Source organism: Anomalospiza imberbis, chromosome 1 (assembly GCF_031753505.1).
Source record: "Anomalospiza imberbis isolate Cuckoo-Finch-1a 21T00152 chromosome 1, ASM3175350v1, whole genome shotgun sequence".
Lineage (NCBI taxonomy): Eukaryota > Metazoa > Chordata > Aves > Passeriformes > Viduidae > Anomalospiza > Anomalospiza imberbis.
The window spans coordinates 93,030,907-93,175,085 of record NC_089681.1 but is presented as its reverse complement, the minus strand read 5'-3'; the positions used below and the strand labels follow the sequence as shown (position 1 = coordinate 93,175,085).

General features: G+C 39.7%; 1 protein-coding gene and 1 long non-coding RNA gene across 3 annotated transcripts; one reads left to right on the top strand and one right to left on the bottom strand.

Moving 5' to 3' along the window:
- Positions 1 to 5,207: 5,207 nt before the first annotated feature.
- Positions 5,208 to 13,119, bottom strand: NRSN1 (neurensin 1). Its single transcript, XM_068200151.1, has 3 exons — positions 12,731 to 13,119; positions 7,279 to 7,476; positions 5,208 to 6,250 (listed from the first exon to the last, which is right to left on the bottom strand). Exons 2-3 carry the CDS (start codon positions 7,465 to 7,467, stop codon positions 5,852 to 5,854), a joined length of 588 nt encoding a protein of 195 aa, XP_068056252.1. The 5' UTR covers positions 7,468 to 7,476; positions 12,731 to 13,119; the 3' UTR covers positions 5,208 to 5,851.
- A 28,263-nt stretch (positions 13,120 to 41,382) lies between these two features.
- Positions 41,383 to 136,561, top strand: LOC137479668 (uncharacterized). Of its 2 annotated transcripts, XR_011002426.1 has the most exons (4): positions 41,383 to 42,266; positions 123,256 to 123,319; positions 135,690 to 135,753; positions 136,192 to 136,561. It is a non-coding gene; the product is annotated as an uncharacterized lncRNA (long non-coding RNA). The 2 variants fall into 2 exon arrangements; XR_011002427.1 differs by lacking the exon at positions 135,690 to 135,753 and having other exon boundaries at positions 41,388 to 42,266.
- The last annotated feature ends 7,618 nt before the right edge of the window (positions 136,562 to 144,179 follow it).

Sequence of the window (144,179 nt, the reverse complement as noted above, 5' to 3'; positions counted from 1 at the left end):
TTCATCCCTCATTCCCCCTACAGGTTGCTGCCCTTTGCCTTGCCCTTTGCCTGTCCCTGTGCCCTGAGGTCATTGGTCACTGACCCCATACTTAAGTTGTGCAGACCACATGGTCTGGTCTTTTGTCTCTGCTCCCTTGGCGTGGTGGATGCAATAAAACCTCACTGGAATACATCATACAAAGACTCTTCCTGTCTTTCCTCCACTGAGCTACCTGTGGTGTGTATGTGTGCATGGACTTGAAATGGCTGTTATCGTGGCCTTACTCTGAGCAACTTCTGAAGGAGATGCCTCAAAGAAGGTTGCAACATTTCTACCACCCTGCCATGCTGCAACAGTCTCCCTCTGGGGAAATCTTAGACCTTGGCTCTCAGGGCACAAGGGAGTTCACATGGCTGCTATGGTGATTTTTGGAAGAGTGCTGGAGCTGCCTCTGCCCTAAAAGCTCAGCTACAGGTCAGAGCTAAAAGCTGTCACTGGCTTCTGTGGCTGTCCTGGGTCTTAGTGAATGCCTCTGCTCTGATTTGCACTGATGTGTGCTTTGCTCAGGGCTTTCTCAGTCACCTCTGATATGCAAGGGGAGGTGCAGATGAACCCACTCATTTGTGACCTTACAAAACAGGGAGCCAGAAACACAGTCAGCCTGTATGTGAGGGATACTGGGGCACCCTCTGAATTGTGCCCCTTGGAGACAGTGGCTCTGTTCAGCAGTCTTTGAGGTGAGGATTTTTGTTTGGGCACAAACTTGCTCCAGTTTCAGAAGTGCCTTTGCAAGGAGTCATTCAGGAGCTGAACCTATTCTGAGCAAAAGCTACCTGAAGAAATTTTTCTTACCATAGTATCCTAAAGGGAAAAATGTGTCCTCGCATTATAGATAATGCACTTGTCCAACAATACGGTCCTTATGCTTGTCTAGCACTGGGGGCCCTCATGCTTGTCTAGCCCTGGGGGACAGAATATTGCTGTCAAAAGTTGATTTTTTTTTAATGTCTACTTCCACTAAGATTTTAGCCATTGTATATACGTTTTTCTGGTCACAGGTTTTAGACCTACAGAAAGTTTTTCTATTCTTTGAATATTCACTGACTGTCTCTTCTGATATTCATTGACAGATGACCACAACAACACCAACACATCCTTTTAGCCTCAGGCTGAAGGGTGCCTTTAGCTAGGAAATGGCCTAAAGTGATGAGTGCCATAAGTTTTGAGGCTGAAATTGCTGGAGCAGCATTACATATATTGTTAAATTGACTAGCTTATTAGCATTGTTTAAAACTGATGTCCCATCTATATTTGCAAAAGTCCATGAATGGAAAATTATAGGAAAAAAAGAGTGCCTTCAAAAATCAGCTGTAAATACTTAAGAAAAAAAAAATTAAAGAGGTCATTTGATGCTGGCTCTTTTCTCTGAAGGGCTGTTAGAAGTACTTGCCTCACCTACTGTCAATATGCAGAGATTATTTTCATCCCAATACCTCTGTAAATTATCTGACAGCAAAACTGAGCTTTGGCCTGCTTAATGTGCATCAAGTGAACTGATGCAGGAAATGCACACTGTATGGTCTGCCACATGTCCAGATAAGAACTGTAGAAAAATGAGGAGGTGGATGGATTGTTTGCCCAGACACCAGAAGGCTCCAGAAGATTCACACATGGTCTCTAAATATTGGAAATAGGAGGAAACTTGGTGGGTCTTCCCATTTTGAAGACTGAACAATGATTTTCCTCTGGGACAAACTGTCTCAGGGGGATGAATTGGCAAAACACAAGCATTGTTTCTCTAAGAAGTGCATGGGCATTAACCCCAAATTGACTGGTGCAGGAGATGTTGCTTCCTTCAGCCGTGTAAGGGGTAAGGAGTAGGACATGGAAGGGGTGAGGCTGTGCCTCTACAACCTGCTCATGCAGCTTGCATTTTATTGTGTCTCTGCCCCTGACATGCCATGAGCTGAGGGCATCCTGCTGTGTAATGGCAGGATGACAAGTCACTGGTGAATAATCCCAAATGCTAATTCCTTTATTTTACCAAAATTGTTCCATTCTTAGCCTTTTTAGAAAGCTTCTGGGAAAGTGCATCCAGCTAAGGTACTTGTAGTCTTTTGTTGTCTCCTTTGCATTTCATGTCCTCAAGGGCAGAGTGGCTTCCCTGGTGTGCAGGTTGTGCTGCTGCTCTGCCCGTGCCAAACCTCTCTATCTGCAGCCTTCCCATTCTGCTGCTTCTGCTTTCCTGAAGAGCTGTTTGCTTGTACTTGTGCATGATTAAAAGTCTCATACTTGGAAATGGTAGGCCGAGGCTATAGCTGAAACTGGGAATTAAATCTGCTTACAGGCAGCTCAAGAGGAGGAATATTTCCATCTCTGCCTTTTGCCAGTGATTCACCATGCACTAGGAAGAAATGGAAAATAATGGAGTTGAGACAGCCTGGAGAGTGGAGGACAGAACAGATGCTAACAGAAGCCTTTTCTACACAGGGTGCTGGGGAAGCAGAGCTAACTTTCAGAACATCCATTAGCCAAAATGAAGCTAGTAATTACCACTCAGATGAAAATTGTGATTTCTTTCAGTACAATTGCCGAGAAAATGGTGTTGGGCTGGGAGGGATTGTAGTGTAATTTCACGCCAAATGTGGCTAGAAGAGGGGCAAGAAATAAGGTGAGCATGAAGAAAGAGAAAGTAGCCTCTGGAGCAGGGAGGTCAGAGAGTTGAAGAAAGAAGAGCTTGGCTGCTTAAGCCATTTCATTTGCATTGGGTTCTCCATTAATGTATCCTTTAGAAAGCTGATGGCAGTCAGTGCTTGAAGGGGAAGTCCCAGGCAGTCCCATAGTCAAGTGTGTGCTGCAATTTAATGGGGATGGGAAAAGTGAAAAAGTTACATGGTAGGGAAATTGATATGTGCAAGGACAGATTACCCTCAACCTCACTAGAAATTTCCCAGGGAGCTTGACTGCCTCTTGGTGGTCCCCATCTGGAGGCCATATCACAGGTGTTTTTCATAAGAACAGTACACGGTACATTTCCACTGCCTTTTTCTAATGCTTCAGTTCCTCCTCCAAAGGGTGAAGTTGGTAAAATATTATAAGAAAATGGATCTTAAAAATGTTCCTGAGGTGTCCTAATCTTTCCAGTATGTGGTTTCTTAATAGTAACAAAGCCATTTTCTGCTCAATATTTCTACAAAAGCTGTGTGTGGCACTGATTCTCTGCTGTGAAGGATTGCAGCCTCTGGAAATCTCAGTTCCAGAAAAGCTCCAAGCAACCAAAACAAAAGTTTAATGAGATGAAATGTGTGTAGCAACGTTAGCCATGACAGCATTATCAGCTTTGCTGCTGCTGTTAAATCCCAAGTGCATTTCCTATCCCAGCAAGCTGCAGTAAAATCCTCAAGGGCATTTCTTTTCTCCTAGCACCTGGGTAATGCCATGCCATGACTCATCTGCTTTTGTACTGTGAAAGCATGTTCAGTTCTGTGCAATGTGACTGAGCACCTGATATTTGGATCTGCTCTATCCTGTTGGGTCAGTTGTCCTCTGGATGAAAATTTTGTGATACTTGCATGTGTGATAGAGTGTGTTTTAAAGAGAACTATGCACCCATATAGCTAGTTTGGGTGAACTACCCCAACCTCTGCTTTCTTTTCCAGATGGATTTTCAGTCAAACTTCCAGTACAGTGTTAACAAAATGCAAGTGGAGAAGGGACTCGGCTACAGGAGCCCTCACTCTCATCTCCTTCCGTGAACTTCACTGTAAAACTTAAAATGTAACATTTCCTCCATGCACAATTAAAAAGTCTCAGTTGAAAAGGCCAGAACAGCTTGACTCTGCTGCCCACACACTGACAGCCTGACAGCAGTGAAAGTCAACGGCAGTAAACAACAGTCCTTGCAACCTAGACAGGAAACACTGAGGACCTTCTCTACCTGGAATAACTAACAGCAGCAGTGACAGCCTCTCCATGTGCCTTGTGAGTAATCAGTATCCCTCATCTCTGTGCTTGATTGTGGCAGCACATTTCTCTTTGATGGCTTTCTTTATAAATACACAGCTCACCTTGCCAGTCTTCTGATCTTTTCCTCTTTAGCATTGCTTCATCTACTTCTCTCCTGGGACTACAGTCTTATTTTGAAGTACTGGGTGCAATGTGCCTTTGCTTTTCTAATATATGGGTGCCAGTGAATTGCCAGATGCCTTTACACCTCCTTTCTTCCATTCTCTGTGACCATGTGTGCATGTGAAGAGCTCTAGACTGTCCATCTTTTCAGTGCTAATGCTTGGACTCTGCAATTGTGTTGCCAAGATGGGAATTTCCTTTGCAGAAGAAAATTTTACTTCCCATGGTACTGTTGGCCATGATAATGATCGCAGATTCAGCTGAAATTTCCAAACACATACGATCTGGCTTATTGATGTGGTAAACCTGAACTGAGTGACACAGACCACAAAATGTTTTATGAGCAAGTGAAAGAGCACAGCTTTTACCACATACCTGCCATTACTGATGCAGAATTTCTTTGATTCAGCACCAAAGTGGCTTCCTTGCCACTGTACGATGAAAACAGACTGCATTAAGAGACCAGTGAGTTTCAACTGCTGATTTCTTCTTTAAGCAGTGCTCTTAATTTTTTTTGACTAGAAAGAAACTTTTCACAAAATCCATGGGTGGCTCACGCCTAGAATTTTATTCAATCCATTCAAAAAATAGACAGAACTATTAGGTGGCACATATTGTCAGAGAGTACAAATGTCACATCTTTCTTTATACAGTTTAATTTAAAACCATAGATTAAGACAGTAAAATAATTGCCCTGGGTGAGAAAATAATTAGGGGTCTTCCATGAAAGGACAAGTCTTTAGGTAAGCATTTACACAGATGTATTTGGTTAAGCATAACTTTTTCTATTCTCTATAAAAATATAAACAGCATTTCAAAATGTCTTTAGATACGTATGTTGAGATCATCTAACATGGCATTGATGTCCTGACAGAATACAGGGCCTGGGCATGTCAAACCACATTTATTCATTCTCACCCAGATATAAAACAAAAACAATTTGTATTAGCCTCAACATAATAATCTAATGAAATAAACAATATCAAATCAAAGACACACAAGTATGATGTTCCTCCTCCCACAGGAATTCTTTATCTTTATTTTGTTTGTAGTTTTTGCTAACACAGCAACGACTAAGACAGAACTGGCACTTTAACATTGGTTAGTTGTAACTTAGGATCAAGTATAACTTGCCTTTCCCAGGAAGTTACATTGCTGGGAAGTGCCAGGATCAAAATAAGGGCTCTCCCTGACATGTATGTTTTACCTGTGCAGTATTACTTTGATACAGACTGTAGCATGTGACAGGAGGACAAGTGCAAATTACAAGGGCAGAATCTTGGCTTCCCAGACAGCAGAACCAGGGGGAAATGTAAGACTGAACATTATTTTAAAGGCAAAAACTCATAAAATTTAAACAAATTAATGAAATTGAAAAAATAGCAAATTCATCTAAACTTTAAATAGTGAGATATAGAGTGCTCCTGGTACAGCTTTAATAAGTGCACCTTAGGTTTCCCAGGGATACAATTTGATAAGCTAAACACCTAATAATTGTTGCAAGAACTTACTGTACCCACACAGATTAAAAGGTTCAAATGTACTGAATATATTAGTCACAGGTCTAATCACAAAATTTTCTTTTTCCCAATCCTAAGTTTTTACCAGAGCATCTCCCCCATTAGCTGCATGTTTATATAGCAGAGCACTCAATGTTTTACTTGACTAGCACAGATGCCAACAAGGGCTGATATTTTCCACTTAAAGTGATCTACAAGAGAAACAAAACCCAAGGGAAGGGTCAGGTTTCAGATAAAGGCTGGACATTTTGAACTCTGGACAAAGTGACAGGTATCTTTGATTCTCCTGGTGCTGGCGCTTTTGTGACTGGGTTTGCATGGGCTTTTATATCAGCTATTCTCTCTTTAAATCTTTGCTGGAGGTACTTCTCTTCTTTGGAGTAACTTTTAGCAAAAGCAGACATCAGCAGACATGCTGCCACAGTGGACCCTCCAACACAGAACAAGATTGCTCCTGCCAGCTTGCATATATCAAGGGACCCATTGAACTGAACAGCACTGGTATCCACAACAACAAAATCATCTTTCCCAAGGGCTTCGATTTTCGGTGGCACAAGAAAACCCACTACAAGAACAGCTACACCTATCAGCATAAAAGCCATCCCAGAGATGAGTCCGACCTGGAAAACAAACAAAGAAACAAACACACCCCCAATCAATTTCCAGTTTTTCCATTTCCCTTCCCAGTTTTCAGTTGGGAAGTGGTCCTAGGAGGCACTTATCTTTCACTGTGTCTTGCAGATGCAGTTCTCTCTCTTAGGAGAAAGTGGGTATTTTTCTTTTAGGATATATGAGGCCCTAGTAGAACTAGAACATTTGGAAAAATGTTCTTTTTACAACTCATATTTATGTAATTGAGTACTGACATTTCTGGAAACAATGGAATATGCATTACTATCTCTAAACAGCATTACATGCTGAAAGGCCCCATCAGAGAGAGGATCAGAGTTTAACCTCAGTGCTGTGTAACTGATTACTTCTTTAGCCTTAGCTGGTGGTTAGCACCAACAGTTTAGTCCCTGCTGGTAGTCTGTCATATCTACTGACCACTTGCTTTTACTTTATGAAATGTCATTCCTTTGCAGGAACTAGAAGGAAGTGGCTATTGACATATGAACAGATCACAGAGTGTTTATACCACATTTCAAGTGTAAGTACAACATTTGGTTCACCCAGAATGTTCCTGGGGGTAGGGATCATCATAGGGTATGGACTGCATGGCCTCACAGGCCCCACCCAACCTCTGCTCTTCTCCAATTCTGTCAAATTCCCTGACCTTAATGGAGAGTGTTTGTTTTTCATGATCCCTATGTCACACTCTGCTCTTAACCTACCAGTCCTGTTCCCAACAATCTGGAAGGACTTCTGTAGGTGCAAAGCAGAGGTAAACCACACTTTCAAGATGTACATGGGGTTCTCAGACAAGACTTTGGTGTTTCAGTGACATTGGGACAGAGAAACTAGATGATCAAAAGACCCCAGGGAGTTAACATATTTGGTAAGAGTGCTTTGCTTTCAGACATTTGGCCACCTTAGGCAAAACTAAGCAACAAAAGGCCTTTCTGGACGAACACTTAACAAGACTAGTTACACAGGGAAAGTCTTGAAATGGGAGTGTCTCTCTCCAGTAAAAAGCAATGGGGAGTACCTTCCAGAATACAGAGCTCCACCTGCTCGGCGATCTCTGGATCTGAAAATCATCCTCATACTCCCAAATTGAAGCTGTGCAGTCCTCATAAAACTGATGCAGGTAGGACCGAACTCCATAGCGCTGGTACCCTCCCTCGGTGCTGCCCTGCACGTGCTTGGACCCGCAGATGTCAGCATAGGAGCTCATCCTTCCTACCTGCAATGAGAAGTTTCACCAAAGCAGATCATTATTGGTGTGGTGGACAGACCAAAGATGGCTGCAAACTCTCCAGATGTGATGAAAACAAAAATGGCCCAGGAGAGACCTTTCCTTCATTTTTTTTCCAAACTGAGAAATGAGCTGGGTACAGCTGCATGCAGTGACTCAGCTCAAGCGAACCCAAGGAACTCAGTGACTTGGCACAGCACAAAGGTGCTGCAGGGAACATTCACTCCCATACACAGAGTGCTTACTCCCCTCTTTCACACTAATGTGCTACTGTGTTTCCATGGAGACTGAAAAAAGCAGGATATGCCAGGTAACAAAATCCAGCATCCCTCAAGGGCTCATGTTGCCTCTCTTCCAGACTGTCTCTGTCAGTCTCTGGAGTTTGCCACCCTATGAACTTTCCAAACTGCTGCATAAGAGGTTTTTAAAATGTTTTTTTTTTTTTTTCCTGAGCTTTTGAAGTGCAGGACTAAGCATTGATATACCATTCACAGCCATGGGAAACAGAGGCAAAATAAGTCCTAGACAGATTCAAAGAGTATATAACTTGTATTTAAATAGGAATAGTTATTAAAAAAAATAAAAATTGAATGCCTTAAAAGCATCAATCTGCTCAGTGAGACCGAAACAGAAATACTAAGCTTACAGCCAAGTAGTGCTCTCTTGAAATAGTTGATGCCCAAAATCCTGCTGCCTTTAATAAAATCAGAATTTTTCCTGCTATGAAAACTACCAACAAAGTTTCTTTCTCTTTCCATTTTGTGTAAGTTCTCCTAACACACAAAATCCATATGTAACTATGCAAGTCCAAGACCTGAACGTGCTTGCGCGAGTGTGATGCTACTGAATTCACTGAACTAATACTAGCCCCTAAAAACAACTTGAGCAATAGCTCAACATCACTTAGGCTCATTGGCTTCTCTTTAAAAAAGTTCGAAAAGCTTTAGTCCAAATGGAACTGTTAATCAGAACTAGCACCTGAAAGTCATGGCTCAATTTATATCAGCTTCAAGCAATATGTCAGATTTCTGCAGCAATTTCACTTAGAGGGAGGGAGGTTTGATGTGCTCATGGGACCTCACAATTTTGCAGCCCTACAGACCTTTGCCTTTGGGAATGAGTGATCCTTATAAGTACCTCAAATACCTGAGTATGCAAGCATTCAAATTAAGGAGAATGCAGGAAATATTGATGAGGAATAGCAACAGTCTGACTCAATCTTTTGGCTGTCTCTACTAGAAATCAGTGCTAGCATAAACACTGAACTTCTAGCCTCTGGGAATCTGTGTTCTTGGCTCAGGAATAGAGGGGGGTTTGCTTTTTCTTCTTTACAGAAATCCATTATCATAGGGTTTTATTTATTTTGTATATCTAATATGCATTTAGACCTCAACATCTTAGAGTTGCAAACATCTCTCATACAACCCAGTGATAAGGTTTCAAGGCTCTCACAGAAGTCATGACCTAGTGGAGGAGGCAGCCCACGTGTTGCTGGGAGACCTGCCAAGGGCCAGAGGCAACTTTGATGGTGATTGAGCTTTGCAGGGCAACAGGGGCAGCACCAAGCACAGCTGCTGTCAGGAGCCCCTTTTTTGAACTCCTAACTGCCTCTATACTCCTTACAAGTTTCCCTTTTCCACCTGAGCCCCTGTAAAGCTTCAGGAAATTAAAGAAGTGCTCTCCAAGTCTGTGGATGAGCTTGCCCTCTGCTGATAGTACAGCACCACTGTCTGTCAGAGCGTGCTCAAGGTGCTGGCCTTCCAAGGAATGGTGGAAAAACAGGCACGGTGGAGAGAGACCTCCAGACAGCAGGAAACTCCTGGGCAGCACTCGCTGCTCACCAGGTGAACCAGGAGAGCTTGGCTCTAGGGCCACCCTGTGTCAAGTTGTACATAGCTAACACTGATGTTTCCAACTACAGTCAATATACTGAAAAACATTTGTTTGTTTCATGGTTTATGCCTAGCTGGCATCTAAGCACCGCACATTTTAATACTAAATTTTAAAAAAGAGAGATAAAACCCAAGAAAAAGAAGTGATGTACAACACAGTTGCTCAGCACCTCAACCAATGCCAAACCTTGTCCCCAAACTGCCATCATCCCCTTCCTGGTAACTCCCACAGTTTCTCTACTAGGCACGATGGTCTGTGGTGTGGAATACCCCTTTGGCTAGCTCACATCAGCTGTCCTGGCTCTTCTTCCTCCCACCTTTTTGTGCAGCTCCTCACTGGCAGAGCATGAGACACTGAGAATGTCCTCCGTTTAGGGCAAGCATGAAGCAACAACCAAAACACCAGCATGTTATCAACAGTTCTCATACTGAATCCCAAACACAGCACTGTAATGGCTACAAAAAAGTGAACTCTATCCCAGTTGAAACCAGGACAGTTTGTTGTGCTTTTTTTTGTCATGCTATGAAGTTTTGAACACTATCACTTTCTGAGGTACAAAAAATATATATAAAATTGTGATATGTATGTAAGTATATAATCTGGACTATTGTGGGGGAAAACTGCAAGTTATTTTACTTCTGGAGGCTCTTTTTGTTTCCCTCAGGAAAACTCTATTCCCTACCCAAGAAGAGAGAACAAGAAGTCCTCTTTACTCACTGCCACCATTTATTTGACAGCTAGCTGTCATCTTTAACAGCACAAGCACTGAGGAGTTCTCATAAAACCAGACTTCTGCCTACCTCATAAACATACCTCAAGGGGAGAGGAGAAGAGGAAAAAATTGTGCAGTTTACCATAGCTGCTCAAGCTCTCTCATGCAGGGTCACACCGCCTATACCTCAATGATAAGAACACTTTGAATCCAACCCCCTCAACCCATCTTTTGGTTAAGCAAAGATTCCATCTCACACATCAGAAATAGAATAAAGAGGTCAACTAAAGTTCTGCAGAGACAAATTTTCTTGGGTCCTTACTTAGATCATTACTCTTACATCAACCCTACCTTCTTAATAAATTATTCTTAAATTCTGGCTAACTTAAATCATTCAGGTAAGCAAATTTAGCATCATATAATGAGCAGAATGGGAGGTATTTTCCTCAGGTGTAAGCAACCCCATAAAGTCAACTCAAGGAAGAACCAGAATTAACATGACTGGATAATGTGACCTGCCAAAGCTTGCTTGTATTACTCCAGCTGCCAGCACCAGCATTCAGAAAGTAGGTCAAGCACTTTGCTGAGTCTGAACCAGCAACTTTAGTTATTGTGATAAATTTAAGAAAACCTAATGTGACATGACAGAGACCTGTATAAACATTATCTTGCATTCATTGCACGGTCTATAGGTTTAGTCAAGAGAAGAAAAGGAGGATGCAGTGTTTCTAACAGCTTGATGAGGAACTGCCTGTAAGGGCCACACAGCTTACATGACACTTAGATTATTTTTCTTTAGCATTGTAAAAGGATAATAGGTGGTTTTGGTCAGGTATATGAACAAAATTATAAATAAGAACTGGGAGGTGAAACAGAAAACAAAAGAATGATCTTATGCTTGAAACAGTTGTGATACCATCAAGTAGCATGACCTTTTAAAATGGAAGGAAAAAAAAAGATAAAGGACTGTAGGAATCATTAATTCTTTTCAAGCATTGCATAATTTTAATTCTACTGAGCATTTTCTTCATGGTTCACTCTATCTTTTGAAAAATATCTTGCCCCTTAAGAGAGAAGGCAGCTCCCCAGCCCTATATGAAGCAGCCTGGTAATCTGGGCTAAGATGGTCTCTTTTCTTGGTTGCAATGTAAATGTAATGTTATTGCTACCTACAGATAGGGCACAGGAACTGAACAGTCAGAGAGAAAACAGTTTTCCACAAGTAAGAAGGAAACATGTGTCACAGCACCAATTTACATTGGATGAATAAATACTGCAGTAGCTATGACCTCTTGAGTGTTGATGTATATTTGCATGTCTTGCCTTCAGGGCTGAGAAACTAAACACTGAAATGTTGAGAAACTTTTGTTAAAAAAGAGAGTCGCTGTTACCCACATCTGTGTTATCCACAATCTGAAAACATACATCCATTCTGAAAGAAGCAGCTTAATCATTAATTTTTTCAGTGCCTAAACCCAAGGTGCTCAGGAAAATGTGGGATGTAGGATCACAGCTTCAGAGAACACCACTGCGTAGTAGCTATCCATCCCCTAGCAACTTTTGTTTCCATGGCAAAAGCTGTCCTGTTTACTTTGAGCTTTACTATCCTCTGCTGATCTGGGGAGATGTGATTGGATTGGTGAAAAGACAGATTAAAAGATGAGCAAGCTCCACGAAAAATTACCCAGAAAAAATTCCAAATACTTTGCTTTATTGTGCCAGGGAACACATTTTAAAAAATTAAAATGCAAGGAACTGTCATTTTAAAGGCAGCACAAAAGGAAATAAAGATGTGTCATTGCTCTGTGACACCACACTGCCACCGAATGTAAGCCAGGAATGATGATGGCAGAAACAAGTGAAGTCGCCCTCCCACTTCTTCAGATTTACATACTTTGACCCTTCTGTTCAAAAGAGCCATGTTTCCAGTCCGTACCTACAGAGAGCGTTCCTTGTGAAGGGGGGACACTGACATATACAGCCTGCCTTTGACAGCAGCCTCCGAGGTGGCTTTTCTGATGCCTCCTGAGCTCCCGGTGCTTCCCGGGCCGGCGGCGGGGCCGAGCCGCGCTCCGTCCGTCCCGGCGCCCTGCCTTCGCTCGGGGCTGCGGCACTGCCAGGGGCACCTGCTGCCGCTTCCCTGAGGATAGCCGGGATCCCGGCTGCCTCCGGCAGCCAGTTCTGCTCCCATGACCTGCACGGGGGGTGCGAGCAGCATCTTCCCCGGCGTTCCGGGGGGGCGGCCCCGCCGGCTTCACCGCCGCCAGGGACCGGGGCGGGATGCTCTCCATCTCCCGCTTCCCGGGCGAAGCGGAAGAACTCCGCAGCGCCCGGACGCGGGCGAGACGTCGGCCCACGCGACCCTGCCGGCCCGCGGTGCCCCGGTGGCAGCGGAAATCCCGGTCCGGCCACCCCCTCCCCGACCCCGGCGGCAGTAGGGCAGCGCGGCACCAGCCTGCCCGGGGAGAGCCGCGTCCCCCCCCCTCGAGCAGGGAGGCGAAGCCCAGGGCGGCTAGAGCCTTCCGCGGGACGCTCCGCGCCGTACCCCCGCCGTGAGCCCGCCGGCGGCTACAGAAGCCCCGCCGAAGTGCCGAGCCCCAGTTTACCGAGGGGCCGGAGCGGTGGCCCCGCGGTTACCTGTCCCTCCCGGCGCTGCCCTCGGCCGGCGAGCCCCCGCGCTGGCGGCGCTAGCTGCGGCTGTCCCGGCCCGGCCCCATCTCCGCTCTGCGCCGCGCCGGCTCCAGACACCACGTATTATGTACGGCCCGGAGCGCCGCTCGCTCCCGCGCTGTGCCTGCGCACTGAGCCGCCGCTGCCGGGCGCGGAGCGGCACCGGGCCAAGCTCGCCACGCCGCTCCCGCGCTCGCCACGCCGCCTCCGCCCAAGGGCGGCCACCCGGGGGGAGCCCGGCGCTCTCCAGCTGCCGGCGCTCGGGGTCCCGGTGGCCGCGCCGGGCAGGCCCGTAGGTGCACGCCAAAGTCACGGCGGTGCCCGCCCTGGATGTAGGCACAGAGGCCTTTGATCGCTCCCCCCACACTTCCTCCCCCTTGCAGTCAGCATGGAAAACCGCAGGGACCCGGTGCTGTGTTGTCTGTCCCGCCGAGTGGACAGACGTGACAGAAAGTGTCCTGCGAAGGACAAGGCAGTGTAATCTGGGGGTTGGGTGAGTGGGTCGCTCAGCATGAGACCGAGGGGGACTCCTCCGGGAGACAAGAGTGAGACTGAGGGCCAAGTGTTGGCGTCTGGATGCTGCCCTGATAGCAACAGGTTGGTTGTTCAGTGGGAAAAGATGGCAGGAAAACAAGTTTGAGGGCTAAGGAAGCTGCTGAGGAAAGAGCATGACAAGGCACCAAGAGCTGGAGATGCTAAAGTCAATCCCACAAAGAGGCAGTATGTAATTCCTCTGAAAAAATAATGAGACTGCAAAGGGCAAGAGTTCTAAACACTCATATTCATATGGTGCACTAAAATAAGCACAGAAACAGAGTGTTGTTGCATGCAGAAAAAGTGGAAGTGCATTAAAGCAAAATGGAGTCATATTAGCCAAAGGAAAAACAAGGTGCCTTAATCACTATAGTATATAAAGAAGAAGGCGAGAGTGATGGTTTCATTAATAGCCCAAGCTTCTTTGGAAAAAGCCCTGCATTTCTTGACCACAGTGAGTTTGGATAGTTGCAAACTAGGAATCATAAAAATAGTTATTAAAAAAAGAGCAAGTAAGGGGTTAGATTTGGAGGAAGAAATGTTGGTTTCAGTGTATTTCATCTTGTCCTTCCAAAACTGTTATGCCTCTCTTGTTTCAGGCAATGAGTAATGCCAGAAGTGTTCCCCTGACCTAGCAGAACTACTTCACAGCAGTATACTGTTCAGTGAGTATAATAAGCATACCCCAACCCACAGCAGCTAGCACGTAATAAACTGACAACTATTTGTGAATAAAACAGGAAAATATAGCGAGGTGATAAATGAGAAGCCAGATGGGCTATCAGTCTTAAAAGAGATTCTGTGATTAATTGTCCTCTTAAACTAACACCAGATTTACATGTAGTATCACAGTTACGACTGAATACTGCTTTATTTCAGATCAGGAAGACGTCTTCTATAGAAAAAGCAGTTAATCTACATTGTGAGTCCTCCCACTGTTTCCAAAGCTTCTTTTGCTTACTTACCTATTAACAAAAGAAATAATTAAAAAGAACATGAAATACCTGTGTTGGCCCAGTTTTGTTTCCTGACACAGAAGTTACATGCTCAGCTAACCAAGACAAATGAATGTTTTAGTAATGGGAACATTTGCAGTAATGTTGATCTGTGAACTCCAAATTAGTAACCAAATTAGTAAACAGGGGTTACCAAGGGATCACCATTGATGGTATCATAGATTAATTTTAGTGCACTTTTAGCACATTAGGAAAACTTTAAACTCAACCTGAAATCAGAGGTATTGAAGTGTAGCTGAGCTTGATTATAATAAACATTGAACAGAAGGGTGTAAATGCCCTGTTTAGCCTTGAAATAGGTAACATCAATGCAAAGATGTTTTAAAAGAGCAGGACCTATAGGTCATGGTGGGACTCAGGGTTTAGTTGCTGGCATATGAAGGAATTTCCAAATGTAGGTCTTTCCTCAGTTACCAGCTTTCAAAAAATTTAGACTGTGTTTATCCTGAGGGCTATAGCTGGTAGGGGCATGGAGAGGAAGTGCAATATTCTACCTCAAGCTGGTTTGGCTTTTTTTTCGATTGTGGAAAGGAAACCCAAGTCTAGTGCTTTCTTTATCTTCCATCTGCTGTTCTAAAGGTTTATAAAGGACAGAAGTGAGCATGCTGAGGAAAAAATCCCGTCAAGAACTTCTGTAGGTGGTGGTGTTGGTTGCCACAGAGTTTACAGGCTTCTCTCTTACTGAGAGTTAAGTGATTTTATCAGCTGGTTTGATGAACACAGTTTAGGTATCTTCTGAGAGCCTGTGCTGAATTGGAGAAATTACAGCTCCTGTAAAACATGTTTCTCCTGTAGCAAAATGCAGCAATTCATATGAGACTCAAGTTCACTGTGTTGTAGATGTCTGTTCCTATTTTGCTTAATGGTGATGGCAAGATTCCAGAGGCTGTTCTTCTGTTTCATGTATTGTGGTCTGAATAGTTCTACTGTAATGACATTATTGTCACAGTTGCCTGTCCTTACCTTCCTAATGACTGGCTCACCTTCATCTGGAAAGCAAGGCCCATAAAGCTTCCACTTCTGGAAGACCTGCAGTTGACACAGATCCACAGGGAGCAGGACTAATGATTATTAGCTGTCTGCCCTTCTTCTGGCTTGGAGTCTCCTCAAGGAGCTGTCCTGCCATTAAGGGGGTGACCTCGAGTAGCCAGAAATACTGGGGAGGAATGGGGCAAAAAGGTGAAGGTCAGTTCAAGTCTGTAGTGTTGTTCTAGAGCCGGGAGGATGTATTATAAAGAATATTTTATTTTTCAAAACTTCTGATGCAAAGCATGGTTTATGAATCAAAGTAGTGTCTTTTTCAGACTCAAGAAATGCTGCCAGCTGCTGCATTCTTGTTTTATATGAGGTGGTTTGTCTGTTGCTATTGTCCAGAAATCAGTGCCTGGCTACTTGTTTGTCAGACATTGCTTTCTCAGTGCTTTGTTCAAAGTGTTCTAGCTAGCAAAAAAGATTAATTGTCATAAGATGTCATATTCTGCCATCACCATCTTTGGATATAGATTTGTTCTTGTCCCCTGAGCCAGAAATACAGAAGATGCTTTCTTGACAATCAAAATGATAAATCTAGGTGGTTTTTTTCCTATCTTACGCTGAAAATTTATGGGCTAAGAATTGTTTGTTCTCTTTTTCATTCCTGTTGGTGTTGGTGAATTTGAATATCATAATCCCTGGAAATATTTAGGAGTTGTGTAATCCAAAATGCACATACACAAGTGATTGATGATGTGACAGGGACCTCACATGAGTCAGTGAACATTTGCCTGTGAGGGGATGCTGAGAGAAGAGGAATAGGCAGTAGGAATTAGAAGTATTTCAGTGACCCATCTTCACTCAGAGACTGTTTCCATTCATCATGTTTGTGTTTCCAGTTTTCAGTAAGAAACTTTCTTGCTCTTAGGCCTAGCCATTTCCAAATAAGCTTTGCAAGTGCAGTGTGTCTACATGGTTTAGAGGCAAAAAGCCTTAATTTAGACCCAAATGAAACAGCAAAATATCAAACTCACCATTTTCTGGAAGTGTCAAGTGTTGAACAGAAAATGTGTGCAGCAGAGAGTATTTTCTTTGCAGCAGCAGCAGCTACTACTACCGCTAGACGGACATGGTTTTTTAAAATACACTGCCTATGAAGATCCGTGTCTGGGAGCTTGGGTTAATTTTTAGAATTTGGTTTCTTAAGGGAGGAGGAATTCAAAGCCATGGGCAGGGGAGGGGAAACTGTTCAGTCATTCTAAGAAATTCAGTTTCTTCATGAGGAGGTGTGGTGTAACTTTCAAGTGCAGAGCACCCCTGCCAAGGGAAGACTTTACAGAGTGCTCTGCTCCCAGTGGCACACCCAGCCAGGGGCTCAGTTTCTGGGCAGGTTGAGTTTGGCTGCTGCCTGCGTGAGTTACTGTGTTTGCATGGGTTAGGACACATCAAATGATTTTCTCTCTCTTCTGTATTCCTGTGCACCTGTGAGGAAAAATGTTTGAACCAAAGAGTCTTTTGGTTACTCTCGCATGCCTGTGCATTCTGTTCCCAAAGGTGAGGTTGCTAAAGTTGCTTAATTTGCAATGTACTGAGTTCTTCTGTGTTTTGGTGCCCACATGGAAATGGGAGCAACTGAAAATTTGACCTCTGCTGTGAATGCTGAGGGCATTAAAAACTGCTCTCAAAATCCCCTGTCTGATTTATCTGTCTGATTTCTATTCCAGAAGCTATTATATTTCTTCCTATCACATTTGGATAAACTGGTTGGCTTTTTTAAAGCAGCCATTATAAGTTTATAATGCAACTACTCTGTGGTTGGTCTGTTCTACACCATTATTTGTAATACAAATCTTAATAACTGGGCAGAGTAAAGATAGTACACAAATACAGCATGATCAACATAAACACAGTTTTAAAAGGCATGTTTTGATTGTAAGAGCAAAGATGGAAAGGACAACACTCTCCTGGTGCTGTTGCCAATGTATATTGGCAGTGTCTGAGAGGGGCTGCTCTCAGGCAGGAACCACGTTTTCTGGAGGATGCTGTGAAGACCTCTGTAAAAAGGCATCTTCTGGTTCAAGGAGTTCTTTGTTTTTGTTCACTGAAGCAGTGCAGCCACAGTGTTTTTGTAATGTAATTAGCCATTATACCAAGCATCAATTGCCAGGCCGTCACTGACTGTTTCTTAGTCCATATTTCTTCTTCAGAAAACACTGCTAGATTTAAGCAATAAAAGTCTCTCCAAACAATTACTTCCCAGACAGCAGTGAGAAGGATAAGTGCCATCTCAGTTTTTGCAGCTGTGTATCTATGGAGGAGAGCATGCACTGATTGTTCTTATGATTTATAGGTGTTCTGAGAAAATAAGCATCTCAGATTTATCCAAGGTGTTTGAATAGAGACACAAGGAAATGTTGTCTTCTTTGTAGCCAGTCCAACAGAAATTTCATTCCACCTTTGATCCTAATGCACTTTTAGAGGGCATGGGACTGGTGGGATTGCAGGCAGGTACCCTCAAGAGACCATTCAAGAGAATACTATTATTTCTGAACTAAAAAACAGTCAAAGTTCTGTAGTGACATTGTCCACCTTAATTTACTGATGATGTTCAAAAGTAAACAGACAACAATCATAGGCAGACAAGTTCCACTCTCATGCATACCTGAAAGTGAGAAGTGTAATCTCTTTGATGTCAGCAAGGTTCCAGTGTCAATACCATCCTTTTGACATCATCCTCAGACTTCCCTGTGGAACATTTAAAACATTGCTGCATTTGTGAATATGTACCAAGGACAGACTGGTGAATACAAATCTTCTGCTTGTGCCTACAGAGTTCTAAAATCCTTTTGATTTCTATGACCATGTTTTACGGTGGGCGTAGTGCTCTGCAGTTGGTAGAGTTAATTCAGTAGAGCTTCTTTTCTGTCCAGGATCTTTGACCTCATTACAGTTGTGTGCAGACTTCTTGAAGAGATAGCACACAACACCTGTCATCCTATTCTTTTAAAAGTTTTCTATACCTTCTAATGTTTACATATTTCTACTAGAGTTCTCATGCACTATTCATGTAAATAATAATTGCTTTACATTCTTCTTTGTAGGAAGAAAGAATTAATAAACTGTTAGTTTAATAAGTGTGGTTGGAGAAGTAACAATTTCATGCTCCAATCCACTATCACTTTTAAAAATCTATATATTACAACGTCAAAAATAAAACTTCCTCTTTTTCTTCTTTTAAATCTTAGAGTGAGTGTGTGAGTTATTTTGTGTCATAGTACATACAACAAACACCCTAACAAACTAAGTTTTACTGTTTCTTTTCTTCTGTTTACTTGCTTGGAGCTGTATAATACTATGTTCTCTGAAGAATGAATTTTTAACTGGGAATTAAGCCACTTTTTCATTCTATTCCCTTGTTTATTAGCTCAGGATGTTTGATTGCTCTGGGTGTTTTGTGCTGAAAATATTGAAGATTAAGGAACAAATCTTCAAAACTGCATTGGGATCTAATTATTCAGGCAGTGGTATCTCATTTAAGGAAGCTAAGCCCTTTTAAATCAATGAGATGTAGTTATCTAAATAATATATTTGAATGCCTTTTTTTAATCTGAGGAAATTAATGTGGTTTTGATTTGGCTTGTTTGTTTGTTTATTTGAGGATGTTTATTTCTGTTTGTTTATTTTTTCATCCCCAGTGATTTTTTACTTGATGGTAAGATGATCATGATGTCACTGACACGGTTTGGTTGGTACTGACATAGGCTGGAGGTTTCACTGGGTCACCAACTATGACTTTTTATTAGGGATTTTGAGTGCAATTTGAATGCTTTACAGCTAAAAGTAGGAAAAGTAGGATCTTCCATTCATGATCAATATACCCAGCATTCAAAGAAAGTTGTCTAATTCTTTTTGCCTAGGTTATCAATTTCAAGGCTGAAAGATACCATTACACTTGTCTATTCAACATCTCTCATAGCCAAGGGCAATAATTCTGTTCTCCAACTTTTGCAATGATTTTACCTATTGTATAAATGGCGATGTAATTTTATTTTGACAGATTGTAAATTCACTGAAAAAAATGTTTCTGGAAGGTTGGAGAAAGGAAATATCTTTTTGTTTGGTTCAGTGGAGAAAGCAAAGCATGGAAGGAGAGCAGAAAGATTTTGAAAAAAGCATTTTGTTAAAGCACTTCTCAAAATAAAAGATTTCAAATAACAATTGAAATATCAAAATATTTCTAGTTTGAAACTTAATCCTTTGATTCTTCCATTAAAAAGAGTTTGGTTTGGTTTTGTTTAATAAATGGATGAAGACAGAGAGAGAAAAGGTAATACAAAGAAATTTATTAGTCACAAATGAAACAAAACCTCTAATTTTGTGTCAATCCAAAATAAATGTTTGTGTTTTGTAATAAAACCCAAAACCCCTTTTTTACTCCAGCTATAATGGAGTTAATGACTTTCTTGGTTACTCATTCCAGTGGTTAAATGGTTTTGCTGTTGTTAGGGTGCATCTTCATCATAACCTGTTTAATTACATTGAATAGACTATGGTTTTTATAGGGGAGGCTTTTTAGCTGATTTATAGCACTTTCATTGCTGTAATCAACACTGTGGCTGTTGTACTAGAGGCAATTTCTGGTAGTCAGTAACTGTAATTTTAGAGAAAACAATGTATTGTGATAAAGGTGCTCAAAATTAATGCAGTGCTAATGCAGGCTAGAAATGAGGAACATGGTTCTAACTGTAACTGTTTTACCAATTTGCCTAGGAGTTTGCTAGATTCTTCTCTGTCCAATTTCATAATCAAGATTGGCAGTCTTTTTGGAAGATGTCCGAGTCCACAAGAAATAACAGGCTTCATTCAGAATCTGTCTGAAATGGTATTATTATTGTATTTTCTGAATTATGCAGAAGACAAGAAGACACTTTTATGCTTTTAAATATTTTCTTAAGAGACAGTAACACCTCTTATTACCTCTTGGGCAACAGTATAGTTCCATTGGAGTCAATGGCAAAATTCTCGAAAATGTCAATAGAGTTCACATTTCACCACTGACTCAACCTAAAGTGCTTCCTTAGCTTAGGTGGCTGTGTGGAATAAAACTTTGCTTTGAACCTTAATTGTGTGGGTGCGGATGATAAAAGTGTTTTGCCAAGAAATTGGACTTCTTTCCTGAATGTTGTAGGAATGGCATCTAAATGTAATTCCAATGCAGTTATGAGGAAAAATAGCATTGCAATGCTCCTCAATCTCAGTCTCCTTCAAACCTTAGGCCAGGGACACTTTCAAATGCCTCTAGTACCTGTTGTACTGAGGGAGCTTACTATAGTGCATTTAGAATTGCTACACAGATTAAGTGGAGTGAGGAGGCATTCCAGACTTCCCTTGGCAGAGGTGTTAGATAGTTTCTTCAGATCCTTCTCTTAACCACTTGGCAGAGATGTTAGATAGTTTCTTCAGATCCTTCTCTTAACCATAGCAGGGTTTTGGTGATTGTGGAGGTATTTTTGATTCATTTTAGGGTTTTTGTTGGGATTTTTGTTTGCTTGTTTAAATAATCTTAGGCTACATCATGAAGTAGCATTTCAAAATAAGACTAGTTTGTTTCTTCATAAATCACAAAAGAGGAATTGTCTCAACAGAAAACCCAATTACAACGTACTGCTACCATGGCTCAAGGGGCTTCTGAATGCATGATGAATACTCTTGTGCCCTTTGACTTCTAGTTAATAGGTATTTAATCTATTATTCTATTTAAATCCAGCTTCAGGAGTGCTTTATGATGATGATCACTCACATGTATTGCCTGGCCTATAAAGGGAAGAGAAACACAACTTCTTTTGTGGTAAAGTCAAAGGGAGGGCTGTAGGCTTGCAAACTAGTGAGTGTGAGATGGTAGCAGCTCTTTCTGTTCTTTGGTGTGTATTAACTTCTCAAGCCTTGGCTTAAATTGCATGTTGCCAAACAAAAGTAAAGTTACTTACAAGAGCAAGCTTAGTCCGTAAGGATGCTGGAAGGAAGGAAGCTCATCTGCTGGTTGTGTGAGTTGGCTATAAAGTACTGCTTCACTGTGTTTGTTCACTTGACAGTGGTCCCCGCTCAAGACAATTTTCTTTCATTGTAAGTTGACCATTATGTTCATATGCTCAACTCTGAATAAATATTTTTTTCAAAAATGCCAGAGGAGAGAACTAGGCCTTGCCAACATCTTTAATGTTTACTGCTGCCTCCATCTGATGCTGCTATGATTTCCTCTCTTGAGATCCTGTTTTTTTGACTCTTATTCCCCTTGTATGTTAATTATATCCATGCTGTGCTCTTATTGATGAGGAAAAAATTGATATATAAAGATCAGCAAAGAACTTGCTTTTTTTTACTTGTATATGCTTTAGTAAGTGGAGGCATTCTTCTGTTATATTTTTTGCATGTTTCTGTGTGATCCTGGTTTTGGTAACTATGAGGTAAATTAGGAAACACCTTTACTGAATTCCATTAATGCTAAGCCAAGTTGGACTTTGCTATCAGTTTTTGTTTAATTGGACCAGATATTTATATGCTCGTGGTGTCTTCTGTCCCCAGAACATGTTACCTGTTAGATGTATGCTTACTTAACAAGCCTTAAAGGTGTTTTGTGAGAGATACTGGGTGCTGTGCTCTAAAGCTGGGGGGGGGAAGAAAGAATGAGGTGCTTGACATTGATGCCTGTTTTGATTGCTTTTTTTATTAGAGGCACATCTTTGAGGGGAGGGGTTCTCATACCCACTGTTCTTACATTGGAGAAGATCCCGAACTGTGGGTGGCACTGAGGGAATTAATGTACTTCTCAAGAAGGAAGATTTATTCCTAACTAAGTGTTCATACATCACAGTAGATATTTCACTCACCAAATAGCCATAGATAAGTGTACTCAGTGACTTCGGTTTACAAACTGGGAAAAGATGCCGCTATAACATCTTATTTTTTAACATTTTGGGTACCTTAGCACATGGCCTTCAAAAATACATTCCATCCTTTTTTAGTAAAATCATTTGGCATACAAACATACTCAGTGTCTGGTATATTTTGACTGAGATTAAGCTGTAAATGAATAGAGACAGTGATAGAAATAGGACTAAGTGGGTTTGATACCCATGGATTTGGAGACCTGAAGTGATCTAACATTTTTTAAATCACCTGATTGTGTACTGTAGTGATTTATCATTACATGTTAGTAACTGTACAGCTTTATAAAAATGTGTGCATGTTATTCTGAAGATATGAGAAACAATGTCCAAAGCTGAAGTTTCAAAACATTTTGAAATCCATGGAAATAACTCAAGATTTTTATATTCTTAGTTCAGGCAATGACCTAAGGAGTGGAAAATGGCTGGTAGGTTTATCAAGTATCTAAGATGATGATTATTATAAATGGCATGATTTATGTTCAGCGTAACACAGGCTTATTAAATTCTGTTCCTAAAATCTGATTCTAGTCTGCTTAACACTGGCACTGAATGTTACAGTAAGTTTTGGTAATCCACACTTCCATTCAAACCTATTGCTGCATTCTAGTGAGACACAGCAGTCTTCAAAGCATTTGGAGTGTACTTGTTTCACTTTTATGTTCAAAAAACAGTTCTACAAGACACATTTTAGGGTCTGGTGATCACATTTTTATATTCATAAGAGCATTCTTTTTCCTGGGTATATAGACACTGTGCAAGAAAGGAAACTGCCTACATTCTATAACTCATTACACAAAAATTGCTCTCAAATGTTAGTGAAGGTATTTTCAGCTTAGTGCTTTTAAGGAGAAATGTGTAAGACTACCCAACAAGTTACCCATACAATGATGTCCTAATACTAGGATATTTGTAGCTAACTCTTAAATTTTTTTTTCATGGCTGTTTCATCAGGAAGGAGTCCAGAAATTCTCACTTGTATCATATCCCTATTTGGAGTAAATTGATATAGCTCTGCTTGAAGTTAGTAGAACTGTCATGAATCTCATCTTCTGGGACCTGTGGTCTTAAAGCCAGAAAATCTCTGAAATTTGAATTGCATAGCAATACCCTTCATCTTGCAGAGAAGGTTATGATTCAAGATGACTGGACTTTGAGTATTGTTTCAGAAAAATGTGGCCAGCCAGGGATTGTCTTGGACTACTGTGGGATTGTTGCATCTCACAAAACTAAAATACAGCCAAAAGTCAGAAAAGACCTGTAATTAAACAAAAATTTCAGAACACGATGTTGTGTGGTGTGTGTAGCATTAAGTATCCTGTCTGGAATGCCTGCCCAGGAAGCCTTTGCTAGGGAAAGCTTGAAATGATCGAGAAAATATGCTCTTAGTAAGAGACTTCCCTAAAAATGGTTAGAGTGTGACAATTCAGACAGCTACTTGTTTGGTCACTTTGTTCTTGTTCCAGCTGTGTACCCCAAGCAGTCTTAACCACATCAGAAAGTTTGTGGAAGTCATCTCATCTCAAACCAAATAAAATACTGCTTCACTTGCTGTTGGAACACTCCAGAAACCTTATAAGGAAGGGTTGCTGATAGGCCGTGCTGTTTGACTGATGTAGCTCATCACAAGCAATGTCATCTCTGTGAAGGAGGAAGACTTGATCAAATTTTCTTCTTGCTGTGTCCTCTGGTGCAAGGCACTATATTTGGGAATTGCCTTTCCTATCTGCTAACTCATCCATGTCAAAAATAAAAGAATGTTAGGCTTTTTTTAGACCAGGGAGACCATTATAATTTTTATAGAACTTGTCATCTCTTAGTAACAGAAGTAATTGTCTTTGCAGTTCCTAGTACTTGTATAAGGTGGTATAATGTCCCTTCTAACCCAGATCATTCACAGGTATATGTTTATCAGTAAGTAAAATGGTCCAGGTCTTTTACTGTGTTGTCTTGAGGGCAACTTGGCCTGACCTGGCTTTTGTCTGTAGCACCACATGCATGTCTGTCCCCATTTTTCCCCACTATTCATGCTGCATGTAAGAAGCATGCTCTGTGGCTATGTCCTTACGTTGTCTGAGTGACATGATTCAAAATGGGGTCAGTGTGACAACAAGCAGTGCCATGAGAAAGTGTTCATATCTGTGCCTTTGCTGGATCACTATTATAGACATAGCTATGGGGGGATGGCAATGAAGCTCCGGGTTCACGCTCCAGAGTCCTTTGTTCAGTGACATTTCCCTTCTGCTGTTTTCCATGTTCATGTCCACATCTTCTGTCTCAATCAGAAGGAACTTGACTTTCTCTGAGCCCTGAGCTTAGAAGAACTTATCCATCAGCTGTGGCTGGAGAAGATAGTCCTTGTGGTCAGAGTGTATTGGAAGGAGTCTTGAAGGGCTCCAACACTGTTTTGTTTGATGAAGTGTTGGCTGTATGAAGCAGGAGGATGGTTTTCTCTTTGCATGTTTGATTTCTTTACCAGTTAAACAGAGGGGGCGACCTTTCCCTCCTTAAGATGCTTGCAAATGAATCCTGGTCTGACTTAATAGACCTGAACACAACTTACTATGTTATGTACTCCTCAATTGTCTCACTTTTTAGAAACCCACACTTGCGTATTTTCTTCTGTCTCTTGTGCTTTTTAAATTCGTGGATAATTGAGAAATAAATTGCCTAATTACACCAAGATTCTACCTGTGTCCTGAAAGTATTGAAGTTGTAAATTATCTGGTCCAGGCCACTGTGAAGTTGTAATTGCATTTTAAGAGCTTAGTAGTTTACCACAGAGATGTCTTTTGTTAGGCGTTAACACCTTTGTCAGGTGGTGAGGTCACAACAGGGCATTTCTCATTGCTTTCCTCTGTCTTTGCTGTCTGCTCTTAGATTCTGTGCACTTGAATTTTTGATGTGGGCTAATACATGTACAGGCATACCCATTCATTAATCTTAAATAATATGACAAAAATGTAGTTTTCTTTTGAAAATACCTATACAGTGTTGTGTTTTTCTCCCCTAGATGCGAGAGAAGAGCATATAAGAAGAATATTCACCCTGTGGCTTAGCGCCGATCTTATGTTTTGTGTAGTTCAGTCATGACTACAGATCTCACCTCGGCTAATGTGGAAGTTCCCATTTCCAATGGTTCAGGATATATGTGGGAAAATCTGTGAGCTAAGTATTGTGGTGTTTGTACATCAGGAAGAGTGTGTAGCCATGGTCACTGAGGACCTCATTTCCAAGCCGTGAAGCTTGTGCCAGTGAGCCTTGATAAGAACATGGTGGCTTGTCAAGAACAGGGAAACTGAGATGGATAACCAGGGTAATGTCAGGCTTGAGTTCACTTGTACGACTGCAGTCACACTTTGGGATTACAGTGGAGCATCTACCATGGAATAACTCTGTTATAAGCAGTGTTTTTTCAAGGATAGGTGCTTTTCAAAAGGCCAAATGAAGTTCCTTCAAGATGGAATATTTTCATACTGCAGTGGGCAAAGAGTGAGTCAAAGCAGGTTTGGTACCATTAGCAGCTACCTCATAAAGATTATAAGAGGATGGCTGTCATCTCAGAGAACAGGTAAAGTGTATGTTTGAGGCCTGATTTTTAAAATTGTTGAAAACTGAAAAGAAATGGAAATAGAGGACCTGGAAAAGAGCTAACACAGAAAAAGCCATAACTAATCAGTATGATGCTCTTTCACAGGGAAGATGCCATTCCAAAGCATCTGCACAGTACAGTTATGCACAAGATAATATTGGCAATACTGGGGCACTGCTGAATTCTTATGATTAGCCTGGAAATAACCGGAGTTAGCGTGCTGGAAATTCAGAAGTAGTAAAACCAGAGCCTAAATATGCCCTTCAAGGAAAGTGTGGAGGAATTGTTCTCTGTTTAAAGCCGTGACTGAAGTTGGGACATAAGATTTCAAGACTGCCACAAAAATGGGGAAAATCAGCTGCCTGCTAAGACTGCAGAGAACAGGACATAACTGCCTAGCAAGAGTTTGACTTGAGTAACAGGGACTATTTTTAAACTGAATTCAGCTATACAGTTAAATATAGTTGTTCTTAAAATTATTATTCCAAAGAAAATCTTTTAGATAGACCACCTTTGTCAGGTTTTATTCTATAATTAGTCCTGTTCTACATTTTTTCATGACTAACTGACACAGGAGCTATTGGGAGGAAGGCATGCTTGAAAATCCCCTGAATTACATTCTGTGCTGCTGATCTGTGAAAGCTCATACATGATAATGGAATTTAAATGCTTAAGATACCCGTGAGAAATCTGAGTATGAGGCCTTCCAAGGTTTTAGAACAATGACTGAAGAGTCCTGAATTTGAGCATAAATTGCTCCTTTGTTTTCTGAAAATGGAATTCATAAAATGCTAAATATCTCAACAGGCTATTCTAGCCCCTTGAGATCCACCTCTGTGTCCTCAGACATTGTCCTTCCTGTAGCACAGGTGCCTAAATGTCTGATTCGAGGTTCTCACTCCCATGTACTATAATAAATTGATGTATGAACAATGGAATGTATAAAAGTTAATATTTGTTGATTCTGATATCTCATAGGTGCCTTCTGAAAATATTTTCTTATTGCTTCTCACAGTAGATTTTAGCAGAGTGGTCAAGGAACTCTCCAGTTCCTGCTCAGACTGGAGTAGTTTTGAAAATACTGGTTTGCTATAAGATTATTATCCTGCTCTTTTGGTTTGTCAGCTTTTACAAATATGTGTCCTACAGTAAGAGTTTCTCTGCTCACAGCAAAGATTTTCTTGAGTTGATATTCAAGCATGTTAGTATTTAAAGCTTGTAGCTTTTGGTTCCTTTCTTTTTTTTCCTTATTCTCAATAAGGGCTATTATGAACATCACCAATGCCTTCTTAATACCACAGACCCACTGCATTTCAGTACCTGCACATAACTTGCTAAGCCCTTCTGTGTAAAATTTCCCAATCTTCCCAGCTTGCACTACATCAGAAAATTAAATATTTCCAACACAGAGTGAATGGCTTTGTGATACAGGAATGAGACCTACAAATCTGTAGGCTTTTGATTTTGAGCTCAGAAACCTCTAGTGAAAGAAATTAAGTTGCACACAGCTTTACTGTGATGCTTTTAGTGCTCACTGGACCCGGAGAAGGATGGATGATGATCTGCCAGCACTCCATGACCTCTTGCACACTGAGTCCCTGTGGAACAGGGAGTTGTACCTCTCTCTGTTCTTTTTCTGTGAGACACTTGAAACAATGTAAGTGAAATATGGAAGCAGGCCTTGAACAAATCTGTTGACAGAAGACTATATGGATATGAGGATATGTGGTACCAGTCCCCTCAAAAGCCATGCTTACTTTCCTGCTTTATATGCTTTAAGCCAGTGGCTTCCCACTTCTCAGGTGATAGAAGAAAGATGTGAATTTTAATAAGTGCAAGTGAATACAGAACTATGGCCTTCTGAAAATTTAAACTGGAATCTGGAAGTGCATGACTTTGATCATTGTGAAGAGAATTTTGAGACAAGCTTTAAAAGTGAAATGAGAATGCAGTTTTCCTCGGCAAGGGAAATGTGAGGCTTTTGCAGGCGTGCAGGTGTTTACAGCTAGGATGCCTTTGGGATAAAAGATGCCAGAAATGAAGTGATGGATGTTGCAGTGAAGGTAGCCAGAGCTTCATCTTGAACTGCTTGAGGCTGGATTTAAGATTTCTCATATAGCAATACTCTCTGTAGCATAAACCATGCTGTCTCCATCCCAGTATTTTGCAGCACACCTCAACTGCACGGTAAGGAGTCTGCACAGTAAGGAGTGTGCACATCCTCCATCAAAGTCATTTGGCTGGTAGTCTTTATGTTCTTGGTGATTAATCAGTCTTATGTGTACCAGAGCCAGCCTCAATCCCTGACACTTTCTATCGAAGAGGCTTTTAATGGAAAAGGGGTTAACAGGAAAGGGCAGAAACAGGAAAGGTGTTAACTTGCAATTTTGTGTTTTGAAAGTCAAAGGGGCACATGCTTCTGCTGTATTCGCAGGAAAAACAATTAAGAAAGTAACAAAAATCAATTATCCCCATGATAGCTGTTCCTTAAGTTCAAGCTTAAGTGGACCACTTTCTAAATTTAAAACAAATGCATGCAGCCTAACCCTGATGAAAGGATAGGTTGCAGGCTGCACAGTATATCAAGAACTTGTAATTGACTTGGTTTACATAAGATAATGCTTATAATCCAAGTCCAGATGGTTAAAAGTGCTACTGAGTTTGTGTTTGCTTTTATCTAGATATACGCATTATATATAAATATATAAAATTTATTTTAGGAATTATACTGAATTCCCAACCGCTTTTGAGAAAGAATACCCAGGAAGAATTTTCTATACGTACTGCATCTTATTCCAAGGATGTTGGTTTTACAGAAACCAGAGAGAACAGTGCTACTTCTATATCTTTTTGAAATATTTAATTCACTAAGATAGTTTTCAGTTTCATTGCTAGCTTTGAAAAATGTAATCATAAGGCCTTCTCCTTCAAGCCCTATAGTGAAACTCTATTGCCCTTTATTTCTGCTTTCTGTTTTTGGAACATGTAGAGTACAAAATTAATTTTTGTCATGATACTCTGGTTCTGTTACTTATTGAAAATCTCTCTCGCCTGACTGCTACGTTTTGTTCTGTAAAATCATAAGAGTCTAGATTCTTGGAAAAGCATGAAATCGATATTTTAATTATAGCCTTTAAATTGTGCTTGGGTATTACCCACCCCCCCATCTCCAAAACTGCTAAAGAGATTTCATGTTCTTTGAGTCTTTATGCACTTCAAGGAAAATGCTGCAGTAACATTAAGCTGTGTAAAAAGGTTCAGCTTCATTACCTAGACAGTAATTAGTGAAGTGCTAATTACTACAGACATACCACTTTTTGCAGTTCCCTTGACACTACAGATTTTACAACTGTTTCTAAGATGGTGGTGTCCATCCCACTTAGCATTTAGAGGAAACCAGTGTGGTTTATGTGAAGATTGTAAGTTGAGGCAGTGCTGTGGTTAGGGCCCCTGTGCTCTGCCTCTACTTGCTTTACTTTCACAGCTTTAGTAGCAGTGAATGAAGCAGAAGTTCTATTTAGTTCTCCTTGTTGAGTCAGAGGCTGTTAAGAATGACTTGAAGGAAAATAGCTGAGAATATTGAATTGCTGACCAAGCACAAACTGGTAATAGTCCTGTGACTTTACAGTGCTATAAAGAATGACTGACTGTCACAGAACTGTCAATACAAGTGAAACCACTGCTCTGCTACTGAAGCCCTCTCTGTCATTTCACTTTCAGGATAAACTTTGCTTGTATATTGGCTTGGAAGGGAACAGACCACCTTTCTGTGGTGCTGTGTTGGAGCTTTTTACATCCTAGTCAGAAGTTACATGTCCTGCAAAACACACAGTGAAATAGTAAGTTTTTCTTTTTTGAAGTGTGACAAGATGCTGTGGATTGGACAAATGGCAGCATCTCACATTTTGTGATGGGAAATCTCCTAATTTCCACTGAGCAATGACTTAATGCTTCTCACAATGAGGGACTGGTGGGGAATGTGAAACTCAAGGGGAGCCTTGTCTGTAGTGACCATGAAATAGTGGAGTTTGAGACCCTTAGGGCAGCAAAGAGGGCACATAGCAAGCTCACTACCCTGGAATTCAGGAGAGCAGACTTTGGCCTCCTGAGGGATCTGTTTGGTGGAGTGCCAAGGGATAAAGCCCTGGAGGGAAGAGAGGACCAAGAAAGCTTGTTAGTATTCAAGGATCACCTCATCCAAGCCCAGAAGTTTTGCATCCCAGTGAAGAGGAAGTCAGACAAAAATGCCAGGAGACCTGCAGGTATGATCAAGGAGCTCCTGGACAAACACAAACACATAAGGGCAGCCTACAGAGAGTGGAAGCAAGGACAGATAACCTGGGAGGAATCCAAAGAAATTGTCCAAGCAGCCACGGATCAGGTTAAGAAAGCTAAAGCCCCAGGAGAATTGATTATGTCCAGGGATGTCAAAGATGACAAGAAAAACTTCTATAGGTATGTCAGTGATAGAAGGAGGACTAGGAAAAATGTGGGTCCTCTCTGTAAGGAAAGGGAAGACCTGGTTACCCTGGACTTGGAGAAGGCAGAGGCACTCAATGACTTTTTTGCCTGGATCTACACCAGTAAGGTCTCCAGCTATAACTTCCAAGTCACAAAAGGCAAAGGCAGGAGCTGGGAGAATATGAGATTGGAGAGCAACTAAGGAATCTGAAGGTGCATAAGTCCATGGCACGTGATGAGCTGTGTCTGTGGGTCCTGGAGGCAGGCAAAGCAGCTAAGGAATTATCAGTTGTATATGAGAAGTCATGGCAGTCTGGTCAACTTTGCCCTGACTGGAAAAGGGAGATAATCTCTATTTTTAAAAAGGGAAGAAAGGAAGACCCAGGGAACTACAGGCCAGTCAGTCTCACCTTGGTGCCTGGCAAGGCCAAGAATCAGAGCCTCCTGGAAACTCTGCTAAGACACTTGGAAAACAAGGGGGTGGTTGGTTTCACAAATGAATGTTTGATATAGCTTAAAAAATCATTGGCAACGGTATGTGCAATAGTCAGATTTAATATTAAGCAACATGCCAGGACAAGTTAGAGGGCAAGATTCATTCTACTACTGCAGGACAGCTAAGGAACAACAAAGGAAAGGAATCAACAGTGAAAAAAAAAACCCAGTCAAAGTAGAAATGAACTGAGAACTATTTAGGGAGATGTGTATGTGTGCATGACTGTGACTGGTACCAATGACAAAAAAGTCAGGGCAAGGATAAAAAGGAACACAGCCTGAAAGTTTAACAAAACTCAAACTTAACAGTACTTTAACCTAGATTATACCTTAAGCCTAGTAATTTAGCATAGGGAAAACACTTTACTTATATCCAACTTAAGTTATAACATAATTTAAGGTTAACAATCTAAGAGAGGAATAACACTTAACAGCATTTAACCTAACTTATAACTTCAAAGTTATACTTACAACTTATCAGAAGGACCCTTAGCTTGGCTCATAACTTATGTCTAACAACTTAGCAAAAGAACAACACTTAGCAGCATTTAAGTAAGCTTATAATTGTAACTTAACCTTACTTACAGGCCTGGATACATAGATATCTGACGTACTTAATGCAGCAGCTTGGAAAAAAAGAAACACGGAGACCACTGCTTCTTCTAGCACAATCCATCTTTATTACACACACTTCAGTGTTTTTATGTTTCTACTATGGGAAAGTTTAGGGAAAGTTATGAGAAGGTGCGGAAGGAAAGACAAAACAGCCACACCACTGAGCACCCGGAGCAGATGTTTTCTGCCCTTATCAGTCATTTACTCAAACATGCCACCTCCCAGCATTTTAGGTGGTAAAGGAAAACATTCACACGTGGTGTTTATGGCTGGAGTCAATCCTTTGGTATGCACCTTTCCGAAGAGAACAGAGAGCCTTTATCAAAGCCGAGATAAACGTGACAGCCTGCTTCTTCTGGACTGAGCTGCATCAAGGTCGGGACAGCTGCAGCAGGCTGCTGCTTCTACACTTAAACATCTAAAAAAGCAGTATTTCTCTCAGATGTGCTATAGCATATGTGCAGGGGCATGCATGCAGACAGAAACAGTCAGTGCAAGCAAGGTACCTGTGAAAAATTCCTCTCAGAGTGAAATGCTCATTTCGGATGCTTTTACATCTCCCAACAGGTGAAGCACTGGGCCTTGAGGAGTGAGGTGTCGGCCCAGGATACTTTGTCTTTTGGCAATCCTCCAGGTATAGGAAACCTGAGGTTTTGCTGGCTCTGAGAGGTGTCCTCCTCAGAAGGAGGCTGCTGGATGCAGCCAGCTGCAGTCCAGGAGAGCTCAAAGGGAAATTTTGGACCACTGTTTATAGGGTCACAAGAGAGTGGGCTTTGGTCATAATAATGTTTCGTCCTGGCCACAGTTTGGGTCAGCACTTTGAAGTATGAGAACAGGAATGTTATGCTGTTCAAGCAAGTGGAATATTTTCTGAGGCTGGTAATAGGAAAACAGCAGCTTCTTAGCAATTCCTGGAAGCAGACAGTGTTTCTGATAAGCTTGGAAGGAGCTGAGTCTGGGTGCTGTTTTCAAGGCCAAGGCCTAGCAAGCATTTTTCAGATCACACTGCAGCCTGGAAAGGAGCAGGGGGGAGTGTACCACCACAATTGGTGACAGCCAACACAGTTTCACTAATGACAAGTTATGACTGACAAATTTAGTGGCTTTCATTGATGAGGTGACAGCATTAGTGTATAAGGTAAGAAAAACTGACATTACCTACCTGGGCTTGTACAAAGCATTTGACACTGAGCCTCATGTCATTGTCTGTAAAATGGAGGAGCATAGATTTGATGGTGTCATAGTTTGACACTGGCCAAATGCCAGGCACCCACAGCAGTCACTCACCCTCCCCTGCTACAGCTGGGCAGAGGAGAGAAAAGAAAAATTAATGAAGGTTCATGAGTTGAGATAAGGACTAGGAGAAAACACTCCAATGGCAAAACAGGCTCAACTTAGAGGTACAAAGTGAGTTTATTACTAGCAAAATCAGAGCAGGATAATGAGAAGTAAAATAAGCCCATAAAAACCACCTTTTCTTCCCCCCAACCCCTCTCCCTTTCCCACAAACAGTGCAGGGAGACAGGGCATAGGGGTTTTGGTCAGTTTATTATCCGAGGTTTTCTGCCACTGCTCAGGGAGAGGAGCCTTTCCCCTGTGAGACCATGGGATCCCTCCCACAGGAGACAGTTCTCCACAAACCTCTCCAATGTGGTTCCAACCTCAAGAGCAGCAGTCCTCCCAAAACTACTGCAATGTGAATTCCTCCCAAGGGCAAACAGTCCTCCCAAAACTGCTGTGGTGTGGATCACTCTTCCAGGGGTGCAGTCCTCAAAGTAAAGGCTGCTCTAGCCTGGAAGCAGGAGCCCCCTCTCTCCAGCAGGGCTCCCACTGGATCACAGCCTCCTCCAGGCATCCACCTGCTCTGGCCTGGGCACCTCCCCCATGGACTGCAGGTGGGTCTCTGCATCCCCTGTGGATCCCCACGGGCTGCAGGGGTGCAGCTGCTTCACCATGGTCATCACCAAGGCCTGCAGAGGAATCTCAGCTCTGGCGCATCTCCTCCCCCTCCTTCTTCACTGACTTTGGTATCTCCCTGTTGTTTCCCTCACATGTTCTTACCTCCTCCTCTTCTGTAGCTGGCATTAAAACTGCAGCCCCCTTTGTTTTGATTTTCTTCTTGATTATCACAGGGGTATTTACCATCACCTCTAATTGGCCCAGTTTTGGCCAGCAGCATGTCCATCTTCAGAGCCAGCAGGGATTGGCTCTGCCAGACATGGTGGAAGCTTCTAGCAGCTTCTCACAGAAGCCACCTCTGTGGCCCCCTACTACCAAAAACCAGGCTGTGCAAAACCAACACAGATGGACGGACCACTCAGTGTACAAGTAATTGGCTGGACAGCTGTGCTCAAAGGGTTATGGTAAATGGCTCTAGGGTGGTGCCGAGTGGCATTCCTCAGGGGTTTGTGTGGAGACCAGTAAGATCTTTGTTGGCAGTATGGACAGTAGGAGTGAATTCACCTGGCAGGAAGTTTATTGATGGTACCAAGCTGTGTGGTGCAGTTGACACACTGGAGGGAAGGGATGCCATCCAGAGGGACCTTGACAGGCCTGAAAGGTGGGCCCATGCAAACCTCATGAAGTTCCAATGAGACCAAGTGCAAGGTTGTCCACTTAGGTTGGGGCAATCTCATGCACAAATACAGGCTGGGCCAAGAATGGATTGAGAGCAGCCCTGAGGAACAGGACTTGCGTGTGTTGGGAGATACAAAGCTCAACGTGAGACAGCAATGTGTACTCACAACCCAGAAAACTAGCTGAGACCCCCAAAACTCCACTTTTATGGATTCTACCTGGAGTACTGCATTCAGATCTCCTGTCCCCAACATAAGCATATGGTCCTGTGGAGCAAGTCCAGAGGAGGACCACAAAAATTGAAATGAACAGGGCTAATGCCTTTATTAATGTTCAGCTCTTTATTAAAAAGATCAGGTGGGCAGGGGGCCCGAATGGAGCTCGCCCCTGTTGTTGTAGCTTTCCCAGGTGGCCAAAAGGAAGGAGGCATGCAGGGTCTGTCACTGACATCCAGAGCAGCAGCTGTCCCTTCTTCTTCCCTGTGGCACAACCGTGGCCAGAGGGTGAGGAGGCGTGGCATGCAGAGTCTGTTGCTGGAGTCCAGAACAACAGCTGTCCCCACTCCTTCCCTGGAGGCAGCCCCAGGGGGCTGTGTCTCTTCTGTCTCCACTTGCTACAGCCTATTCTAGAGGTGATGGTGACAGACAAAAGTCGATCAGGGGCTGTGTTTCCCCTCTTCCTCAGCTAGGGCATTTGTCTATCCCCCTCTACTGTGTTTAGTTCTTTATTTAGGGGTGTCTTTATCCCCCCAAAAATACTCCCATGATCCCAGGGGGTTTTCTTATTTGCATTTTAGTCCCATAATGTCAGTGTGGTGGGGGGAGGCAGGTTATCTCTAGGTAGTTTAGAGAAAACAGAGTAATTAGCTAATTAACATTTTAATATCAGTAGCCAGCAGTCATTCCAGTGTTGCCATGGGAACTAGGAAGGCCCTGCCTGCCTCTCTGGGGAACACCTGGAAACTTTGTTCATTACAAAAATGATCAGAGGGCTAAAGCACCTTTCCTATGAAGACCAGGCTGAGAGATTTGGGGTTACTCAGCTATGAGAAGATCTTATTGCAGCCTTACAGTACCTAAGAGGGACCTACAAGAGAGCTGGAAAGGAACTTTTTACAAGGATGTGAGGTGATATGATATGGAAGGGGGAAATGGCTTCAAACTGAAAGAAGGTGGATTTAGATTAGATTTTGGGAAGAAATCCTTTGCTGTGGACCAGATTACCCTTAGAAGTGATGGATGCCCCATCCCTAGAATTGTTGAAAGCCAGGCTGAATGGGATATTGAGCAGCCTGGTCTAGTGAAAGGTGTCCCTGCCTATGGCAGGGAGGTTGTAAATAGATGAATGTTAAGGTCCTGTGGTCCTTTCCAACCAAAATATTCCACCAAATTTGGTCCTTTCCAATCAAGACCATTCTACTATATGAGTAATGACGTTGATGTAGATAGATTAGATAGCTCTACCCAGCCCTATGTGAAAAATTGAGAGGAAAATGTTGTCGTAGGTATGTGTGCAAGTTTTACTCTGCTGTGGTATACCAGTTTAAATTCATACCTTGGATTATACAAAGCACATTTATCTTGCACATTTTGGGGAGCTGAAAATAAAGCCTCCTAATTATCAGCGATACTGTCAGCTATGGTAATCATCTTGTTCTAGTCAGCAGTCTTGAATGCAGTAATGTTAAAACACAGCCATTAGCAAGTCTCTGTCATAAAAGCTTTTGTACAAAGCTTGATGCACCCACAGGCTAATAGCCTGTAAATTGGCAGGGATTTAGAAAAGAGAAGTATTTTTACAGGTGACCAAGCATTCCAGGTAATAGTAGAAAGCATTCAGATGGAAATAAGTAGCATAAAGGCAAAGGCAGTTCAATGGTGGCTGAGGTTAAGTTCTGTGTCCAGGGGAAAAAGCTATCTTAAACTGATTGAAGCAGAGGAGAAACTATGTAGTTGAGCATCCTGTAGCAGCCAGGCATGGACTTAATTGAGCATTTCTCTAAAGTGCGCATAGATCTGGATTTGATTCCCATGCAGATCCAGGTAGGCTACTTCTCTGCTGCATGCTGAATGTTTCTCTGTCCCTGTGTGGAACCTCCCAACAGCATGCATATCTATGTTTTATTGCATTCAATGTTTTCTAGTCCAATTATAGTTTCATTGCTTCCCAAATAAGTCTGGCTCTGCTACTCATTCTGATTCACCACTGTAAACTTAATTATTTGATGTTCTCAGTAAACAGACACTCTGGGAGACAATTGGTGATTTATTTAAAAGAACTCACTGCAGGATTTCAGGCTATCAACATTATTTCTATGGAATATGATTGTGTCATACTTCATCCCAATTTCATACCTAAAGTTACTTAAAATATTGCAATCAACCCTCCTATAACCAAAATTCATGTTCATAACTGATGCAAGTTTTAAATATCCTGCATACATCTTCAAAATTTTCTAGTGCAAAACAGTTTGTGTGTAATCTTCATTACGAGGCAGACTGTTTGCTTTACATATTTATCACAATAGCATCTTTGACAGCAATGTGACCCAGATATTATTTGATGGCTATTGTAAAGGTAACTATTTTGTTTAATTGATAGTCTTAGAATCTTTGAGCATGCTATTACGGTGCATCCATATGCTTATAAATGTAAAAAGGCAAAACAGGCAGTTTGCCGTGTTTACAAATTGCTCTGGCTACTGCAATGTGCCAAGGATCTGCAAAAGAGTTAAAGAAGCGCTGTTTTGCTTTTTACTTCTGTGGAACATGTTATATTTGTGATAAATGTTGGCAGGTTTCCATGGTTAGGGAGCTGTTCATGGCTACTCTCTAGCCCGGAGCTAATTCTGTGGATGTTACCATGGGCACTGATGGAAGAAAATTCATATTGAATGAAAGAGAAACATGGAAAAAAGGCAGGAGGCATAAAAGGAATGATAGTTAAAATTGTATTAGAGGTCAGGAAGGTCTTGTAACTGTGGAAGAGCTGTGAAGCTGTGTTGGCATCATACAGTGCAGAAATATTCAATGTATGTATACTGTGGCTATGGAATGTGTGAGGAAATAGTGCTTCCAGCCCAAGACCAAGACTATGGATGTTGTCCTAATCACCTAGGAGCTGTGACTCTTAAGCTCACAGTGCTAGAATTAAAAAAAAACCCCTTTTGTTCTCTGTAGGCAATACAGAGTGAGTGTGTGTCCCTAATTCTCTCCTTTAGGAATATGCTGCCCATATATATTATTGCATTTAAGTGAGGCATGGAGCATGTAATCTTGGAAGCATTACAACACCCAGGCAGCTTCGTTGATGTGAGCAGCTGTCTTGGCTGAGGTACGGACAGCACATTTCAGAAATAAGATTAAAAAAAAACAACAAACAAACCACTCCCCCCCCTGCAGCCCTCTCCCCCGCAAACCAAACCAACCCAGCAAAACCCAACCCCCCCCCCTCCACACATACACAAAAAATCCATATTCTTGCACATTCCTTTGATCCCGATGCTGCTGTGCATTTTTGATTTCACAATATAATTTAAATCACACAGAGTTCTCCTAGTATTTGAGGTATGAGGCATGGGATCCTTATGGCATTGGATCTTGGCAATTCCCTTGGGCACCAGCACTTCTCCTGGGATTGGGTGGGTGTTATTGAGAGGATTAAGGCCACTGACAGGATTTCTGATGTGCTCATTTTCAAGGGTAAAAATTCACATCAACAAGTTTTAGTTCAAACTGTTCCTGTCTTTCATAGCCACTGTCTTTTGTACCTTCAGTTTTTCCACTGCTCTCATCCTTGTTTCCTGACTCAAAATCAGTTTGCTGTTTTTTGAGGTGTCAGGAATAAGAGCTACTGTTAAGTCTTCCTTCTTGAGCACATGTGAGTTGAGTTGCTGTGAAGAACATGTGCTATCCAGTGAAGAATGCTGGAAGCACCTGCCAATGTGTGTGGTGTACATGAGGAAAAGCTGGGATGAAATCCAGATGCTATATGTTGGGAGGAGTTTGAAAAATATGCTCTGTGGAGGAAAGGTGGCAGATGGCCATCCTTCACCTTCATGCATTTTCACTCTTCAACCACCTTCTTGTTGTTCACAATGAAGAAACTGGAGTGGTGTCCTGACTCCTATTTTCCTTCTGAACACCTTATAAACATTGTTGTGTGAACCAAGTGGGCCTCGTTTGCTGTGAGTTCTTGGGCACTTGACTCTGTCTCTTGCCTTTTCATGAGCGGCAGTTGACCCACAAAGGCCTGATGAAAGACGGGTGGGGGGAAATTAATTAAATGATTTGCAGTGGTCTGAAAAGTAATATTGTGGGACTCGAAGTTTTCCAAGATCTTTCTGGATATGACAAAATTATTTTCCCAGCTTTTCAGCACATCTTCCCTACAAAAGGAATCATGTCTGCTTTAATAAATATTGCTTTAATTTGAAAGTTTAAGGTTTTAATATGGAATCTCATCAACTTTTGCAACCTTCAGTGTAGTATCTTTTTGTTTATTTCTTTTTTCTCTTGATAAGAAGTATTTTTGACATGCTGCACCTCTTGTTGAAGTTTCCAATAGTAGGAGCTAGTCAGTATGAACAAGTGCACTGTTTTCCTGATGAAATCAAGTCACAGCTTTTTCTCTAATTTATTTTGAGAAAACGAAAGGGGAGAAAAGATTGTTCTTCTAGTTTGAAACTTTATAGTGGCATCTTAATGGGCCAAAGGAAATCAAAATAACATTTGTGTTTACTTTTCTTGTCTGAGTTTTCTTAAGAAATTATATGATTTATGGCTCTTTTCTGTTCAACAAGTATCATTCTGTCTGCACATTCGGGCAGCGAATGCATTTTCTGCTACATTTCAGTCTAAGGGAAACTGGAGAAAGTGAACAATTTTGCCTTGAGAGGTATGAAGTGCCACTGTAGCAAGTCTCAGAGCTGTAAGATGTGGTAGTTATTCTCAAGGTTGTTTTCAGGAGAACTACAGACTTCTCATGTTAAATGTTTTTCTTTGGTTTGTTGATTTTACTTCACTTTTTCTTGCTTTATTACCTCTTGTTTTTCCTGTCATATATGCTCATTATCCCCTGTATAAAAATGAATCTTGAGATCAAGCTGCAGTTTTTGAGTCACAAAAATATGTGGAAGGAGAAAAGAGCCCAGATGTGTGTCTCAGTGCACATGCAATAAGTGAGAAAGTGACATTCTTATGATTTCTTTTCAGACCAAGACACTTATATCTTCAGATCAGTAATAGCTGGGGCACTGGATATTTCCCTCCATGTTGGAAAACCAGTCAATGAAGTCCAATGCTCTGCATAGGCAAATACACCAGTTATTGGTTATCTGTGATGTGGGGAGCAATTCCAACCTCTTGGGTCCTAGGCCATGGAACATTGGGAACCCTCTCTGATGCTTCTGTTCTGTCCCATCACTTTTAGCACTTCATCCCATCTCCACATGAAGGTTGGAGATTAGTCCTGGTGATTTGCAATTTACAGTGGGAAGCAATAACTGCAAACATGTAATATGCTACGAATTTTATATGCTTTCAAAAGAAATAGGCTGCTAGGGTGGGGGCTGCTCTGTCCTTCTTCCAGCTCCCACAAGGGAACTTCCCCTGCTTAGGTGAGACTCTGCAACTCACAATGGATGGAAGAACTTGCTAGGAAGACTTCAGTGGTGGGAAAAATTTTATTACAAGTAAAATGCTTCATATGCAGCTTATAGAAAAATCTTTTAGTAAGTAAATAAGGCCTCTGACAAGAGGGAAACAGAGGAATTTTCTTAAAGGCTATAGTTTTAAGCTAACCTATCTGCCAGTTGGTTTGACCATTGACAAAGAGGCGTACCATGCCCCTGGTGTCCCTTTCTCCTTAGACAGATCCACATCATTTCCACACTGTATTGTGGCTACTTCTTTGTCAGGTGGGGGAATAATAGGATCCTATGTTGGAGCCTGGATGGTGGGCAATATCCCCCAAAACAGCTGTCCTGAGACTGTAATGACTTACTGATTCATAATTTCCCTGTCCAGGCAAGATTCATTATTTACCTATCCATGATTTCCCTATTTTGAAAACTGCACTCCCAAAACTTTATACAGACCATGTCTGCTTTGATTTTTTTTTCTCATTTATTCACTTATTTAAGTGGGGCTTAAACTTTAACAAGATATAGGACTCACTAAGCAGTTTCCAGACCTTTGTTGCTAGAAATGTTAAGTCTCTTACATTGTTTTTCTTGCTTTGTTGTGTGCTGAAATATGACAATATTTCCATTGTTTTTGGTTAATAAAATAATTCTTGGTATTGTAATCATGGTAGAGATTAACTAGATACCTTTATTCTAAATTATTCTTTTTTTCTATTTGGATTTATAAGGACCATAATTGTTTTAATGATTCATGCATGAGGTCTGCCTTTAGGTCTGAGATATCGTGTTCAACTTCAGAGTGAATGGTACCTACAAAAGATGTGCCTCTGGAAGAGGTGGTAAACACTTGGAAAATATGTAGAGATGGTCTCTTGGTATTGGAAATACAAGTAAATATGTTTTCTTTTTCCCCCTTGATTCTGTAAGAGAAGAGCCATATGTTATCTATTTTCTGCCTCCTACAAATTAATTAGAACATGACTGTTTCCTAATGGGGCAAGCACCCTCATTTATGTTCTTATGTGGAAAGGTTTCTATCACAGTACAGATTTTTACATGGCAGCAATAGCAGTTGCTGCAGTGTGATCAATAGAAGAAGGTGCATTAAGATCAGCAAGTAATGCTCAGTGCTAAACAGACCTAATTAAGAATTAGAGGTTTTGTAAACACAAACTCATTTACCTGGTGGTGCACTTCTGTTGTTACTAGAATGTGCTATGGTGTTGGATTTTGGGTTCTGTTGTTTGTTTATTTTCTTTGTGTTTTTTTTTGTTGTTGTTATTGTTTTGTTTGTTTGTTTTGAATGAGGAATCTTAATATATTTGTCTCTTTTACTTTCTGTCCAGGATCTACTAAATATAGATTGCTCTGAGGGGCAGCCCTGATATACAGGCAGTCTTAAAACTTGTGGATTCAGGATGCAGGTTAAAAGGACTGCACAATACCCCTTTCCTTTACTACCTGCCTTTTTTGAAGTCCCAAGCTTCTTGGGAAGGGAGGGTTTTGTCTTATTTTCATAAGTGGAGATCAGCTGCAGTGGCCCTAGATCTGGCAGCACAGGGATGTTCTCAATTGTGGTAGACTAATATTGTTTGGTTTGCAAAGGCCACACAGCAGAAATTGCTTCATGCTATCCTTAGGGAAGGTAGTGACACATGGTGCATTTTCAGAGGACATGTGATGTATTTTGGTGTTTTTTTTTTCTTTCCACAGCACAACCCAGTAGTTCAGCCTTGGACAATAACCTTGGGAAAACGACTTTGTTTTCCTCTTACAGTAGCAAAATTTTCTTTTTAAATATCTCTGTAAAATATTTTCTTTGTGCTCTTATGGTTGCATCTGTGGGACAGTGCACTGTTGCTCCCTGTGTTGTGAGCCAGCATAGGCGCTAACAGCTTCTAGTTCCAAAGCACACTGTCCCATGGAAATGGCCTCAAGTTGCACCACATCGTACACCTCTGAATTATAGCAGGTCCAAGAGAGTTGGTTAATACTTGAGCATCACTTCCTCCAAGGTCAAGACTGCTTGATTCCTTACTCATAGGGATGCACAAAGAGAATAGACTTGTGTGGCTTAGCAACGAGATCATGGCAAAGGAAGTTTACAAAATGTGGAAAAAGAAGCAAACCACTTAGGAGAAATACAGGCACATTGTCAGAGTGCAGGGATGTGACAAGGACAACAAGAGGAGCTCCTTTAAGTACATTGCTGAATGAGGTGAGTGCCCTGGCAACACAGGAGATAGGGAAGACAGAATTACTGAATGCCTTCTTTGTCTCCATCTTTACTGCTGAAGCAAGCCCTTGTGAATCCCAGACCCTGGAAGGAAGGGAGAAAGTCTGGAGAAATTAAGATCTTCCCTTGATTGAGGAGAATCGGGTTAGAGGTCATTTAGGCAGATCTGACAACCACGAATCTATGGGCCCAAATGGGGCACACCCACAAATCCACAGGCCCCAAAGGGATACACCCATGAGTACTGAGCAGATGTTATTGTTAAGCCATTCTTTATCATCTTTGAAAAGTCATGGAGAACTGAAGAGGTGTCTGAGGACTGGAGAAAAGCCAGTGTCACTCCAGTCTTCAAAAAGCAAGAAGGAGGACTCAGAAACTACAGGTCAGTCAGCCTCACCTTCATTATGGCCAGGAAAGGTGATGGAGCAACGAATTATGGATGTCATCTCTAAACATGTAGAGGAAAGGATTATCAAGAGCAGTCAGCATGGATTCACCAGGGGAAGCGATTTGATTGCTCTGAAAGCCTTCTAGGATGAAATGACTGGCTGGGTAGATGGGGGAGAACAGTGGGTGTTGTCTACCTTGACTTCAGCAAGGCTTTCCACACTGTTTGCTGTAACATCCTCATAGGTAAGCTCAGATAGTGTGGGATGAGTTTGTGGACAGTGAGGTGGATTGAGAATTGGCTGAATGGCAGAGCTCAGACAAGTGTGAGCAGAGCTGCTGAAGATGCAAAACTGGGAGGAATGTCTGACACACCAGAGTGCTGCAGTCTCAGTCAGCGAGACCTGGACAGGCTGAAGAGTTGGGTGGAGAGAAACCAAATGAAATTCAACAAATGCAAGAGCAGAGTCCTGCATCTAAAGGGAGGAACAACCCCAGGTGCCATGGCAGGCTGGGGACTGACCTGCTGGAAAACAGCTCTGTGAAGAAGGACCTGAGAGTCCCAGTGAACAGTAAGCTGTCCATGTGCCAACAGTGCCCTGGTGGCCAAGAAGTCCAATGGGATCCAGGGGTACATTAGGAAGAGCATTGCCAGCAGGATGAGGGAGGTGATCCTGAGCCTCTACTTAGCCCTAGAGAGGCCACATCTGAGTTCTGTGTCCAGTTCTGGGCTTCCCAGTTCAGGGAAGAGAAGAAACTACTGGAGCAGGTCCAGCAAAGGGCTGTAAAGATAGATGGGGGAGCATCTCTTTTATAAGGAAAGGCTGAAGGATCTGGGCCAATTTGCCTGGAGAAGAGATGACCAAAAGGGGATCTTATCAGTACTTATAAATATCCTAATGGTGGGTTTCAAGAAGAGGGGATCAGGCTCTTTTCAGTGGTGCCTAGTGACAGGACAAGGGGCAATGGGCACAAACTGAAACCCACTTTCCTGTGAGAGTGATAGAATCTGGAACAGGCTGTTCAGAGAGAAGGTAGTCTCCTCTGAAGATAGTAAAAATTCACCTGAATGTCAAACTGCTTTAGCAGGGGGTTTGGACTAAATGATCTCCAGAGGTCCCTTCCAACCTCAACCATTCCATGTTTCCATGATCACACTTGGTTAGCCAACATGATCCTTTAGCTGGCTCTGTTTTTACAGTGTGTCTGGCAACACCCCAGCTTGCTTCATCCAATTTAGGATGATAGCTTTTGACATTTGTCTTTCAAAAAACACAGTGATCTCTTCAACTACTGTTCTTTTTTTTTCCCCCTGTGCTTGGCTTATGTTTCTCCCTATTTGTGACTTTCACAGATGTCCCTTTTATATCTTCCTAGCAGTTCTTTTCAGCTACCCTCTTAACATATTAAAAGGGAATAAGCCTATAACAAAGAGGAAAGCTACATTTAATGCTCCTAACAGGTGTGCTTGCTTTTTCCTCCAGCCTACCTCACCTGGCACCCTCAATCACCACTGTGTGACACTGCTTCCTAGGACAAACCCTGACTGTGTTCCCTGAAGGCTTTGATTAGTAAAAGAATAATCTGTGGAGAAGTGTGCAAAGTGCTCCTGTATGAGAATCCTTTGTTGCTGTGTTTCTAGTTGTGCTGCCACAGAGCTTCCTTGTGGAAAGTGAGAAATGTGTCACAGAGGCTTTTGGCAGACTGGAAACCTTTTCACCTGATGGCAGTGGAGAGTACTGGCCTTTGATGTGCCATTTGGCTCAGATCTGTCAAATAAAAGTACAGTCAGAGAGAGAGTCTGTTTTTACTTCCAGTACATCAAGTGGAAAGCAACTTCCACAGAGGTCTCATCCTTTTCTGCACTCTCTGGGAGATTAGGATTGTCAAATTGAACAGAAAAATCATAAACTAGCAGAGAATACAGTTAATTGGGAAGATTTATAGGCTTGTTAGCTGGAATGTTTCTTAATTTAAAATGTCATGTATTCCCTGAAGGGAGACATTACTTCTAGTTGAAACCTTAATTGGAATGGGCTAATTTTCAGTGCTGGGACTACTACTACTACTGAAAAAAATCCTTTAATCTTGAACAGAGAGAGAGCTATTTAAATTTCACAAGCTGTAAAAGTGTCAGGAACACCGGTTTTAGCTTTCTCTCCTGAGGCCACAGAAGAGACTAAAAGGTGAACAGCAGCACTGGGCAATTGTGAGAAGGTGTTTTCTTCAAATAGTTTTGCCTAGAACTGACTTGGAAATGTCACAACTGTTTTTTTCCCCCTTTCACTTACACAGTGATGCTCATGGTCTCATACTGAAATTGCTTCAAATACGTGTATCTTGGTAGGTTGCAGTTCTAATGCTTACAGGCTGGGTAAAAATGAGATCTCTTTCTGAAAATGGAATTATCTATTTGTATGAAGAATAATAACTAGTATTATTTTTTTAAATGTTTTCATATATCATCTATGGTCAATGTCTGCATCAGGTCATGCCAAGGGAAGTTCTCTATATGACTTTAATGCCCTGTATTTGTTGAGATGGTATAATGTACTCTTGTCTCATACTTCTTCCTATAAATTTTCAGATTTTTATGTTCTCTAACTTATTTTAGGTACTTGTTCCTATCTGCTCTATTAGGAAAGAGCAGTATTTTTCATGTGTAAATAAATATATGATCCTGAAGTGGAGAGTCTAAAGCAGAAGCATAGGTGCAACAGAGAAAAAAAAGAGGAATAATTGTTGTCCATTATGCAGAGATTTTTCAGCTATAGAGATTTTGCAAAAAGCATCTAAAGCCACATGGTTTAGTTTTAGGTATTCCTGCAAAGAGCAGGGAGTTTGACTCTGATCTCTATGGGTCCCTTCCAACTCAAGAGATTCTGTGATTATGTGCTCAGGTGGAGTGTATGCTTCCCTGTGCCTTGCAACATTTTTGGGGGGTTGGTGTTTTAGGAGTCTTTTGGGGATTTTATATTGCTTTGTTCTGGATGCACCTTATGAGCTGTCACTGAATTGTCTCAGTGATTTGCTCTCCCATGAGAATGAGGAGTCATCAGATATTATTTCTCTTTCCTTTCTCCAGGAACAAATTATTGTTAATTGGTGAATTATTGTTAATTCCTACTCTCTCACCAGCACAGGAGGACACTAGTTTCTCTGTTTCCGTCTTTGTTATTAAGCAATGAGACACAACTTTGGAGGTCTGAGTGCATGAGAATGTAAAGTGGCAGAAGATGTTCAGTCAAGTATCATAATCCTAAAAAATAACTTTTTTTGACCTTTCTATGACTTGGAAGTGCCAGACAGGGTTAAATGTGCTCCAGTCCAGCTAGCAGCTGCTGCCTGCCCAAAATGAGGGATCCAGGGAAGCTGTGACAAGCAGGGATCACCAGGGATGCAAAGAAGGATCTTGAAAGGGAGCAAGGCAGAGAATGGTGTTGTGAGATTTCCATGGCAACAAGGGGTCTGACTATGGGTCATCTGAAACTCCAGTGCAGAAATAGCTCCTCGAGCCTTCTGTAAATAAATAAGTGCCTGGAGCTTGATCCTTCACTGGTATAAGTTCAGACTTGTGTGGTTGCTTTTGATAGATGACTCATGCTGTGAACATATAGCTTGTGAAAAGAGAAAAAATAACTTACAGTTCCCTGGTGCTTTTTTAATGCTTTTAGAAAGTCTGTCACTTTTTAATGGAGATTATTTTTTAAAAATATAAACATAGGTTCCTGAAAATATAATAATTTGTAACATAGCAGTTTGGTTTATGAGATCTGCTGCATCTGTTATGAAAATCTTCCATAACTTACAGTTCATAAGAGCAAAGGTAGAAGCATATAAAATCCAATGTTTTTGATTCAAAAATTCTGTCCTCTGGAGAACATTCCCAAAGTCAAATCCTATTTTGCATCATGTGTGATGCTTAAAAAAAATCCTGGACTCCACTGCTTAGAACTAGAATGAATGTGTTTGAGATAACGCCTGTGTTTTGAAATAAAGCTAGAAAAATGACTATAAAGTGTTGCTGACAGTAAAACCAAGCATAAAGCTATAAGTATCTGATAAAAAATAAAATGTCAGAGGTAAAACAGAAAGGGAAAAATCCTATCTAGTTCTCTTTTCTGTGCTAAGATTCAATGTAGATTTTAAGTAACTTGTGACACCATCTATTCATGGCAAATGTTTCCTAAGGTTCCCAGTGTCATAAATATTATCCATTAGCATCATCCCTTTGGTTTCCTTAGCAGCTTAGACAATCAATTCAATGATAGTTTTATTGGCACAGAAAAGCACCAGCTACCAGAATTATGGACAGAAGTACAAAAAACAGGTAGGCTGAACTCTATTTGTCTACAGACAAGCTTTATTTCTTTCTCTGCTTCTTTCTATTTTGTGAGTTGCAAGCCTTTAATCACAAATTAAGTGCAAATCTCTTCAAACTGTGCCGTGCTTGTACATCAGGGATGGTTGATGCTGACTCTAAGGGATTCTCAAATCCATTCAGCCCAGCTGCAAGATGCTTGATATTTTAGCTTCACAGCCTGAAAATCTTCTTCATTGTCATATTTTGGATTGGGTGTAAATATATCACTTTTTTTTTAGTATTAAGTAGAAAGTTGCAACATTAAGGCCATGCTGAGGCTTGTTTCAGTGGGTAGAGGAAAGGGCCCTGCTTGCTCCTGCTGCTTTCTTCATTCCTTTCCAGTACAAAGGGGTCACATGCAGTTTGTGTTTTCTGTCACTCAGATCCACTCTGAAGAAGAAATTCAGAAAGCAAATAGGAGTTGCAAAAGGCTACTGTGCATAAATTGTTTTGCAGACTCCACTTGTGAAGGATGATATGGCTGGGAGATGTATTCCTTTAAAAAATATATAATATATATTTTTTATTTTCTAGAGTAGCTTCTTTAATGTCCTTCTAAGCTTCAGTCCAATTCTATATGATTCTGTCTGCAGAAAGGCTTTCTTCTCTTAATTTGCACTGCATTGTCAGTACCAAATATTATTAAGGAGGGAAATAGTACAATAGTAGTGAAATATTGGAAAAGCTCTATACTATTTACAGGAAAAGTAATTTTCTTTTCTTTATTTAAATTTTCTTAATTTCTTCAGAGTCTGACAGCTGGATGTATTCTGAAGAAATACAGTACGTAAGATGAAAACATGACTCTGCTAACTACTACTCCTGAAGCACAGACAAAAGTGCTGTTTTGTTACTTTTGTTCATTTAGATACTTAATTATTAAAAGCAAAGTTAATATCAAGCCTCTTGAAGTAGGTGAAGAAGGTCCCTTAGGTTCCTGTGGGGACTTCCCAAGCTAACCATGGAACATAAAAATTTATTAAACAATAAATTCACTGCATGCTTTACTTTCTTCTGATGACTGCTGATCCTGAACTCCAACAGTTTCTGTATCAATTCTATCAATCCCTAAGCCCACTGTCATGAGTAAGATTTCATGCAAGTTTCCAAGTTTAGTGTTGGAAAAATCAGGTGGACAAGTCAGGCTTGCTCACTGTCATGAGTACTGGGAATAGTGCTCACCTCCTGAAGTAATGGGGCACAGTAGTATGACTCACTGGCTTTTTTAGGATTCTGCTTTCCCCCAGACACTTTGTGATTCAGTACCTATAGTTGCCATGAAGGAGCTGTGACAAGTTCAGACTAATGGCCCCAGAGAACTATATTCCAACTTAACTGAGGCCATGAACTTTTTTAGAATGTAAGAATATTTTCATAGTTTCACTGGGGTTGGAAGCTGTTCAACAGTCTTCTAGTACCATTACTTGAGTTCTAGTGGAACTTCAGTGTGGTGCTTGCCTGTTGGGGTTCCAATGAGGATGTAAGCTTATTTAATCTGAGGTGGAGGAGGAAAAAGGCATGGCCTCTTGGGCATTTTAGAGTTGTTGCTCAATATCTCATGTGAGTGCTGCCATTTGTCATCTGTTTTGGTTTGGCCAGGGTGTAAGATATAAGTATTCGGTGTGTATGCAGATTTTTTGTTCCCTCCCAGAGTGTAACAGACCAACTGATTTGCATCTAGCTAGATGCATATACATCACCTGTCATGACCACATGTCCCTTTTGTGACTGTGTAAGCATTTTTGCCCCCCACACCTTCTTTATTTCTTCCTCCTCCACTTTTTTTTAGCTGTCTTGATGTTTTTGGCAGAACTCAACACAACAGATCTGAGTTCACTCCTTCCTACTGGTCAGCACTGGGATGAGCAGCAGTTGCTCAGGGAATTGCATGTTATGGATTTGATGTTTGTATGTTCAATTAACATGTTAAAGTGCAAACAGGTTAATAGAGTGAATATTTGGCTGACAAATACAGGTATATCCCTCTTAATTACCATTCCCAGAATTAGATTTTTGGCTTTTGCAATATTTCAGGATGCATTTTCAGATCTGATACTTAAACCTGTTATTCTTTACTTGATTCACAATGTTTGGTGGGGGATGTGGAGAGAATGCAATTTTGACACTTAACTGGGCTATGAACACTACATATTAAATATGTGGGAACATTTGAAAATTTGTTCATGGACAAACTGCCAGGTTCTTGAAGGACCCCAAATAATATTTGGCTGAGCCACTTTGTGAGCAATCTTTCAAAATTCAGGGAAACTACCAAAACCTAATAATTATTTTGAGATGAGATGTACTTATCTCCATGAGCTTTAACCAATGCATGGTAGCCACCACTGACACCTTGGGTTTCTGCACTGTCCCTCTTCCATGGTGACAGGAAAGTGCAGTTTATAGACAGTTAATGCAGCAAGGTAATATTGATGAAAGCAGTCAATATATGTTTTCACTAGACATACAGATACCATAATGATGGTACAATTCAGTGTACCATCATTACAATGTGATCCTACAATGTGTAGGATCATTATCAATGCTCCTAACAAATTGTTAGGTATGAGTTAAAACAGGTCTTGACCTTCAGTCAAACCATATGCTCAGTTAATACTTTTTAATTGCTAATGCAAGTAGAGGGTGAAAGTGTGAGCAGCATAGCAGCAAGCAAGTCATTCTCTATTGACCAAGTGACATGTGACTGTGTGTATATCTTTGTGAAAATAAAGACTATAGAAAGAGCTTAAAATCAAATTAAATTATTTTTTCATTCTTTTAAAGAAGTGGTTCATGTATCAACTATCGCAGTACTCAGGACTTCTGATGATTAGGATGACCACATATTATGGGAGTTCTGCTTTGTTTATATACCCAGTGGCTTGGAAAAGAATTCAAAGGATCCAAGCAAAAATGAAGTTTAAAGGACCTTCAGGGCAGGAGAAAGAGGAAATTTTCCAGAAATGCATGTGAATACAGACAGGATGATTTCCAATGTGATGGCTCTAAGTCAAAAGCACTTTTGGAAAATAGAAGGAAAAAATTTCTGTTGGAGAACTGTTTGAACTCTTTGACTTTCATCATTAATACTTGAAAATATCTTCTCTGTAGAAGCTTTGTATAATATTTTATTTCCCTACATTATAAATGTTTATTATATAAACAATTACATATCACATAAAATCAGGACATATGCAATAAACAGTCATATCAAGGTATTTATTTTTCCCTTTTCAGGTGGTTTTCCCTCAAGGAAAAAAGTGCAATAATATTATACCACATAAATGTTACTAAGAATATGTTAGGTGTGCAAGGGCTTTAAGAATCGAAAGTGTACTTTCAAAGTGAAATCTTCACCCAGCAAATTAATCTGCAAGCATAGTTACATTTGTTGTAACTAAAAGGCTGTGTGAAAGCATCATATTTAAAAATACTCACAGCATCAAGAGATTTCATTGGCATTTCAGAAACAGAGGAATGTTGTTATTAGGTTTCATGTCTTGTTCAACTCCACTAACCTTTGTAAGCTACTTTGTATGGCACTACTCATGTCAAACACCTCAATATAGATTTGGTATTAAAGCAACATCAGCCTAAGTGCTTTCAGCAGTCATCCTTATCATGAGAGGATCTGTTAACTATCCCGTGAAATGGACTTATTGGAAGCAAACAGCCTGGAACAGGGAATGAATCACTTGCCTGCCATCAGCCCTCCTTTGACAGTGTACTCAGACTGAATTCTAATCTGGCAAAGTGTGATAGAAATACACAGCTTGCTTATGTAAAAGTGTTCACAGCCATTCTTCTCTGCAAACAGCTCTGGTGGGGAAGAGCAGAGCAAAGATCCTGCAAACAACTCTTTTCTTGTAATGCGTCTCCCATGTTCATCTATAAAACATTTTTCCTTAAAAAAGTTTAAAAAGTGGAGTGCATTTAAAAATAACAAGAAACAATCCCCCTTTTTTCTTCCTTACTAGGAAGCCATTACCTGGCAAAAATGGGAGTCATTGCATCCCTATTGTTAAGAGCCTGAACAATATTCTGCTGTCAGATGAATGAGCTGTGCCCAGGTACCAGCAGACATATCTTCTTGTTCTTATACTCTCCAGGAGTGGCTGTCTTGCAGTAAGACAGTAATTTGCTGGGATGTGTCTGCTTTTAGCTTTCATGGCTTCCATTCTCTTCATCCTGAGACTGGATAAAGATTTCCATATACCACCCTGATGTGCCTGGGGAAGGATCAACTTCTCTGCTGCCTCCCTCCTCCCTGTGGCACATGGTATGTGACTCTTTTACAAGCACAGAGAAAACAGAGCCAGAACAGTCCCTTATTTTAACTTGTCTAGCTGTCAAAATGGGTTTTAAAGTACCCTGTCAGTTAATCTCACTGAAATGACTATCCTTGCACCTCTGTGGTTATTTAATTTCTGATATGGAGATAGATTAGTAGAAGTGGCAGTGGCAGATTGCCCTCCTATCACTGCAACAGTAAAGTTAAAATTGGGTGATGCCCCATATACTGCAAGCTAGGTAGCCTTCTGCTAAAGAGAAAACAGGATACTTTAAATTAGTGTTTTGTTCCTTGAAATCTGCAAGCCATATTAATAGGGTGATTTCATTGCTACCTATACACCACCAGCCTGGTCTGGAGTTAATTACTCATTTGACTGGCCATTTGACTGGCAGGAACTGAGCAGGGAGACTTTCCTTATATAATATTGTTAAAAAAGATTAAATTGGTGAAGCATTCAGGCTGCTAATCCAATACTTAGTCATTGCAAGAATCATCTGTTTTGGTTTCAGATGGCCTGGTTTCCTATGATACTGCTGAATTTAGCATCCAGCTTAATTCAGTTTTCATTCACCTTCAGCCCCCAGTGAAATATCATTGCCCACCTACAGGTTCATTTGACAGCATGAAACAGCAAAATTATCCCTTTTCAGAGTAAGTATTTTAAATTTAGATTGCTAATAACCATAGCACAGTCATGATGTGGTGATGTGGAAGTGCCTGTGGTCTCAGCAAGCTGCAGAAGCCATCAGTGTGTTATGAATTTATCAGAGTGCTAACCTTTCCATAGGAATTTCCTGCTCCCTTCTTAGAATGGGATTTCAAAGAAGATGTGTACTTATATTCAGAATCAGCCTGAGAATGAATTGTTCTTTCTTTGGCTATATCAGGGTTCATTCAGTCTTGTGAACATCAGGGACTTGGTCTGCAGAGTTACTTGAATGAAATGAGGCATTTTCCAAGAGAGGTTCCTAACAGTCCTTTCTGAAATAAATTGAGTGGCTGATGGCTCTCAGAGATGCATATGGTGAGATACAATGTGTTTTAGCTAATGCAATGATGGGGTTTGCCTTTTTTTTTCTACCACAAATTATCATCACACTGACGAATTTTGTCAAGAAATACTTAACAAGTATCACACTGTTCAATCTCCCCACCTTTCTAAAGAAGCTTATATTTGTTGTGGGTATAAAGAGTGGCAATTGAACTGATTGATGTGCATGGATGTTTTTGGCTAACAGAACAAACTTTTTTTTATTGACCATTCTTCATTAGCTTTCTCCACAACAGAACCTAAGACATGTCTACATGGAAACTTTCTCTGAGGGTAATATGCACTTTTAGAAGAAAGAACTAGCCACCTCTCAGCAATTGCCTTTTTTAGTGTTTAATTAATTATCTAACCTCAAGTCAATATCAGAGCATTTTTCAAGAGTATTAAACCTTATGTTGCAAGTAGTTGCATGAGTGCACAAGTACACCCTTTGAATAACAATATCTGTTGTCCTTTGTTTTGTTGCCTGTACATCTGTGGTACCCAAGAGGCAAAGGTGTCTCCTGAGGGCTATCTGACAATGCACTGTCACGGACCTGCACAAACATGACACCCTCACTGTGCATTTCCTCATGGTGTTAGACACAACACCAGTGCCTGAAGAATGAAGACACTTCTAATAAGATAAAGTCAGATTTTCTATTTTTTTTTTTGGTGAGAGATGTGGGGGATGATGTGTACTCTTCTGTTAACTTCTAGTATTTTCTTGATATATAGCTTTGTATTATTTATGTAAAACCTAGAAAACTCAGTTTCTAAAGGCTCTGATTCCACTGCACCACGAATTTGAGTTATAGTTGGCTTCCGTATAGTTTCTGCATGTATTACCTCTATTTGTATATTTGACATCAAGTTTGTAGCCAGGAAACCAAAACAAGATAAAATACAACGTGGAGGAAGTGCCTTAGTGTATGGGAGGGCCAAACCATATCCTGCTGGAAAATACTGTATTTCAATGTGGATCTCTTTCCCCACCTGAAAGTTGAGGTTAAGAGGACTGATCTCTTTTGTGAAGTACTAATTAGTATCTACTAATGAAAGAAATAGGATAGCACACAGGCTGCTATAAAACTTAGGAGTGAAATTCTGCCTCACATTAGAAGTGTTTCTATTGCCTTACTTGCCTAAGTATATCAGTTCTGCTGAGGCATAAGCATCTTTCAAGGAATAGATATGATATATCATTAATTGCAAAATTGAATGTCACTGTTCCAAACTTTATTTGCCATTAGCCAAGCACCTAGTAAACAACCAAAATGTGTTCTTGAACAAATGAGTTCTTGGAAATTTTCATGTTGCAGTCAATGGGTTTGTACTTTATTTCAGAAAGGGACAGCAAATTGCATCTCCTGAGGCTGAAAAAAAAAAAAGCAGAAAAAACCCTCTTTAATTGTTTGTTTGGGGTTGGGCTTCAGTCTTTTTTCATAGTGTAAAAAATGCCCCTAAATATTCTTTAGGAAAATTTTTACTTTGTGTCAGAATAAACAGAATCTTGATCTCCTATATATTTGTGGGGGTTTTGTTTTTATTTATTTGTGGGTTTCCTGTCTGTGGCTGGGGGCTTTTTGGTTTGTTTGTTTTATTTTTTTACACATACAAGAATTGGAGTAAATGATACTTCAATGCACAGGAATTGAAATTTTAAATACTAGGTAGTCATAAACAAATAATATGAAAGGGGAGTCCTCCTTTTTCCATCAGAAATTGTGACTGACCTAAGCCCTTATTTCTTTAGAGATGTTGGAAATTAAATTCACTCATAACATTATGCCTGTGAATTGTATCTGATGAAATAATTTACAGATGAACAGTCTTTTAGCAAAAATAGCTACAGAGAAATGTAGTTAGAGTAGTTGAGAGTTAAGAATTTTTTCTACTAGAGCTGCTAGGGACAAAAAGAAATCAGATTAAACATACTAATAATAAGACTTTCATCAGTGCTTTTATAAAGCCACAGCAAACAATGCAAGTGTGACAAAAAATCACAGCAATTTCAGGTTGTTTATGCAGGAGCTTTGAGCAAATGCAAACCTGAAATGTGCATGGATGTTTAAGAAACCAACAAATTGGCCTGAAAATGTTGCTTCTATATACCATTTAAATACATTAGACTTCAATTAATTGTCTTGCAAATGAAAACATTCAAGTCGATTTTGTAATTGCTCAGATAGGGCCTGTAGTATGAAGATCCTATTCAAAAGAGTCTTATTCAAAGGAAGACCAGAACTTGGGAGAAGAGGCTGACCCTTCTTATGGGAAAGGAAGCAAAATGGAAATCTGCCATGGATATGTATCGGGGCTAATTAGAGGTTAATTAATGTTAAAGTATATGGATCACTTGTTTTTCTTTTGTAGGTTAAAGATGCACAAATACTGACTTAGGTCTTATTGCAGCGTGAGGGTTTTGGGTAGCGTTGCTGATCTGTTTTTCTGTATCCAGTTAAGTATTATGTGAAGAATTAGTCTTCACCAATTTCCAAGGAAATATTTGATTTACAGGTGATATTTGGATGATATGTAAATTCTGATGCCCTTAATGAGAATTTAGCTCTGTTCAGTCTTTCTCCATTTCACCAGCCTCTGTTTCAATGGAGTATTTTAATATATAGTAGGTAACCTCCCTTACCTCTGATAAATTGTGTCTAGAAAACTGCCTCATCTAACCACACTCTGAACTGAACTTTAATCACTCAATGCCTGATAAAATTTGACAGTATGTTGGAAAGTTTTTCCTTGAGTTTTCATGTTATTACTTAGTAAAGTGTTCAATTCTCTTTGCTGCTAAGCACGGGTAATCATAGAAGACTTGATGTTAAGAAACTACCCCAATTATTTTTGGAGCATTCTGGGTCCATTAGAAATAGAGGATATAAGATTATTAGATTCATAATAGCATAATATCTTTTTCCATCAGAAGCCCTGGAAAATAGGATAGTTCTGGCAGTGCACATCTTGCACTGAGAAACTGTCAGGATATAGAAAGGGATTATTTAGAAAATGGTACCTAATTTTTAAAAATGTAATATTTTTCCCCTAAGCACTTGTAATAGTATCTTCAGGAACCAGACTTTTTCCTTAACCATTTTATTTCCCTATTCTTTCTCTACTTGGGTGTTTTTTGCAAGTGTTGCCTCAGACAGAGTTTTCAGTCATAAACAAGTCACTGTTTTAAATTTTTTTTTTACTATTTAGGTTTCCAAAAGTGATTCATTTTTTGTCAAGACCCCAACTGTTCTCCCTATCTCAGAGCACTTGCATGCTAGATTTTTTCTAATTTTTTTATTGTTTTTTGGGGTTTTTGAGTTTTTTAAGAGGCTGAAGAAGGGGGAGAAATTTCATTAAGCTCTCTCTTCAGATGAAGCAGGGAAAAAGAGAGAATCTTATAATGTTGCCCAATAAAATGGAATCTAGATGTTCTAACTAATTTTGAACCATTAATTAGCAGTAATTTGATGAGGATTAGTTGCCATAAACAGACTTTAGGATTTTCTTATTTATCTTTTCTTTGGGTGGTATCTTTTAAAACATATTAGCCAGGACTGACTTCTAATAAAGTACCCAGTTGTCCCAAACATTTGACCCCATCTTAATCTGTGACCATCGTTACTCTAACAAAAGCGTAATTAATTTTGGTTACTATCTCTTTGGGATAACTGATAAAACATTCTCATGGCCATTTAGTAAATGGCAGCACAAAGATAGCAACATAAATGCAGTAGCAGCATAAATATAGTGATAACTGTAATGTGTGGGAGACCCTGAAGGGGTAGAGGATACCACTGAAGAGATATATCTTGGCTTAAATCAGGTCTCTCTACATGTTTAGTTTACAATGACCAGACTCTTGGTTTACTTCCTGGACTTTGGATGTCTTTTTATGTAGAATTCGTTAATCCTTTCTATTCAAGTGTGAAATGTTTTTGGTTTTATTTTTGGTGTGTGTTGTTTTTTGGATTTTCTTGTCGTTTTTTGTTTGTTTTGTTTTGTTGGGTTTTTTTGGTTTTTTTTTTTTTTTTTTTTTGATGTATGGCTGTTTTGCCTTTTTTTTTTTTTTCCTTAGGACAATTTTTTCTTTGGGATATAATTTTCCAAAGATTCTGCCCTTTCCAGCTAGGAGGGTAAAAATGTTATGGGCTGGGGTGCTACTCTTAATAGGTATTTTTAGGCTTCTGGCATGGAAATGGTTAATTATTCAAAACCAGAATTTCACTGAAGAAATTCAGATAGAATATTTTGTTTACTAACTCAGATTTTCATAGCTCTAACTTTTTTGAGTTGAAGTAAGAAACTGGGGAAAAACGAGAAGCCAGGTTTGAGATCATTGCAAAGCAATGATAGTGCAAGATCATCCTTGGTACCTTATTTTTATTGTGCTGGGAACAATTCAGTTATCAGCATCAGGCTGGCTGTGATCTGTCATGAAAGTAAAAGTGGTACTGCTGATAGGACACCTCTGTGCTTCATAGTTAGAGACATGCATGGCTTAGTGCTGACATTCTACTGGTCTGCTTTTGTGACGTGATCTATGAATTCTGCCCCTTGCTCTGCTGGGTCCTGTAGAACAACTTGCTCCCAGAGTACCGCCAAAGACAGGTTTTTGTGGTGCAGCAATTAATCCAACATCTAAATGCAATTAAAAAAAATCCAAAAACTGGCTTCTTGTGTTTTTTTTTTTTTTTTTAATACCAAACAGGCGGCAGTAAGCCTGCTAAACCAGAGAAAACTTAGATTTGTATGCATGAGCAGTATCTGCCATTTAGCTTCCAGCCTGTAGAACGGAGATAATGAGAATCAGTGGCTGGGGGAGGATGGGAGAGCAAGGCCCCTTTTCATGGCTTACTGCTACTAGACTGTCGGGTAGGGGTAAAATTGCAGTTTGGCTTCTTATCTTGGTGCATTCTCCATCCTCTGTCTCTTAGCAGCTCTGACACATAGTGCTCTGAGAAGGTCACAAATTGAAGAACTGGCCTTGGAGCAGGGCTTTGTTGTTCAGGGTTTGTTATTATTATTATTTTGGCAATGCCAATTTTATCCTCATACGATTCTTGCATGATTTAGGAGTGTGTGTATCAGAATAGTATGATAAAGTACAGGCTGTGGGACTATATGATGGTTGTCTTCCTGGTAGCAAATTTTGTCAGGGAGAGTTACAATACACATGTGAATATGTTGTGGTTTAGGAATGGTATTGCCTAATTTAGTGTTCCCACTGAAGCCATTCCAAATTACACACCAATTGCTCATGACCCACTTCCTCTCTCTCCTCTGTCTGGAGAGGAGGATTGGAGGCACAAAAGGTAAAAATCTCAAGTTGCTGTAAGAACAATTCACTGGAAGCAGTAATGAGATAAGAAAACAAACAGGAACAGCAACAATATTAATGACCAAAGTGTACAAAATTCAAATGCTCAAAAACAATATTAATGACCAAAGTGTATAAAATTCAAATGCTCACCACAATGCCATTCAGAGCCTGACAGCTCCTGACTGCTTCCATGTCAGTCCTGTGTTCCCAGAAAATGATGTGAGGTGGTGTTGAAAACCACTGGTTCTTAGCCATGCACTTTTCTGGCTACTGCAAAAACTAATCGTCCTGGCTGGAACCAGGACAGGAAATTTTTCTGCAAATAGGTACATAAACTTACCTGATCTTCTAGGTTGTATGAAATTGGTCATATCTAATGTCACCAGGGTTACACTAGAAAAGCTTGGCTGGTAGACTTCTTTTCACAGAATCACAGAATATTCTGGATTATCAAGTCTAATTCTTACATGAATGTCCTGTATGGAGATCAAACCTGTGATCTCGGTGCTATTAACACTGTGCTCTGACCATCTGAGCTAATCTCAGGGTCAGCTTTCCAGCCCAAACTATTATGTAATTCTGTAACACAGAGTCAGGAAAATCTCAACTTCTTTCTGCTCTTAACCAGAGCCTTAATGTCTCAAAAATATCTGATTTCTACTATTCCCTGGTGGTGATAGCTCAGAAAGCTTTCTCAGAAATCCTCTGCAGTGGGGTTGCTGAGCAATGATTCCCACAGCTCAGCAATGACCACCGCTCACTTTGGGGAGATGGAAAAGCTGGCTTAGTTTCTTTTATGGGTCAAGCGGTAAAAACCTTTTGGTATGTGCAGTATGGGGGTAAAGTCCCCCCCACAAATGTGAATACAGAGCTATGGAATTTATGCTCACAATCAGGGAAGGGAATTCTGTTAGCTACAATGCCAAGATTTGTAATTGTTTTGTATCCCTGGGTGTATCCCAGAAGCAATGCTATTGGCTTTATGGTCCTGGTCTGGGAGCTGGCCTTCCTTTTTGGAACAGCTCTTTGTTTCCCTCACCTACATGAGAGCTGTCGGTATGCAGAGAAAGTTGTGACTACAACTGTGCAAACTAGAGAAGGAAAAGGGGCAGATGCCTAAAGAGGGGGCTGAAAAGCTCAACACCCCTTGTGAACTTCTCTTCAGATTTTTGTTGAGTTGTTTGTTTTTCTCATTGTCTTCAATCAGAATGGAAAAAAAGGCTCCAGTTGCAGGAAGAACTGGGGATTTCTAGGCATTTTACACCAGCTGAGCTCATGATGCTGCTTTAATAGCCTGTTGGAGATGACTCAGCCAGCTCAGACTGTGTAAAATCATAAATGATTTATTTCTAATTTTCTTGCATTGCTGGTCTGTGGAGATCATTAATGTCTGGATAAAAAATTACTGGAGAGAAGTGGTGCCTTGCTGTCTTGCAACATCACTAAAATTTTCAAGTAAAGGCTGTAAACAAGGATGCTTCTCTAGAACAATTGCAATCTGAGCATTTAAGGGACTATTCCTAATTTAGTATTCTGTGTTCTTTCTCTCTGCTTACCTAGCCAAACAGCAATGCTTGCTGTGGCAGTTGAAAAGACCTAAATTCATCCACATGTAAATTTTTGTGGTGCGTATTACGGTGGCTTGGTTTCCTTAATAATTCTTCCCTGCTCTTGCACAAAATCATGTTACTCAGCTATGACTCACTGGATATCTGTTCACATGTCATTCTGCTATTAGAACTTAATTGGGATAAAATGGGGCATTCTCTCTTCTATCCTCTGGTCTAGGCACTGTTGTGATTTGCAGTTTTTAAGAGATGATTTTTATTTTCTGTTTTGGTAGAGATTTTGCAGTTGCAGCTGTGATGTGTTTGAGTAGAGGTTTGTTACACTTTTGTTGAGGCAACTGATACAGTTGCAGAAACCAGTACTCTGTTTTCTGGGTGCAGTGAGTCCTTCTACAGCAACCACAAAAGCCGCAATGTAGATGCTAGTAGATGAAGAGTCTTCTTTCGTTGACAAAATTCATTCAAGCCTAGATCCTCTAAAGTGAAATCCATATATGCAGGAAGTATATGTAACAACTGTCCTTGTGTTCTTATCTACAGCTCTTTTTTTCTGTGTACTTTTGCTTTAACAGAGCATCTCATGTGTAAATACAGTTATAAGTTTGATTTTACTGTAATTAAATGGGGAGCAATCTACTTAGTGTTACCCAGTCTGTGCCAGATCTTGGCACTATAGAAACATTGTCTGCAGTCCTTCACAGAACTGGTTTAACATTAGTTCTTGCACTCCTACCAAAGATCTTAGTTCATCCATAAAATTTGTATTGTAGCAGGCAAAAATACAACAGTACCCAAACATTATGCTCATGGTTTCAGGATGGTACAGAATCTAAAGCTATGGTTTAGTAATATCACCATGTGGAACAAAAGGCAAATTAATTAAAAAAAAACTCTTAAATCAGGGATCTGGCTTATTTTCGACTACATCCACGATGAGTTGGAGATAACTCAGTCATCAGGATGTATTTTATTAATCTTGACACTGTATTTGGGACCAAATTCAGTTCCCCTTATATAGCATTAAAATTATACTTTGCATATGCTGCTTATGGGTGTTTGTAAAAAGAAGCTGTCTAGAGGATTTTTTAGTGCTCTGAGACTAAGAGATGCCTAAATAGGGGTAAGTGACTGTTGGATTTGAAATATGAAGATATCTGAGCTGTAAACTGGTAATGCTAATGCCTGGACTGATTTCTTATGTACTTTTACTCTGTCCTTAAAGGGGGAAGGCTCAATGGTCTCCAGCAACTTTATAGTTTCAGTCAGGCTTTGCCAGAGATGCATCTTGGTATTGTGGGAGGTTGGTGAATGTTATAAGGGATTTCAACCTTACCTTTGAATTTTGACATTGCGAGTTTGACTTCCCAGATTTTATCTTGGATAAACTGTGAAGCTTTTTCACAGAGAATAAATCTCACTGTTCACCATCTCCTTTTCCCTCCCTCCTTAACTTACACTACTGAACCTAAAACCAATTCATATTTGGCAGAAGCTGAAAGACAGTAATAAAAACCTGATGATCCTAAAATGAATGGAGTGATTGGTGAAAGTTAGAACAACAATGTCAGAGAGGAGGTATTCCTGTGAGTGTACATTTTTCCCAAGCCTTCACAGTGAAAAAAGCTCATCAAAATGTGCATAATCAAGCACTTGCAATGAATCATCAAATGCCATGAAATGCCATAGTAAAAAATTATTCTTGGGCCACTTGCTGAAAACACTATGCCTATTGATTTCCATGGGTAGGCATATGGCAGGACAGAAACATGATGTGGAACTGCAGAAAACAGAATCCCATCTTGTGTGACTTCTGCTTCCCCTCACTTACATCTTCCAAGGCATTACTGTCTACCATGAAGAAGGTGGTGTTGTCATAACTTGCTCTTTCACTCTACATCACTGACCATCCAGGAAGGTAGAGAAAGATCCCAGAACTGGGATCCTCTTAAACTGATTTGCAGGGAGAAGTTGAGTATTAATACTTTTACACTGATGCAAGACTGATGTTTCATATTATGGCCCAGATGAATAGGTTGCTGCTGATAATTCACAAAAGGATTGCTTATTAGCAAAGCAAAATATTTCTTCAGTGACTTACAAAAAGCTCTATGTCATTACTTGCCATAATGCTCCTAATGTCATATTTAAAATCAAAGTAATTTCAGCAGAATGTACCATGTATGTGATTTCAAGGTCTCTCCATTTAAGTCACATTTTGCTTGATTATAAATAAGACTTACCCTATTACACAATTCATCATTTGCTTTTCTCTTACTAGAAAAACAAAACCTCAACTCTAAATGTAATCAAGCCAGAAGGTCAAGGATCAGGAACATCAAGGAAGAATATAGAGGGGACAAACTATGATGATGGTTTATTGGTCCAGCAAGTGCAAAACTGATTTTCATGTGGCTTTGCTGCTGGAATTCCTCGTCTTGTTCTCTTTGTCCTTTTGTGCTTAAACTGGTCCTCAGAGACCTGTGTACGTGTACAGTGGCACGTGTGCCATGATCTCCAATGTTGTCAAGCTTTTTGCAGTGCTATGTATTTAAGGAATGCAGTTTTCTGTAAGTGCTGTAGTATGGCAAAGAAACAGGGTTGTGAAGGGAGAGTGGAAACCATGAGAGTGGAAAGCAGCAGAGTGACATTTTTCATTTTCATCATCTTTGACAACTGCTTCATACTGAGAGCAAATAAGAGTACCAGTGATGGTATTCCTAGCTAATCCAAGTGTGGCATCTGCTTTGGGGGAAATTCTGCATCACAAATGTTCTTCTGCAAGTTTTCTCGCCTCAAACAATCAGTAAACAAGTGATACAGAGGGAGGTACCTCATACCTTTCTGAATCTGACACCCCTGCATATGTAAAGCAACACCTGTGTGTTCAAAGAAGACATACACAACCGCCAAATCTTTCTGAAATCCAGGCTGTGTATAAAAATGCTCAAGTAAAATGGCAATGCCTTCAGTGTCCAAACCTCCCTGTACCTATGCCCTCTCTGATCATCAGTGCCTGACCCTGCTGCCTGAGGCAGATGCTGGCAGAGGAGCTGACTGGGCAGCCTGGAGCCTGGTGGAGAGCAGCTGCATTTTATCTTCTCTGCGTTGCCTCTTGCTTCAGCTGCTGCAGCATTTCAAAAGGCCAGGCTTAATGAGCTATAAGCAGGAGGGCGATATTCAGACAAATCTTGATAATATGCTTTGATTAATTCAAAAGCTGAAGGTAGCTGAAAAACCTTTTTTTTTTTTTTTAAATCCAGGGTATTACTTTATTGTCTTACATTGCCTTCAATAGCACTGTGTATGTAAACACCTCTCAGTAGTGCACAAAGGAAAAATTATTAACAAGGATTACATCTTTTCACTTGAAACATGTATTAGGCTTTCATGTTTTTTCTGGTTTTCCTTCCCTCAGAGTGGGTATAAAAACAAACAAGCAAAACCCCTGGCATAAACCAGTCAATTTCCCATTATAATCAGCTCAGGAATTGGGTGATTTCCTGAGTTTTACAAGCTCAAAGGGAATTCAATTGTGCCAAGTATTTTTTCCATGTAATGTTAAAAAGTACATTATCCACCCTCACCAGTTCCAGTAGGAAATGAACTGTTACCTTTCATTTTCTCTTTCCTGTTCCATTCTCCATTATTATTTCTTGCTTATTTCTTCAAAGTGGTAAGGTACACTTTTCCCTCCTCTCAGTAGGCCAAATCCATAGAGGAATGGGAAAAAAAATGGACCCACCTTTCTCTGTGAAATTATATTCTTTTTTTGTTTACCCTGGGATGACTTCTTTTCAAATTTGGTTAGACACAGAAGTGCTCTTACTCCTCTTGTACTGTACAAATATTTCTGGACCTGTATGTCCAAGCCTTGTTTATGGGCCAATGTTTTTAGTGACTTTTTGTTTAGGGATGGCTGGGTGTCTGTTTGTTTCTCTTGGGTGTTGGACAGTACCCTTCTACTTCCAGTAAAGAAGAAAATGCCTCCTGCAATCTGATTGTCACCACAGTGGCCTTCATTTGTTTTCCTCTTGCTCAGTTTTTTCCCCTTCATTTCTGTTGGGTTTTTTTGGCTTAACCTACTGGTCTTTTTGGTGATGCTTCAGTCAGCAGCTTTTTATAATCTGAGTGAGCCTTCAACTTTTATTCTTTAAAATACTTAATATTATGTAGATTAAAAAGAATGCTGCAAAGATGTATCTTAAGGTACTTAAAAACTGTGGAGCCATGTGATGTCAGCTTGTACATGGTGGCCAATTGGCAAGCTGCTGATTTTTGTCTCTGAGCAGTAGTTGCCTTCTAAACAATTATTGCCAATATAAATTCTGACCCTTGCTGCTCTCATTCTGCATGACTATGTATAATTCTTGTTTTGCTTTGAGAGCTCTGCTAGAGAGAGGCAGGATATGTGACCATAGAAATTGTGTTAAAGGCTCAGATTATGTTATTTCTGACAAAGCTTGATACTTTAGTGGAATTAAATGTAGCCAATTATGAGAGAGAGTGATCTGAATTTTTTCTAGATGTTTTTCAGATGTTCACTCATGCCCTGAATAATATGAGCATTTGTACACTTTCCCCCTGCTATTGAATGCAGTTTTATGTATTATTATTAGGATTAAATAGTTATGTAACTTATCTGAAATCTTCTAACTGTTGACTTCATTGATATATTTTGATATATCACCATTTTTATAGAAAAATTGGACAACTTTCTGCCTTGAAAAAATCAGAGATACACAATTGTTATTTCAGCAAGCTTATTCTTCATGCTTGTTTGAATCCTGTAATGCCATTCTTTTGGTACTGTATCATGTCTGTTTTCTATCAATATTTAGAAAACCATATTTTTTTTCCTTTATGTGTTTGTGGAGCATGTATTTTTTTAATGTTGAACTCTATACTCTGAAGAGAATTTGTGTAGAAAATGTGTTTCTGGCCAATTGCGAGGCTAGGCACAAGATGTTGCATTCACCTTCAGTCAGTAGCTTAATGTATGTCCTGGCAATGTCTCAATCTGTCTATATCTAAATAACACAAGCATCTTTAATGTGTATTTATATTCAGTCCTGTGGGAGGAAAGCTTTAAAGCAGGTATTTTGGTTAACAAAGAAGTCCATGTGTTAAATGGGTCCTGTGGAAGGATGATTTAACTTTTGAACTCGAAGGAAAAATTAGTAGACCAGAAAAAGTGGGTCCAAAATCGACACCTCTGGCACTGGGATTGAATCTAAACAAATAATGCTGAATTAATGTATTTGAGTCTGCAAACTGACTCAGGCTGTCCACTCTCCAGCTGGTGGCAATGCTATATGGAAAAATGTAAGCCTTCCTTCAAACTGCTGTAAAAACCTGAGGTTGAAGGTGCCATGAGAGTTTAGTTGAGCTACATTGGCTGTTTTCAGAGCTCATAATATCTCAAGGGTAGAATCGTTGAACAGAGTATCCATGACAGAGATTGTGTCAACATGCAGCTGAAAAAAACAGGAGGGAGGGATGCCTCCCTTAGTTCTAATTTTCTCCTTAGATTTGCAGTTACCTTTACTGTAGGGATGCCCCCTGCTTCATAATAAAGTAGCATGGCAGAATTAAATACAATGTGGATTTTTTTTAAATTGACTGTAACAGTTCATAGCTACTGTCTTTGGGTAGAATGCTTTCAGGTACAGTGAGAGACTGTATACCCTGTTTTGCATAGTTTAAAGAAAAAAGCAAATTTCATGGTGGGTGCCTGCCAAGTTTCTCATCCATATTTATTAAAATATCAGAAACCATTACAACTTCCTCTAACAAGTATTTCAGAGCATTAATTAACTCAGGTTTTCAAATAAATATTTACAGATAAATAGTGGTATGGTTTTATGTTATGCCACTGAAGGTTGATGTAGTTGTCTGGTTTCTATACTAGTGCCATCTGGTGACTAAAAGTTACTATGGAGCCTTCCCTCCTGCAGCTGTAAGGGTACAGGATGGGTTTGGCCAAGGACTGAATTCGAGAATCAGGAAAAACTCCTCAAAAAAATGCCTTGGAACTTTGCATGGGTGTTATTGTCCACTTCTGGTAAAAGCAGTGCTCAGACTGACACTTTAGAGAGGCTCTGACTTAATTTTAATGCTTGAATGATTATCTGAACTACTGAACTACTGCAGCTCATAATTTGTCAGAACTGAATAAGCTGGCTTCAAGGTAATTTGGGCTGAGGCAGCAATACAGTTTTGGAATCTGGTTATCATCTTGAAATTCAGCTTTTTGCTGTCAGGCACCAGGTTCAAATAGTAGACTCCTTGCTACACATTTGCAGTACGTTTTTGCTGGAGGACGCAACTCTCCAAGCCATTTCAGACTCCTTCCTTCACTCATCAGTTATTAATGTAGTCAATAGCATATAGATATGTTTTGCTCGCTAGCTCTTTTCTAAAGTTATTTTAGGGTTTCTAAGAAAAAACAGATTTTGAAGAAAAGACATGAACATTTCCAGAACATGGTCCAGGAATGGTTTGAAATAATTTTAAAACAGGAGGCAAACAAAATCTCTAATTTTCCATCCTCTATATTAAAATGTTGTCTTATATATTTTCCTCCCCTTAAGAAAATTGTAAGAAACTTATTGCAGAAAATAGTGTTCTGTCATCACATTGCAGTGATGGCTTGGCTTATGGCACTTCAGCATGCCCTGTAATTGAACCTGTGATTCTCAATGTTGTTCTTACTGTCTTTCCCTGCATTTTCCTGCATAAAGGCAAGGGGAGAAGAGAACAAGGTACCTGGTGAAGTAACAGTCTAGCAGGAAATGAAGAACATTATACAGTGAGAAGGGAAACAGTAACTTCTTCCTTCATTTCTGGAGGTGGAGTTTCATGCCAAACCCTTTGTCACAATGCTCAACAAACAGCTCTGGTGGTCAGTTCCCACACTCTTGAAACCCAACATTTCTCCTTCAAAAGTCCAAAGAGAAGTCATCCTTGGGCTAATTTTACCTGTTTTGGGTCTGAGGTTGAAACTGTGTGCAAAAAGCCAAACCAGCCTGTTCTCACAGCATAACTGAAACCATGCATGCTTTTCCGGACAAATGAGAGACTGGGGTTTATTCCAATTGCTTTGTTAATCCCTTCTTATTATCTTCAGGGAAAATAATTGATTTTGACAGCTCCAGGAAAATAAAATATATATGCGGAAGATATACATATATATCTATATATACTCACATAGATATGAGTGTATGTGATAAAATGCTGATAACAAGTACCTGCTATATTACTGTGAAACTTAATGTATCGCAAGAAGTGACATCTCTCTCCATTAAGATTTTGAGACTATAAATTTCTTCCTCAAAAAATACTAGTGACTTTATAGGTGTGTGTTGTGCAAATCCATACATGGCTATATGTGTGTACGGACACACACAGACTCCTAGAGAAGGCGCAGAATTTCTCAGAAGAAAGCCTGGCCTCAGATGTCAAGTGTGGATGCTCAGTGCTTTTTGTAAACTGCTTCTTCAAGTCACTCAAGCTGAAGAGTCTTGGTCTGCAAGCACTCAAAATCCCTGTGTATCTGTGGAAATTCATGGCCATGTATCCATAGGGTCTGTGACAGAAGAGAATTTTTGAAAATCCTATATGGTTTGAATATGAGTAGTTATGTGTTACTTCAGCAATATGAAACCAAAGTGGAGTCTGGAAAATGTGTTAACTGAAGAGTATTCTCCCTTGGGTGCTGAGTTCAAAATTAGAAATGTTCATTTCCAAATCTAGTTTTACTATAGCCTGGGATAATGCTATGATTGACTTTTAAAATAATTTTATGTTAAAATTCAAAAGAGGTTTCTATTTGTTTTGTATAGTGTTTTTAATAAATCTTAACAAATGAATAAGAATACCACTTATCTAAGAGTAATAGACTAAGTTTCTTAGTTACAAAAGTTCTCTTCAGAAGCATGCCATCTTCCATAAACAGGGCTGACTGGATTTAATCAAAAAACATGACTTAAAAAATGCATTCAAGTGTGCTGTTTAAGGCATTACAGTGGGACTTTTTATTGCACACTCTATATCTCAGCTTAGTCTGATCTTAATTTGTTTGTCCTTCTGGCTTATTTGGATTGAAGAGAGATAGAGTCATCAGAGGTTGAATTTTTGGGAGTTATTACCTGTTGTGTTAGCTATACATGACATTTGTTTTTGAAATGTAGCTCAGATCATCTTCACAGAGGCCAAGAAGATGTAAATGGGTGGGGGAGAAAGGCTGTTGTTCCTACAGAGGCAGGCAGCCACCCCTGAAGCACCATTAATCATACCCACTATCTCCCAGTGGTGGCAAAAGCCATGTATCCAGCTGTCCATGCCAGTCCTGATGGGCAACAACAGTTCCAGGGCTTTTTCTTTTCCATCCTTCTGCTTCTTCCCTCAGACAATGGCCCAGGGAGAAGAGTAAGCTGCTTCCAGGGCAGAGGAATGATTGTGGAGGCAAGCCTGTGTAGAAGCACGGTCCTTAAGATAAAGTCAGCTACAGCTAAATAAAGTTAACAAAAGGAAGAAAAATACATGTATAGCCTTACTGTTATGCCTGAGACCTCCCTCATACTCCCACGCCCTGAGCATTTAAACCGTGGAGACTCCAAATTTACAAGATTATTTAAATGCAAGTCATTAGGCAGAGACAGGGCTATCTGAATTTGGGCTTTTGTGCATCTGCGTTTCTTCCCTTCAAAAAATAGAGGAATTTCTTGCCTGTTGGCCAGAGTTGAAGGCAAAGGATAGCACCAAGTACCTGTGACATTTCTGATTCAGCTGTGAGATTCACCTGCCAACCTTTGGACAGGGATCAGTGGAAATGCTACTGAAGTCCACAGCTGCTCCCTTTCTTAGCCGTTACATCTGGACCATGGTGTTCTTGAGGGTAAGTAACTACCTGTTTATACAAATAACAAATCTCCAAGATAGTGGGTGAAAATGTTCATGAGCGACACTTCCTTGTGTCTTTTGGAAGAGGAGTGGGCAAAATCTTCAACTTGTTTTTATCCAGATTATTTGAACCCTACTAGTGGAGAACAAACAAGCAAACAAAATTTTAAAAAGGCAGCCTCCTCAGCATGGTTAACTTTTAAAAATGTCTTTGTCAGGCTGACAAATACCTGTGACTACCATAAGTATGAGTGCAAAGGAGTGACTCATTTGACCCCAACATCTTGTGGGTCAGACTAGATGAGTTTTATTTTCAAAGCATTTTCTTAGAGCTGCCTTTTTTTTTTTTTTATACAGGCCTAAGACTTGAAAACTCAGACATCAGAGGATGGTTTGGGTTGGAAGAGACCTTAAAGATCATCTAGAAAGTTTTGTGCATTTGTTTATTTCTAGTTTAGTGCTTGATGACATCTTCATTCAGACAGGCTTGAACTTGTATGTTGTACGTGTGAATGGAGTTGCTGAAAATGACAGGAGTTAAGAGAGTGTGCTGCAACTGTGAACTTTTTTTAGTTGGCAGATCTAATAAGGGGGGGAAATTCTTTACTCAGAGTTTGCCCAATAGTTTGTAACTTATTTTCCATGGCCCTTATATGAAGTAGGGACTTATGATGTTGAAAGCCTTGTGCAAATATTTCACTTGAATGGACTATATCCCTAATAGGGATATAAGGGATCTATCCCATAGGGATATAAGAACCTCAAAGGTTCTTTGGGAGGAGAGGAAGGTGCTTGGCTAGGCAATGATACAGTTGTAGACTCAAGATCCATATTTTAACACAGCAAACTGGGAGGTAGGATGTAATTTCAAACCATATGTGGATAGGATGTTGCATACTGGAATGACCATTCTTCTCACAGTCATCTTACATATAAAAGACAATTTTACTCTTGCACAAATGAAGACCATGTCTTTTACACAGGGCTTCCCTTTGCTGTGGATCACCTTGTTCCCATCTGCAGCTGCCTAAAAATAGATAAATCACAGAACTCTCTACATCAAAAATGAGTTCCTTGTGAAAGGAAATGGGCTGAGGATATACAGAAAGCTGTACTTGATTACTGGTAGAGGCTAATTATGTATAAGGTTTTTTCTTTTTTCCTTTTCCCCCCCTCCAACCCCTTCCCACTGCAGGATTTACAGTCATTCTAATATGTGTCTTCTTACTGGTGGTGGATGAATGCGGAGGATGCCCTTTCCCTTCTGCATCTCTCAGTCACTATATTCTGCTTTTATTAGGCTGTGTTTGCTGTGGCAATGTGGGACGCAGCCTGTGTCTGTCAGATGAATTTCCTTCATGGTTCCCTGAGGAATCATCAGGTCACAGTGAGCATCTGTAACACGCCATCCCTGCTGTGCTGGCTCACCCCCACTGCTTATCAATGGAGAGCTTCAATGACAGTCAAAGGGGCATGGGGAGCTTTTGCTATTTTTAAATATTTGCAGTATAAGTGAAATTTATGAATAAATCAATATTTATACAAAGAAAGAATGAGAGCAAGAGTTTTAACCCCCCAGTATTGTACGTATGTCCCATTCTGGATTTATTCTTCCTTTTATCTGTGCATACCCAAATAATAACAAGGGGAGAAGCTCCAACAGATAAGAATGAAAGACAGACACTTTGTGCCTGCCTCTGGACAGGATCTGAAGAACAGTTTTCTGTGGTGGAAATGCTGAAGTCTAATCCTGTTGGCTTTATCCTGGGGGCCAAGGGGTTTGAATTTCCCAATGCTTATTGGTGTTTCTCCTTTATGTTACTAGGTATAGGACTGCCTCTCATACCTGATATGATATTTTGACCCAAATCTCCTTTAAATCCAGAACACAGGAGACTTGGTTTCAGCTGAAGCCTTCAGTGAGTTTCAGCAAAATGTGTAGCTGGATAAAATCCTCCAGCCTTTCTGGATGGATAACTAGATCTGCCAGTCTACAGACAAATTCTGCCTTCTCATAAAAGAACAAGTTTCAGCTTAAATTCAGAAATATGTTGTTTGAAAGGACTGTTTTTTAATCTGTTTAAGAAGCATGGTTTTATGATGATTAACTCTTAGATCTACTTCAGAGCAATTTCAAAAGAGGCAGAATGTGGGCAGGTACCAATTACCTGTCACAATTAGTGTGCATCTTATTGTACATATTTAAGAAATTAATGACAGTAGGTGGTTAGAACTGTCTCACTGCTACCAATTAATATGATAAGTCTTCAGTAGGCCATTGGCAAAATAAGAATACTAATTAAATGTGATGTCAGTAATTATTAATTATAGAACAGATATACTTGAAGTCCAGTAACAAGAGTGAGAAGCTGTGCTTTCTTTCAGAGACATTTCAATTCATCTACTACTTGAAAAGCAGCTTATATTTTATATTAAATAATTTTTTAATGGAAATCATGCCTAAAAAGTGCATTTAGTTATCCTTGAATACTAGAAATAGAAATTTTGTGGCTGCTCGGTAACTTTCTCATCACCCTTCTTGTATGTGCATTCATTGAGTGTTATTACCAATAGGATGAAATAGCACCTATAGAGAGTTTATCTGCCAAAGTCTCTAGTTGATATAGAGTCAAGATAATGTTTCTCAGTGTATTTTCGATTATGATCTCATCTTCATAGTATTTATCTCCTTTTCCTTAGAGTAACAGCTATTCCGGGTGGAAGGAACAGACAGTTCCTCATGTGGACTTCTGGTAGAGTATACCTACAGATTATTTAAGTAGACCAAATATGACAAAATTTCTACAGAAATATTTTAAAAAAGAGTAAAAACAAGGATGCTAGAAAAAAATATCTGCCTGATCTATCTGATGTTTACTGTTGGTTCCAGTTTGCACTTGCTTAACCAAACCTGGTGGTTTGACTCTGCATGACATGATGCGACTTGCCATGGTGTCAAGCACTCCTACAGAGCAGGAGTGTCACAGGGTAAAGTCTCCCGTGTTTGCTGGAGCACTGTCCCACAGCTGGGGCTTGGAGCCTGAGGGAGATCCAAAGGAAAGACATGGCCCTACAGGGCTGGAGACGGAGAGCCGCCCAGGGTCTCTAGCTGAAGTTAGAGCAGAGGAAGTTGCTGTCCCTGCCTGCACAAGGTGTGCACTGATAGAAGACTTGTGTCACTACACTGAAGTCAGTCTGCAGGAGGTCAGCTAATGTGCATCATTAGGGAAGAAGTAAAAAGCAATTGAGGGGATCTTCAGAGACCCTTTGGAGAGGAGAGCCTGAACTCCCAACTACACAGGGAAGAGGCAGACAGAAGCCATTTGGTTTGATGGAAAAGATGGGAAGCTTAGTCCTTTTTTTTTTTTTTGCAGCAGGAAAATGGCTGATTCTCCAACTACGGGTCTGCAAGTGCAGGATAGTTCCCATGTCCTACTAGCTAATGGGGGGCAGAAAGTCACATCTCAGTCAGTACTGAAGACACCTGAGACTGAGCCAGGCAGAGAGGCAAGCACTGCCAGCAGATTGAGGGAAGTGATTACCCCTCTCTGTCAGCATTTATTAGGCAAAACCTAGAGTCCTATTTTCCTGCTGCACCTCAAATACAATGAAGATATTGATGAACTGGAGCAAGTTTAGCAGGTGGTCCTTAAGATGCTGGAGCTCTTGTCCTGTGTAGCCTGTTAAAGAGAGGATTTCATGAGGACCTCATCTCAGCCTGTCAATACATCTGAGGGGCTTATCAAGAGGATGAAGATGGGATCTTCTGTAGTGTCATAGAAGCACAATAAAAAAGGATGTAAACTGACTGGAGAACTCCTGATGTCTCTTCTGTTCTTAATTTCCACATAATTAATTTTCTGTAATCATAATAAACTTCCCCTCACCACAGTGACCCATCCTTGATGTACTGTGAGTTTTTAACTGAGCCTTGTGCTGATGTACAGTAAGCGATAGTGGCTTTGACAGTGTATAAGTAACTGCTGGTTTAGGACAGAGGAGGAGAAATGTCGAGGCAGGAGCAGAAGGGCGAAATATGATGTTACAGGGAAAGAACTTTCAAAGTGGTCAGGATTCTGGAGTTAGGAATGGAGTAGTTGAAAGCCATCCAACAAGGAAAGTGTTCACAAAATTCTCTGGGTTGGAAGGGATTCACAAGGATCATCAAATGCAACTCTGAAGTGAATGGCCTATACAGGGATTGAGCCCACAACCTTGGCTTTATTAGCACCGTGCTTTAACCAACTGAGCTAATCCAAATGTTTCCTTTTGAGGAGTAAATACTGCCAAGAAATCCTTTGGTCTCTGTGAGGGTCATAATAATGTCAATTTTAATATGTGAGACTGCATTATTAGTATTTTGCTGGATGCAAGTGATTGAATACAAGAGAAATAACTGTAAATAATGTTTCCTGATGGAGGAGGAGGAGAGGCTGCCCGTAAAGCTGGATTCTGGATGGCCTTCCAGATATTATGTCATTTCACATAATGGGGAGACTTTGGGATTTTGTCAGCTTACTTTGTAATTTTGTTTTCATGCAAGAGCTTTCCATTTAGCTTGGTAGCAGACTAACCACCTCTCCACTTGGGTTTCTTACTGCATGTGCTCTTGAATGCTGCTCTTATATAGAAGAGTTTTGTGCTGTGAGGGCAGTCAAGGTGCTTTTTAGCATTTTATTAGTTGTCAATCAGAGCAAAAGCCAGACTTTTTCCAAGGGGGTCAATGTATCATTCCTTTTCTGTTTTAAATTATAGCAAAGCCACTGTTATTGAAAGAGGATCAGCCCTCTCCTCCCAGCATCTCAAAAAATTTTCTTTACTTCTCTGACCTCAACTACCACCCTCCATTTGACAGATTTTAAATGATCAAGTGTTACACCACTTTGACTTCTGCTGTGTTGTCTTCAATTCGATGGCTGCAAACATTCCGAAACCCTTGTAAGACAGCTGAATAGTTCCATGCAAGTGGTTTCAAGTGAAAGAAGCAGTGAAAACAAGACATGATTTATTTAGAGTACAAATTAGAGAAAAAGACAGATAATCTCTTTTTCCTGGGACGCCCCTTCTGTCTGTCTGAACATTTGAATGTAGTTCAAATAAGGGTATGAAACAAAGGTGGGAAAATACAGCATAGCAACTGTAGCTTTTGGGATCACTGTGGAACTTATTTTGTAATACAAATAGTGGGGTAGTATCAGGAAGCAAGGCTGGATGCACAGAATTTCAAGAACAAAGTCAAACTCAGCTGAAATTATATCTTAATGAAGACAGAAGCCAGTGGACAGCAGGACATGAAGCTGAAAATGGACAGCAGGAGATGAACAGACTGAGACAGTATCCCAAAAATATTCTGCTATTGCTGATCTCTGTATCAGCTAGAAATCAAGCAATGCTTGCTGAAGTCTTTTGACTTTTTTCCTTACTTCCTCTCTTCCACATGACTTCCTCCTCCTTTAACTAATCTGGTATTTTGAATTTCATATCCAAACAACACTTGGGTATGATTTTGCATGATTTAAGACATCACTTTTGGGGTGATGTATTACCAAATGTTCTTTTTTCATTAGAACTTTATTTTCTTGTCAGCTCAACCTCAAATCCTTAGACTGAGCTTTAGACTGGGACTGATCAAGAAAGATGTTAGCAATAAAAATTTTGGGTAAGATCTTGGCCTTGGTGAGTTGTTTTTTCTCTTGGGCTTCTTTGTTTTGGTGATTTTCTTTGGTTGGTTTGGTTTAGGTTGTTTTTTTTTTACCCTCAAACTAGAGATTTGCGTTTGAAAATTTAGTCTTAAAATTATATATGACATTTTATTTTTGTTTAAATAATCTCAAATAGTTTCATCAGGGATTATATATCTCTGAACAATAATATCACATAGGATTAATCTATTCTATATAATTCTAGTGTATGTTTCTCTGCAACTCTTGTCTTATGAGTCAGCAATGATAACTCTTCAGTGTTCTTCAATTCTCCCTTCTTCCTCCACTTCTTCCTTTCAGCTCAATGCATTTTCTAATCATACTACTCACTTAGGTAGACAACAAAGTATTTGGGAAAGGGCATTTTTGTGTCAAGATTGTGTCAAATGCATTCGTTTTGCATATAAGATGTTTCTGTACAGTAATTTGGATGGGCAGCATAATTATTTTAATTTTTTAATACACAGAAAATACCCAATAATATAAAGTCAGGCACAGTGGTACAAGTGAAATGCAAAAGAGATCTTGGTTGTCTCTTGGAATTTTTTTCCAGCTTTCTGGACAGTAGTGTTTGGACTTTATGTCTTTTTTTAAAAAGCTTCCATTAGGGAATTTAGCACCAAATGCAGTTACACAGACCCAGCAATTATCTGGGCTTACATTAATTCACTACCAATGGGAGGAGAAGAGTTGGTAACTTCCAGACTCTTTAAATATCAGAACAACTCAAGAAAGTGGAATTGTGACTGTGACAACTGAGTCAGAAGAGGAACAGCTCCCCTGGGTTTGAAGGGAGCCAAAACTTACAGATGTTACCAGTCAACATGTATCAAGCACACATGCCAGAGTGGTAATCGGTTTTTTATGTCCCTTTCCCTGGACAGGGAAAGATGAGAAAAACTTGTACTGAAGCCAAAGGAGAGGGAGGGTTGGAGAGTGACATGAGAACTTGTATTACTACAGATATGGAGACACCACTGTATTACTACTCTGTAGAGCTGGCTGAAATAAACAGGATTTATTTTCAGGAGGGGAAAGGGGGAGAATGTTCTCAGGAAATGATTTCTTGTCTGAGAAGGTGAATGTGTGATAAGCATGTCTAGGTAAGTTCAAGGCCATACCTGGAGAAGTGAGAGAGATGCTTAGTGATGGGACAGGCTAGGGGAACGTCTTTTCTGCTTGAGGAGAGAGAAGGAGATCAGCTTCTCCTAGCAGCTGGCAAGCTTGAGATCTTGAAAAATGATGGGGAGTCTGGTATAGACACTGGTGCTCCTGAAAAATGAGAAAACTGTTTGCATATCGATGCCACTCACAACTCAATCCCAATTCACTGCAGATGGTTCTGATTTGAAACTTGGTTTTATGCTTTCCTTCTTCTCTGTAGGTTAACAGATATTCAGGATGAGCTTGTAGGATAGTTACTTTGAGTAGAACTGTTCCTTCCCTGTTTTCAGCTCAGAGTGGGAGGTCTGCCAGTGTGTTGCATGAATGCAACTGCAGCTTCTAAAGAGTGTTTGTCATGCTGTATGAGAAATACAGAACAACCTTGGTACCACCAGGCTTCTCTGGGCAGCTCTGCTCTGTGCTGTTCTTGTCACTCTGCTCCATTTGGCCCTCTGCTCCACAGTCACATGTTGGCTTTGTCTCCCTGCATTTTTCCTGCCTTTTGATTTTCGCTGTGCCTGCTTGAGCTACAAAGACTGCAGACATAGCAATGCTACAGGCTACTTAGTCCTTCCTGTTGCCTGGAGCACGGGAATTTTCCCTCAGTTTAAAAAAAAAATCATCTGTGTGTGTGTGCAACCTACCCATGTAGGGGTAGTGTCTGGTGCTGGCAGGACCTTGATCCTCTGTCAGGAAACTTGTGCACACAATCTCTTGGGTCAGTTGTGAGCCTCTCCTAGAGAAATCCTTCTAAGAGGACTTTGTTATATTTAATGCAACTTTTTCTAGCACTGCACAGTATTTTCCCTTATTTATTAATTAAATACTTGCTACCATCTACCTTTCATCCCCAAGTTTCTTAATTTCCTAGTATTTGCTTATATAAGTCAGTCTGTATTCTGTTGTGTGAATTATCTTCAAATTATTGTAAAGCCTTTCCTACATTTTTTTGCTGTTTTCTCAGAAAGTTATTCTGTTTATAGGCTGAGTTCTTTGGAGTTACTAATGCTCAGTCTGACCTGAGCTTTCAGTATTTTAATTCTTAATAAAGTCAAGCCTATGCTAAATGTCTAGCTAACTTATCCAGTGATGCATTATGTTTTCCATCTTACATTGTAATCCAGAAGCTGTTAATCTATTTAGCTATTTGTACTGATAGCCAGTAAAAGATATCCCTGGTTTGCCTTTTTCTCAATCTTTCCCTCCCTATATGGTCTCATTACTCTCACTGAATTGCAGTGCTGAGACTCTGAATGCTTTTGATCCTTGCATCCTATTATTTTGTGCTTGGGTGAAATTATTTATGTGTAATATAGAAGTATCTATTATGTAGAAGTGGAAAACCAAATCTTGGACATCTCATAAACAGCACATTTGTTATATAAATGAAGTGATTTAGAAGTTGTCTCCCAGGTCATCTAGGGAAGGTTTTTTTTCTCTAGGTCTGTATCAAATCTGTCCAAATCACGCCTGATGATTCTGCTCATGTAGAGCCTCACTGGCACAGAGTGACACAAGTCTTTGGCAGGTAGGTCTGACAAGGTTTCTTGGCTTGCTTGGTATTTGCTCCCCTGTCCAAATTAGGATGGTGGCAAGGCAGCCCAGCTCAGGGTGAGCTATTTGAGACTGTAACCACCTCTTTGCAGGGAGACCATGAGAATTTTTTCTTCTTGCCATGCACTCCTGACCCTTTCAGTTTCACAGTGTTTCCTACTCTAAAATGAGAGACTCTTTTGAGTTTTCTTTTTCTTCCCATCATCAACCAAAAAAAAAAAAAATCCCAAGAAGGTAAAATAGTGTTAGGTAATATCCTCCTGTAATGGAGTAAACTTTGTAAATAGTTTAGGGTGGCATAGTATTTTATTTAATTTCTACATCCACTGTCATACTGTTAATCATTTAACCGATGGACAAAAAAAGCTTTATGCAATTCTCCATAATGTTCTGTCTTTGATAAGTGTGGGGTTTTTTAATGGAGATACATTCTCTAGCTGCAGACATTTTTCTCTGGGTGATTAAATAGAATATTAGGCTAGCATTAAAATGGGATAATTATGTTAACATTAGCAATGAAAAATCAGTTTTTAAACAGCTTTAGAATACCTAGTGAGTTTGACTGCAGGGAAGCTGGTGTTGTTATTGGCTAAAACTTGGAAACTTTAAATGCCTTACCTTTGGCCTGCACATCTAGTGCTAGCCTGAAATTCTAGAGTACCTGAAAAGACATAAGTAACTGAATCCACTATAGTCCCTTTTCAACAGCACTATACTCCCAAGTGTTGGAGTAAAATTGAAGATTAATCTCAAAAGCATTGGTATTCTGAATGCTATTAGCTAGTTAGTGTTGTTATCAGATCCATCTGTATATTTTGTTTGTTGTTTTGGCACTGTATTCTGTTCAGAAGCTCTTTTAACTTCTCCCAACTCAAAATGTTCTGTGAAGGGAAAAACTCTCATATCCTGTGCTCAACACTCCCCTCAGCAATTATTCACTGAGTACCTCTTGTGATGGGGCTCGGGGTTAAAGCAGCACTTAAGCATTATTCATATGCTTGACTGCTTTCCAAAACAAAAATTCTCATCATGAGCATCTGAACTGAGAAGATAATCTTTGGTTTGCTGTCGAGCTGTCAGCGCTCCATCAGTGCTGGTGTGAGGGGTATAGCTGGATGCACAAGGTACATGCTGCTGGCTGGGGAAGGTGCAGCCTGGCAGCTGCCTCCTTTCACTCGCTAAGCTCACAAATATTCGCTGGTGTTAATTTGAATGATGGCAGACATGGCAGATGTGGCAGAGAGCTTGGCCTCCTGCTTGCTGTCGGGAATTCATCAAGGCAAATCTGAGCTCAGTGGTGACTGTTTTGCCCAACTAATCCTGCTGAGTTGGAGGGGAGAGGCAGGGGTGTTATCTCCATGCTGACAACACTGAAGCAAGAACCAAGTGTGTATAACTGGTTATTGGATTCATATGGGTGCTGAATACAATGCTTGACAAGATTAAAGTGCTCTGCTCCTGGAAGGCAGCTGCTCTTAGTGCAGATGTCAGAATCAGCCAATTTAACCTTTTCTTAGGGAGTAAGACCTACAAACATGGACAAGTCAACTAGGAATGCACTTCATAGCTGATTACATATTTGTCATTGTGAATTATTGGTATTTGTGGCTTCCTGAAATGATAGAACTACTGGAGTCACTGTGTCATTGCCAGCCATTTTTAGGAATTCTACTGTAGACATACATATATTCAAATTCAATGTCCATATTATCTTCATCTGGTACTGTTACTTTTTCCCTTCCTATTGCCCTTTATTTTCCTCTGTAGGAAGAAGTATAAAGTTCCCAGAAAAGTGGAAGGAGATATGGGATAGGCCAAATCAAATTCAGTCTTCTAATCAGTGGATGTCAGTCACTTCTGTATAATGTTCTCTCTTTTCAAAGCTAAGATTATTAAGTGCTAAAGTTTTCTAGACTCTTCTAACTTTACTTAGTGTATACTCTTTCTAGACTGAAAATAAATAACAGCCAAAGAACACAGCCTGCACACACATGATTAACCTCTGTCTGGTGTTAATTAAAACTGGTGACTGAGCTATTGAAATACTATAGCTTATAGAATTCACATTCCTCTGTTTACAGTAATAACTTTGACTTCTGTATTCATAAGACAGCAGAAACAAACCTCTGCATAAATAGTAACAATTTCCATGTGAGTACATATACAAATTGTACAATAGAAATTGTGTTAATTCTGTGTGCTTTTAAAAAAATCTTAACCTTAGAAACTTTGTACAAGAGAATGGATGAGTTGTGACTGAATGGGGTTTCTACATTTACTGTGACATCCACAGATACTTATTCCACATAATAATAGTGTTTCTTGCACAGTATTCCTGATATATATTCAAAAGTACTAGAGGAAAATGATTGCTTGTGTACCAGGTCAACACTAATTCATTATTAAAAAGAAAAAATAAAGAAAGGGGAAGGAGAAGAAAAACCCCAATAGTGACGTGTCTGGTTAAAGGTAGATGGAAACATGATCTGCTTTCAGAATAGAAATTAGAGAGCCAATAATCTTTCAGAATGAAATTATGTTCCTTGTTCGGTATATTGGTCGGTGTATAAACTTGACTCACAAAGGAATTTGAAGAAAATCTGCCTGGCAAACATTTGCAAGATGCTGGGGAGGCATGATAGAAAATGGTGACTGCTGTCGCTATTTTGACAGTAGGAGCTTAATATTACACAAAATGCATTGCAGCTCTGGACCAGGAATGGCTTTATGGCAGTACAACTAGTTGGTAGTTTGCTGAAGATCTCTGTTCCTGACATGTATGTACATGCTGAAAAAATAGTCAAAATTCAATTTCAAGTGAGCTTGTAGCTCTGACTTTGCAGTTCTTTTATTTTTGTTTTTCCTTACTAAATGCACAGAGAAGGAGAGGCGGCAAGAAGGCTGTAGGCATTCAGGAGAGGCTCCTTTGGCTCACTCTCTTGTAGAGGACATTGGTGTTTAAAAGTATTGCAGTCTCTGACTTTCATTGAGGGCTTTGTCCTTGAGCAATCCAAATGCAGCTTTCTATTATTTGAAGTACTGCAGAAAACTGTTTAAGTACACTTTTACACCCAAAAATGTTATTCTACCAGGGCATATAGTCTTATTGGGTCTCTGTAAGTGACATAAGGCATTTGTTTTCACTGGGGGCATCCAGAATATACTTTTTTCTTTTTTTAAAGCATCTACTCCTGTAACAGTAATTCCCCTGTGTGCTGTATAACTCTTTTGTTTAGGAGATGGAAAGAATGTAAGGATTACAACGGCAGAGAAACCCCAGCCTTTCCTTTGTTCATAAGGGATGTGCTCGTTCTTCAGGTGTTGCTGCTTGGGGTGGATCTGCATGTTCATGGCTGCCTACCCCACCTTTGTCCCAAAAATCTGGTTCCCTTGTGTGGTGAGGGTGGAACTAAAGTTTAATCACTTTTGTTTCTCAGATTTTGAAAACTATGTGTTATTGCTCTGGGGACTGAGCTTCTCCAGAGCCCAAGCCTGAAAAAACAGCAACCTGAATTGCTGAATAAATCAGAGACTACTAGTTTTGTTCTCATGCCTCAGTGTACTTCTTGTTGACCTTTTTTTTTGTTATTTCACTTTTTCTCACATTTTACTTCTTCTGTTCTGCAATTCCCTGTTATGTTCTTTCTTGTGGCCTCATGTCTCTTTCTTTCTCAGACCACTTATCTTACCCTTTAATATTAGAAAGAGCCTGCATATTGTTTGGGTATATATGAGCATATATGAAATGATAGATATCTGCAGAGACAGACTCTGTCATATGGGAGAACTTATCACAGCATCACACTCACCCCCCAGCTTTTCTTGCCTATCCTTCTCTTCTCTTTCAGTGTCAATGCTACTGCTGGTGGTACTTGTCCACTCATTTGTGATTAACTAAAACCTTTCATTATACTTTAAGGTTTTGCCACAAGCCACTTCTATTGTAGCAGGGTAAAGTTTCTTTAATGTGGCATATTCTCTGAGCACCATGTGTGCTGATGGAGCTAGTGGAATAACTCGGACATCATCCTTTTTCTTTATTGAAAGAAAATACCAGCTTTGATATATTTTTTTGACTTGCCTTGTCATGCTCAGGTCTAATTGGATGCCACTTCAGTGTCCTCCTCCAGCTTCAGTACAGAGTCTGTGGCTTCTGCTACTCAAATTCCAGTTGTGTGGTCATATGTTAAAGTTGGAGCTTGGGAGTGATCCACCTGCCAGGTCTGCCATGATGGGGACTTCTCCCAAGCATGCTCATCCCTTTTCCTCACTCTCTTTTGCATTCGTGAGATAGGCCTCTAAGCTCTATAACACTTTGTGTCTGTTTTGCTCTTATCTGCTTTGTGTCTCCTCCAAAATGATTTGTTTTCTGGTAGAGTGCAGTACTCCTCAAATTTCTGTAATTCTGTTGCATGGTTTTACCTCTTGCCTGACTTGAAAAGCTATTAAGATAAACAAGACAGAGCAAGCTTTATGCACCAACTAGTATCAGAAATTAATTTATCTTGGTTTTATTTTTCTTCCTGCTTAAGGACACAGCACTGCTCTCAGTCTGTTTCTGTTGTCCTGCATGCTTTCAGAGATCTTCGACTCTCATGAAACATTTTACTGCTCAATTACTCTAATCAAGCTGTTTCCCTGGCTATGTCTAGACTCTGTGGCAGGAATATGCCTCTCAAAGTGAGTCTGGTGATATGGCATGCACCATGCCTCTTGCTTGACCTAGGAACAGGAGATTTTCCCAGATACCACCCACTCCTGAAGGCAAAGGTAACTGAGGTTGTTAATAGATCCCTTGGGGGCAGATTAGAATGAGATGACACTGAATGATCAGTATTTGTGTGTGTATATATATATATATATATATATATATATATGCACACATATATATGTATATATGTATATGTATATATATATATATAGGAAAGAAAGAGAAAGGAAGGAAAAGAGTAGCTAGCAGAGAGGAAAGACATCACCACCTGTTGGATCGAGTGATGAGACAGTGGTTGCAATTTTGATGTCTGTTGGTTGAAGTGATAGTTGCAGTCTTGATCTGTCTCGGGTGAGGGAGGCCCATGAAACACAGAATTCAATAGTTTAATACAGGTTCAGGTTCAGGTGAGAATGCCCAGGTACCTCCCCTGGGAGAGGAGTGTGCGTCTAATACTGTTGCAACCCTATGGCTCATGCACAGTCCTCTGGCAGAAGGCCCCAGCAATAAGTCTGGGTGCACTTTGGAGCTTTTCGATGGTTTATGACAACTTCTAATTTGTCTACCTACATTCTAGGATGTGCAATTTACCCTCATCCCTCCTGCAGCAGTCCTTGTGCTCCCTGGATCCTTTGCTGACCTAATTTGACTCATTGAAAGGGCAGAAAAATACCTGTTTTTCCTCTTCCTCACAGCTTAGTTGTAATTAAACCAATTGTTTAATGGGAAGAGAGGGGATGATGAGTAATGCCTTATCACCATATCTGTTGTAGGTTGGGTTGGTTTAGTCAGGGATTTTATTAATGTTAGTTAGGCTTCTTCCTTGTACCCCTATCTTTCCCTCACAGTGGTTTGCTCCAGGTTGTTTACCCCAAGATTTCCTGCCACGCAGACCCACAGTTACCTGGCAATCTTCTCACTCCTCCCGAGTTTTCTCCTTATTTGGTTCTGTCAGTCAAGGTTTGTTCACTCCCTGTTGAGTGTCAATCATGTAACCACCCCCAGAAAGTTCTGTGTCAATCACCCCACCGTAGCCTTTCTATTTGTCCCAGAACGCTGTACCCACCTCTGTTATGTCACCATTGGCTGTGAAACCATATCTCGGTTTAACCCCACAGGGCGAGGCAAGTTTCAACCCCTGTCTGCCCACCCCCTATTTAATCTGGTGCAATCTTTTGTCCGTTGCCATTTTGCCTTGCAATGAGCTGAGGGCGATTCTCTCAGACCATGCACGGGGGAATAAAAGTTCTCAGTTTCTCAGGCAAAGTGTCCTTCTCTCGTCGCTTTGCTTTCTCTCAGCATGAAGCTACCAAAGCTGCTTACCCACACTGGGGCACTCCACAACCCTGGAGTGCCCGCTCACATGGCGGCTACAGCGTCACAAGGCAGTGCTAGCCGGCGCTTTTACTGCTTGAGGTCGTAATGGGTAACCGCCGCACATATCTTGCATCCTCTGCAGAGGGTTTCGCTTCCAAAGAATTGAAGACCAATGAGAAAGTATATGCACATAATGGCATACATTTTTTTTTTTTTTAGATTATGAGACCAGATTTCTAGGAGTTATGGTATTTAAAGTAGTTTAGCCTAAATTTTAAAACTTTTTTCACTTGTGTGTTTGTAGTGATAAAATTATGTGGTCATGCACCTTGTATTTTAGGCCTGCTGTCTTATTCAGGGCATAGAATAGGCTGGGTGAAAGAGAACCATGGAACTGCTGAACTGCTCTTCCTACTGTAGCAGCTGTATCCTGACAGGAAAGCTGTCACTTAAAACATACACTGTCCCTCCCAAAATCTGAGTTTGTTTGTACCTGAATTTGCTGGAAAATTGGACTAACCTCTATCACATTTTTTACTAACTAGAAGTGGCTAAAGGCCTGTTTATACTGGCTGCTCATTGTGTTATTTTATATCTTTCATGGAAAAAAGAGAGCTGCTGCTTAAATGTAACAATTAATTTTCTTCCAACGGATCACAAACAGCACTTTTGAGGAAATCTCAACTATAAGCCAAGTTTACAATTCCCCCACAAGAGATGCAGGGTATGTTTTTGCAGACTAAATGTAGATTCAGTGCAGTGTGCACACAGAAAATATTACCAATTCTCCTTACTTGCATATAATTTGCTAATGTATAATTGTGTTAATAAATATATCATGGGTTAGAAATGATCAAAATCAAACTTGACATTTGAATGGTAAAGGCCTTTGTCATGGTTTGACACTGGCACGATGCCAGCGCCCCCATGAAAATGTACTTTTCTAAATAATTGCTGTGAGATGTGATCAGGAACAGAGCAGAGCAGGTCCAAGCTTAGTAACAAAGAAAAGAACTTTATTAAACTACTACTACTATAAAAACTACAAACACTAAATCCTGGATGAAAACTTTCCAAAACACCCCTCCTCCTCCCACCTAATTTCCAAACAAACTCAACAGTGAGACACCACCCGGGGTCCTGATCAAGTTGCTACCCTTCAGATATTCAAATACTCAATCTTTCAAGGGAGACAGGAGTCTCTCCTGTGCCACAGACTCCCCAGGAAACACAATTGCCACCCTTGTGTTTCCATATCACACATGGCAACCGCCCGGAGAAAATCTGCCATGGTGACACTCTCCTTTCCATGTCACAGTGCTCTCACCGCCGTGCATGGACAGACTGCTTATAGGGCTCCTTTAAGGATGCTTTGCCATGGACTAAAAGAGACAACAGTTCAGTTTCTCATTTTGGGACTACAGTCCCCCCCATTTTCCCCTGGGGCTGAGGGTCCAAGAACAAAGGTCTTCTTCTCCTCTTCTTCTTCCTTGAAGATAGAGGGCTTCTCCACACCTTCTCCAACTCTCCTCTGTTCTCTCTACTCCTCTGCTGGTAATCACTGAAACAGGTCTCCTGGCACACCAACGCACCACCCTAAGTGCAGCTTCTGTTAGGAGAATTTGGTTCAGTCTATGGCTAACAAGAGAAGTCCAGCCACAAGCCACTCCATCATCTCTTTTCAACTTGAGAATTTCTTCTTCCATCATCTCGGATCCCAGACTGTCTCTCTTCTTCTTCAAATCAAGGAGGAGTAATATTTTACAAAGCCTTCATTTCTCAGGAAAGGGTTAAAAGCTCAGACTCCCTGGATGGCTGATCTCTCTGTCCAGCAGCCGATTCCCAAAGCCAAGGCTGGGCACCTTTCCCCCTCCCCCCCTCCTTCTCCTCTGCGCCGGCAAAGTTACAGGTGCCGTCCGGACTCTCTATCTCTTCCCTCTGTGGGGGGGAATGACAAAGACATCTCCGCTTCTCTCCACCCTTCCGTCCACAGGAGTTGGCTCGGTTCCAGTCCTTCTACCCCTCAGCTCACCTTGACCAGGCCTCATGGCTTCCCCTCCCCCACCCAGCCCCATGGTTGGGCAGAGGAGGTCTGCACAGCACCCTGACCGGAACCAAAGAGAGCGAGCTCTTGGGAGTTCTTGCTTTTAACCCCCTGTGTTCTCAGAGGCGTATCCCTATCTTCAGTGGTCACTTCAGGTGCCAATATCCAAACTTGACTACTGATTGGTTTGACCCATTTCCTGAAAAAATACTTCCATGTCAAACCACGACAGTCTTTTACAGATGTTTTGTATTTCCTATTTTTCATAAGAAGATAATTTTATGTGAAAGTGATATGTGTAAGTATTTCAAAATTCTTAAGTAAGGTTCATTCAATATCTCTGCTGTTTTTAGTTCTTATGCAGTTTTCCAAAAGCAATGAACACATTTGATGTGGTGTATTCAGGTTTCATTCTTCTGCTATTCTCTTCTTATTTTCATGGTTTCCCTTTTAGGTGTCTGCCTTCAGGAATCATGGCATAATGCCATATATCTGTTTTGATTCCTTCCTCACTGCTGTTGTGGACCTATTTGCTGGCGGTGACAGAATCAGCCAGAGAGATTACTTCACATCTGCCCTGTGGGTCTGGTCATTTCCATGTTCTGTGAATGCTTCCTGCCTGGGAGCTGCTCTAAGCCATGTGTTAAATTAGAGTGCTTAGAGTTAAATTAGATGCTTAGAGTGACTCTACCAGAGTACACCTTTAAAATTTAGGTATAAAAGTTGCCTGAATTGAGAAAACAGGTAAGAGACAAATTCTCTCTCTTTTCCTAACTCTCTGACTTGCTGCTGTTATTCTTCACTCCCCACCAGACAAATTCTGGCCCTGTTTTTCCTATATCCAAAGCAGCAGGAGGAGTAACAGGTCAGGCCTTGATCACCCATGACCACCTCTTTGCTCTTCTGTCCCCAGCCTCCCAACAAAGTGCTGTTGCTGTGCCTGGATCACCAGCAATGCCACAATCTGGTGTTTTAGTTGAGTCAGATCCTGTGTAGAAGATTGTCAGTGGCTGCTTCCAAACTGTTGCATCCTGGGTTTCATGGGGGACCACTGGGGGTTTATTACTTCCTTTTGCTAAGCAGAAGCTCCTGGTGCCAGAGACTCCATAGTTTCCTCACTGGCCTCCTGCAATGCATCCATGGATATTGCATGCTGCTATTAGAATTGGGCAGCAGGTGGTGAATTAAAGGATTCATCTGCCAAGAAGAAAAAAAAAAGTTAGGGTTTTTATTTTCTTTTCCCTATTGCTTTGTGTTTGGTGAGGAGAGAAGATGCAGCAGGTGCTAAAACCACTACTGCTGCCTTGGGGGTTCTTGTCCTGTTTCTGTTTCTGCCTCTCTGCTGTTGTCTTGTTCCTGCTGCTTATAGAGCAGGGCCTTGTGCTTTGCTAGGAAATGGTCTAACACATTTTTTGGGATGGAGAGCTGACAGTATTTTGGAGCTGACTAGAAGTCAAGAAGGATAGTAGCCTTCTCTTGTTTCTGCTTTTTTTTTTTTTTTTTTTTCACCCATATGTTTCCTCTTTTTGCTTTTGCTGTCACTAGACTGTCTCACACTGTCCCTAGCCAAATTCATGTTCTCTTAAGATTTATCCATCCAGACATAGAAATGCAACTGAGAAATAATTCTTTATAATATATTCTGCTTTTCCTCTGAATTAATATCTAAATGCTAATATCAATGCTGATGTTAGATTAAAAAATTAAATTCTCTGTTTTTCACTTGCTCTTCAATGCATGTTTCTGCCATGTTCCCCAATATTCCAAATGCTGTTTCTCTTTTCCTTTTTCCTCTCTGATTAAGCTATTGGTTAAATTTCTGAATTCCTTCCTATCCAAGCATCTCCACTCAGTTTAGAAGACTTTTTTTTTAAGAACAGCTGTCCTATTACTTTGGCTGGTGATAGCTATAATTATATTCTGTGGTCACAGTGACAAGAAAGTGCAATTACCTTTCCAGTTTTGTGGTATAAGTTCCTCACCACAGAAATGAAGAAAGATTTCCTATGTGTAGGATGTTAGGACATTGATTGGAGTTTTATTAAGTATTTAAATGTGGCTATTTCTGTACTGTTGCCATAGCTGGTGCACACATTTATGTTACATTGTCAGATGCTATAAATGTTTGTGGTGGCATATTCTCCAGCACCATTCTGGAACCCTTTTAATTGCTACCAATCATGTTGGATTGGGATTTTAGGTTTTGCATTAATTGATGTCTTTCTAACATCATCTTTCACAGGAAATTATCTCTGATTAGTAGCTGGTTTAAGCCCGTAGAGAAGAAAAAAGGATATGTGTGGGTCTGGAGCAGAGCGATTAAATGTCCTTTCTACTGTACAAGCACAACTTTTCCCTTGTGCAAAGACAGTCTGGACTTGACACAGCCCTGTAGGCTTCAAGAATATAATGCAGAATTAAATCAAACCTTCAAATAATTCAATAGTTCTGGGATTATTCTAGATTTGCATATAAAAATCCCAGTGATAATCAGATGAAGGATTCAGCCTTTTGGGTCTATGGACAGCATTCCAAAGCCCTTGGTCAAGTTCTTTTTGAAATTAAAATGTAATAACTTTGTAAGAACATTATTTTTTTTCTACTAGCTCTGTTCTAAGCATACCATTGCACAACATAGCCGTTCTTTACTTCTTTACTCCACCAATTTGAGATTAAATAAAATTCCTTTGAAACATTGTGGGAACTTGTCTTCATCCAATTAAAAAACAGAGGAAATATTTCTGACCCCTCCATCTTAAATGCAAGGCAGTCTGAAAAGTGGTAATACATACAAAATATTTAGTTTATTTTAGATTTGTTCATGTTTTAGTGATAGAAGTTTTCAGACTCTTAGGAGAGTGTAAAATTAGCCCTGAGAAAAATAAGACCTCTGTTTCTTTGGTGGGATGAAAGTCCGTGCTTTTTTTGGCATTGGTTTTACCAACATAATAGTTCTCTGTGTAGCTGTGTGATGGCAAAATGAGGAACCTGAATGCCTGCCTCCAGAGCTGCTCCAGGCTGGTGAGTCTGGGGATTTCCTCCTTTTGCAATGATATTTTTTCTTATCTATTCCTGGTATAATTCTTCAGAGCTTTAGCATGCCAATAGTAGTGAAATTAATGGCTAATGACAAATTGTATGCATGAAAGATTTGTAAAGCCCTAGAGCATGATTAGACAGATTGTTAATTTTAAGAATACAAAGTGATCTCTTGATATAAACCTACCTTCCATTGAGAGTATCAGTGAAAGTAAAATACCTTTTGGCTTAATTGTAACCAGTTATATCCAGAGGAGATAAAAAAAAAAAAGACCCTGTGGATCTATGCCTGAGTGCTGGGGTCTGCTGCAGAATTGCTTCATGCTTTGTGAGCGTGATAAATGCCAAGATATTGGGACAACAGCAAGAACTGCTCCTCCTTTCCTTTGTTCCAAGCTACCTTGACCAGCTTTGCTTGTGCATTGCAGGGAGCAAGTGATCTGTGAATGAAGGTAGGTATCTGGTTAGCAAGGATTCAGGGAAAGGAGTCCTAAGTTTGGCTTAGCAGGTCTGCTCTTCAGTCATGTGCACGTGTAGTGTCTAGTGGATAAAGGGAAATGCTGATCCTCATCTTCCCTCCTGATGCTTGCAATTGTGCAATTCCATGGTGCTGCTGGTGGCTGGAGTCCTGTTCCTGTGGGCACTGGCTGTGGTGAAGGTCACCTTGAGGGAGCTTCTCCTGCATGCAGAGAGAGCACAGAGGGAAACAGAGTTATAAGCAGCCACAAAGAAATCCCTTCATTAGAAAAGGACATTTTGATTCAAGAGTTATCAATGGTCTGCCACTGAAAAACCTTCTAACAGTATTGAGCTCATTCACATGTGCTCAGGATGGTATTTATCCTCAAGGGTCAGAAGTTTTCATAAAACCTAAAAAGTATGTGGGCCATGTCAGTCCAAGGAATGTGGATCTATGACAAGTTCTTTGAAAAAATGTCTTTTGTTGTAGGCTCAATATTTCTAAACAGTTTCTAGGAAGATTTTTTTTTTTTTAGATTTTTATTGAGAGTGGAAAGAGAAAGGTCTTTTAGGCTACTTAGCTGCAGACCTATGACTAGGAGATATCAAAAAAAGCTGATTATTTCAAACATGGTGGTGATGTAGGATGAATAAAAAAGAGAATCATCCCACTGCAGGAGGACTCATTTTATTTTGCAGAAAATGTTGAGTATTTTGTCCTGATTAAATATGTTATTCTTCCTGATGTCATTTTATGCAAAAACAATAAGCTGGATTTAGCCCTATGTTAAACTAAACTACAGAGTCAAAGAGAAACAAATCAAATATAAAAGATATAAAAATGACTTTATCCTCCTCTCAGTAGAGGTAAGCTTATCATCAAGGAATAAAACTCATTGAGAAGTCTCTTTTGATTGATTAAGACACCTGCAATTTAACGTGCTACTTTAGCAAAATTTAAGAGCACAATAGATTGTAAGGAACAGATTGTTGTTCAGTTTGTTGGCAGTTCTGAAAAAGAGAAAAAACATTCCAGAAATGAACATTTCCAGTGCATTGCAATTTGTTTCTAGTCCATCACCACTTCTTTTGATCTGACATGAATTTTTTGATTCTGATTTTTCTCCTGAGTACTTCTGAAAAGAAAAAAGTGAGGAGCTTGATGTGAAGAACTTTATTTTTTTTATATGGATGATTGAACAGAATGCTTGAACTGTTTAGTTTTCTCTTTTCAAGTGCATAAAAGTATTATTTGCTCATTTGCTTCTGTGAAGGAAAAAGGTGAGGTCAAAGTGAAAGTGATATAGTCATGCTTCATAGCAAGTATTCATGGAGCATTAATTTATTCTATGATGACTGTGTAAAAAAAAAAAAAGACAACAAACGAGAAAAAAGTATTCTTGTTATGTTTTTTTTTTTTTTTGACCTGTATGAAGGCTGTTAAACAATGCCATGTTAGGATATATTGAAAGGATCAAAGTGAGAAAGACAGAAAAAGATGACTACTGAAAGAACTCAAGCGTTTTAACAATGCAAGAGGGAAATCCTCTCACTAGGACAGTGGTCACTAGTGTAATGTTTGCAGGTCAGGGTTTGGCAACTGGGGAATTTGGGGTTTGCTCCTGAAATGATTTGGGGCAGCAGTCTGTTACTGGTGAATGGAATGACAATGACCATATTTTGTATATGTAACAAATCAACTTATCTATACTGCTTTGGTTTTAGTTCTGCTTAAAAAAAAACCCAAAAAATCATTAATTTTCTTGGCTCACAACACCTTTACTTATGGATGTCCTGATTCTCAGCTAGACTGCCCAGGTTAACTGTTCCTGAGCTGAGTGCCCTGTATGTACTTGCAGCAAATGTACTTCAGAGCTAGAAAGGTGCACAAAATAATGTCAGTAACATTCACCAAAGTATCTATGAACTTTTGGAAAAAAATTTTCTATAGTTTGTAAGACACAAAATACATTCTTACATGGGTTGTGAGAAGGACATGTTGATAACCACCTTGTGTGATTTGCCTGTTTTGCTCATGCCTGTTGCACTTGTGACTTATTAAGAGATAGTGAGTCATCCTATTCCACATGGCCATTAATTACATCTTCGTAGCGCTGTGCTGTTACAAGAGCCAGCTTAAATATGAACAGCTGTATGACTCTTTCACAGAGCCTACCTTACAAGCAAAAATAGTCAGTTTTAACCACAGGTTTGCATAAGTTATGTAAAAAGAAAAAAAAATATGGTGAATTTGGTGGAAACTTTGGTAAGTCTAAGTGGTCTTAATTTCACTTGACACATCCATTTGGATAAAATGAAATCTCAGCTGTAACTTTGACTGTATCTCTCCACATCGCTCTGGAATACAGAGGAGGAGGAGAAAGTCATCTCCCAGGATGTCTGCTCAATAAACGAAGAGGAGGAGGAATTGGGGGGTTTGTAATGGTCCTGTCCCAAAAGGGTGCTCATATTGCATGAGTAAGCCTGCATATGCACATTTATACATATTCACACACAGTCACACTTGGTGTATATATATTTAAAAATGTACTTCAATTTATTCCATTAAAAAATAAACCATTTTTACAACATAATTTCAAACAGGTGAATTGTACTTCACTGTGTTGAGAGTGTAAAGTGGAAAATCATGAAAGTCTTCTAATATGTCAATGTTACCAGTAGTACATAATTTCCTCAAAGGATTTGTGATTTCAGATGCTGGGATTGGAAAGAGAGGGATCTTTTACTGGGATTCTAGGGACAATCTTGTGCAGCAGTTTTAGAAAAGAGGAAAAAGGATCATCCCACTGGGTTTCCTCCACTATCTTTTCTTTAAATGTACCTGCAGATAGTTAATCATTGATATGTATTGTTTTAAAACAATATGTAATACATGTACTGAAAGATGTTTTTTCTTAACTATATTCTGTGACATTTAATTTAGAAACAATTTCATTATAATTATTACAGATGTTTAAAGTATATCCCTTGTAAAATTGAGAACAGATACAAGAAAATTAAGTTAAGTGCTGCTATTGCATTTTCCATTTGGTTGAAACTTAGGTGTGTGCATTACTCCCATGGAAGCACAGTAAATGGTGTGGAATTTTCATTTCATTTGTTATGAAAGACAGTCAGTTCCTCAGATACTTCTCAGTCTACAATGTCTTTTGTTTTACCAGTTGGAGTGACTTCATTTCGAGAAATAGTGTATTTCTTTTGTACTGTGCAATGCAAAAATCATACTTGAGGTCAAACACACCACTGTTGAAATGATGTTTCTTTTAAAATCCATTGGCATAATGAATCCTCTTTCTCCCACAGGGTTTTAAACAAAAGCTTGAAAACATTTGTGCCCAGAAAGTTGAGGAATTTCCCTACTTGGCTTTTGCCGTGACAGCCTCAATTCCAAAGACAACTCTGTATTAGCAAGATGAGCATTTGTCCTTTTTGGTCAGGTTTTAAGTTTAAATTGTGAAGTTAAATGAGAATCTTGTTGCATTGGGAAGAAATGCTGACAGTTGCAGAATTTATTATCTTCATTCCTCCAAGTGGTACATAACCTCTATAAAATGGATTCACACTCCAACTACCTTTGTGTGCTCTAATAGCTCAGATGAAGAGGCATTGTATTGATGCTGTACCATTGCAGGAATAAAGCACTTTCCAGAGACAATACGATTCTGTACTAATGGAAAAGTTCTCAAAATTCAATGGGAAACCTTTATGAAAGGTTATTTTGTAGCCACTCTTTTAAGTGAGCAGAGGATTTTATATCTTCTGTGGAAGGACTTCAAAGATTTTTTAAAAGGAATGAATTCTGCATAAAATTCTTAACCTTTGGTTAATGCTTTTATCCAGTGGAACTTCATTGTCTTCAGTGGAGTTATTTGTATTTATGTTGTGATAAGGATAATGTCCTCAGAAACCTTTCATTTCTGTGGTAGGTGATCAGTTACCTCTTAGTTAAACCTGCAGGGCTTTTCCCTAAGGTGTGGAGAAAAGGAGAAGGAGAGGACATTAGTAACTAGTAACTCTCTTTCACACTTACAGTATTAAGATATAATGCTCTCAAGAATACAAGAGAAACATGTTCTGTATGTCTTCTCTGCCTCAGAAAAGAATAACTTCCTCTGCCTGGCTGACTGTGACCTGTCAGGTACCTGCCTGGTACAATAACAACAAAGGACTGATGGGCCTGGATAGACAGACAGACAGACTGCCATGATGGCATTTTGACTGCCTTGAAATATAGATATTTTATTTACATTTTGTGTAGAGATTCTCTGGATGCAAAATGAAAATAATTTGGCTGATGCCTCTTTGGTGTTCTGTCATGTCGGTGGTCTTAGTTTTTAACGTGAGAGTGAGAAAGATTGTGATCACAGGAAATGGATGCAGCTTGACACTGTCCATCTGATACCCAGTGCAAGAGAATTTGCTGCCTTGTAATGTGCTTTTTTGGCTCAGGTTTGTTTCTGATCAGTCACTGACCTTTCCCATCATTTTCCTTGCAAAGAATAATTTAACAGGCTGAAATCTGTGGGAGCAAAGGGATGAAATGGGCTGGAAGGCAACTCAGTGGCTCCTGTGTAGGACTCCTGAATGAACAACTTGCAAACTGTGTGCTTTTAAAGCAACTCTCCCTTTCTGCATTTGCTCTCTTTCCTATGCCTTAACCTCATGGGAGGCACCACAAGCTGGGCAAAGTAACAAATCTTACAGCATGGAATGCTGTAAGAGAAGATGATGATGGTGTGCACTACCTTAGTATCCTGGAAGCTACCTGCTGTCTCCTTTTCCCTACAGCTCTCCTGCTATTCTTCCATATGAGAAAGGATCCTTCTTAGGGATTGCTTTGTGTTCTGCTGACCATTAGCAGCTAAGGTAAGCTGTGGGGATGGGGGAGGGAAAGGGATGAGCTTAGAAGGCTATTTGTTCTGGGACAGTTGCATCCACAAGTGAAGAAGATAAAGGGAGGACAAATGGCAGAACTGTTGTGGCCCAGGTGTGGCAGTTATTGTTGAGGATTCAAAATATGCTTCTGCTGGGAATCCATAAATTAACGTGCTTCTCACTGAGAAACAGCACTCATGATGGAGGCAATTGAGTAGGGAAACATCACTTAATATGGATGCCTTGGGCAAGATGCCCTTTAAAGAGGGACTTCTGAAGTCTGAACCCAGGCTTCTATTACTGTAAGCATCTTCCAGTGCTTTATTGTGAGGACTAATGACAGCATGATAACGTGAGTCAAATAAAAATCTTTGTGAAATAATTTTAAAATGTTTTGTTCTAATATGGGAACGGAGAAAAAACTAGGAAAAATAATAAAGTGTTAAGAGATTGTGGCCTCATAGCAAAGATAAAGAGAATGGGGTTTGTTACCTAATAGCTCCTTAGCTATTTATATAGACTATATAACAAGATGCAATGCTCAGTCTTTCTAATGCTTATGAGAGGGAGAAATTAATCAATTAACCTATGTTTATACAGTGGAAACTAATAAGCTTCCATTTAGTTCTGATAGCAGGAAAGAAAACTTTCTACCTGTTAGCCTGATGAAACACTTGGGCTACATGGGGAGTGTTTGGTGGATGCCAAAAAAAATTACGAATCAGGTCAGAGAAATATTTTCTGTGTGCTGGATGCTCCCTCAGAGCAGGTGGTGGCTTGGGTCATGGTTGAAAGCTTTTCCATTTCACTGAGTCTTTCTTTGCCATCTTCTTTGCCATCTTCTTTGCTTCTTTGCTTCTTTGCTTGAAGTGGTTAAATTATACTTACTTGACAGCTGTGGCTTTTACCTTCCATAACAATTTGGCTGAAGGCAGGAAGAGCTATGTAGAAAGTCTTATAAACAAGACACATTAAATGAATTCAAACCACAAAACCTGAATAAGGAAGCAGAGTCTCAAGATTAAACTTCTCCATCTGAGCTGCTGTTTTGTTTGGGATACACTTCTGCCAGATAAAACATAATTAGTGACATTTTCTTCACAAAGTTAAGTAAAAAAACAGGGTCTGTGTAACATTTTTTTCCCTTTCCAACAAAATTTAGATGAAATTTGGATTAGTCTCCATTTCTAGTCTTTCTCCGTATCCAACTAATTGGGCTATCTGACTTGTTTGCCAGATGGTGAAAAAGAGTCAGATTGTGTGCTTAAACTCATCCATTAAAAAAAATAAAATAAAAAAAGTAGAAAGAGGAAGGACATTATCTGGTCTCGCAAGAAGACAAAGTAATATAAAAAATGCCACTTGCCTGTTAGTTTTGATAGGTGTCTCACACCTTCCTGGCAGATAAAGTTTGATAATGAGTTCTATTGAAGGTGCCTTTGGCAAGGCTGCCTTGGAAAGATTATCCCCATGTATCAGATGGTCTGTACATTTGGTATTGTGCAGATCCCTGGGGCATGGAGTCGCACACCTGGGAATGCCTGTCAGTGTGTGCATTGCCCATGGTGGCAGAAGAAGGAGTGGGAGAGGGGTTACAGACAGGAATGGGGCAAAAAAGAACATAATAATAAGTCTGTGCAGAGGCTTCAGGTAACTCAGTGGTTTGGATAAAAACTGAAAGAGGAAAATTTCCAGGTCTCTGGAAGCAAAACAACAGTTTGAAGAGGCTGCTGGGATACAGTCTGACATGAGTAAATTGCAAGCTGAGATAAATATGCCTGGAAATATCAAGAAGAGTGCTGTACCACATGCACAAGGTATGATTAGCCATCCATTACAATTCATGACAGTCCTGCTGGTCTAAGTAGTGGAGCAGCAAGAAGGGCATACTGCTTTTGCAGTCAGTCTTGTTATGGGGAGCAAAATGTAAGTGAATGCATATTTAGTAATTTTAGCCTCTGTCTATGTTAAAAAATACAAGGGTTTCCTACAGTGTTGGCAATAAGGCAGTACTTACTCAGGAAAACACAAGTGGCTTTTGTTCACAATGTTGAAAACAGCAAGAGACTATAGTTCATACTTTGATTCAAAATGCCTGTGCCCTGACAGGGCCAGATTAAACAGATGAAATTTTAGAGCAGCACATAAAGCTTGTACTGTTTACATGAAATATGGCAATTTATTATAGAGAGCATCATTTAGGCATAAGTATCTGGAAAATTATTTGGATAAAAGTGATGACTTCCACAGCTTTGTAATCAAGAGCAAATGGACTCGCAAAAACAAACTACAGAAAAGTCTTTTACTGTTTCATTATATGCCTAAAAGACCATGGCCCACTCTTCACCACAGTGTAGGTTATGGTGGAAGGAAAATCTTGGGAATTGTTGCTGCAAAAGTGAGTGCTGGAAAAAAATTAATGGAGGAGAAAAAGCATCAACTGTCATCTTAAGGGAAACTGAACTGAACCATTTTTCAGCCTGAAATACATTTCTGCCCAGACATGATACCAACTAGACTGAGTGAATCCTGGCCAATTGTAATGTTTTAAATGATCAGTCCCTCAGATTCATTTCAGTACAAAAAGACCCAAATGCCACAGCACAGCAAAGGTGGGAGCAGGTCTTGTTGCAAGCCCCTGGCAGGGGAGCCAGAAGATAATTTCATTTCATTGCTCTATAAAAGTCTCTCTTGTTTACTACCTCTCTTAAGTACCCAAATCTGTGCTTTGAGCAGGAACTTCAGTTGCTGTGCTCAGCCAGATTAAATAATGTTCTTTGCTGTGAATACCAGCAGTTCTGCTAATGGCCAGCAGGACAAATCCAAGGTGAGGATCAAAGATGGCAGACTAGGAGTCATACAACTTCAGGAAAACGGAGCCAGATTGATGGTGGGCTGCAGATTGATGAGTTGTTACTGAAAATTGTTAATAAAGTTCAAATGTTTGGCAAATAAATAATTGTCTGGAAAATCGTCTTGTTGTGTATTGTTTCTTGTAGAGAATGAAAGGAATCTGAGATAACCTAGACCCAGTGCCTTACACAGGTTATAAATCTGCTGCTGCCAGATGAAGGGAAGGTTTTTCAGGTTCCCTCTGGTACAGTAACTAGATGCTTTGGTCTCTAGACAGAGCAACTCAATTTTTATCCTAACAACTTGGGGATGTTTATTTTTCTATTTCATGCAGTAGTTAAATCTGAAGAAAAATGAAGATTATAATTTGTGTGGAAAGAATATAGTAAATAATCTTTCTCTTAATTTATGGAAAACCAGATTATTTTAATTTTTTTTTCAATCTGATGCCTACAAATCTCAGGCTATGTATTGCTTTTGGTGCAGTCTCTTGCTTGACTCTTTGTGGTTGGAAATCATTGCCTGGAACAAACATTAAGAATTTAAGCTTCTTTTGCACTAGAAGAGTGATATCTTGGCAGCAGTAGGTATAAAAACACCTGATTTCCAAAGGTTTAAGGTATTCTCAGGGTTTTGGGATCACTCCAGTACAGTACAGTTAGCCATCAGTGAAGTAGCAATCACTTCATTTTATGCAGGTGCAGGTAGATGCACGTCCTTGCCTCTCAGGAGCTGATACAGGGAGCTATCGACTCTGGCAGGACTACTTTTACGTTATTTGAGTGGTTGAGTGCCTTACCATGTTTATCCCATGTTTTAAATGTCTAATGTTTCATGAGTTTCCTTCAGTCTAGTTTATGGAGCTGAAACTCGAATAGCAGGATAAGTGAAATCCAAATATAGTCTCTTTTTGACCTTTCCAGTACATTTATATGAAGCACTGGAAAAAGCAGTGAGGACTGACACAGTTCTCTTGCTTTGTCATATGGCTGTCCTTAGTCATGTTGCCATGTCAGTGGCAGTCAGCTACTGTAGGCGCTACTGTAGCTTAACACTCTAATCCTGAAATAAGATTTGTCATATGTTGCCTTTTCTTTAAATAGCAACCATTCATAAATGTAAGGCATATTTTTCTCAGCTCACAAAATCCAGTGCTGGCTGAGATGGTATTCATATCTATGGCCCTTCTGAGAAATGTCTTTATTTTAAGCAAAATTTTGCAACATGAACACATTGCCATTTACTTCCTAGGACAGGATGCTGACTTTTTTCTTCAGTGCCCTGTGCTTTGTTTAGTGCAACTTTATATTTAGGAGAGTTGAGCTCTAAGGAATCTCATGTGGCAATTTCACCATCAACCTGTGAGAACAAATTTTCTACTTTGCAAGACAGGGTCCTGCTTCCTCCTCTGTAAAAGGGTGTTGCCAATGAGTTGCTGACTTTGTGGGCAAGCCCCTTGGTGGTCTCTAGTGGAGGGAATGAATTCCCTGGTAAGCATGGATTTCTCAGGGCATCCATGCAATGGTTTTAACTGCAGCTGTCTGGTGTTGTTGGTGATTGTTTTGTTACAAGGGCTATGGGATTAAGTTATAAATAAAATAATTCAAGTTTGTTCTGTTATAACTGTAGCCAGGTAACAGGTAGTATTAAGACTTCAGGGTTGCAACCAGTGTGCATGCCCGCACTTCTGTCTTTTAACAGCCCGGGGAGTCCTGGAACTCCTTGGTTAGTCCACCATGCAGAGGAGGTAATGCAGGGGTCTGGGACACTAAAATTATTTAAAACTTACTCATTGACTGAACTATTAGATGTCTTCACATCTAGGTATATGACTTGGAGTAATATTTGACCAAATATTTGGGGCTTTCCAAGTGTACATTTCAGACTTTCCTGAAGATTTTCCCCAGGTAGCTATTTCTGTGTTTTGACCAGTTTCTTTGCTAAATACAATTATTAACATACTGAGTGAAGAATCGGGATGTCCCAGTGACACCCAGTTGGTTCCTACTGCAAAACAGACCAAACTGCATTTATAAGATGCTTGTGAATCAGTAGAAGCTGTTTCTACAGATGCAGAAAAAAGTCATGAAGTGCAGTATTTTTTAGGTAGGTAAGATGGGAAGGGAGTGTTTTCTATGAAATTTGAGACAATAGCAAGGGATCATTAATGTACTGGAGGGGTTATCTAAGCCACGGAGCAGCTGGATAGAAGGAATCTGCAGAGCCACAGTCTGGAGAGTCTCACCTGACCCAGGTGGAGATGTCACTTGCAACAGACTCCAATCACTGAGACTCCCATGGCAGTCCAAAGCAACTGACCAGCACCCTTGACAAATTCAAATCCCCAGGTGTGGGTTATCCTATGCCAGTAGTAAACTATTTTTTTTCCCCTAATGAAACAGTATATGGGAATATGAGCAACAGTTTATTTTTTTCTGTGTCCCTAAATTTCTTAAATTTACATCAAATCCACAGTTGACAAATTTGGGATTATTTTTTCATCCTCTGTTGTTCAGAGAATTTTAACCTGTTTTTCATCAGCTTCAAAGTAGCACTGAATTGTTTAAAGCTTCAGGTAGTGAATAATTTAAGGAGCAACACTGTAGAAATAGAGAAGAGAGAAGAGAAGATATAATAGGAAGATAAAATAATCACTCTTTGTTTATAGAAATGCTTGTTTAAGTATTCAGATATACAGGTAGTTTCATAAAAAGCATGAAGAATATGAACCCACTTCATAAGCACAATTATTGTGCTCACTGTTGCAGAAATAAACATAAGTGCCTAGAGATAAAAGAGGAATTTTCATATCTACAATGAATTTTGTATCTAGACTCTGAGGTATATATGTCATGATTTTTGTGAAGGGACTTCCTTATTTAATTTATTGCAATATTAGTTTTTAAAATTTCTAAATACATCTATCTCTGTCCACTTTTAAGGTCTTCTATATCTTCGTTATATTCTCAGAGTTTAGTAAAACTCTGCAGAATTTTAACTAAAGTCCTACTATTCAAGCCAATTTAGGGTATATTTTTATTTTGGTTTAAACATTGTTTCCATTTGTCCCAATTTAAAATTATAGATACTAAACATTAATTATTTCTGATGACTCTAAAAATGACAGAATTAATCATTACAATGGAGATTGGCAAAGTTTTTGGAAGCAGCAACGTGGAAAGTTAGTCACCTGGGTTTTAGATGGAGAATCCCTGGAGAGAATATACAATCCCATGTTGCTTTTATTCCCCTGTGATTTGCTGTTCTTGCAGCAAAAAAGGGGTCCTTTATGTTTTTGGCTTTTGCTAACCTCAGGTGAATTCACAAGGACAGGAGGAGAGACTCAGAAAAGGCTTAGGGTTTACTTTAATTTTCAAAGCTATAAGCTCCTCAAACAGGGTACAGTGTCTTCAGCTAGAGTAGTCAAGGACTTTATGTAGGTGTAGGAGTTTGAGGCAGGACTGGGCTGGAAATTGTAAATCCTATTTCTGTGTTTTTTCTTATTGTTATAGTCAGTAGAGACACTTTCAGTAATGTTCTGACAATAACATTTGCCTCCAAATTGTACACTTACTCTGTTTACCAAAGTCCTTCTAACAAAAGCATTTGAAATAAATTGCAAAGAGACTAGGGTATTTTTAGAATGTTTTTCTACGTTAATTGTTTGTAGACAGACTTCCTGCATTCCTGCGCAGCATTCATCAAGCAAATGTGCATTAGAATTGATAGGTATAGACTATAATTTTTTCATCTTTTTTAGTATTTTTTAACCATATTAAATCTCTGCTATGATTGAAAATTAATCCCTATTTGCATAATTTTATAAGGTAGGTTTTTCTCCATAATGGGAATATCTAACTTTTGGAAGAGTACAAATTGATAATCTAAACCAAAACATCTCCACAGAGGTTTAAATGTAAGAAATGGACATGTTTCATTCCTGAATTTTTTGGGTAGCCATGTTGTTATAAAAAGAACATGCAGTTTTCAACCAGATCAATTTTTTTTTTGGTGGGAAAATATTTATATTAATAAAATATTTTTACAAGTGCTATGGCTGCTTCAGTGTTGGTAACTATCTGAGACAAGAAATCTTTTCTTATCTGGTAAAAATGCCATCTTACCAAAGAAACCAGAAGTATATCAACATTTTTTCTTGGAATTCTTTCATCATGAGGCTGGGATCAAAAACCTGCTGCAAGAGCTACCTTTGTCATTGGAAGAGCCAAAATGATCAAATCTGTGGAGCTGATGTCTCACATGGAACATATTGGTTGCAAGTTTTCAAATACAGGAATTTTTATTAAGTACTATCTCTTTTTAGTAATTCCTTAGAGATTCTTATTCTGTAGTATAACCTTATCAACATACAGTGAAATTGTCTAACTCTGTATAAAACACAACGACAAGGAAAAAGAAATATCATAGTTCCTACATGTAGTTTTGCCTCTTCTAAAATATTTTTATTCCTACAGTGTAGAATCTCAAATCTCTCCATTTTTAGTCATCTGAAAAGAGCTTATAAATATGAAAGAAAACGAATTCAGAATAGGAAAACAGTAGTACTGCTCAGACCAAATTATCTGTTTTCAATAGAAATTATTGCTGGATGCTTTGGAAAGAGTTTATAAACTCTTATATAGAGTTATCAGTATATGATAACTCATTAATGTATTCTACCAGTTTCATTTTAGCTCCAGATCCAGATATATTTCTATTTGTTACATGCTGTACTATCTCTGCTCTGATATGTGGTATCTGATATCTTGATAAGGAATGCATCCGCAGCCCAATAATACTGCTGGAATAGTCCATTAAGACTTCAGGTACAACATTTTTAAATATTTTTCTTTCAGTTGAAGTGGATTTTTTGGGGTTAGTTATTAATGGGTATTTTGAAATTAGGATCTAAGATAGAAGTATTCTTAAATATAAGGGCATCTGTTTGTGGATTCACTGTTTCCTCTGTGCTGCTGACACAGATGTGAGGTGTTTTTTAAGCCTTCAGTTTGACTATATGATTATCTTGCAGTGCATTGATTTATTGCTTGCAGCCCTGGGCAAAGCATTCCCCCAGACTTGGTCTTCATTCCGTTACGCCAGTTCTATTTTTAAATTTATTTTAAATTCATTAGTGTTTGCAAAGTGCTTGGAAGGATGGAGTGCTATGAACTGAAAGTGAGAGGCAAGCGAGGGCACTGTTGGTGGTGTGCAAATGCTCTGCTACGTGTGACAGGAGTACTTACGTGTGTGATATAACTTAGTGGTGTCCAAATTGCTCTGAGTCTCATCTGATTTGCATGTTTCTGCACAGCTCAGCAAAAGCATCCTGGGAAGCAGGGAGTCCACACCTTTCTTACTCCTTCAATTAGAAAGACTGGAAAATGCTGCTTCTACTGGCTGTATCTGTGTTCAAAATGTGAGATTTCCACTGCTGGTAGTGCAATTCCCACAGAAGGGCTATCCCATGGGAGTGTCTTTTTCTAGTTACTTGATGTGACGGTTACATTTACTTCATTACTTTTTATAAAGGATTTTGGTAAATAACAATTATAAACTCAATAATCTCATTATTCTAAATGGAGCAGATAAGTGCATATTTCTTCTGACAAGGATGCATGTAGTAAATGACCAATAAATGGAGTTTAGGAAAGGTTTTGGTTGAGATATTTCATAGTAATTAGTCTACTCAAGAAAATAATTCACTCAGTCGTATTGATGGGAAATTGGAAGCTTCCATTCTATTAATCTGTTATGTAATATGCTTTAGGCATGTTGATTGTGATACTTTGCTTTGAGTGTTTTCTCTAAGCATCTATGATTAAATTGTGCAGTAATGGGCTTAATGACAGCCATTGAAAGAGATGCCCTTTTGCAGGCCAGTAAACAGAATGTTTTAACAATCTGAGTCTCTCGACTCTTGCAAAATTAGCAGAAACTGGCTCCTGCAGCCTGAGTAAAGGGATGTGTAAAAATAAGGGGCATAAAGTCTTTCATGAAATATGAATCTCTCTTTTCTTGAACTGTGCTGGATTTAATGGCTTTGGATGGGCCCAAAGGACAGTCTTCTCATATTTTGATAATTCTTCATCCTTTTAAAACATACCACAGCATCACCTCTGGGAAGTGTAAAGTCATGTCTAATCAAAGAATAGACACACAGTAAACAGAAGTGATAAAGAATTTTGCAAAATATCTAGCCAGCAGGGAGCCAACTGTTGACAAGGATGGAAAATATTTTTTAAAGGGAAAATAGTAAAGAGACTATTTGAACAAACAGATTTAGGGAGTGGTCAGTAGTAGATTTAACCCCATTTCCTTCCATTATCTGTCATGTATGGAATACACATTCCTTTACCCCTTTACCACATATTGTGAACACATCCCTGTAGGTCCAGTTTGTAGATATATTGACCTTGCTTTTAAGTCTGAGTCTTTTGGTTGATGATTTTGTTGATTTAAAATGGAAGTATTTATATAGGCTTTGTATAAATGGAAAATTTAGGCTTCAGTAATAAAAATATTCTTGAATTTACATTCAGGCCTGCTATTTAATTTAATGGGATTACTGAAAATGCTTTATACTGGGAATGAAGTACATGAAGCAGAAACCAAGATGCATAGTTACACTGAGGCAAGTAGTTTTCTATCTTAGCTTTCTTTCATGGGTACCTGTGGGGAGGTTAAAGTCTTTTCTATGGTTCAGTGGAGGATTTGGACTTCAGTATGGTATGACAGGTGGAATATGGACATGGCGTGGAAATCTAGATTTGGTGCTTTACCCCATAGTTGACAGTCTAACAGAAACCCAGCCAGCCCACCAGTCTGACTCCATCCACTCACACTTCAGAATTGTGTGGATGATACAGTCAGCCTCTTGCTTCCTTTGGTGAGGCTGTTCATTAGTGTAAGACTGGGGCTGCAGTGGGCAGTTGTGAGCTCAGGCTGTAGAGAGACTGAAAAGTTGAACATGTGAGAAGACTTTGCAAAATGGGGAAAATTAATATAGAAAATTAATATTGATAATACAGTAACCAAAATAAACTTCCCCTGGTTTTATTCCTAATAGATTGCTGTGTCCCAAATGAAGGGGAAAAGGGAGGATCACCAGTTCCACAGGAGACAACACATGGGCAGGATGTTGGGTGCTGGACATTGGGGAGTGCTGATGTCTGGGAGTGCCATGTAAAGTGTTCCAAATTCACTCCTTGGGGGCAGAAGGCAGGGAGAGAGACCTATGCCTATCTCTGGAAGCAGATGTTTTAAGTTTAAACCCCTGACTTGAATGACAGACAAAGTTCATGCCAAGCTTGAAATTTCTGGTGAAGGAGATTCATGGAGCAAGAAGGCAGCAAAAGCTCCATCTGCAGACACAACCTGGATGTGCTGTATGAGCAGGTACTGTTAAGGGTACAACAGCCAAAACAAAGGCTCACAAATGTGCTAAATTTTCATAAACACCTTGGTGCATTCATCTTGCATAAATGTGTTCTTGTGTGGCAGTGTTATACAACCATAAGATAAATAAAAACCACCTTTATTCCTAAAATTTGAATATTGCTGACCTTCTCTGCAAGTGTATGTGCTTGTTTAAAGGATTGGCTTTGTTTTTCCCAATCCAGAGACAGCAACATTGGCTATGTAACTATGTTTATACACATGATTTCTTGACATGGAGCTTTTAACAAAATGATTTTCAAGCTTTTAACAAAGTGATGGAAAGGTCTCCAAAGCCTTAATGGATTGTGAAAACCTAGATGACTCAAACTATAACTCATAAACTCTGGACATTTGTCTTTGAGTAGGTTATTTAATAATGTTAAGTATTCCTAGGGAAAAAAAAAATCAGTCTTCCATAACATGTGAGCAGACTGCATGTTTTTTGGTCTGAGAAACTTGTAATTTTTGGGTGCTGGGAAAATAATTCTAAATGACAGAAAAGGAAGTATTTTTCATTAAAAATTGGAGACTTTTTTTCGTTCTAATTACATTTATAAAATTAGGTATTTGATTTTTTAGTCAGTTTTTTTATACAGTTTTGTTTAGATCATTCTAGGGAAATAAAATCAGGGTTTTTCAAGTGCATCAGCTAGAGAAAGTCTGTTTGCCTGTAAGCGAACTAAATTCAGTAATGAATAATCTATGTGGTTTGCAGGATCCTTAGAATCATCATATCTTTGATTTGAGATAATCATGTCTGGCAGTGAAAGTCAGAGTGCCAGCAAATCTTAAAACTGCATCTTCTGAACTCCCTTTGCTGCTCCTCTGCTCTGGGAAGATGAACAGGGAGGAGGGGTGGGGCGGGTCCTGCTCTCCAACCCTCACAACTCTGTCTCTGGAATTCTTTCTGGGAATGCCGCTGGATGGCAGCATTTTTCCGTGCAACTCTGCAGAGAGGCAGGCGGAGAGAGGATCATTAAAGGGAAGAAACAATTAAAAGGAAAAAAAAAAAAAAAAAAAAAAACCAACAAAAAAACCACCAAATAAAGTGAGCCGGGAAGGAAGAAGAAGCCACGTTGAAGGTTGCTACTTTGAAGACCAGAATGCATCTCTGCTTCAGTGTAACTTATGCAAATCTCCAGTATTTGCCTCGCTTCTTTTAATTCTCAGGCAGATAGGATACATAAATTAAAATGAGGAATTTAAAGGAAAGATTGACTTTTTTTTTCCTTTTTCCTCCTTTGGTACTTTTCTACTTACAGGGATCTAGTCTAAAGTGGGAAGCTGGCTCCTGTCTCTGAGAAGATGAGCAGTGTTTGTGAGTTTTCTCCATTCTCTTTCTTTACTATTGGAGCCAATACTTTTTTTTTGGCTATTTAGGTTTGTGCTTCAGAAAGCAAGTGGACTTGCTTGTCTTATGGTTTGCCCAGGCACCTATATGCACGATCCTCAGACCAGCAACTGAGTTAATTTCCATCAGCTCTTGGGCTTACCTTGTGAATGATGTGATACCTTCTCTCCTACTCTTGGCACATATGGAGGGCATAATGGTCCTCTTCTTTCTTTCTCTGTGCTTTGGGAACAAATATCTTTACAATGTCCTGCTTCCAGCATCCCCTTGGATATATCACAAGCTGTTACCAAAGATGACCCAAACTCCTGACTTTGGGTCCATGGCAGCAGTTCTTTTGTGGCTGATTCCTGGTTTGGCTTCCAAAGCTGACCCAGTTTCTGCCCAGCTGCGTGTAGCTTTTCTGTAAGCTCCCCATCAGGTTATGAGTTGGAAGGCAGCAGAGAAACTAGAACAGAGCTCAAGCTGGTAAGCTTAACAACGGATCAGGAAAATAGCTTGTCATAAAAATCTGTGGTATTATATTCCACGGAAGATTTATGGAGAGATATATATGTAACCTACTGTTGTAAGTGTCTGTTTTATATATATTTGTGTATATACACAGACATACCCACATCTATCTATCTATCTATCTATCTATGTGTCTGTATAACTCAAAAACAATGGATCACATATCCATTGCCTACCAGGCAATGGGAAAATAAGTAGCTTCATGAGGAGTTAGCAAAGTTTCATGCTTTAGAGGTTTTATCTATATATATCTAAATCTACCTATCTATCTATATATACACACACACATATATCTATTTTTTTCTCTGTATCTTCTTGTAATTAGGAAGATGACATTTGTATTAGTCCAGAGGGGAAAAAAGCCAACAGTCAGATCAGTTCTGCTGGCCATAACACAAAGTAGAAATCACTGTCCTTAGGTATGGGTAAGTATTTCAGTATATATGATCTTCTCTAGCTTAAACCCAAGCTAACTTGCTCACAGATGCTTGGAGCAGAATTCACTTGCTTCTCTTTGGAGAGCTAGAGCTCATGGTCAGTACTACAGAAAGGGCTCTTACACTGTTTCAAGGCTTGTTGTTTTGCTTTTGCTGTAGCTCTCCCCATCCCTCACCATGGCCTATGCTTGAAAACAATTTGATGCTAGATAATGTGGTTTCATTTGGGAAAGGTTGGTGATTTCGAGGAATGCCACTGTTTACTTCTTCAAGGGGTATTGAAAGGTCAGAGAGGGGAAATAAATTGTCCTTCCATGCAAAAATTTTATTTGATTTTTATTAATTTTACTGTGTTCCTGTAAGTTAGCTTTGCATAGCTGGTCTCTGATACTGAAAGTACACTACGACTGGTGTCTGCCAAATGCTCACTCCTTCGCCATCTCAGAAAGGCTCTGTTTCTTCATCACAGATACCTACCCTAATTAAACAAAGCTCTGCACATATTACTGGTTTCCAATTTATGCTACTTTGTTTCTTATGGGGGACCACTGCTAGCATTATTGCTGAGTGTTTAAGACTGTTAGCTTATAATCTCAAGCTCCTTTTGTTTTCTCCTTCTCATCCTCTGGCATGTATTTAGTTTCATTTCTTTTCTGCTCTCCTTGACCTTCCCTCCAAAGATACTCATGGGTAGCTGGTCAGATGTTATTCTGCTCTGACCTTATCTGGGCAGCTTTAGAATCACAAATAGGAGAGTGAGCTCATGCTGCAAATACTCCTGACAGAGTGCCTTTTGATTCTTAGCATGAAAGGAGGGATGGGTAACATATGAGTATGGGTACCAGCTCGAAAAGGAAGAACACTGCAAAGCATTTCAGGTCTTTTAAACATAAAGAACAGCCTGGGAATTTTTAATTTTTTTTAAATTTTAAAAAATTTTTAATAGAGATGTCCCTTGAGAATAGGGAGGCCTTTGAGTGATGTGTTTGCTGCGCTGCTCAACAATAATACCAAGAGCTGGATGACACTGTTGGTGGCCCTCAGCTCTTAAAACACTGCTGGCCAAGCAAATACCACGTGCGAGGCTGTTCCTGTGCCACAATATACACCGACTATTGCATGGCTTGACTTGCTTTCTGAGACACCAACCAGCTGATTTCTGAGGGAAGCAAAGACAAGCAGACAAGTCTGAGGCATTAAGACAACTTAATGGGTCCTTGGCTGTTACACCCTTAGAGCAGGGCGGGCTGCTGGAGGCAAAAATAATGATGTTTTGGCTGGACCATTCATCACACCACAAGTGTGGTTTGTGATGAAAATAAACCATCAAATTAGTAAAAAAGTAAAGCTATAGAGTTAAAAACCTCTGTTAATCTGTATAGTGCAAACCTGATCTGTGAGGTGAAAATAAAAGCACTGCTATGTCCATGTCTTAAAGGTTGCTGTTGATGTTTAGGGATCAAAATTATAAACAAGTATACTGGACATTTTAAGAGAAAAAGAAATTACGCTCTGTGTAGATGAATAGAGCATTATTTCTGTCAGCCATGCTGTCTTATAAAACAAGTAAATTTGCTCACAGTTGCTTAAAGATGGCTCCCCCCTCCTCATCTTTCACTTCTTATATTAGGGAAGTGCATGTAGCTGCCTTGCTTGCAAGACCGCTCAGGAAAATTCTAAATGTAAAAGCAAGTGACTTCTAAAACACTGTAGGCTTTAATTATAGCAGCACAGCTTCAGGTCTCAGAGAGCTGTCCCTGGAGGATGGTTTGTGCACACAGTCAATATTGTCTAGACACTGTACATTAAGTACAAATGTGATATGGTTAATATTTTTGAAGCAGACTCCTCTGCTCTTTCCACGCCACGGTTAAGCCAGGGTTCGTGGCACATCCTGGGTTCATCTGAGTGCTCCCTGATGAACTGGATTATAATTGTCCAGTTTGGTGTCATATTCATAGCCTGATGGTGTACAACATTTTGGAGCAGGGCAAAACCCTGTCTGTGACCCTTGTGAGCAGGAGGCACTGAGCAGCCTCACAGCTGACCAGCTTAATGCCTTGGCAAGTTTAGGTTTATGGCAATGGAAACTGTGTAATTTGGACCCTGGTTTATCAGCCAGGGTATCATGCATGGGATAATGTTTCCTGTTATGAGACAGTGTGGGGTAGTTCCCTTGTTTTTTCCAGATTAATTATGAGTCAAGGTGTGTGTGTGTGTGCACACTGGTATTTAGGCAGAAACTGGTAAAGCACTTGTATTTGCTTTATTTTTGTTTTCCCTGTGTTTTGTTTATCTCAGTTGTGTGCAAGATAGAAGCAGAAGAGACAAGTATTCTTAAATGGTAGAAAAATGTAAACAGGAAAGAAATCCAGTATAACCATAATTTTACTATTTGTCTTTCTGTTTTTACATATAAATATTTAATTGTCTGTGTCTAAACATATACACTTTCTAAAGGTTTTCTGGGGTAGAAATCCTATTTACTGATCTTTAACATCTCTCCACTCTTGTTTTGATAGACAGGTATGCTAGCGAACGTCCTAACATGCAAACATTGCAACTAGGAGTTACAAAGTTATTAGCAGAATGGAGATGAGAAATATAAAGTCTGAACAGGAAGGCAGTGTTACAGAATTTACAACTTGCTTCCTCTCATCCTTGTTGCTTTATTTTAAATTACAAACAAGACAAAAAAAAAAAAAAATCCAAAGCACAACAAAATAAAAAACCCCAAACCAAAAAATCCTGATGATTCTGATGAGGCCTGACTCATGACTTTGACTAAGCAAAGTAAACTACACTGGAGCAAGGAGGAACTTTTCTCATAGCATCCATGTTCCTGGAGCCCAGGTATCCTTGTCTGCCAAGGACACTGCTGTCCCCTTGCCGCCACCTTGAGCCAAATTGCAAAGCCGGCAACTCCCAGAACCCTTCACAGTGTGCAGCAGAAGTGATGTTACAAAAACAATGCCTTGTGCTCCTGCTCTTAGTGCTAGATGATGCTCTTTGGACCTAACACATTTTTCTAACCTTTTTGGAAGCATAAACTCAGTCAAAAAGGTACTGAAGTAACAGCTGACCTCTGTGGTTTTATGCAAAGGCAGAGGTGTCTTGTGTAGCCCCTTTACAGTCCAGCTGCAATCTGCACCAGAGAGTAAATCAATAAATGCACAGATTTATTAGCAGAGCAGGCACAAATTCTGTCACTTATTTTCAATTTCTGTTGGCAGAAAATTCCTGTAATGGTCAATTTTCCCAACCCTATTGGCCTCCCTCCTTCACTCCCTTTCTGAAAAACTGAAGAGAGGGGTTTGGAGCTTGCTGAGAAAGACTTGTTAGAGGGGAGCATGTCTGTGGCCAGTGTCTGGTAAGCAAGTACAAGTGGGGGCTGCCCCTCATGCTACTCTCCGTGCAGAGGTGCAGCAGGCAGCCACCGTGCAGCTCTTCAGAAGCTGTCCTGGAGGTAACACTACAAGATGAAATATCTTTCAGACTCACTTGGGCTCCTAAGCCTGCAATAGCTGTCAGTGACTAGTGAGAGACAAATTACATGTTTTTCCAGTGCTGTCCTTTATAACAATTATGCCTTAACAGTGGAAGGGAAGGGGATAGTTGGAAATAGGTTTAATCCCAAAATGATGGTTCATTTCCTCTAACTACCATACTCACCAGTAGTGCTGTTCTCCTTCCCTCGGCCTCCTTCCCTCCTCCTTTCTCTTTCCCCTCTCCCCATTCCTTGGCAAAGTTACCTTTGCAGTCATGGCCTGCTCATGGCAAGGATTAATTGTTTATTGGAATTTGCAAGCCTTACAGTAGTGGGGCACATATTCCTATGAATTTTATTGCATTGCACTACAGTATATAATTTCATTAAGCTGCACATGTCATGGTTATTTGCCATTATTCCCAAGCCCTTTATGTGCAGTTTTATCAGTCTCAAATGGCAACAAAATAAAAAATGAAATAAAATAGAATAATGCCTAAATACATGCAGAGAGGTCAAGGGACCATATATGCTGACTCCAACAACAAATTTATCATCTCATTTATGTGTAGGCAGGGGAAGGGAGCAATTTCTCCACTGTATTTTAATTAACTGCATTTCACTGTGCGCTAGTAAAGATAATAACCATAACATTAGTGCAACTACTACACTATCAAATGCTTGTCACAGCCTAATATTCTCCAACAATATAGCTTCACAATGGAAACACGCACAACAAAAGAGCAGCTTGTTTTGTTAATTTACTGGGTCTCTGTGTTTTTGGAAGGCCTGTATATATTTCTGTGAGACTGATTAAAATAGAAAGACGTGTACATAGTGGAGAATAATATTTTTACTGGTGTGGGATTCATTTAACAAAAGTGTTCCTTCAGGAAAACAGAACCAAGATGCTAATGTTATACCTCATTTTTTGGCAGCATATTCAGTGACATTTCATAATGTACATCTGTCAACCAGAGATATAAATGAATGAGGTGAACCATGCAATTTACCCTCAGGAAGTTCCATTAGAGGCCCCACAGTATAATATTTATGAGGTCCAAATCAATTAATCAGATTGCTGTATTTGCTTTTCAGCTCAGCATGCTCTTCTGCAACAAGGTGTTGCATTGAGAAAGTCTTTCCTATTTGATAAGAGGAGTAAGTTTGTATGTGCTGCATGTAGTCTGTTTTGTAAATCAATTGCTTTCCTCACACAGCTTATACTCCATACAAATACAAACTGTAAATTAAGAGATGGAAAAGCAAGTCTCTCTCAAAATACATACTAGAACAGAAGACTTGTGTGTTTCCTGCTCCTTGCTGTTGCCTCTTGCAAATCTGTCAAAAATGAGAAAAAAACCTGGAAGTAAATGGTGTACTTTAACCCAACATGTTTCCAGTAAACAGAAAGTCTTGTGGGGAAAGTTAAAAATAGTTAATTTTTAAAACTCTAAAACTACTGATTTGATCAAAGAAACTCACTCAACTTTATGAAGAAAATTCAGTACATTTTGAGATGTGTTATCAAAATGGTTTTCCTTTGCAACCATGTTCTGAATGCTCATCACTTTAATTTCCCCTTCTCGGGTAGATTGACCATTGGTTTGTTCCTTCCTGTGAGAATGTGTGTCCTATCTTTTATTTTTTTTTATATATTGCAGTCATTCCCTGGGCTATTTTCAGGTGTGTTGGGAAATTTTCCTGGCATTCTGACACCACTGGAGGAGCAGGCTCATGGGTGCCAGAGCTCCTGGGAGGTGCAGGTGCAGGTGCAGCCTGGTCACCACCCCAGTTGTGGACTCCTGATTCCTAAATGAAGCCTTTCTTGTAAAAAGATTTTAAAAACTTAATTTTAATTTGTATCAAATTGTAACTTTCTTTTGTTTTCTTTTCCCCCCCCTTTTTTGTAGACAACAGATGCAAAATATAAATTTTGATAGTAAAATGTGTCAATATGTTTGCACTGTCATAAATGATGCCAAGATGTGATCCAGCATTTCTTTGTTTCTTTGAAAAGAAGTTTATTTAAGATGGTTCAAAAATTGCCTGTTACTTAATGAAATTACTTTTCTCTTCTCAGATAATTTCTCTAGGATGAAAGTGAAAGCAGGAAGGGCACATCTGAAATCACTTGTAGAATTATTATGAGCAAAGAATTAACTGGTAAAAAGTCCTAGAACAATGCTTTGCCTTCACAGTTTATAATTAATATCCATAACAACTAACATTTTGTTTTTAAAGCTTCTCATTTTGTTGTGGGGTGTTGAATAGCTCATACTTCAGATTTGATCTTTTGCTCTTGAAGAATGTGGATGGTAAGACGAAATTTTTTTTTTTTTTTACGGAAACTAACCTCCCAGAGTGGGTGATCAGAGCAACAGAGGAAGGAGGGATGAGGTCCCTGAGTACCACATAACCCTGTGTAAGTACTCACTTCAGAAATAGAGAGCAATGCTCAAAACCTATCAGAAAGCCAGGAGACCGGTTTGGAAGAGGAGCTAGAGCCTAAACACTGTGGATAAGTGCACTCAATTTACTTCTGGCCAAAGGGAGAGTAGGAGGGAAGAAGTTTAACAGTTTCAGTAGCTAAGTGTGAGAGAGAGCTATCAGCCACAGAAGACGTCAGTGAGCAAACTTATCAGGAGCATATAAAAACGAGTTTGAATACTTGTTTTATAGACATTGATGCCAGTGACTTAAATGCTGCTGCTTCCATTCCCAAGTGAGCATCCCAACCATCACTTAGAGAGTTTCTCCTTTCCTCTGGGCTCTGGAGCATGGGAATGAAACAAATGACATAACTCTGAAGCTGAAATCTGCCTGCCTGTGTGGCAGCAGAAAGCAGAGCTGGGTGTTCAGACATTCTCCATTGTGGAAGATGTGATTCTGTCTTTATGATACAGCAAGCTTATCAGGAAATGCAGTATTTTTGTAAGCATGGTGTGTGCAGAGTCTGATTTGGGTGTATTTATTCTCACTACCTAGTGGTATCAAGGCACTGTGAACATCATTGTGTTTTTTGTTTTCTTGTTTTTATTGTCTCTGGGCTGGTGAGCATTATTGGTGGGATATCACTGACCAGCTGGAATTAATGATATTTTTCTGCTGTGTGATTTTGCTACTGAAGCCTTGCAAACAGAGGGCAAACACTCCTGGAACAAGAGTGAATACCCTTGTTTGCATATGAATGACTATTTGTATGGACCCTTATTCCCAGCATTTATGCAAATACAAACTCATACATTTTCCACTCACACATCCACATGTGGGTGTGGAAAAGGGAACAAAAAAGCAGAATCAAAATGAGAGGCTGGATTCATGGAAATGCTTGTTTTCCATTATTTGTCCCGTTCCCTTCGTCTTTTCTGTTGCACAGTGTTTCAAAAATGGCCCACACCATGTGCAAGAGTGTTTTTGTTATAAGGCTTTCTGATTTAACCAGATAACAGAAGGAAAGAATAGCTCATCTGAATGGAGGAAATGTCAGGCTATTGTTTCCAGTCAATACTCCTAGTTTCCCTAATCTCCTACCATTGCAGGGCAACTAGGGGGACCAAAATCAGTGATGATTTTAGAAAAAGATGAGGAGGTAATTGCTTCTTTGTCATGGCAGGCTATTGCAAGCTTCTCTATGTTAATGGATAAAGTAGTCTAGATTTTGCCCTCTTTTCCTGAAAGTGGCATAGTAAATAATTTTTATTTGTGCTGGGAACTCTTCTGCAACCAGCCAGGGCTATTTCATCTTGCTATTCATTTATACAGTCCTTGTCATACATTATCCTGCTGGGAACTGCCTGGGATACTGCAGGCTGGCTAAGGTTCGAGCTGCAGGATAGTGCAGGGAAATGTGCTTGATAAAAAGTTTTTGCAGATAACTGTTCTCCCAAAGTAGAGCAAGAGCAACAGAGTTATCAATTAGCAAAGGAATAAGAGAAGCTACAACTGACTATGTCTGGTATTTACACAATGCTTTCTGGCAAGACCTGAAGTGAGCAAGGTAAGGTGCTGCCTCTTTATTTAGTAGAGTTCATTCATCTCCCACAGGATTACATCTTGGAGGCCCCTTTTAGGCTTGTTTATATGTGCCTCCCATGGGTTTATGCACATTTATTATGGAAGCATTTAGCTTTTCTTATCCAGGCCTTCCTTTCAGGGTTCTGCTTTTAAAATTTTATCTGGTTTAAGTTTTCATATTAACATGTGCTGCAATTATTTACTGAGATACTGTGGGATCCCATCCAGTAAATGACGATATGTTTCTTCTGTTTAGATTTATTCCCCTTCACCATGTCAAAATCCCCTGTTTACAGTTGATATATCCTGTGACTGGAGATCAGATGTCCATTACTCATGTGTGCCATGACCCCTTTTAACACTTAGAATTGCTGGTTAGCTGCCTGCGTTAAAGCAAAAGCTATGACAGTCACCTTCCCAAATGTCCTCCAGAATCTCTCTTGCACACTGCAAGCAGTTCCTCGTGGTTCCTGCACACCCTCTCAAGCCATATCTTACACTAATATTTGACTTATGAATGACAAAAAGAAGAAGCAAAAATGAAACCTCTGTAGAGGGGAAGGAAGAAGGGAAAATCTGATCATGAAACACTCTTTAAATAAGACCCCAGAAAAGTTAAATGACTGTGTTTTGGTTGAGTAAGAAAATTTATGATCTTTTTGTGTAGGGAAATCTAAAGAAGACCTTGGAAGTTAGGTAAGAATAGTATTTCTGGTCATGTTTCACCCTGAAAAAAGAAGATGGTGCTAGAAAGTTTGTGACGATAAGAAAAAGAAACATAAAGCAACAAAGTTATTGCAAATGAACAGGTTTTTTTTTCGGCCATGTGGTACGAGGAATGGTATCCCAGAAAATGAGTATCTGAATATTGAAATTCAAATAGTATATGACAGCAAGCTGAAAAGAGGAGTCAGGGAATTGTAAAGAACAATGAAGCAAAAACAGGAAATCTAGTTACTACATGCAGAGAAGTAGACTGAACAAGCAAACAAAAAAGATACTACTCAAAGGTTATTTTAAATGAGGGTGACAAAAAACCTCCTTTCTACATCTAATGCAGTGTACAGTGAGCACTACAGAGATGAACAGGGAAAATACTTCAATAAATAAATAAAGCAAGATAAACTCTGTAACAGAAAGGTCTACCAATACTAATGTGGGGAAGATAATTCATCTGACTGTTCAAAAATCAAACCTAATTATAGTTTAAGGGAGTATACCACCTCTTAATGTTACTGAGGATGGTCTAGGGGGTCTAAAAAACCAAAACAAAATAAGAACATGGAAAAGAACACATCGTCTCTGTAAATTGATGAACATAAGAGAAGGTGTCCATAGGTTTAGTGTTCTCCATGTGGCTTGGTGGAAAAGTCAAAAGGCAGGAGAATGCCTTTCCGTTCCCGTGACCCTGGCAAAGGCACATGAAGCTGCAGAGAGTGGAAATGAAAGAATTAATCAAAGAAAACTAACCTTAGTGTTGTTAACACTGTGCTAAGACTTAGAGGGACATAGCTGGAGAATAGTGCTGCACTAACATAGATCTAACATAGACATGGGGCTTCTGTATTGTAAGCAATATGGACCTGGCACAGAGTACACTTAGTCTGCATGTACAATCTGCAAAAGACTGTGTGGATAAATGTACCTCTATTTCTCTAAGATAATTCTGAGAGCAAATAACAAGGGAAGCTCTATGGAAGTTGTGCAAGAAGTTTGTGCTTATTTTAAGTTTACAAACCTTATAGAAATCTGTTAAAAATCTACTGTAAAGAGATTAGCTTATTATATAAAAAAACCCAGAAGTAAATATCTCTCTTATACTGATATATTTGAATTGGGATGTAGCTAGAGTAATGTGTTTTCTATACAGGGAGGTGAGTTGATTGGCCTGTAGTTTGAATTTATTCCATGTTCTTTACTAATTTGCTAAAAAATGGCCTTATTCCAAACCATCTTAATTCTCCGAGGTACTTCCACAGCTGAAAAATCTTGTATTTGACTGAGTACTTACTTTTCTTTTTTTTAATTAAATATTTATGAGAATTTCAGTTGTAAGGGATCAGAGCAAGATCATGAAAAATGAGCTGATTTATTGCTGCTTTTCCAGTTGAAGATAATGTAGAAGGATCTTAGTAGCCTAATGAAGTTTTTTATTAAGACACAGCTTAAAGCCCATAAAAAGTGCCATTATATGATAGCTGGTTGAATGCATTTATTGTGCTGTAAATATAATTGTTTGTTAAGCAATCAGCTGGGTTTTCTGAGTGCTATCACCAACCATTTTTCCTTGAAATCATGTTGGGTTTAATATATATTCTTATTCCAGGACTTTCTCTCTTACAGTTTTTTTAATGTATACAGCAGCAGAAACTCAATTGAAATCTAACAAGGCTCTGTATTTAATCTGATGTAGCTAGCAGAATAGAACTGGGCTTGATATTGTGATGTGTGCATTATCCAAGATACAACTCACACCATTGTGTAATACATCAAAATTCATCAGAATGAATCAGACTCCTCCTCTCTTTCACATTATTTTAAAAGAGAAGTTGATATCTGAGCAATGATGCCTTAATTAAAAGGACAGTTAATTATTCGTGACGAAGACAAGAATACAGAAGCTTCACTGCAAATGATTTTTTGCATGTTTGGGTTCTGCTGAAATCATAAGCTCTCTCTCTCTTTGTATAAAACTCCTGACTGAATAATGCAGCCTCTTACTGGTCACTGAAACTTTTCTAAAATGTAAACTGCTCAGAAAACTTTGCAAAATAAAGGTATTTTGAGAGTTATTGTATATTATTCATTACCTGGTTTGGTTTTAATTTCTAGGTTCTTTACGTTTTATCATATTTTAAACCATTTCTTAAATAAAACTATCATGTCCTGTTCCAGAAGCTTCTCCTTTAACTTGACTTGTAATATATATTTTTATATGCTACTATATGTATTTATTTCTTTCACAAACAGAAACAATTCTCTTGGTTTTCTAATACGAGTGGAGGTTTTAAGTAGATGGAGTTTAGACATTTGAAATCACTAGGACTCGAGGTGTAGATTCTGCCAAGCTGAATCTTCAAACGTTGATTTAAATTGTTTACAGATTGTGGCTTCACCTTGAAGCTGAGGTGTAGTGTTTGTAGTCCTTGTCTCCAGTTCATGAATAGAGCCTGGTTCTGATTCTCTCTCCTTTTTCTTATTTTGAGGTGTGCACCTTACAACTCCCTGATTTCTAAAGTGACTGCATGCAGAACAAAGCAGATTTTTCTTTCTGCAATCCAGTGGGATGAGGCTGTGGTGCATTGCTTTTTTTGCAGCCTCCAAGAGCACCACCTGCCTGCTTCAGGCTCTGGAGTCTGCGATGCCAGTTAAACCAAAATGGGACAGGCAGTTCTGTGTGTGCTGCAGTGATAACAACAACTATGGCTCGTTCTCTGCACTCCGTACCTTGAGAAAGCAACACGTTGCCCTTTTTGTGTTGAGGAGGAGAGTAACACAGAAGCTGAGAGGTAGTGGGTGTAGGAAGGATTTCCTGCAAGCTTTTCAATCTGGGCTGTGTGTTGAAGCCTGGGAAGAAAAGTAAATTGCCAGATGGTACACTTGTCAACATCATGTTGTCCTTACCGTCTGACAGGAAGTCTTTGCAGCTCTTTGCTTCTTTGATGACAGGCTCCGTTAATTTGATCCAGCCCGTTTTAAGGGAGGAGGATATCTGGGGGATGGGGTGTGCATGCTGTGAGCTGGATTTTAGAGAACCCTACACAGCATTATAGGAGTATGAGTATTATAGTATTATAGGAGTATAGGAGTATTATAGTGTATGCAGTACCTTTGCCCCTTGAACAGCAGCTTGCACAGGGGTTTGGTGATGGATTGGTTTTGTCATGTAGATAGGATCACTTGCAAATATCAATGCTGCAGTATTTATTCAGTGTAGTTTCTGACGCTTGCTTTGTGGAAATATCCTTTTACCCTCTTTAGCTCTCTGTGATTTTTAAGAGAAATATTATCCTAAATGGCTCTCTGTCTGACAGAATTGTGGGGTCTGTTTTGGAGAGGCAAGGGCATAAATTAAAACTTCATTCTTTCTGCTGCTATGAAGCAGATTAAAACTGAATGAAGTTGGAGGCATGGCACTTGATTCAGAGGACTGTACAGTACATAGGTGAATATTTTTCTTGTGCAGGGACTAGCTCTGCTGAGGCATACTGGGTGAAGATGTGCTGTTGCTGTAAACCAGCTCTTAAATTCATGGTCAGGAGGTGGAAGCACCTTACAGAGGCTGGCTAGTCTTTAGGTGAGGCTGAGGGGCTGTTGTCTCTACATCCTGTGGCAGCTGGGGCTCACCAATCATCCTGTGAACATCTCAGGCTGGGTGCACAGTGCCCCATCTCCTGCTTGCTGCCCTCCAGTTTCATGTCATTTAGGCTAAATTGGGTAGGTCCTGCTTAATCAGACATGGAGAAGGAAAGACCTAGAAGCAAGCTGAACTTCTTGATCAAGCCTTACTGCAGAGATTCGTGGAACCTTAGCATTTAAAATAAATTATATGAACATTGTGAATGGTCTCCAGCCTTTCTAAACTTACTGGAATAAAGGTCTGTGTGTGCAGTGGCTAGGGGAGGAGGTCCTCATTTCTGGCTCAGTCTGCTCTGATTCAAACAAGAGATATTAATCACAGGCCAGCCAGACTGGATATGTTTCAGACACACGTCTAGCCCATCCCTCACTAACCAGTTCATAAAGCTCCCTGGTGATGGGGATTCCACATGTCAGACAGGAGTCTATAGTGAGGCCCTGGATCATCTGCCCTCCTTGCTTTACCTTCTCATCTTTTGGCATACCTGTTAATTTTTGCATGTCAGTATTTTTTGCAGATATTGTTGATTTTTCTCATTTATTTGCAGGGATATTTGATCTGTGTCTGATTTAGAAGGAGACCCAGTGCACATGTTTTATACAGTGTGAACAGCTCAGTGCACTCTAGTGCTCAAGATCATAGAGCTCTTTTGTAAACAGAAAGAAAGAAAGAAAGAAAGAATAAACTCACAACTCTTTTTATTTCCTTGAAATGTGCCCTTAAAAGCATAATAATGCTCTTAATGCTCATATAGATACCTTAAAAAAAAGTGAAAAGAAAACACATTCTTTCTAATCCCTACTATATCCTTGGAGTTGGATTATGAGTATTTCAAAGTGTGTTCTGTCAAAGCTTTTCTGACAAGCAGTTTTATTTCCTGTGAATCTTAAACTTCAAAAGATAGGAGTATTTAGTAAATGAATTAATTTCAAAGTATTAGACTTTCACTGCAGATGTTTTTGTCTGCCTTATTTCCCTTGAATCTTATAATTGCATCTCTCTCCTGTACCTGCAAAACATTAATAATCTTCCTTTGCTTTCATCACACTCCAGTAGCTTTGCTTTGTTTTTATCAGCTGTTTCTAATAGTTTTAATTTTCTTTACTTAAATCTGAAATGGAAGCATCAGTGGCAAGGTAATATAGTAAGTGATAATAATATGCAATAATGCCTTCAATCTCCTTTTTCCCCTCCTCCCCCACTCCCTCTAATGACACTCACATGATAGCAAAAGTAAACAAAGAGCACATGCATAGAAAAAAAGGGAGAAAGTTCTTTATATTTTGCTGAGCTTTTATATTGCTGAAATGCTAAATTGATGCTGGTGTCTGTGTACGGGCCCATGGCATGAGTTGGAAAATCTATGGATCAAGGAATGCAGTAAAATGCTCACAGTCTGTAGTCTGACTGCCCATATAGCTGAGATTATATTGACATTTCAGCACTAGCCTGGAGAAGGTGGTAGCTGGGAGCATGTGTCACATATTTCAGAGTTTTCTTTCCTAGGTTCTGAAGAGGCCAGATGTACTTGCCATCAGGCCACTTGCAGTGCCTCTCACAAGCAAATGCGCTGCAGCAGGAGAAGGGAACGCCAGTGAAGGTGGGCTGCGTTTTGTGCCAGAGTAACTGGCAAAGCTGTGCCACAGAAAGAGCAGCAGCTCCCTTTACCAATGAGCACCTCAGAGTGTCCACAGGGACTCTGGGCCACTACTGGGACCTGGATGAGTCCTTGATTTCTCCTTTGTTTTTGCTGCCACTGCCTTAAGTTTAGCTTCTCCTTTCTGTTCATCTTTTGTGAATTATCTGGTGATTTCAGTGAGTGGGTTTCTTTTCCTTGAAAAAAGCGAACGTATCTCCCATTTTCCAGCCACTGGGAGATATGGGTCATTTGACAGTAACACTGAATAAAGTGTACTTTTTTTTGCTGCAGTTCCTAGAAGATTGTGTCATTCAAAATAAATTTTAAAGAGAAGTATTTTAACATCTAGTTCCAAACACACTGAAATCAGTGGACAAACTGCTAGTGATTTGGATAGGACTTTAGTATCTTAAATCCACACCTAGATGAGAATGGACTTGATTTATGTACTCAGGCAGTGCCTTTATCAGCAATCTAAATTATGAAGAGGTGGAATATTTTCAGTTTGGGGGCTTCAGGAGAGAATGGAGTTAAATTGTAAATAGCAGGATATTATAATTGACTTAACAATGCTCTGACAATGTTTCATAAAAAATTTTATGGCCAACACAGAATTTACTTTTTTTCTATTGTTTTGTGGTGGACTGCAATATTCTATCTCTGAATGGATTGTGCGATTTTGTTTGGCTGGGTACTTGTGTTTAAACCAATACACAGGTTCAGTTTGTTTTACATAGACAGTGTAGTTAATGTCAGCATTAGGATAAACTATTTACAATATATCTGCATGATTTTAATACTATTTAATTAGGGGAGAGATTTTTAAATCCAAGATACAGGGTGTGCGTTGCTGCTATTGCATTGCCAAAGAGTGGATTGAAAGTTTTTCTGTGGTCTCTCAGATAATTTTTTGTCTTTCTCTGGAAAGTGGCCTATCCTCCACAGAGAGCATAATGACAAAAATATATCCCTTAAGATTTAACCTGAGGAGAGAGAAAGAGAGATAAAGGTCATTGGTGTTTGAAGACAGTTGGAATATAAAAGACATGTCTCCTGTGCTGCTGTATAGACAATTTAATTGTAGTGTTAAATAATGGATGCTATAGTCTGTCATGTGGCAGTTTTTTTAAGGTTTGTGTGCTACACAGTGGATTGACTTATACCATTTTTTAGATAATAAGTGGGCGTGGGCTACAGAGAGGACTCATGGGAATACCAGTTTTCCTCTTTTTAGTACACTGCAGGAGGTCTGAAGCTGAGCGTGCAGTGGAATGTTATTTTTATTATGATGCTGTTCTCTCAAATATATTGCAACAATAACCAAAAAATTAAGAAAACACATTGTGGACATTGCTTTTTTCTCCATGTTCCTTCTGACTAGGCTCAAAGACTTCAGCTTTCAAGGCCATGAACAGAAATGTTTCAGAAACACAAGACATTTAAAATTCAAACACGTTTCAAAGATGAATAAACACACTTGATCAGATCATCCTGTGCTCCTGAAGGTTCTCTTTTCCTCCCTCAGAACTCCATAGTCATCCAGTCAGAGGTACAGCCCGTACACATGATTTGAGTGCCCACTGTAAATGCAGGGAGCTGGGCTGCCTCTGGGGTGTTTATATGTCTTGCCTATGCATCAGTGTGTTGGATCTCTTGGGGCACTGACTACAGGCAGTGGTCTGCAGTGCTCTAGCACTTTGCTTTGAAAGTCTGGTGCTGTATTTTTTGTAAATGAAGCCTTTTGTTCGATGAGATTTACAGACATCTTTGGGCAAATAAAACATCTAATTTGAGTGATCTAATTGCTGACTCTAATTGCACATTACACTGTTTAATTACTTCAGTCTAGTAGTTGTCTAGCAATGTCTCAATCTGTTATATCTGCCAGAATTAAGGGGGCGGGGGGGGGGAAAGGAATTTATTTGGGTGTCATTCACTGTGCAACAATTGTACAAAACCTTAAATGGAGAAGCAATGTTTGTCCATTTTAATACTTTTTATTACAGTGCCACAATAGCATAAAATAAGGAAAAAAAATCTAGGCAGCTTCTCGCTAATATTTTGTGGTTCTTGACAACAATAAAATGTAGTCTGAGAATGCAGTTCATAAAAAAATGCCAACAAAATACAAACTAGCATAGTCTCTACATTTTTCCAACACAGCTCTTAAGATGAAATGAAATTATATGTGATTATAAAGGGAAGAATAAATGCAATTATCCACATTTTGCACTCCACTCTACTTAATTCAAGTTGTGAGAGCACAACTTGTATTAGCTTTATATATAGCTCCATTTAACTCACAACTCTCAGCAATCCTACCACAGTTATGTACATTCTTTATAAGGGATGAAAAAGTAACAAAGCTGGCTATCTTTTCAGGACATCACATTGCCTTCTAAACACGTGCTTGCATATTTGTAATCTGTAGTCCTCTTGGTAAAGCTTATCTAAGAAAACAGCTGGAGTGGGAATGGAGTTTCTATATGCAGCTGCACATCACAGTATTTGTAAATCAAAGACTACCTCACCTTGTGTGAAAAAATGCAGATAATTACTGCAGTATTTTCCCTTTGCTCTCCTCTTGGTTATGAGTATTGCATTTATTACTTTGATAATTTCTAATTGTTCACATTTGTGGGAGCCTATATCTTCTGCAAAGGTTTCATGAGGCATTGTACAGTGCCTCGAAGTTTACTGGGTTTGTTTATGAGGGGGAGCACTGATTCTCTAAAGAATGCTTTCCTGGGGAGCAGTATCTTACTCAGGCCAAGAAGCTATGAAACAGGATTTGCCTGGAGTGCCCTTTTGCTGTCTTCTGCTATTTAATGTGATCACCATCCAGATAAGCACAAAGAGAGCCAAAGAGAAGTAGTTCTTTTTTTTTAACACTGAGTTGGGCCTTGGTGTCACACCCTTCTCTGTACATCTGACTTCTGCAACTCCTTGGGAACTTTGGATATGAGACTATAAATACAGAGGGAAAACTGTTATTTATATATTTAAGAGTGCCATGTGGCATTGATTTGTTTTGAAAGAACTGTATCTGTAAGGTAAGCATCTGACTGACCTTTCTGTAATTTCTCAAACCTTGACTTTCTTCCACTCCTTCTCAAACCTCACCTGTTCACAGCTGAAATCCTACCCTTTGCTACAAGTCACAGTCTGTGTTTGTTTCTGAGGGATCTTTCCTGTGTTGCAAGATGAGAACCAGCAGAGAGGTAAGCACTGTAGTATATTCCCTGAAGCTTCTCTAAAATGTTTATGCCAGTGGCAAAGATCCTCTTTGACATTTCAGCACAATGGGGTTGAATGCAGGAACTTCAGGCTACTGCGGTGCACTCTGCTGACATTCACTTGCCTGCAGTGGTTGGAGGAAAAGTCCCATTGCACTTGGTTTCTGCTCCCAACTTGCCAGACACTAGTCTTCTGTCTTTGTTAGGCTCTGCTCTTAAACTGAAACTACTTCTTCAGATCACTTAGGCTGCACCTCAGATACCAGACACATAGGCACATCTGGGTCAATGACTTCGGTGCTGCTGGCCATTTCTGCATGTATCTAAATCTCATCTAACTCTCCCCTGGATGAATCATCTCTTAACTTGCGTTTGGGGGGTATTTTCAGTTTGAGTAGGCTGCTCAGCCCATGGGAAAAAATGAGTGTTTGAGTAGGCAATGTTAGCAGCTACTGGTGTGACCACTCCATTCCATATATTATCCATGTTAGTTCCTTCTAAGATGTTTTTGATAGCTGTGGATGGCCTTGGAGCTAAAAGTAAAATATGTGCTGGTCATGCTGCCTCTTCTTTTCACCTCTAAATAATTTTTGAAAGCTCTAGAAGTTTTTAATTGGCAGGGAAGCTGAAGAAATTAAAGTCCCAAATCAGACTATGACTTTTCAGACATGGAAATACCGATGTCTTTGTTCTTACTCTATTAAAGACTTAGAGTCTCTTTGCAATATTAATTCTGATAAAGATGTAAATTCCAGTTTTGGACTTTATTATTTCTTCTGTATTTACATATTGGTAGGAATCTGTTTTATTATCATGCTCACAGACTCTTGGTGTTGCAGGGAATTGTGGTCAACTATATTTATTTTTATTGCAGTATTATGACTATTCTGATTGGCTAAACATACAACAAAACCCCACTATTGTACTTGAAATGAAAATTAGCTTTAAATTTTCCTGTAGTCTATGATATACTTTTGCTTTTTGATTGAGCATAATTTTAGTAAACCTCCTCTTTGTCACTTGAGATTTTAATAATGAACTAAGATATTTTCCAGTCTGACTAGGTTAATTCTGAGGTCTCATATTCATAATTAGCAGTTCTCCTATAACTCTGGTGGTGTACAAAGAAACCAGATATCAGAATCTCATTATTTAAGTGTTTTTAAGGGGGCACCAGTAATGATGAGTAGAACAATCTGGACAAAATATAAACTACTTTGTCTTTATGTCTTACTGCCTTTTACCTTCTCCCCAGCTATTTGAAAAACTTGGTTAGTCTTTTGCTTTTATTTTATTCTGTGCTCTTCTATTCTTTTAGGATTCAAAGAATCCAAGTTCTCCACAGCAGCTGCTTTCACAAACTCAAGATTTGGAGATTTGAGGTAGGTTCTGTAATTGCTTTGATATTCAGTCACATCCATCAAGATAATGAAAGTAACACTAGTAGTAGTGATAGTATTGATTTATCATTCCATGTCAAGTCTGAGAAAGTGTTTACAACAGATTTATGAAAAAGAAATGTTGAGCAAAAAAACATATCTCAATGCAAATGTTGCAGAAAATTTCAAAAAAATTGAGTATTTAGTTTTATTTATTAAGACACTGTGGAGACACATATCCTTCCATTTCCTATAAATGGATTGTCTTCCTGATTAAATTATTAGTATTGGGCAAACATAGGAGAGAAAGGGGAACAAGCAGTGACTGATAAAAGACAATTCACAGATGTGTATTTAGCTAATTCATGAAGTAGTTTTAATCTGCTGATATATTCTTTGAAAGTTTTGATCAGTTTAGTGGGATTATGTGATAAAACAGACAAAATTCAATAAGCATAGAAAAGATTTGATTGAATTTCTTCAATACCTGTTTTGGTTGGGTGTTTTGGTTTTGTTTTTTGTTTGTTTGTTTGTTTGTTTTTTTCAGGGAATGTAGGGTTTATGACATGTGGAAAGATGGTGACTTAGGAAAGTTAGATCATAACTTTTTCAGTTTGATAGACTTGATTGAATTTTCTATTAATTTAATTTAACTAGCATTGCCTGCTGCTTAGCATAAAGATGACAAAATATAGATTGGGATAAATAAAATAACTGTTCAAGTATTGATTCTGAAGTTGTGTAACCAATATATTCAGCTACATAACTACCATTTAAATAAATACTGTGCTTCATAAGTGTATTATTACATGGGTAGGCCAATAATCCACAAGAACTCTCACTCACAAGAACTCAGGGCAGAGGTCACATTTATATCCAGGTTATATGATTTAGGGGTTTGGGTACTGAACCTTGTACTGTTGAAATCAGGTGCCTTTCTCTTCTTGGTTTTCTTAAAAGCAGGTCCGAGATGAATTTATTAAATACTGATACTGGTCATGTACAATGTAGGTTTTTCTGTGGAAAGAAAAACCTGGTACTAATAATTGGGCATTTTATACAAAATTATAAATTATGTTCAAGACTGAAATGTCTTGAGAAGATCTTGCTTTTGACAGCTTGAATTATAATCTTGGTATGTATTTTAAAATCAGGGACCAAAAAGATAACAACTCTCACCTCTCAGAGCTTGCCTGCTGCTCCCTAATCTGTCAGGGGTGTGGTGCTATGAAAATGTACCATGAGCTGAGGAAATATATGGTGTGTCAGTGGTCCTCAGTCACCAGCTGTGCTGTTTGCATATTCCTATTGTCCATCTTGAAGATTCATAAAAATAGGCTGGCATTATTAGAGGGACCTAAAAAGAGGTGAAGGAATGAAAAAGAGAGAGCCATCTAGTTTTGATATTGAAATTAATACAAAAAAGAATTTATGTTTGATGCTTAAAAATATACACAGCTATTGAATTCCTGTATTGAATTGTAGTTGATATTTAGAATGGAAAGAATAATTTGGGGTCTCAAGAATAAATCAGACTCTGTAAAAGATAATTTTGGGGAAAGAAATTATATTTATAATATGCAATTAGGAGAGATTTTTTTTTCCCCATTGATTAAATAGTGAATTCTGCAGTTTTCAATCTAATAACAGTGAAAATTAAAAGCAATTAGAACTTGGAAAACTTGGTGAATGACAGGAGGCTAAAATGCCTTGTGTACAGGAAAGCAAAGGTTCATCTAAGTAGTACTGTAATGGAAACATTTTAGTGCATCAAACCACATTTTTATTTATCAATAAAAAGTATCTATATTAAAGCATCTTTTAGAGAAGGAATGTGAGGTGGGCCACAGTGGTACACAGCTAATGCAAACACCTATAAAATGTGTCTGGAAATAACTGTCCAAAAAGTAACCAACCAACTGCCCAAAAATTCTTTGTGACATTGTTCTTCTTAAAATAATAGGGAAATTGTTTTTAGAATAATTTTTAAGCTATTACTTGAAGTTTGTTAAACTCTTTTTAGAATTACTCTAGGTTATAAAATCCTTTCTTTCAGAAGGGATAAGCACCCACAATTTCCATATATGTGGTCAAATTCACCATCCCTTGTGATTTTGTGCATTATAATGAGTACATAGTACATATGAAGGCAGAATCTATTCTCACAGATTTTGAGTATTGAACTAAAAGTTTCTTCTATACCAGGATCAGCATTTGGATCTTGTTCAGGTGATATTGTCTGACTCTGTGTAAGTCTTCTTTTTAGCTGATAAATTAACAATACAGCCATTTTCAATGTTTTGGTTTTGTGCTTATTTTAGAGATATATCTAAAGGAAAACCCCATACTTAGGCCTTTCCTGTACACCATTGCAATTTCTTTCATATTTCTCAGAGTTAAAAAAAAATAAGTTGAACATTCTAAACTTACCTACAGTGTACATTACATGCTAAAGAAGCTGCGTGCTTTCTTTTTTTCATAGACTCATTTTATTAAATGACTGTTACTACCTGCTTTTTATCCAGATTTTCCTCTGTTTTGGGAGGAAAAACTGAACAGAAATTCTTCTTTTTTTTCATTACTCCTGTCACTGGGAGCGTTTCTCCTTTAAGAGTGTGAGGCAATAATTTTAGCGATTGCTTAAAGTTTCAGGAAAATTTTGCCAAGTAGGGTCTAATGTCTTGCAGCATGACCTAGTTCTAATTAATTTTCTGCATTTGGAGGGTGGAGTTGAATCCTATTGCAATGGGTGGGAGGTATCCATCAGCTTGCAGCACACAGGTACAGGAGAGAAGAGTGTTTGCCATGCAGGTTACTCTGGTGGTGGCGTGCTGGCCATTCAGCTTCCAAAGATCCTGCTGTCCCCAAGCAGTCTGGGTGCTTCCTCTTGGAGCTGCTCATGTTTTGGCTGCTGTGCTTGTGCTCCTGCCAGGTACTGATGCTCCTTTAATTGTCCTTCTTACTTTCACTTAGTAAAGTGGGTAAGCAAAGTGGTTCTGGCTGTGAGACCCATGGTCCCACAAATTTCCTGGCGAGCAGCATTGGTTTTTACACAGCTGATTTGTATCCGTGGCTGTTCTAAGCTGCAGAGCTGAGGGAGGGGTACAGCTTTGCTATCTTTATCTATTCACAAGTTTGCTGACCTAGGTGCTTCTATATTAAGTATGGAGAGAGACAGGCACTTCTAGAGCCATGCTAAGAGGAATGAATCACCTTTCAACATGCCAGCCTGGTGCCTGATGCACAATCAGCACTGATGTTTAGCTGCTGAGGAGGGAGGACTCTTGTAAAAGAGGGCTGTGTCTGCAGAAGTGCTCAGAAAAGTCAGCGTGCAAGTGAGCTCTGGTTTTCTTTTATTCTCCATGTAACTGTTTGTATTCAAGTGGAATGACAACAACATCAAGAAGTGCAAGTAAATCTTGGCATATGTTTGCCATCAGGTGACTTAAATGTGCCCCCCTCATCTTTCATACTTTGTCACATAAACAGAGAGAGCAGAGTAATAGGTCAGAAATTTAACTATTACCTAAGTTTCAAATCTTGCTGATGAGTGATGGTTGGTGTTTCACTGTCCTGGCAGCTCTCTTGTGATGCTGGTGAGGCAGGTGTTTTAAGCTAGTCATCAGTATCAGATACAGCTTTTAAATAAACTCATCTATCATGAGTATTCATGTATGGGCAGCAGTTGCCCAGCTGTGCTTAGACTGTGGCACTGAGCAAGTCAAGTGTCACCCTGCACAGACAAGCTCCGGAAAAAATCTTCCCCAGGGCCGTTAATATCCTCCTCAATGCAAGTCAACAGACATCTTCTGACAAAGTGTGGGCAGAGAGGGGGGGAGGAAATGCACTGTATGAACTAATATATATTCAGGCTGTGCAAAATCCCTATGGGTTCCAAGGCAGAATCAGTGATTGAGGAGGATTGCAGGTTGTCCGTGGTGATGGAGGATGAGAGGCATTCATATCTGACCAGGTGTAAAGGGTTTAGTAGATCAAATGCTTTCCTTCTGTCAAACAAAAACAAAACAAAGAAAAAAGGGCTTTTAATTAAGAAAGTACTTAATGAAGAAACAAAATAGAAGAGAAACATTAGCATTGAACCTCTGCTCCCTTACGAGGGGTTTTGAGCCTGTCTGTGTTCTTGCTTTATCTTTTCAGAACAGACACAGTTTTTTTAATAGAAAAACTCTTGAGATGAGCACTGACTGCTTTAAAATGTCATATCACAAAGCAGGGGCTTTAAAACAGGATTTTAAGAGAGTATTGCCTTAGCAGACCAGGAATAGTAAGCAGAGATATAATGCAAAAGGAGACCATCTTACTCAAATGGGTTTTATTATCCAACCTCTAAACACACTATATGTGTGGACTGATATGGGTAGACTGAAGTTACATGTGGTATTCACAAGCTTGGTTCTCCTAGTAGGTAATTTTGAATTTTCTGCAACAGATTCATGCTTAATATGAACTTTTCAGAATCACTGTAGCCTTAGAAGATGAAATATTCTTGAGGGGGAAATAGACAATATTTTAATTTAAAGGAAAGTATGTCTTATTGCTGTTAAAATATAAAAATCAAATTACCGTGGATGGGATGAAAGTGGATCAAGGGAAATAAATGTAAGTCTTCAGTCAAACTTTGATTTAATACACCTGTATCTCAGTGAATTTCATGCATAGTATTTTGGATCAGTTTTTGTGAGGGTGTTTTTTTTTTTTTTTTTTTTTTTTTGCACATAAACAGAGCAGATTTCACCTGTACTGCACTGGTTTCCAAACTGTTGCCTATGGGGGCACTTGTTTCACTCTGTGCTCTTTCACAGATCCTATGCCCTGGCTTTATTTGAAGCTTTTGTGCTATAACATTCATGTTGCTAAGGATGTGGAAAATGTGAGGTTCAGAGGAAGGAAGAGAAGCATTACACTACTTTACCAAGTATCCATGCTGTACAGAGGTAAATGTGCTTAGCTATCATGAGAAAGAGATTCCTTGTGTAAAATTTTTAAAGTGAAAATCCAAAACTGCACTTTGAACATGTCTGTCAATAGCCCTCTTCTCTAGCTATTTGTCTGCTTTTCTTCTAGGTGAGTTTTTTCTTTAGGATTTGGGGATTTTTAAATTTTTTTTTTATGCTGGAATATTTGATCTATTATCTCCTTTTCACATGACTATTTGCATGGAATATATAGGCCTGTATCTCTGAAATACACCCAATCTGGGACCATCTAGGTCAGATCACAAGCAGTAAAGTTATCCCCAGACTTTAAATCCAAATTTGGCATTAGATTACAAAACATTCCTAGAATAACACTCCCTAGAGTTTAAAAAACATGCTAATACATTCATATTAATTTGAATGGCAAGCCCTGTTTCTGTCCTTGGGCTGAGCCTTAAACCAATAACGTGGCTAGGTGATTATTGTTAGTTGAAGAAAAAGTATTAACTCCAGTTGCACAGAAGACTGAAACTGTGAAATCTAGAGGGAAAACTCAGTAGAAGTATCATTTTGGAACAAAAGGGGAACAGGAAGAAAAAAAGCCGTCAGCACTATTCTTGTATTCTATGTATAATGCCACATATTCTGTTGGCTTCTAAAGGCTTTCTCTGATTCTTGCTGTTCCATGGCTTTCTCTTACCTATATGGGTGGGATGCTCTGTTGTTGCCTAACTGCAGCAATCAGTTTTGATTTACTGATTTCACCAGATGTCAGCTGAGAAGCTGGCTCACATTACCTGTCAGAAGTTCTCTATGGGTGACTGACTTCCATGGACTTCAGAGAAAATCAGACCTTTCTGTGCCAGATGGAGAGGCTGGAAAACAAAAGTCCCAGTTCTTCTTTTCTGCTGGTGCAAGCAAGACCTAACTCCATCAAATTAGATGAATTAGACATTCTCTGAAGCTGTAAATGAAATGAGACTCAAAAGCAGCTATTTAGTAACAACATAGATAATGGCTAATTCAAAGTATGACAGAGGTCAATAAAAGGTGAAGTCTAATTGCACAGTCCCATGGAAATAATAACATTTTGTGATAAATGCTCCAAGAAAGCACAGGGAGATAAGTTGCTTGCATGTCTGCTTAGATATTACAATCTTTTATTGAAAGTGTAAACACTGTAGATACAGTGCAGTTTGCATATTTGAAACAGCAGAGGGGACAAATTTTGTTTTAAGGAATTGGTAGTGATACAAATTGTTCAACACTCATTGTTTAGAAGGTCCTGAAATAGGCTTAAAAATGAGACTAGACAAATAATCACTGTTTTCTTACATTTGCTTTCTGAGCCATTAGATGTGGGTCACATTTTGTTTTCCCAGTTATATAATCCCTGGACTCTAGTCCTTGCAGCTTGAAAAATACCTGTTATTGTCTGCCTGGCAATGAAACTCTGAGAGCTAACAGCCTAAAAGTGACTCTGAGTCTCAAAAAGATCAAATCAAATTTTGTAGTTTGTCAAACAAAAATGTTGTTCAAATCAATGGGTCTGCAACAGAGCCAATGATTAAAAAGGGGGAAAAATTGTTTGATAGTTGGAGACTGAATCTGATGCTTAGAAACAGAGATATAAGGAGAAATTTCAGTCAGATTTCAGCTGCAGCCTGCCTGCAGCCCATCTAATCCAGTAGCTGCCAATTCATAAGGATAACCTCTGAGAGGATTAGTCTGTATCAGCCTGTACAATGGCCAGGAGTGGCACTTGGTGCCATGGTGCTGCCTGCCAATGAAGGCAGAGTGACTGCAGCTGGGGCGGGTTTCCAGGGCACCCCAATGCGGGGCTGCCATCTTGGCAGGGAGCAGATCAGGCTTCACTTTGTCTCCAGAAGGGCTGCACACTGCCTGCATCACTCCAGGATGAAAAGCCTGGTACTGGGCCCTCCACAGAATATGGTAGCAGAGTAAATGGTTGGAGGGCACCTGCTCACTCCTTTTGCATCCTGGCTCTACTGAGGACAGGTATCTCCTCTCATCCCTCTGCTCCCTCCCACATCTGCCCCCTTTTTTTCCCCCGTTAAATTTGATTTAATCCTTCCAACATTTGTCCCAGCTTTTGGAGACTTGTGATAGATGGGAATGAAAAGACAGCTTTCCAATTGCAGCTAACCCAGGTGGAGAGCAGGGAATGGGTATTTAACTGGGAGCCACTGCATGAGTGCTGAGCAGGCAGCTCCGAAGCCTCAGTGCATGCACAGACTAAATCCTGCCTGAACTGTGTGGAAAAGGCAAGGATGTGCATTTGCAATGACAATCTCTTTGCAAGTCCTGGGCTAGATATTTTGCTCTCTGTGCATGTAGGTGGATTTCTCCTGACATGATGAAAATTTGATCCAACATCTTCAAGCCTAGCCCATTTAACTGTTTGAAGCCACTGCATTTTGTTCTCCCTGAGTCTATTCCACACTCTTTTGGGTAGATGTAAGCTCGCTACATTTCTGAAACATATTCCTGCTGCTTTGATGTGTCAGAAAGCGGCTGTTAAAGCTGATGAAGTGGCTGACCCAAAGTCACAGGGAATCTGAGGCTAGGACCCAGTTTTTCTCCAGCTGTATTGCTGTTCTCCTGTACCCCTTTACAGGACAGCAGAGGGTCCCACAGACATGAGGCTCCTTGCATGGCTCCTGTAGCAGCAGCACTGCATGCTTCTCTTCAGTCTAGCCAAGTCACTAAGCCAGCCATTGCTCCATCTCCTCCAGGCTGTTCTTGGCTATTTAATGCCTCACCATGGGTACAAAGACAGAAGCTGGTTACTGATGTAGATGGGAGTAAATTTTCAAAACAGAGATGGAGGGAGATAAATTACATGGTGGTATTTCTTTGTCAGTGGTAGCTGACAAACTGTAAGGAGAACTGAGGTTTTGAAGAGTGCTCAAATAATTGAATTTTTCTTTGGGACACGGTGATAAAATGGGGAGCAGAGGGAACTCTGATATACTGGCTTGCATGGGCATCATGGCAGGTCAGTTATGGGGAGAAGAGAAGCAAATGAGGGGGAAAAATGGGCAAGGAAACACTCATGAACTCTGAGAACAAAGTGAGAAAGGCAGACTTTGAAGAATAAATATACTGATGGTTCAAATCTGTCCAAGCTGAGAGGTAAAGCCCTTCCACAGACGTTAACAGCTCTTCCAAATTTCAGTCTCCTAGGACAGAAGGGACTTTCATTTTCATGTGAAATCATTAAGTAGCTGAGTAATCCTCTGTTTTATCTATTTTAAGGCTAACAGTGGTAAAGCTCAAGAGGGAAAGTTTTCAGTCAAGTTCTATTAATTGCAATGCACATTTAAGTGCCAGGGGCTGGTGATGACTGCATAGAATTGCAAAAATTCAGTGGTTGAGAGGAACTGTACAGTGAGAGGTAGACGCCTGATGATAACTTTTCATGCATTCTGCAGCACCGTGTAAATTAGGTATAGCAGAACGTTATTTCTCAGAAAATATTCTTGTCAAGATTTTGCTCCTTGTAAATCATCGGACAAGGTGACAAAGCATCGGACAATATGCTTGCGTTGCTAAGACCGGCTGCACAAGTCCTGCTTAAGGAAAGACTACTCTCAAACATCTTGACATGTTTGGGATGTTTCAGGTTTTTGCATCTTGTGCAGTAAAGGCATAGTGTTTTGGTTGTGGTGCATTCTTGTACAAAATCATTGGCCTTCTCAGTTCACCCTGGTGGAAATCTGGTGTCGTCATCTGTATGCTATAGCTGTGCCTTCAGCACAGCTCTGGCAGGAGTCCCTGGCTCTGCTCAGATTCTTTCCATCCACTGATGCCCTTTTCCTGCTCTGGAAGAGGAGGTGTTTCCAGAAACAAGCTCTCATTTCCTCCAGTCCAGCCTTTCCTTAGTTCTCAGCCCTGTGAAATCCATAAACAAAACACAGCCTGCTGATTTCAAACCTGCTTTGTGCAGCACAGCAGCAGACACCCTTGGTGCAAGATGTTTTTAACTCCAGCTGATAATTCTGCTCCATTTAATTTTATAGTTGGTTTGGGGAGAAGCACTGGCTGCACTACATGTATTGTCTAGTTCCCATCAAGTGCAGTGAGAATGCTGGTGCACAGCAGTGGTGGTTGTTGTGCATTGTGCTTTTATACCTTTCTTTAATAATAACAAGTTCATTTTCATTAAAGAAAATAAATCTGTCAGGGCCCTGTTAATGGGTTTTCAATGGCCTTATAAAGCAGGGCATATGTTTCTTGAATTCTTTTCAGTCCAGCCCTTTCCAGCTCTTTCCCTAAGCTGTGATAGTAATTATCTGTTTGGGGTGCCTGTGATATTCATAGCATGAATATTCTTTCAATACAGGAGTGCTCCCTCCCCTCTTGGCAGGATAAACCCAGGACTGAAATGCCTTGACCACTGTCACAAGGTTGATCATCCAAGAACAATCAATTTCTAAATGTGCTTGAACCTTGGGTGACCTGAATTATAGCAGCAAGTATTACAAGCTGGGACATCTGGTGGACAATAAATTTTTTTTTGTTTGTTTTTACATGAAGCAGCTGTACTTGAGCAGATGACCAGGGACTGTGCAATCAAAGTGTGAATAGCTGAATTAGCAAATTATATTAGGCTTCTTAAGCACTTATTTGAATGCTGCATGCTCTTTTTAAAATTTTGCTTTATTAACATCTACCAAAAATGCAGCAGTGTTGGCATTATTGTTGTTAGTGACTTATTTGCTTCATTAAAATTTACAGCACGTTTTACATTTGCCATCTGGGACAGCTTCTCCCATGTTTATGGTTAAAATGCAACTTAAACCCAGGCCTAATAGTCTAAAATAAAAACTTTTATAGATAAAACTCATTATTTGGATGCCAGTGTTACCTCTTTTTGCTAGTGGGCAAACAGAGTTCTATTTTGCTCAGTTACTGTGGTACAACTCAGTGCTAGGATACAGAAAAATATTTCTTCTTTCAATACAATATGTTGTTGTACATAAGGTAAAGGTAAATCACTTGGAAAGCTGCAGCTTTTTGGATATGGCTGGGGTGGGAATTAGGCAACTTAGAGAGACATCACACTAAAGGATCTTCTGGGTCACTGAGTCTAAACCCCTGCTATTGAAAGTAACTATCTTGGATAATCCCTTTCCAAAGAACTGGAGCAAGAATAAGCAGTGCAAGACAAATGTGAATGTGGTGAGAGTCAGCACATAGAAGCACGCCTCTGAACCTGAGCTAGTGTTTCCAATTTTTGCTGCCTTGCTCCTAATCATTTCAAAGCATTGCTGGAGTATGTTTTGACTCAAATGCATATGCATAGCTTTTAATTCTTCCTCCCTTTTCCTGTATTGCTTTACTGTTGAGTGGTGAGGATGGGATACCCATTTTCTTTTTTACTCAGGCTGGGAATGTGGAAAGGATGTGTGCTCTGAGGGCAAAATGGAGGGAGATGGAAAGGAGAATTTCATATACTAGTATTAAGAACTAGTTCTAAGAGTGTCTTCCCCACTGTTTTGAGTCTGAAAAAACTCCCAAATTTGAAATTCAAATGAGTATTGTTTTTTTATTGCTCCTTGGGAGTCTAAACATTGAAATATGTATTCACTCTCTTTTGCTTTCCCATCCCTCACCTTTTTTATTCTGCAAAGACATCTATTCTCCACAAAAGAAAAATGTGAAGTAAGAAAAACAATTAGTAAAACCTGTAGTCCTTAGCAGCTCTGTGAGCACACAGTCAGTCCCTCATTGGGTCACAATGTGGGACCTACAGATACATTTGGGTGTCTCAGGATCTTATGGGTTTGCATGTGCTCTTGTGACTTTTCCCTTATTTTATCTAGTATTTAGATGTGTAGCTCAGGTGCTGGAAGAATGACAATAACCTGGACATTACAGGCAGTCCATACCCTTGTTTTCTGTGATTTCCTACTGGTACCTCATCATGAGGTATTTGCAGATCCTTTAGATTTCAGCATTATCTGAGTGAAACATGGGACTTCCTATAAAAATCGGGACAGCTAGACAGGACAAACGCAGATCTGAACCAATGTGGTTAATCATACGTTCTCTCTTTATTGTTTATAAGATGGCAGTTTATATACACTTCAATATAGTTTACAATTGTGAGCACACTCTCATTGGCAAGCAAACATTGTTTGTCTTTGTCTTAAGGTGGTTAGAGTTTCACACTGCAGACCTATACTAATTCACACCAGAAAGCCCATTACACCATGCTTACACCTTAACATAATTTCTAACTGCGCCACGGACTAAATTTCTAACTGCATCATAGGCTTCAAGGCCTCACTGAGGCCTGTATCTGAGGCGTAGGCTGGGGTAGCTAAACCTTCACTCTAAATATAAATCATGTCCCCTCTCTGTCAGAAACTCTGCTACATCTGAGAAATACAGTTGAGTGGCCTCTTCTGCCTCTTATGCTGTGACTCTCTCTCAGCTTCAGTGTGAATTCCATGCTGTTTCTTTTCTTTTTTAAGGCTGTTGTATCTAATGGATGGACTTATTTCATTTTTTCTGTTTTGCCTTGCATATCTTCAATTAATTGCTTACAAGTGGAGCTGCCTGGAACTACCTTAGAAGGGAGAAAATGATGAATACAATTGATTAATAATAAGCTAATCAAAAATCCTGAAGCTTTTGTCTTTGAAGTGACTTCCTGTCATTCTGCCCTTGAAAATTCTCTTACCAGTGTATCACGAAAAAACAAGAATGAAGTGTAGAAAATACATGCAACATTGATTGTGGTGCATAAATTTAAATGGAGAGGAGGTTTCAAGTGTAACTTTACCTTTTCTACCTGTCTTATAGATTGAATTCCAGTTGGAATAGTTGGAAAATGGATGCTGAGGTTTTTTGGGAGTTTTTTCACCTGTATATGTATTTTCATATATTTAATTCTCCAGTTATAATACTTGGTTACTCCCACTACCTACAGACATGTGAGAACTACTGATGTTTCTTTATTTCTCTGTAATTTTTATTGACTCTAAATTATTATAAATCCAAAATTCTGCTTTTAATAACTTTTCTTTTGATGAAATAAATTTCAACACTTTCAGCTTCTTGGTAGATGTGCTTTGTCTCTGCTTTTCCTCTCCTTAGGCTGCTAAAAGTGATTCTCGACTTCCTAAGATGAATGCAAAACACTACTAGTTTGGGGGGTTCTTTTTGGCCATTCTTGTAATCTTTTGCATGTATATCTTGCCCTTTTCTTGAAGGTTTCTTGGTTTCTCTCACCTATGAGTTCCTAGTGTTCCTGTTTAGAGCTCTGTTTTGGAATTCTTTTTGTTTCACCCCTTCTTTTCTCTTTTTGCTTCTACCTACCCACAGTCTTTTTTCCTTCTCAATGATTGGAATTAGAACATGCAAAAGCCACCACCCTTGTTTTCCTATTTCTGTTTTTTTTACAGATTCTTTAATGCAATAGGCTTGGCAAATGAGGGCTGCCTGTTTGTGCGCTGAGTTTGTTTGTGGGTGAGGCTGTTTTCTCTCTCTCTCTCTCTCATGCAATGTTAGTCTGTGTGTTAACAGTTGATGGTTGAACTGCTCAGGAGGTCTAAACCCTCTCATGAATAATAAAAACAAGATGAAAATTAGTTGTTACTACAAAATCTTCTTTAAAAACCTGATGAACGTTTGATTTTTGGACATGCTAGGTCTGAATAATGGATGACAGGTGTGTGAAGATAAATGAAATTTTGTTTGTGTGCAATGTTAACTACTACAGATTGATAGATCAATACTTAGATGCAGTTACAGGCAGAGCTGAATGCCAAATTAAGTATAGGCTCCTGAGTGCTATAACACAGATGTTGCATTATGGGAATGTAGTTCTAATATATTGACCTACCTTCTGTACACTTTAAAGCAATATTGCTAAGCATATCTATTTTAAATATCTGTATTTCCCAGGCCTGGACAACACTCCTATATCAATCTCATGCCTTATAATTTGAACCTCTGCCTTCAGTCATCTAGAACTGAAATTTGTCTGACTGCAGTTGAGTTATACATCCTATTGCATAAGGAGATGGACAGTTCCCATGTAACATCTGTTTCAAAACAATTATTAGAAGACAGGAAGCCATGAAGAAAGGGGGAAGAACATCCAAAAAAAGGAAGCACATAGAAAGTCACTCACTATCTTTAGTAAAACTTTTGCGAGTATTCTTTCTAAAAGTGAAATAATTCCATGTGCCTGGTTCATATCTATTATTGTCATTCACAGGACAAAAATCAAAAGCATTTCCCATCTACATGATTTTAAATATGGGTTTAAAAAAATCCCAAACAAAAGAAAAAAAGGAAAAAAACCCAACCACATAAAACATGAAGACTGAAGCTCTCAGTTAGCAAAAACTGTTGTTCCATTACTAGGATTTGGCAAATTAGACACTTGATAGAAGGAATGTAGGTTGGAGTGCAGTAAACCATCATGCAGATGCTATGCTGGCAGGGAGAATGGTCTCATCTTGATTTCTGTGTTCCTAAAATTCTTATAATAGAGATCAGCATCAATATACAGTGATCTTTTTTATTCCTATAAAATTTACAAACATAAAACAATCAGGATGGGAGACTACAGTAAATATGAATTTTCAGTTTCATATATAAATAATCCCATCTCTTTTGATTGCACATTTAAGCAAATGTTTAAATTTCACTGTGTGATACCATTGATCTCCCATTGCAAAATTATGCATATGTTAGATATTAATTGAATAATTGATATTATTTGAGAAGCAATTATTTTTATCTTTATCTTTTAGCATTTATAATCCTATGAACTCTGTCACTGTTTGCAAGTTCTGACTTTGTAAATAACAATATGGCAGAAATCTCAAATATAGGCTTTACATCAGAATATAGAGCGTTCACAGGCTCTAACATCCATCTATCTTTCCTCATGTGTGAGTGTTTTCTTTGTCAAGTTCATCTCCCTTCTCTCTGAAGTGATATGTATTTTTTCCACTCATAATTCACTTTTCAGTGAAAACTTTCAATTTTTTAGGAAATAAAGCATTAATTGTGTTTGGCCATATATAAGCATAAAATTGAGGGGGAATAAGCATTTTATAATTCTTTAATACCACTTTAGAATAACAGAAAGCACTGACTGATAGATGTTGCTTTTCTCCAAACAGTGTAATATCTACCTATTGTGTCCTAAAATCCTTAAATTCCATGTTCACATAAACACTAATATTTGGGGTAGGGGAGAAGCAGGAAGGAATGGCCATATGGAAAAATATCAGACTAGGCCTGACCCCTTCTCCTCTAGGTTTGGTGTAGAATAGGAGCCAGAAGATTTCACATTGATCTTGGACAATTAATTTTCTTTCTTATTGCTTCTCTTGTCTTCCACTTATTTTGAGCTTCCTTTATTTGGACTGTGATTTCTTTGGTGAAGAGATATTGTGTATTTATTTCAGAATGACATCTGCACTGAAGCAAAGTTTGTCCTGCCTCACAGAGGACTGCTGAGTGTTCTGTTCTTCTACTTCCTGTACATGAAATGTAAATGCATCTTATTCCTGCCATGACCTGTGGAAAAGACGGGAGACGAGCACATCCGATGATGTCCGACAAGCCTCGTTTATTCAAAATATGTGAATACATTTATAACTATAATAATGAAGTTCATGCATATTGCAAAAGCTAAGCTCCTTATTGGTTTATGCTGCTAAGGCCATCTCCACCCCTCAAGACTTTCCAGTTTGCATGCTCCTCATTCCTGTGATTAATGTAGCTTTGTTTTTCTACCCTTACATTCTGGTTGCACATCTTATTATTGCCTAAATAAACTGCCTAATATCAGCACAGCAACCTTCAAGGGCACAATAGCCTTGAGGCCTCAGCCCCTCTTAACTAACTGAACTGTATCGTGTCCTTTAACCCTTAGCCAGTCGTCTACAAAACTCTCCACACTTCCCCCGTTTTCTTTTTGAACCAACAAATTGGTTTGCCACATACTATTCATAGCACGCTCCACTACTCGTTGAAAGCAAGTGAATAAACATGGCAATATCAGCAAAAGCAGCAAAATTACAGCAAAAACCCCTATTGCATACAAAATCACAGTTTTCAACCAGGGCCCAATTCTTAATCCGGATTTCCCACGATAGGCCTTGTCAAATACCGCCCTATTGGCACCTTCACTTGACCTTGGCACCTGGTTGACAAAATCTTTGATTTTGCTTGTCCTAATAACCTACAGTAAGCAAAGGCTATTTTCCACCTATGATAGGCTATTATCTTCTGTTCCGGTGCTTCAAAAACCTGTAAAGCTCAGGTAAGTGTTAATCCAGTATCTCTCCGCAAGTCTCTTTGCCAACTTTCTCTCTGTGATTTAAAAGCACAACTTCTGCACCAAAAGTGGCGTTTTAAATATGCCTGTTCTTCCCAATATGTCTTACCACAACTCCCACAAGCAAAAGCAATCCAAGCAGTACAATTATAACCCCCACAGCCTAAACATTCACAATTTTGTGGTCCCTTTATATGAACAGTCTGTAATGCTTCTATAGTAGTTACAAGTGCTGGAAAGGTTACTTCTGCAGGCAGAAGGTGGTCGGTGTCCGGAGAGAGACCACTGATCTTTTGAAGAAATGGTCTCAAAGTGAGTACCAGTTTTTCCTCAATCCTCCTCTGATCCTGTTCCGTCAATTGTGCTGGTCCGCGCATCATTCAGCACTGCCTTTGTCCACCGGGCTGGCACCCAGAGCGATCCTGTTACTGCAGTGGTGGCTGGTTGTAGGGGCCATTGGTGTGGCCAACAGTGAAGTGTTATAATACTAGAGTCCGCTCCAGTGTCAAAAAGGCCTATGAGCTCACACTGCTGACCCTTGTATTCTATCACAACTTTCCTTCTGGGCCTATCACTGAAATCTAGGGTCAATAGCACGAGGCCTCCAGTGGATCCAAATCCACCGTCTCCTCGGGTTTGCTCTTTTGCAGGGGAAATTCCTTTAGTATTTGGTTCTAAAGGAACTAATTGAGCAATTCTTTATCCTTTATTAATCTTGATGGGGGGAAAAAGGGTATAAGCCATAATCATAATTTCTCCAGTAAAATCGGCATCAATTACTCCAGGTATGACAAATAGTCCAAGCACAGAAGCTGATGACCTTCCCAATAGCAGGGCTCCCATTACTCGTCCTTGAACAATAATAGGTCCCTTGATTCCTTGGGGATCTTCTGAGGACGTGATGTCATCAACACAGTTTCTACTGTGGCTGCCAAGTCCATCCCGAGGCTCCCTCGTATGGCTGGTTAGACGCCCGTCACGGTACACTCCCGCCGAAAATGTCCCATTCCTCTGCATCGGAAGCATCTTGCTCGGCCACCTGGGGGGAGCTTTTGGCTTGCTGCTGCAGAGGCTTGAAGGGGGGCAAGGGCAGCTAACACCTGAGTCTGTTATGCTTGTGCCTGTTCTTTCAGTCCTACCCCAAGCTCTCTCATAGCTTCCACTAAAAGTGCTTGTGTCCCTGACGGCATAGAAGCTATTCTCTCTAGAGCCTCCTCTATAGACCAATTAGCTCCCAATGTGTTAAGCACACGTCTTGTGGATGGATTACAATTTTGTAAGGCACACTGCTTCAATAAAGCACCCCGCATATATTCAGGTACCCCTGCCCTATTGTGAAAAATACATATTTTATGATTGGTTTTTCGCAAATATTAAATTGAATACTATATGTGTTATGTTATATTGATTAGAAGTGCTGTATTAACATTTTAATAGCATGGTAAATGTAGTTTTGTAGTTAAAATAGAACCTATGTATGTGGGTTTTTTTTTTACTAACTCAAGCAAGAAATGAGATAATGAAGAAACTCTTCACACAGAGATGACAATGATGGGGGCCCATAAAGAATTACTGCCTCCTTATCGGAAAAGACAAACATTCTTCCACCTTCTCTCCGTCTTTATGGAACCACCAGGATTAAGGGGAAGAAGTTGACAAAAACCAGAAAAGTTCTTAATTTGCAAGGAATTTATGCATCATGTATGAGATGTATGAATATGCAACAGGCTACTGCTTTTAAAGATTATTCCTTTGTTCACAAGGCATGCTTATTGGGCTTAAGTGCCCGAGAGCATCCGGACGTCCGTAATTCTTTGCTTTTTATTGTCTTGTAATTGTCCTAACTCTAAATTTTCATTACTCTAATTGTATTACTATTTTTATAACCATTTTATTATTATTAAACTTTTAAAATTTTAAAAACCAAGTGATTGGCGTTTATAACACCTATCAATTGCTGCTGCAGCCTTGTCGATAAAAGCTCCAAAAGTTTCATCTCTACCTTGCTTAATGCCCATATAGGCTGGCAAACCTCCTGGCTCTTTAACCTTCTCTATAGCCCGACGGGCTACCCTCATCCCTTCTCGAATCTTATCAGGTCCTATTAAAGCCTGTGCCTCTGTACGAAAATATGGTCCTAATCCCAATAATTCCTCCAACGTAACCCCGTGCAGTGGGTCCCCTGGCTGTCTTTGCATAGCTACAGATTCATTAGCTTCTGCCTGCCAATGTGCATTAAACAAGAGCCGCTGATGTGGAGAAAAAATAAGCTTAGAAATCCCTCTACAATCTCCTGGTAGTAACATACTAGCACTCCAAATATAATCCAGCATTTGTCTGGCTGGCTCACTAGTCATGCCAAATTGACTCACTGTAGCCCGCAATTGCGCTAACAACTTCCAATCTAACGGAGTAATCTGGGCCGCTAACCCTCCCCCTGCCGCTTGCTGAAAGGTCACGGGGCAAGCCAGCTCTGCTGCTAGCTATAAATCTTGCCCATCCCCTCCGGCTATTTCTTCCTTTACCAGAGCCGCCCAAGCCTCCCGCCGTTCCTTAGCCAGGGCCTCCGCTAGGTCAGATTCTGCCCCAGGGATCGGCTCGCTGACAATTGGATTACTGGGAGACTGCAGCCTCTGGTCATAAGGGGCCGGAGGAGCCGTGGTCTCGCAGCGAGGCTCTGCTTCCGTACCCATTTGAGTCGGAGGCTCACTGCCAAGCCCTGCCTCCGTACCCACTGAAGTGGGACGTAATGGAGGTAGCATCACTGTAGTCACAGCAGGCGGCATGGAAACATCAGGCAACCATTCCCCATTATAGGTCTTATTCTTTTTCTGCGCAGCAGTTGCTTGCGCAGCAGCTTTCTTTTCTAATTGACACTGTAACAACTCATTTTGCACTATCTTCCACAATTTGCCCATCTTTTTAGCTGTCTTATCATCCTCTAAAACTGCCTCCCACAGTTTATCCCCAAACTTTTGCCATTCTGACAACTCATGAACTGTATGGGGATTCACAAAGATTCCTATAGTATACCCATAAGCTAACAACCCAGGTAATTCCTTTTGCAGGTGTATTCCCTTAACCTGCCTTCTCTGCAAAAATGCAGTAAATAAATCATATGCTGCTTGCCTTTCCATACCTATTTCGTCAGCGCTGTTGCAGCCCTCCAAGGTCTCGGCAGCACGTATCGACCAGGCTCGCCTATGCGGTCACCCAGGGCACGGTGCTCTCAATTGTAGCACTTATTTGCCGTCCTTGCTGCGACAGGACCCGAACCCCTTTTTGCGTCCTCCACTGTGGCGTACCGAGCATCACGTTCGAGGTCACCATTTGTGGAAAAGACGGGAGACGAGCACATCCGATGATGTCCGACAAGCCTCGTTTATTCAAAATATGTGAATACATTTATAACTATAATAATGAAGTTCATGCATGTTGCAAAAGCTAAGCTCCTTATTGGTTTATGCTGCTAAGGCCATCTCCACCCCTCAGGACTTTCCAGTTTGCATGCTCCTCATTCCTGTGATTAATGTAGCTTTGTTTTTCTACCCTTACATTCTGGTTGCACATCTTATTATTGCCTAAATAAACTGAACTGTATCGTGTCCTTTAACCCTTAGCCGGTCGTCTAAAAAACTCTCCACAATGACCTTCTGGCACACTCTTTCAGCTGTGAGTGTCTTATTACCTTTAAAAGCTCCGATGTGTTTCTTTTTAATACACATTTTAATAAGTGTCTTCAGCTGATATATTAGTTTATAGTTATTATTAGTTTTAATAAATTTATTATTGGTTTATTTTCTTTTCTGGATGTTCCAGAGCTGTTCTGACACTGAACAGGTTAAGAAAGCGAACATCTACTATATCCAAATACTGAAGAATTATAAGCAGCTCATATATTCTGCAAAAGAAAAACACCCAATCCCCAATGCCTTGGAAATATTAATTCTTTTAGAAAGCATCAACATTTTTTAGTGATATTCAGAATTCAAATAAGAAACCACCAAGACACAGAGGCTCTTGTAACTGTATCTAGGAAGACTTTGAGAGAAAGGCTGTTCAGCTTTCAGAAGTTCAAAGGACTCTGGAAGACAGCAGCCTGCACAGGATATCAGGTGAAATTCCAGTTCAAGACAAGCCAATGAGAATTTGCAATAAAGAGGTGACTAAAAATCACTGTCATCCTTATCCAGGTGTTTTCTTGAAGAAGTATGGGATTTACCAACAGAATATATAGTCTAGCACATAGGGAAAACATATTTACCTGTTAGATAGCCACATTTTTCTTTGCCTTTTTCTCACTGCACCACAGATAACTATTTTCCTGGTATCCCTCCCCCCACCTTTCTTTCTCCCACTTTTGTGTTGCTGTAGGATCTTTAAAATTGGATGGAGAAAAATAAATTGCAAGGCTCTTTGCAAGTATTGTAAAATTAAATCTTGGAGAGCTTTATGGGGACTGCCCATAAAGGGGTAGTCCATAAAGGAGCTGTTAATGAGACTTTATTAACCTCAGATTATATAGCACGAAATATTATGTTATAAATAAATGTAGTGCCAGGGCCAAGCTGCCTAATAAATGGCATGATAGAGGGGATCATGTGCCTAGGGAGTTATGACATAGAGCATTTCCCCTCCAAGTCACTATTTTAAATTCACCATGGTTTGGCAGTGACTGAAAGCCATTATTATCCAATGATTCCTAAACAGGCTATGTGAAATAAATTGGAGGTCTTGGTTCATTTCATTAGGGAAAGAGGTCTATACTCCAGGTTACAGTAATTGTCATGTCAGTTCCTGGCTCAGCCCAGGAACTGCACTTGGAAAGGATGTGGCCAAGGAATTGCTCTTTTGCCTTGTACCTTGTCCCCTTCCTCAGCACTCTACAGCATTGCTATGCTGTGGTGTGAGCTAATATTGAGAGTTCCTGCAGAGGCTCATTCTTTGGATAAGCAGAAAGCTTTGTTTCAGACCATTATCAACAATATCCTCTAAGGGCTTCTTCCCGTACCCTGCTCTGATAAATTAATGCTATATTTAATAGTACTCTTGGTACAAATAAATGAGTTAACTTATGGAATTATGTATAGCTGTGGTGAATATAATGAAGAATGAAGTCCTTTGTAATTACTAAATTAATTTAAAAGGAATGATTTATTATAAAGTCTTGCTTGGCAGTAAGGTAGAAGATAGGCAATTTGTAAGTCTATTTCTAACTTTTAAGTGGATTCTCATCATCTAGTCCAATTAAATGGCATGCTATTAGTTTTTAATAACCTGGGAAAATGAAATTACAGTTGTATAAACCATTGACTAATGATTTCTTCGGCAACCCCAAGATAATTAAATATATAAACCTCGGCAACCCCAAGATAATTAAATATATAAACCTATGTGAAAACTAGTTTAAATTTAAAAAGGAAGCAAACAGCAAGGCAAACTCATGAGTGGACTCTATTCAAGAAATTAGAAGTAAAATGAAAATATTAGAAAGAAAAGGGTGTACTTTCTCTCCAAAATTTGTTTCTTCCTTTTCACTTATGCTCACCTTTGCAATTTTGTTTCTTTTCTTTTTATTTCCAAGTCATCTATT

Bases quoted from the DNA above. Each gene is read 5' to 3' on its own strand.
- NRSN1 (XM_068200151.1), bottom strand. From the start codon at position 7,467: ATGAGCTCCTATGCTGACATCTGCGGGTCCAAGCACGTGCAGGGCAGC. The intron at 6,251-7,278 runs GTACTCCCCATT...TTTGTTTTCCAG, and splicing joins GGAGCTCTGTATTCTGGAAG to GTCGGACTCATCTCTGGGAT.